The sequence below is a fragment of the Danio rerio genome, chromosome 25 (assembly GCF_052040795.2).
Source record: "Danio rerio strain M-AB ecotype USA chromosome 25, GRCz13ab, whole genome shotgun sequence".
Classification (NCBI taxonomy): Eukaryota; Metazoa; Chordata; class Actinopteri; order Cypriniformes; family Danionidae; genus Danio; species Danio rerio.
In genome coordinates this window covers 24,298,432-24,442,610 of record NC_141045.1, presented here as the reverse complement: position 1 = coordinate 24,442,610, position 144,179 = coordinate 24,298,432, and the positions used below count along the sequence as shown (strand labels likewise).

At 36.6% G+C, this 144,179-nt stretch overlaps 2 protein-coding genes and 1 long non-coding RNA gene across 54 annotated transcripts in view; 1 reads left to right on the top strand and 2 right to left on the bottom strand.

The window, feature by feature from the left end:
* Positions 1–58,361, bottom strand: part of ptprjb.1 (protein tyrosine phosphatase receptor type Jb, tandem duplicate 1) — a 227,501-nt gene extending 169,140 nt beyond the window's left edge. For 49 of the 50 annotated variants that reach the window (XM_087312325.1, XM_087312326.1, XM_087312329.1 and 46 more), the window contains exons 1-5: positions 58,096–58,361; positions 23,366–23,393; positions 23,029–23,082; positions 20,928–20,981; positions 20,633–20,674 (exon numbers count right to left, since the gene is read on the bottom strand). In XM_087312325.1, coding sequence (XP_087168451.1) covers positions 20,633–20,674; positions 20,928–20,981; positions 23,029–23,082; positions 23,366–23,393; positions 58,096–58,161 — 244 coding nt within the window. In that variant the 5' untranslated portion in view covers positions 58,162–58,361. Of the gene's footprint in view, positions 35–112; positions 170–1,516; positions 1,574–1,893; positions 1,954–5,629; positions 5,687–5,819; positions 5,877–6,067; positions 6,125–6,202; positions 6,260–6,344; positions 6,390–7,989; positions 8,044–8,125; positions 8,174–8,260; positions 8,318–8,506; positions 8,552–8,654; positions 8,700–8,783; positions 9,463–20,632; positions 20,675–20,927; positions 20,982–23,028; positions 23,083–23,365; positions 23,394–58,095 lie in introns of those variants that run through there. The other variant, XM_088651692.1, reaches the window with a different exon arrangement.
* Positions 58,362–70,538: 12,177 nt separating this feature from the next.
* dusp8a (dual specificity phosphatase 8a) lies at positions 70,539–143,867 on the top strand. 3 transcript variants are annotated; one of them, NM_200880.1, is given in 7 exon segments: positions 70,539–70,609; positions 92,434–92,788; positions 107,348–107,486; positions 140,282–140,448; positions 140,522–140,681; positions 140,825–140,948; positions 141,218–143,397. In NM_200880.1, coding segments are annotated over 6 exon segments (1,890 nt in total). In that variant the 5' UTR covers positions 70,539–70,609; positions 92,434–92,557; the 3' UTR covers positions 142,287–143,397.
* Positions 111,036–124,085, bottom strand: LOC141380963 (uncharacterized). Its single transcript, XR_015526552.1, has 2 exons — positions 123,436–124,085; positions 111,036–115,123 (listed from the first exon to the last, which is right to left on the bottom strand). It is a non-coding gene; the product is annotated as an uncharacterized LOC141380963 (long non-coding RNA).
* Positions 143,868–144,179: the final 312 nt, after the last annotated feature.

Genomic DNA, 144,179 nt, shown 5'->3' with positions numbered 1-144,179 from the left:
GACACAGTTGATGGAGAGTTTGTTGTAGCAGAGGCTGCTGGGACATTTTGAGAAAAAAGTTACAATTTCCATCACAACCGTTTCCAATAAACTGTATATATAAATGACGTACTTGTAGGTTCTGCTGTTTGAGTCTCAGTTGTAGAGGAGCTTGTACTGACAGTAGATGCTGAAATATTTAGATAATTTATTAGAAAATGGAAACCTAATTTTGAGCCGTAAGAAAATGCTTTAAAATTCACTCTTGCGTGCCATAAAATGTTGTACTCCAACAAATGTTAGAATAGAATATGCTTATAACTATAAACGGCTTAAATACATTCTTTAGATGTAAACTCTGTGCATACTGTACAAAACCATTATCATATAGTGTCATATTTTGTCACTGTAATAAGATACGGATTGTTAGCATTTTAGGCTTCTACATTAAATGTACCTATTTGTTTTATATGCAAATGTCTGATTCTTTTAGCAAAACAAATAAATTAACAAACAAAGGTGAAAGGTAAGCATATTTTTGTAGGCAAGCTTGAAATGAAAATGATGGCTAATGCTGCCTATATTGCAGTAAGCAGCGAAGGAGAATTAAAGTTGCTATGTTTGGCTAAGATATGCTTCATGTGACCATGTTAGTGTTAGTGTTACAGGTTATCCAACAGTAAGAAAACAGACATCTTAAGTGAGAAAATCTGTCATTGTCTTGCTGAAATGTCCACCCTGGTTTCATCTTAATAATCTGGTCATGTAGGTGTTGGGACTGAAGCAGCTCATATTCATTTACACTGTGAAGGGACAGGACTGCTGAATAACTACTGAGAGATTTTACTTCTGTCTGGGCTTTCCGTGTTTTTTTACATCTCTCTTTCTTTATGTGTTCAACTGTTTTTTTCCTGTCATTTCATTTTATTACACCAAAGCTAGATAGATATTTTTTTATTTATTCATTCATTCATTTTCTTGTCGGCTTAGTCCCTTTATTAATCCGGGGTTACCACAGCGGAATGACCTGGCAACTTATCCAGCACGTTTTTTACGCAGCGGATGCCCTTCCAGCCACCATCCATCTCTGGGAAACATCCTCACTCAAACAGTCATACACTACGGACAGTTTAGCCTACCCAATTCACTTGTACCGCATGTCTTTGGACTTGTGGGGGAAACCGGAGCACCTGGAGGAAACCCACACGAACGCAGGGAGAACATGCAACCTCCACACAGAAACGCCAACTGAGCCAAGGCTCGAACCAGTTACCCAGCGACCCTCTTGCTGTAAGGCGACAGCACTACTTACTGTATCACTGCGTCACCAATATTTTTATATTTTCACATTAAAATGTTCACACAATAGTCCATTTAATAAAATAACTGACTTGAAGGAGCTGATGTTGGAGACACAGTTGATAAATAGTTTGTTGTGGCAGAGGCTGCTGGGACATTTTAATGAAAAATTTATTACAGTTTCCACCACAACACCATCACAACAGTACTCGGACAACTTTTCATTTATGTTTCTTACTTGTAGGTTCTGCTGTTTGAGACTCAGTTGTAGAAGAGCTTGTACCAGCAGGAGATGCTGAAATTTTTAGATGCATTAAAAAAAATATATATTTTTTTTAAGTAAAGAACATTATATAGCATGACATGTACTGAAATAAATATTAATGGAATGTGACTTCAACTGTAAACAAACACAGTTTTATCATTCCAGTTAAAATGCTGTAAACGCAATAACATTGCCAATTGCTAGAACTGTAAAATTACAACATATGAATTAAAGTTTGAGAATGCATCTTATATTTCTTTATTTATTAAATTGAAAATTAAGTCAGAACAAGAGCATAAGAGTGTTTAGACAAAATGTTCACACAATAGTCCATGAATAAAAATACTCACTTGAAGGAGTTGTGGATGTTTGAGTCTCAGTTGAAGGAGTGTTTGTTGTGGCATAGGCTGCTGAGACAATTTGATAAAAAAAAATTAGAAATACTTTCCTTATATTTGTTGACATGTTTACAGAAACATTTTTGCATACAAAGAAATTCTTTGCAAGAAAAGCTTTGACACACTTTATAATATAAATACATAAACACAGCAGTGTTCGCACAACTGCACATATTTATTCTAGGTTCTTGTCATGTTTACCAGTGAACAAACCACCAGATGTCGCTGGTAAACCCTCAGTCATGAAACTACAAATCTGCCAGTTAATGGACTTCAACTTCATACATGCTCTTCGCCCACACACCTGCTTTCTCATTTAGCTTGATTCACATTCACACCTGAGGACTTTCAGAGACTGATTACACACAGTATTTAAGCAGCACACACACTCATTCACATTGCCGAGTCTTGTTTATCTGTAAGGTGACATTACAACGCGTTATCCTGGTCTTGTTTTCCCGTGTTTTGTTCTTAGCCCTGTTTATCCTTGTCATCCTGTTTAGCCGCCTGCCTTACGACCTATTGCCTGTTTACTGACTACGATTCTGGATTTTCTACATATATCTGTTTGCTCCCGTAGTGACCACTGCTTGCCTGACTGTGAATAAAACCTGCATATTGGATCCTACCCTCTGTTGTTGGTGTCACTCCCCGGCGTTACAGAAGACTCGGCCACAAAATGGATCCAGCAGGAATTCAACTCATGCGTCTTCGTCAGGGAGATCACCCCATCGAAGAATACGTGGAGGACTTTATTCAGGTAGCCCACCTTACAGCTTTGGACAATTTGTGCCAGATGATATTTTTCCATGGCGGGTTATCTGAACCTCTGTATTCATGTATACCACTGTACGAACCCCACTGGACATTGGAAAAATACATTGATCTTGCACTGCAAATGAGTGGGTCTCCCTTCACTGTTGGCAAGGTGGAGGACACCCCTAAATATTTTTTGGGGGGGGGCAAAGGACAGCAAGACCCGCTGGCAACGGGGCTTGCTGCTCATTCCACCACCACACACACAGCTCAGAAAATGGCCGCATCTAGTCCTCCAGCTCACAAGATGGCCGACTCCAGTCCTCCAGCTCACAAGATGGCCGACTCCAGTCCTCCAGCTCACAAGATGGCCGACTCCAGTCCTCCAGCTCACAAGATGGCCGACTCCAGTCCTCCAGCTCACAAGATGGCCGACTCCAGTCCTCCAGCTCACAAGATGGCCGACTCCAGTCCTTCAGCTCACAAGATGGCCGACTCCAGTCCTCCAGCTCACAAGATGGCCGACTCCAGTCCTCCAGCTCACAAGATGGCCGACTCCAGTCCTCCAGCTCACAATGTGGTCACAACCAGCCCTCCAACTCACAATGTGGTAAACGCCAATCTGCCACTAGCTCACAAGATGGTTTCCTGTTCCTTGTCCGTTCCTGCCATAGTTCCTGTTCTAGTTCCTGAAATGCCATCAACTGAGCCCCTAGAATGGCCTCCACCACCTGAGTTGCCAGAGCTGCCACCGCCAGAGCTGCCACCGCCAGAGCTGCCACCGCCAGAGCTGCCACCGCCAGAGCTGCCACCGCCAGAGCTGCCAGACCCTCCAGAGCTGCCAGACCCTCCAGAGCTGCCAGACCCTCCAGAGCTGCCAGACCCTCCAGAGCTGCCAGACCCTCCAGAGCTGCCAGACCCTCCAGAGCTGCCAGACCCTCCAGAGCTGCCAGACCCTCCAGAGCTGCCAGACCCTCCAGAGCTGCCAGACCCTCCAGAGCTGCCAGACCCTCCAGAGCTGCCAGACCCTCCAGAGCTGCCAGACCCTCCAGAGCTGCCAGACCCTCCAGAGCTGCCAGACCCTCCAGAGCTGCCAGACCCTCCAGAGCTGCCAGACCCTCCAGAGCTGCCAGACCCTCCAGAGCTGCCAGACCCTCCAGAGCTGCCAGACCCTCCAGAGCTGCCAGACCCTCCAGAGCTGCCAGACCCTCCAGAGCTACCAAAGCTGCCAGATCCTCCAGAACTGCCAGTGCCGCTGCCGCCAGAGCTGCCAGAGCCACCGCCACCTGAACCTCCAGAATGGCCGCCGCCTCCTGAGCTCGCTGAATGGCCGCCGCCTCCTGAGCTCGCTGAATGGCCGCCGCCTCCTGAGCTCGCTGAATGGCCGCCGCCGCCTGAGCTCCCTGAATGGCCGCCGCCTGAGCTTCCTGAATGGCCGCCGCCGCCTAAGCTTCCTGAATGGCCGCCGCCTCCTGAGCTTCCTGAATGGCCGCCGCCTCCTGAGCTTCCTGAATGGCCGCCGCCTCCTGAGCTTCCTGAATGGCCGCCGCTTCCTGAATGGCCGCCGCTTCCTGAATGGCCGCCGCCTCCTGAGCTTCCTGAATGGCCGCCGCTTCCTGAATGGCCGCCGCCTCCTGAGCTTCCTGAATGGCCGCCGCCTCCTGAGCTTCCTGAACGGCCGCCGCCTCCTGAACTCCCTGAACGGCCGCCGCCTCCTGAACTCCCTGAACGGCCGCCGCCTCCTGAACTCCCTGAACGGCCGCCGCCTCCTGAACTCCCTGAACGGCCGCCGCCTCCTGAACTCCCTGAACGGCCGCCGCCTCCTGAACTCCCTGAACGGCCGCCGCCGCCTGAACTCCCTGAACGGCCGCCGCCGCCTGAACTCCCTGAACGGCCGCCGCCTCCTAAGCTTCCTCAATGGTCGCAGCCTCATGCTCCAGGCCCTCCGCAGTTCCACGCTCCAGGCCCTCCGCAGTTCCACGCTCCAGGCCCTCCGCAGCTCCACGCTCCAGGCCCTCCGCAGCTCCACGCTCCGGGTCCTCCGCAGCTCCACGCTCCGGGTCCTCCGCAGCTCCACGCTCCAGGCCCTCCGCAGCTCCACGCTCCAGGCCCTCCGCAGCTCCACGCTCCAGGCCCTCCGCAGCTCCACGCTCTAGGTACGCCCCCGCTGCATGGTCCTGGCCCTCCATCCCTCCCCCAGTTCCGCCTCCGCTCCACCTCCCGCCTGAACAGTATTAGGAGTGTCTGGAAGCCACTCCTTAGAGGGGGGGCTCTGTCATGTTTACCAGTGAACAAACCACCAGATGTCGCTGGTAAACCCTCAGTCATGAAACTACAAATCTGCCAGTTAATGGACTTCAACTTCATACATGCTCTTCGCCCACACACCTGCTTTCTCATTTAGCTTGATTCACATTCACACCTGAGGACTTTCAGAGACTGATTACACACAGTATTTAAGCAGCACACACACTCATTCACATTGCCGAGTCTTGTTTATCTGTAAGGTGACATTACAACGCGTTATCCTGGTCTTGTTTTCCCGTGTTTTGTTCTTAGCCCTGTTTATCCTTGTCATCCTGTTTAGCCGCCTGCCTTACGACCTATTGCCTGTTTACTGACTACGATTCTGGATTGTCTACATATATCTGTTTGCTCCCGTATTGACCACTGCTTGCCTGACTGTGAATAAAACCTGCATATTGGATCCTACCCTCTGTTGTTGGTGTCACTCCCCGGCGTTACAGTTCTACAGTTTGAGGTTTAGTTGTAGAAGAGCTTGTGCTGACAGGGGGTGCTAAACAATTTAGATATATTAAAAATAGAAACAATTTTGCACAAAATCACAGAAATTATCTTTAGAAACAACTCTAAATAAGCTGGACCTGTAATTAAAATGTTCACACCATAATCCATGAAATAAAACACTCACTTGAAGGAGCTGATGTTGTAGACACTGTTGATGGAGGGTTAGTTGTAGCTGAGGCTGCTGGGACATTTTAATGAAAATAAATGGCATTTTCACGATATTAATACGATAATAATAAGATAATAAGATAATAATAAGTTACATTTTTCACAAAAAAACAGTATTCAAAAAGCTAAAAATCTATATTACATACTTGTAGGTCCAACTGTTTGAATCTCAGTTGTAGAAGAGCTTGTACTGGCAGGAGATGCTGAAATATTTACAAATTTATTTAAAAATGAACAGATATTCACAAGTGAGTAGTGCCCTTACAAAAATAGCATATATAGACAGTCCTAATATAAATACAGTAGAATTCCAACACTTCTACTAAAACTGGAAATATACCTTTAGTTTCCTAATTAAAATGTTCACACAATAGTCCATGAATAAAAAACTCACTTGAAGGAGCTGATGTTGAAGACTCGGTTGATGGAGAGTTTGTTGTAGCAGATGCTGCTGGGACATTTTGAGGGAAAACTGAGTTACGGTTTCCATCACAACTGTAGTCAGATAGATTTTACATGTATTACTTACTTGTAGGTTCTGCTGTTTGAGACTCAGTTGTAGAAGAGCTTGTACTGGCAGGAGATGCTGAAATATTTAATGCATTAAAAATATGTAAAAACCTTACAGAAATAGTTGTCTTCAGACAACTGTGAATATACATATGACTTACTTGTAGGGTTTGCTGTTGTAGAAAAGTTTGTAATGGCAGTGATTGCTGAAATATTTAGGTAATATATTAGAAAATAAAAACTTGATTTTGAGTAGTACAGAAATGCTTAAAAATATACTTTTGCAGTTGTACTGTAAATGTTGTAAAATTTCTACTGCAAAAAAATGTTAGAATAGAATATGACTTCAAATATAACTGCTTCAATACATAAGTAAAATAGAATTGTTCAACTCTCAATAGAAAGAAAATCAGCCATTGTCTTGCTTAAATGTCCACGCTGGTTTCATCTTCATCATCTGGGGCCTCATGTATCAACACTGCGTACGCACAAAAACTTTGCGTACGCCAGGTTTCACACTCACATTTGGATTTACTAAAGATGAAATTAACAGAAGAATGTGTGTTGGTCCACGCCAACTTCATGTGTGGCGTACATGTATTTCTTGTGTGTGTTTGTTTTATTGCCATTGGTGACTCCTAGAGGCAATTATGTTAAATTGCACACTATAAATTATTGCACCAAAACATGTGAAAAACAATTGCTATTAATTTATTATTAACAAAATAAGTTAATTGACATAATTTTTTTTCACAAATTATGTGATTTAGAGCATATAACATATAAAGCGTACACAACCCTTAGTCTATTGCAGTGTTGGCCTTAAGAGAAGACATTGACAATGGTCGAATCCGAAGGGAATGCATTTTTTAGGGATCACAGTGATTTTCTGGCCCACAATGATGACTGGCTTATAAGTCGTTTCAGATTTCCAAGAGCTATCCTCTTGGACATCTGTGTTGAGTTTGGTCCAAATTTGGAAAGAGAGACAGCGAGGAAGCTGTGGCATTGTGTGCGATGGGTGGCGTTTTGGTGAGTGATGTATTTAAAGATATTATTCCAGCTAAGATTTAATTTAATTTAATTTAATTTAATTTAATTTAATTTAATTTAATTTAATTTAATTTAATTTAATTTTATTTTATTTTATTTTATTTTATTGTAATTCTTTAACTGCATATCAGGAGACCATGGTTATTCATTAAAGACGAGGCTGTTAACCCCCCTCAACAACCCACAAAGTGTCCAGGAGCGCAGATACAATGATGCCCATTCTCGCACTCGGTCAGTTGTAAAACGGGCAATTAGGCAGCTGAAAGGCTAGTGGCGCCACCTTGATAAGAGCAAAGGGGTGCTGCTATACCACCATAACAAAGCGTTCCTCTGACACATCTATGTCTCCCACAGACACGGATACTACTCCAGACAGTAAAGTGTAGCCCACAATTGAGGCAACTCTCTCCTCAAAGAGTGTTAGTTCAGTATCCCATTTACAGCTTTGTCCATACGCATAGTTTTAGTATTAATTCAACGCTAGTCTTTGAACATAAGGCCCCTGGTTATGTAGGTGTTGGGACTGAAGCAGCTAATATTCATTTACACTGACGAGGGGAAAGGTTGCTGAATAACTACTGAGAGATGCCACTGCTGTCTGAGCTTTCCATGGCTTTTTACATTTCACTTGCTTCATGTACTCAACATTTTTCCTGTGTCATTTCATTTTTGTACACCTCTAAAAAAGCTGGATATTTTTTGGTTTCCACATTAAAATGTTGACACAAAAGTCAACAACAATTAAAAACTCACATGAAGGAGCTGATGTTGGAGACACAGTTGATGGAGAGTTTGTTGGGGAACTGGCTGCTGGGACATTTTTATAGATAATAGAGTTACAGTTTTCATCACATCAGTATTCAGACAGATTTACATATATATTACTTACTTGTAGGTTCCGCTGTTATAGACTCAGTTATAGAAGAGCTTGAACTGGCTGAAATATTTAGACGCATTTAAAAAAATATAGAAAAATATAAACAATAAAATGCTTACACAATAGTCCATGAATAAAAATACTCACTTAAAAGAGTTGTAGATGTTTGAGTCTCGGTTGAAGGAGTGTTTCTTTTAGCAGAGGCTGCCGAGACATTTTGATAAAAAAAAAAAAAAAACAGAATTACATTTGCCTTTAATTTGTTGACATGTTTATAGTTTTTTTTTTTTTTTTTTTTTTTGCATACAGAGGCATTCTGCTGTGCAAATATTACCAATATTTTATAATAAAAACACAAACACAACAGCGTCCAGACAAATATATATTCCTTACTTGTAGGTTCTGCTGTTTGAGACTCGCTTGTACTGGCAGGAGATGCTGAAATATTTGTTGTATTAAAAATATAAACAATTTTGCACAAAATTGCAGAAATTGTATTGAAACATGTGTAGAACTCCAATAGTCCGATAGTAAAACTCACTTGAATGAGTTAATGTTGGAGACACAGTTGATGTTGTGGCAGATGCTGCTGGGAATATTTGTTGAAAAAAAAATAATTACAGTTAGCACCACAACAGTGTTCAGAGAACAGTACATATACAATACTTACTTGTAGGTTCTGCTGTTTGAGACTCAGTTGTAGAGCTTATACTTGTAGGCATTGCTGAAATAAATGACACTTAATTTAAGTAGCACAGGAATTCTTGAAAAGACAATATTGCACAAAATCACAAAAAATAGACATGTCTTATTTAGCAACAACATCAACAAATAAGACCAGCATAATAAAACCATAGCATAACACAACATAATAAACTTATGCTTTATCAAATTATTTATCCTAGAGACAAATAAGCCATATACCCTAATATAACTATGATGTTTAACAGTCTGCATATGACACAAATATAATCCTGCACCAGTGTCAAAACATATTCTCCTATTCACACATACTGTCATATTTTGTTGCTGTGCTAAGATGAAACACATTTTAGACTCCTCAATTTGAAAATCTGATTCATTACAGCAAAAACTGATAAATAACTAAAAATACAGAGGTCAATTTGACTGAATATTGACTGCCTTATTTCAAGATTTCTATATCTATATATGGGTTTAGACAACTGTACAAATGGAGTTTATGACTTACTTGGAACTGTTGTTTGAGTTGCAGAAGAGCTTGCATTGGTAGGTTGTGCTGAAATAGTTAGATCTATTAAAATTGTGAAATTCAGATGAACATCTTTCGGCGAAGGAGGTCAAAAATGTAAAAATTGAAAATGGTGGATAGCATTGTTCAAAGAAATGCATTTTTCAGCACTTGACTCAAAGAAAAAAGGAATCTTATTCCTAGAGTTGTAAAGTTTCAGGGCTTGTTCTTGTTCTATGCACAAACTGTTTTTTTTTTTTTTTGTAATTTACAGTACATCGCCATTTGAGAGACATATTTTAAAAAATAAATAAATAAAATGTAACTGTCTGTATTAAAAAAAATGAGAAAAAACTGGGGGCTCTATTTTAACGATCTAGGAGCAAAGTCTAAAGCGAAAGGCGCAAAAGCATTAAGGGCAAGTTCGAATCCACTTTTGCTATTTCAAGGATGGAAGAATATGCTCTGCGCTCTAGCACATGGTCTAACAGGGTTGTGATTATTCTCTTAATGAGTTATGGGTGTGTTTTGAGTATAACATGCATTAAACAAATCAGAGTCTCATCTCCTATTCCCTTTGAAGTCAGATGCATCGCACCTTGGGACATTTGCTATTTACATGGTGGACTTTGTAAGCAGAATAACTGAATGCTTCACTAGCAAGAAAACAGTTAAACAGACTATTTGCAGTGCGAGAATAAAGAATGAGCCTCCTCTAATTGGCCTCTTTACTTTCTCTTTCTCTTTACTTTTACTCTTTACTCCGTTACTTTCTTGGATAACGAAACTGTGTTGTTAACACTCCACTGAGGACATCCGTTAGCCTACATATTTAATTTTGTTTGTTAAGCGCAAATATTTGTTTCAAAACTATTTCTAAATTTAGTTCTAATTTCCAGCAAATGAAAAATTAACAATAATAATGAAATGTGGTCAAAAAACTAAGTAACATCCAAACACGTCCTATTCTTATGCCAAATATAGTGATGCATACGTCTCCTGACAGGTGGACAAATCTAAACTTCTTTTTATTCAAACAAATATAAATATGCATTTAATACATAATACTGCTAATGATAATAACATTATACAAATGTAAATTGTTATGAATAAACTGAATAAAGGCATGGAGTCATAAAGAAGGCATTTAGGTAGTGATTTTATATTTATGTAAAAAAGAATTTTTCTAACATTTTAATCCTTTAATTTTTTTGTATCATTTAGATACAAAAAGATATTTGTGTATTGTTGTACATTCTGTGTGTATTAAGCAATGTGTACCGTTTGAACCCACATAGATGCATAACCAATGCGCTAGACTTTAGACAAGGTTTTAGATGGTCAATGGCGCAGTCTATTTCAGCTTTTCAAAATAGCAACATATCATGAATAGATATGTCAAGGGTGTCCAAACTTGGTCCTGGAGGGCTAGTGTCCTGCTTAATTTAGCTCCAATTTGCTTCAACACACCTGACACAAAGTTTCTATTATATCTAGTTGGATCTTGATTTGCTGGTTTAGGTGTGTTTGATTAGGGTTGGAGCTAAACTCTCCTCGACACCGGCCCTCCAGAACCACATTTGGACACTCCTGTCATATACGATCATCTAATGTGAAGAGTCAGTAAGGTGGGGGCATTGGTTGGTTGCTACACACGGCCCCCTAAATTGCCAAGGCTCTATGCCCTCTGCTCCCACTTTCCCTTCATTAGCGACACCCTGGTCTGTAGATCCGTGTTTCCAACCCTGTTCCTGAAGGCACACCAACAGTACAAATTTCAACCTCTTCTTAATCAAATACACCTGAATTCACTCATCAGAACATAAGAAGACACACTAAAACCTAAAGTTAATGGGTCAGATAAGGGAGACTTCCAAAATATCTACTGTTGGTGGGCCTCCAGGATTAGGAAACATTAATTCATTTTCGGCTTAGTCCCATATTTATCAGTGGTTGCACATCGCACTTTTCCAGCATATGTTTTATGCAGCAGATGCCCATCTAGCCACAACCCAGTACTGGGAAACACCCATGCACACTCGCATTCACACACACGCTCATACACTACAGCCAATTTTAGGGTTGGGAAACAATGCTGTAGATAATCCAGTCCCAGAGCAAAAACTGCTGTATACTGCTGTACTAAGAGATGGCACCATGATTCAAACTATTATACCATATGTAAGCACACTCTAGTTGTTCTTTCACGTTCGGTTCTATCACGGTCCTCACATTCCCGCTGTGTGCGAAATCGCATACTTCCATACTATGGGAGCTGAATAGTAGCCTATGTCCATATCTATATCACCCCGCAGCCCAAGACTGGTTATTTACTGAAGCTAAGCAGAGCTGATCATGGTTAGTACCTGGATGGAAGACCACATGGGAAAACTAGGTTGCTGTTGGAAGTTGTGTTAGTGAGGCCAGCAGGGGGTGCTCAACCTGCAGTCTGTGTGAGTCCTAATACCCCGGGAAAGTGAAGAGGACACTGTACTGTCAGTGAGCGCCGTCTTTCGAATGAGATGTTAAACCGTTGTCCTGACTCTCTGTGGTCATAAAATCCCATGCCACTTTTCATAAAGAGTTGGGGTTTAACCCCGGTGTCCTAGCCAAATTTCCTTCATCAGCCTCTACCATCCAATCATCCCCATCCACCGAATTGGCTGTATCACTGTCTCTCCACTCAACCAATAGCTGGTGTGTGGTAAGCGCACTGGCGCCTTTGTCCTGTGGCTGCCGTCGCGTAAACTGGTGATGGTGTGGAGACCCCCTTAATATTGTGAAGCATTTTGGGTATATGGCCATACACATTTAATGCGCTTTATAAATAAATATACATTACATTACATGTCCGATGCATAGTATTCAAAAAACGGTATGCAAGAAATACTTGAATGACCTAATACCTCTGACGAGATTCTGAAGTGGGCTTGGGATGGTTGCTTCATGCTTTTGTGTTTTGTTTCATGTTTGATGTGAGCACATGGCTTTGTTTTGTGCTCTCTATTGTCTAACCCCTCCAATCTAGTTATCTTATTTGTTTTAATTCAGTTCACATGTTTCTTTCTTGATTTTTCTTGATGTTCTTTCCCAATTCATCATTCTTGTATTCATGTATCCTTTTGATCCCTGTTCTGTTTTTCCAGCCCAGACAAGTAAAGTTTTATTTTTCAGTTAATGTTTTACCCCCTCTCTGTAGTTTTTGTTGGTTTTTGTTGTTCTTTATCATTAAATAAAACCAAAAAAATTTTATTTCTGCACTCGAGTCCTTGCCTCTTTCCTTACTCAATCATTGCCAATACAAACAAGTAAGGACTCAGAAAACAAAATAGGTGTCCACGTTTCTTCTCCTTTAAACATAAAATGCTTTATATTGTCCAGGAAATTGCAGCTAGGAGAAACAGATGTCAGAAACTTTGCTTATGACTTCCTTGCTGTGGTGGATGGCCTGGACTATCAGGACAACATGGGCCTAGAGAAAGCCTTTTGGACCTGCTTCACAGCCTCCCTGAGCCTCGAGGTGATGGAAAGGCTGGGTCACCTGCTGTTTTTTGCACATTGTGTACTACCTCCACTACCTCAGCATGAACAACTGCTGTCAGTGAGGGCACCAGAACTCTGATGACCTGGAAATGTTGAAGGTGGAGGAAGATCAGGTCTGCCTCACCAGTAACCCTTCCAGAGATGGAGGAGAAAGCTGCAGTTTTCCTATGACCTTCCTGAGGCAACCAAGTGCATTGCAGTGCCACGGAGTTGGCTAGCTATGTTCTCATAAGCGGAGGAAAGGGAAAGCTTTCAGGCTCCATCAGTGTCAGCTCCAGCCCTTGAATGTGACTTAAGTTGGCTCAAAGCTCCATGCCCTATCGGCTCTAGTCAGGACTACAGCTCTACCAGTTCCTTCCTTGCATCCAGCCCTGCCTGTCCCATTAAAGATTCCTTCCCTGATTGCTCTTATCCTCATTGGATTGTCCTTCCTGGTCCTCCCTGGTCTGTCCCTGCTGTTTGTCCTTGGATTGTACACCCTGACTCCACCCTGCCAGGATTCCTGAACCTCTGAATCTTCATTGGATGGTCCACCCTGCTCCTCTATGGCCTTCAATAAGGAACCTAGACTTCCCTGGGTCGTTGTGGTCAGTCTCTGTGTCCTGCCCTTTCTTTGCTCTGCTACTTTGTTCTTGCTTATTCTTGTTTTGGTGGTAGAGTTTAGATCAGTGGTCACCAACCCTGTTCCCGGAGAGCTACCTTCCTGCAGAATTTAGCTCCAACCCTGATGAAACAACCTGAACCAATTAATTAAAACCTGAAGCAGCAATTGATAATTACAGACAGGTGTGTTTGGTCAGGGTTGGGTTGGATCTGACAGAGCACTTGATAATTAAAGAAATGTGCGCTTGAGCACTGTTGCAGCTGAACTCTGAAGGAAGGTAGATCTCCAGGAACAGGATTGAACATCCCTGGTCTAGCCCCTCCCATTTTGTTATCAAATTTGTCTTAATTCAGTTCAACTGTTTCTTTCTTCTATTTTCTTCCTTCATAGCTTCCTTAAGTTTGTTGTTTTGTGCCAGTTTGTCATTGTAATCTTGTATGTTTGCTCCTGTCTTGTCTTGCCAGTCCAAGTTTTATTTTCAGGTAATGTTTTTTTCTTGGGGTTGTTTTTGTTAGTTTTTGTTTCTCTGTTATTAAATAAAATATATTTTTTGTTTCTGCACTTGAGTGTTCGCCTCCTCCCTCACCCAATTCTTGAAAATTACCTTGATAAATAAAGACACTTTTATTTTGACACTCTTAACATCTTCATGTCCATCTACAGTATGTACATCTGCTTGTGTTTCCAGTTAAGCCCCATAGACTTCCATTCATACGCAAGCGAATGTGACAGACTAGAAACGCAAGCTTGTGCGATGAGTTTCAAAGTTCGCTCCGTTGCAAAGTTCAAGCTTGACAAACTCTGACCTGAAAACTGCATCACGTGACAGCATGAGACCAATCAAAAATAAAAACATAACCTCTATGGACAGAAATTAAAAATATGGACCGATCGCTTTTTTAATGTCTAATCATCTTATTTAATCCCGCCCCTTTTTGTAGCAATGTACGACAAAATTTCGCAACCTCAAACTCGTGACTGCGGCATCACCAAACTGTCTATATGTGTGCCTTGTGTGATGCAACAACATAGCAGCAGGTGCAGCCAGTTGAAGACATGTTTAAGAATCATGTTTTATTCATTTCTTATGTCACTTGATTTTTTTAAAATCTGTAATTTCCTAAAAATGTTCAGACAAATGGAACTGGTTCTTGAAACAACATCTTAATATTAATATATCAATCAATATTGCACTAAACTGAAATTGTACTGCAAAATTGTTGTTTTTTGAAGTATCGATAAATATCATAGCTGACTAAAAGTATTAATTTAATATTGTATCATCAAGACATTTATTTTGCCCCGCCAGTACAAAGATAAAAAATGTTATCATTTAGTTATAAGTTTTACAAAACATGTATTTTTGTATGTGTCATTTTGTTTATTTGTTTCATAATTTAGAGATCTCTGTAGATATTGTAAAAATATTATCCGATTCAGTTTGACCATGGTAACTGTGTACTAAAAAATTATACTGTGACAGTTTTGCAACAAGCACAGTTGTATTCCAGCACCCAACATCAGTTATAACCTTTTTTTTTTTTAATTGTTTAAAAATAATCAAATAATAAAAATACTCACTTAAAGGAGCTGTTGATGTTTGAGAGTCATTTGATGGAGAGTCTGTCAAAATGTTTTACGAATAAAGAAAGAGAATAACAGTTTTCTTAATATTTGATTACATGCTAACAATTGTTTTATATACAATGAGGTTATGCTTTACCAATGAAATCACATGAAATATGTGCACATTATTCATATTATTTAAGGTGATGAGCTTTGCTATTTACGATGTGGTATAAAATACATGAAGTACTGATTATTACAGTATTTATTAACATTAAAATATTAAAAACAATAAGAAAATAAAGCATTTAGTCAACCGTTAATATACTGTACAGGAGGTAAAATAATTATTGGACACATCATTATTGTTCCTGGTAAATATATTTCTAAAGGAGCTGTTGACATGAAATTGTGTGTAAAATTGAAATTGTACCAGATTCTGAACCACTAAAATACATTGAAAATGGAGTCGCACATGTTGCTTTCTAACGACTGAGGGCTTTTAACTCCTATCTGGGCTTTCCATGCCTATTTACACTTCCCTTTCTTCAGGTGTTCAATACTTTTTCCCTTTGTCATTTTATTTTATTTCACATAAGGTAATGTCTAAACTAAATAGTTTTGTTTTCTTTGTATGGATTACTTTGGTTTTTACCGACATCTGGTAAAGATTTCAAGTAAACAGCACCTTTAGAAAATTCAATATTTATTTTACCCACTTTTTATATATAGACCTATACTTACGTATGGGTGCTGCTGTTTGAGAAATATTTGATGTATTAAAAAATTAAAACTTAAAAACAGAAATTCTTGGAGAGACAATGTTCAGAAATGAGGTACATCTTCACTCATTTGTGTTTTCATTTTTAGCAAAACAATAACTACAAATATGAACCCTATTAATAAATATACATTAACCCAAGTACTTTATGCTAGAAACAATTAAGCCTCAAACCCTAATATAATAAGGATATTAATAAACTGTTTGTATATGACACATAGAAAAACCAGCCCTAGTGTCAAAATGTGTTCGCCCTTTCTCATATAGTCTTGTGCTAAGAAAAAAAAAAGAAGAAAAAAATGTTGAACCTCTGAGATAAGGTGTAATTGTTAAAAAAGAGGGTAAATAAACCTACAGAGATGAATTTGATTGAGCATTGTATTTTGAAAGATTTATATAGATGGATGCCTCTTTCGATCCCAGAGGCTCTTTCCTGGTTGTAGAAAAATAAATTGAACAGAAAACAAACAAATATGATTGCCTAAGACTGGCAATGAATATTTGAAAATGTTTCTATCGCCGTATTAAGAGCCGCGGAACACATACATACACTATATATATATAAGGGTTTAGACAACTGTATACAGAACATGACTTACTTGGAACTGTTGACTCAGTTGCAGAAGAACTTGAGTTGGCAGGTGGTGCTGAAATAGTTAGATCTGTTAATATATCTATATACATACATATATGCATAACGAAAATGCTGTAACAAAATTGTGAAAGTCAGACAAACACCATGGAAAGAGATAAAAAGAAAATTGTAAATGGTGAATAAAATTCGTCAGAGAGATACATTTTTCTGTACTTGACTCAAAGGAACAAGTCTTGTTAATAGCCCTTAGACTCTTAGGTTGCACTCACACTAGGCTATCCGGACCGTGCCTGGATGCGTTTCCCAGTTTACAGTTGGCCGGCCCTAGGCTGGTTGGAAGAAGTGTGCTAAATCACGTTTCAGTTGGGATTTAGTGCGGTACGCTTGTAGTGTGAGTGCAAACTGTGCCTGAGCCCAAAACCGAAGACACAATGTCACTTTTAAGGGACTATTCAATGAATGCAAACTGTTTATTAAAGATGCAAACCCCTCGCTGCATGTCAGCTGCCACCTTCAGCAAACCTTCTAATACATGCAGCACGAGGACTTTTCATGATAACTTTGAGAGTTAAAAGTTTTAGATCTGTTCGGCAAAATATTTGACTGTGTGTCACTGAATATCAAACGACAAAAAATAATACAAAACAATATAACTAAAGCAATGTCCACTGTGCTGAGCAAGAGTGCTTCTTAAACTGAACAGTCGCATCATCAATGACGTAAGCGTGCTTAGGTTCCTAAGGCAAAATGAAGTGTGAGTTCAGGCCGTCAGGGGAGAGGGGAGGGGGGGGCCAAGTGCACTTCGGCATGGTTCAAGGCAACTGTACCTAGTGTGAGTACGCTTTTAAAGTTTTAGGCCTCTTTGAGCTGCAGGAAGATGACACCCCAGGGCATAGTTAGATCTAGAAAATACACAGTAAATTGTCCCTAAGACAGTCCACCCAGATAAGACAAGGAGAACCGGGGACCATCTCTAACAGAAATTCTCAGTGCTGCTTCCTCTAAATCACATTCAGTCCCTGGAATCCTGGGAGCATGTACCGCACTCTCTCAGCCCTCTTTGGGAAGTACTGCTTCCTGGTCATGCACTCTTACTCATGCAGGTTGCAACACCAAAGGTTTGTAATCGATTGTTCTGATAAGTGCCTCTCAAATTAGCTCTGCCAGCTGGGTTAGTGCTGTCCAGCAGATCTGCAAACAGTGAAACATCCTCCCAAGTTTAATTGAGCAAATTAAATCGGTATCTACACTAAAATGTCATTCACAATGCTCATACTGAATTGAATCCTTAGATGCGTCCATCCTCAGCATTAGGTTGCTGCCATCAATCTGCAGCCATGTCGCGATCCTTCTGAACAAAATTTTATATTTTCATATAATGGTCAGGCATGGACCTTTAGGCTGTCCCTGTCTTCCCGGATCTTTACCAAGGTTGCAGAGGGTGCCTTGTTGACTCTTCAGAAGATAGGCATTCACATTCTAAATCCTCATTCTCATCCTTAGATGGGCTCAAACAACAGTACATGCTCCCAGGAGAATAGAGACTCCACCACAGCAAGGACTATGGTAGTTATTTCTCTGGAATAGGGCACCGCCTGGCACTTGCATCTAGATCATCCTCCATGTGTGGTCCATAGATGAGCTATGGAAGACCTAAGGGACTTAAGGCCCCCTATCTACTTGTGCCTATGTCCTGAAGTCCATGTGTTGAGTGGTGCATCACAGAGAAGATCCCTGAACTTACCCAATCATTGTGCTTCAGCATAAGTTGAAGCAGAGGTTGTCACCCTCCACACTGTAGGTTTATGTTGCTGCCATCTCCACTCACCATGATTTAGTGGATGGCAGACTTAATCACGAATCACGACTTGAATATTTAGTTTCCGAGAGATACCAGGGTGCTGGCCTATTATGCTGTATGCTTTTTTGGTCAACCTGCATTTTTGGGAACAGTGCCTCATATGCATGGTTACCTCTAGAACCCCCATATCTGTTTAGTCAGCCAAAGTGAGTTGCCCCATTGAGTGTCTTCTCTACCAGCCAACACTTTACCCTATGTAGTCCTCTCCCTGTCAGGGCTAGCCCATAGGTGCATTTTCGCAGTATCTCGCCAATAGGTTGTATGTGGTCTCTGTGACATCCTTACTCATTGGCATTTGAAGGCTTTTTCCAACATATCAGCTAAGCTAGTAAAACTCGTTATGACCCCTAAATACGAAAAAAAAAAATTTAAAATGTGGTAATTAGGGAATGGGGATCTTGGATAATTTTGCCTTTGGTGGTGCTTGTGCACTCACACTAGATGCTTGGCAAACATCACCCCAACATGGTATTTCACAAGTTCACACTAACAGACTATCAACCAGATATGGATTAAAATCATACTGTGTGATGTCCAGGTAGAGGTCTCTGCGGAGTCCAGTGCATTTCCACAACCAGGTGAGAGGGGTCTGAGCTCAGAATCAAGCCTGGCCTCAGAACACGCCCCTCATCCAGGGTTAGGGTAGGGATCTAGTTGAAAGTGCAAAGTTTGGGTGGTGCAGGGATGCTAAAATTCTAGAAATAGTGGATGTAGGACATACTGGATTATTTATAGAGATTATCTATTGTGTCAGAGCGCTCTTCCCTCCCTGACTTAGTGTAGGAATTTGTTTGAAGGTGTAGAGTCGTGGTAGTGGAGGGATGCTGAAACTCAAGAAACATACTGGATTATTTACTCTTTGAAGATTCTTTCTGGTTTTGATTGGCTAGATGCTGTGATTTCTAATGATGTATTGCCATTGTTAATTATCTCCACATGCTCCCAAAAATTGTTTATAAAACATCACTTCACAAATTTGCCCTTACAGACTACTAATGAGTTAAGGAGTAAGCGTATTTAGCATTCAGTCAAGAGAGAAATAGTCCGAAGCCTGAGAAATTCCCCATTAGGTGAGATATGAATAAGCTTGGAATCAAGCTCAGCCTCAGAACGCTCTTCCCTTCCTGAGTTTGGTTAAAGATGTGGAGCCGAGGTGGTGGAAGGATGCTGGAACTCAGGAAACATACTTAATTATTTATTCTTTGAAGACTCTTTCTGGTGTTGATTGGCTGGATGATGTGATTTCTTATGATGCATTGATCTTTTTTATTATCTGCACATGCTCCACCTGAATTCGTTTATAAAATATTACACTGTAGTAACGTGGTTCAGCAGCTATGGTGCTGTCCATAGGACCCCCATCTCTTGGTCTGATATAAATCAAGTAGACCAACTGATAGGGAATGTCTCAGTTATGTATGTAACCCTTGAAACATAAAGGATGGAACAGAGACGTTGTGCCCCTATGCCGCAGCTCTGAACCACAAAGTAAATTTCTGCATTCTGATATCCACATTTACTCACCACCCCATCTGCATATTTGTTTTTACAAAGTGCAACAGCAAAGTAACAGATACAACCAATTGAATGCACATTTAAGAATCATGTATTATTTATTCATTATGTGTTACCTATTTTTTCTATATTTTTTAACTAAAGTGTTTTAGTGGATCATACAGTATGTGCAATTCTGACAGACGTAAAATAAATATTCATATTATATACTTATATTATGTACATAGTATCTTAATTTTAATATATCAATATTCCACCTAATTGAATTGTCCAAATTATTCTGCATTACTTTTTTTTTATTCCCAGGTTCTGCTGGTTGAGTGATTCCCACATTTTCTTTGCCAATTGTAACGTTTGTTTTGATTCAATTTGGAATTTCCCCATCCAGTGCAGAGCCCGGGGGATCAGAGAGAGACTCCAGTTTGGCTCCACCCTGATCCCTGCAGAACGTTTTAATGTATACACAAATATTATACATGGTATCAATGGTATTATGCCATATCTTGACAAAATGTGCAATTTGCACCACTAGTACTAAGATAAAAATAGTTATCAATTAGCTAGAATTTGTTAATTTTATAGGAAATGGTCTCATTTATGAGAAAAAAATAAAACAAATATGTATTTGTCAAAATTTTTGGTTTGTTTGTTTTCATTTGTTTTAATACTTCTATTGGATATATCATTTTAATATACCATTATGACAATTCTTTTGACCATGGCAATTGTGAATTGAAAATAAAATTTTGAGACAGTTTTGCAATAAACACAATTGTATTCCAGCACCCCAGCTGAATTATGACCTTGTTTTCCTGTTTAAATAGTCCATGAATAAAATACTCACTTAAAGGTGCTGTTGAGGTCAGAGACTCAGTTGATGAAGAATCTGTCAAAAGTTTGATAAATGAAGAAACAGAATCAATGTTTGCTTAATATTTGCTGACATGCTAAATATTGGATATAATAAAATTAAGCTTTAAAAGGAACTAACATTAAAATTGTATAAATTTGTTATACTATTTAAAGTGATTTAGAAATGTAGAAGGTGTTCTGATAAGTACACTATATATAAACAGTAAATATAAAAAAAATATTAGGCAAATAAAGTGCTTAGTCAATCATACATGTATATTACTTACTTGTAGGTGTTGCTGTTTGAGACTCAGTTGTAGAACTTGCATTGGCAGATGTTGCTGAAACATTTAGATAAATTAAGAAATAGACATACAGTAAGTATTATTCACTGTCATGATTAAAAGCAGTTTTTGTATGCATTTAAATTCTGCAAAGCAAAACTAAAGAAAAAGTACAGTCCCTCATAACTGTCAGTGAGTCTATATTTGTTCTGTTTGCTAGATGCAAAGATTTGACACATCAACTATAAAATTAATAAATAGGAATGTTTTTGGGTGTTTGTTTTCATGTCTTTATTTCATAGTATATTTCCTGTCCCTGCTTTGTGTCCCGTCTTGTGCTCTGATGGTCATGTGTCTTGTTTTTTTCATGTACCTGAACAAATGCCTAACTTCTCATTGGTTGTATTGAACATGTGCCTTTTTTCTCATTGGTTGTTTCAAGTCATGTGTTTTGTTTTGTTTGGAATATATAGTGCTCACATTTCATATTGTCTTTGTTTAATTGTTTCTGTACAGTGCATTCAGAAAGTATTCATAGCGCTTCACTTTTTCCACATTTTTTTATGTTACAATCAAAATGGATTAAACTAATTTATTTCCTCAACATTCTACACACAACACCCCATAATGATAATGTGAATTTTTATATTTTTTTTAATAGTTGCAAATTATTAAAATAAAAAAAACTGAAAAATCACATGTACAGAAGTATTTACAACCTTTGCTCAATACTTTGTTGATGCACCTTTTGCAGCAATTACAGCCTCAAGTCTTTTTGAATATGATGCCACAAGCTTGGCACACCAGACTTTGGGTTTTTTGCCCATTCCTCTTTGCAGTGCCTCTCAAGCTCTATCAGGTTGGATGGGAAGCAATGGTGTACAGCCATTTTCAGATCTCTCCAGAGACGTTCAATATGATTTAGGTCTGGGCTCTGGCTGGACCACTCAAGGACATTCACAGAGTTTTTGTGAAGCCACTCTATTGATTTCTTGCGGTGTGCTTTGAGTCATTGTCCTGCTGCAAGAATCATCATCCCAGTCTGAGGTCAAGAGCACTCTGAAGCAGGTTTTTATTCAGGATGTCTCTGTACATTGCTGCATTCATCTTTCCCTCTATCCTGACTAGTCTTCCAGTTTCTTGCTGCTGAAAAACATCCCCACAGCATGATGCTGCCATCACCATGCTTCACTGTAAGAATGGTCTTAGCCTGGTGATGAGCGGTGCCTGGTTTTCTCCTAATGTAACGCCTGACATTCATTCCAAAGAGTTTAATTTTAGTCTCATCAGACCAGAGAATGTTTGTTTCTTATGGTCTGGGAGTCCATCAGATGTCTTTTGGCAAATTCCATGTGGGTAGTGGCTTCCATCTGGTCACTCTACCATACAGGCCTGATTTGTGGACTGCTGCACAGATGGTTGTCTTTCTGTAAGTTTCTCCTTTCTCCACAGAAGAACGCTGGAGCTTAGACAGAGTGACTATCGGGTTATTGATCACCTCCCTGACTAAGGCCTTTCTCCCCTGATCACTCAGCTTAGATGGCCGGCCAGCTTTAGGAAGAGTCCTGGTGGTTCCAAACATCTTCCACTTGATGATGGAGGCCACTGTGCTCAATGGAACTGTCAGAGCAGCAGAAATTCTTCTGTAAGCTTCCCCAGCCTTGTGCCTCGAGACAATCCTGTATCGGAGGTCTACAGACAATTACTTTGTCTTCATGCTTGGTTTGTGCTTTGACATGCACTGTCAACCCTGGGACCTATTCAAATCATGTCCAATCAACTGAATTTACCACAGGCGGGCTCCAATTAAGCTGCTGAGACATCTCAAGAATGATCAATGGAAAATGAAGGTACCTTAGCTCAATTTCACTGCAAACACTGCAAATACTTCTGTACATTTTTTTTTTTTACATATTTTTAATAAATTTGCAACAATTTCCAAAAAAAAAAATATACATTGTCATTTTGGGGTATTATGTGTAGAATTTTGAGGAAATAAATGTGGAAAAAGAGAAGCGCTATGAATACTCTCCGGATGCATTGTATCATCTCCCAATTACAATGTTCACACAAAAGTCCATTAATGAAAGAAAAAAAAACTCACTTGAAGGTGCTGATGTTGGAGACACAATTGGTGGAGAGATTATTGTGGTGGAGGCTGCTTTGAAAACAGAATTATTTTCCTTTTTAGTTTCAACATGTTTACAGAAACTTTTTTTGTATACAATTAAATTCTACACTGCAATAAATGTGCATTATACAAATTTAAAATATAAACATAAGAGCTGCACAAAATACAATATTGTGAAACAAAAGTTCCATTTAAATATGTAACTGACCATAAAAGATTTGTCACTTTGAACATTAGAAAAAAAAATAGCTTCTAATTTTAACTGGTGTGAGTGGATGCTTAATACTTAGAATATAACCTTTTTACTCACCTTGATCACTGTTCTGTGCATTCAAACCCTGAGGAGAAAGGTTAAATGTATATTAATACCAGATGAAGTTGAACACTTTATTTCAGTATTTTGATTTGCTTTCAATAGAAAAAAATATATATTATGTAAGGCACAGGGTTTTCTTTTTGCATATCATTCCCCTGTAGCAAAATAGCAATAAGTGGGGCGTTGTTAAGAGTAGTGAAGCTGAAGTCATTATATTGACATCAACAGAGAAGAACCCACTGCTGCCAACTAATTTTCAGCAGAAATGGGCGGAATAATTTTCTAAATGAGGCGGTGAACTAATGTGTCATTACCTAATCGCAACCAAGTGGCAACCTTCTGCTCTCCCTTGAGAAGCAAATATGGAAGTTACTGAAAGTGCAATTCATCAAAATTTCGCTAGTCCTGGCTTCATAATAGAGCAGATTTCTATTGAGCCCACTGTTAAAATGGCCAACTTCACAGCAGAAAAAAAGGTGTTTACAGCCTGGTACAGAGAACGATTTTGGCTCATATAGCTAATATTAACCTACATGACAACTGTGAGGGGGGTGATTTTTTTTATAACTCATAAGTTTTCTTTATATTAATTTACATTAATTTTGCATGATTAAGGGCGTGGCCACTTGAGTGAGAGCTGGGTCTCGCTGGTTGCTGTCATTTCACCTCAGCTGATTCCGGCTGATTAGCTGCTGAACTCGGCATATACATCATATTCTTTTAGTTTTATGTGGCTTTACAAAGTCAATTGCTTTTTGATATTTTTCCAACAATTATCAGATAATATGGCATGCTTTGTGCACCTAATTGTGCTCACAAACCATTCACGTGGCCTCCATTTCCCAGGTGAGTGAAATTCTTTTATACTTACAGTATATCCCATATATATAAATGTATTTGTTTTATTTAAGATCATTTATAATTTTCTTTAAAACTGTAAATTACTTCAGAAGCTGACAGACTGATTCGCTGTAGGCTCTAGAACAGTCATCTAAAACGTTGTCTTACGGTGTTATGCCTGGATTTCATCAAAGGCCTTGCATTTACTAGCACAGACTATATCTGAAGTATTTATAAGTAATTCACATTTTACTCTTGTAGAAAAATGTAGGAACAATAGGAATAATGCTTAGTCACTCAATGTATTACAAAAGTGTTTTAAAAGAATAAACAAAAACCAAGCACATGTGGTCAAAACACAAACGAGGTAATGAACTATTTAACGTTTCACCAAAATAAAAACCCTTTTAAGCAAAATGCTAGCAGGCATCTGTAGCTCTGCTCACGCTCTGCCTTTTTGCTCTTTTTTTCACGATGACGTGCAAACGAAATGATGCTTCATTTTAGGTCTTCAGAAACCTGGATGACATCACAGATACTACATCCATATCTTTTTCAGTCTATGATTGCAACCCACGAATTGTAATATACAAAATAAATAGTATAATTATAATAGTAATTAGTATAATAATTTAAGTTTTCTCAAATTGACTGGCAAGAACATAATTTAAAGGGCACCTAGGTCACCCCTTTTTTCAGATTTAATATAAGTCTTTTACGTCTCTAGAATGTGTAAAGTTTCAGCTCAAAACACCCATCAGATTTTTCATTATACCTTTTACAAGATCCTGTTTTATACACATTTCCACCAGGGGGTGGTTTTGTTGTACTGCACGTTTAAGACAAGTCTTCCCCGCCTACTGTTTCTACGTGCCTTCCCGCGTGCTTTAATCTCCTCCCTCGGCTGCGTCAGACAACAGACAGACTTAAAGGAAGAAGGTCCCACGTAGCGTTTGTGAGAAATACTACAGTAAGAGCTCTACTAATCAGTATTTGTTGTGAAGTTGCATTGATGAGTCACATGCAATATCGTTCATGCGCGCACGCACACACACACACAGACACACACACACACACCGCAGCTGACACACACACACACAGACAGGCAGACAGACAAAGCGTGCTTAGCTTTGCACTATTTTTGCAATCAAATGTGACAGAATACAGGCTAACCTCCACTGCTGTGTGGATATCTGTTATTGTACAAAATAAACCTGATTTAACGTCCACAAACCAGGATTGAAGTGTTTTCTTTTAGTAATTGTTCTGACACACGGCTGTGCTGATGAAGTAAAGGTGAAGTAAATGGCTGTACTTCATTACAAACGTGCACTGTTTTAAAACACTTTAAACATGTGAAACTTACTCTTAATCACATTTGATGATGATTGCTGATCCTAGCGAACAGAACAGACCTTTTATTCCCGGTTGCTTTGCGTATGTCTGGTCTTGTTGACATATACACGTGACTACATATTTTTATTTCTATATGGGACATGGTAATGCGCGCACCTGTCAATCAATTCGGTGGGCGGGGGGACGGCACTCCTACTTAAAGTTGCGGTTATTCTGAAAACCGCTCCAATTGGTCCACCGTTTTTATGTTGTTAAATTGAAAAAAAATATCACCCCAATATGATGGTCTATACACTATATATACACATGTTTGTCCAAATAGCTTAAAAAGTAGAATTTTCACCATAGGTGCCCTTTAAATATGTTCATTTATAGCACATTTCATTTATATAGATACGCGAGCTGTCACTGGGATGGTACCTTTTCAAAAAGTACAAATTTGTACCCCCAAAGGTGCATATTAATACCTCAGGGGTATGGACCAATATGGACCCTTTAAGTACAAATGTGTACCATTTAAAAAAGGTACCACCCCAGTGACATATCACATACCTTTATTTCTGAGAGTGTACTGGTAGCTAATGCTACCTAAATGAACAACAATTACACATGTTAATAAGATATATTAGCCCCCCTTTTATTTTGTTTTATTTATTTATTATTATTTTTTTTTTAATATTTCCCAAATGATGTTTTACAGAGCAAGGAAGTTTTCACAGTATGTCTAAATAAAAAAAAAAATACAAATAAATTCTGGAGAAGATTTTATTTGTTTTATTTGGGCTAGAATAAAAACATTTTAAGGTCAAATAATTAGCCTCTTGTTGTTGGTATTTATTGTCTTCATAGGGGTAGAAATAACACTTGTAAAATTTAAACAATAACATAAACAGCACTAACATTTTACAAAGGTTTTTATTTTTCATTAGCAATCAATAAGACCCAAAATATACACACCATAGATATCGATTTAACATGCGGGGAAAATCCTCCATTTTAAAGATAAACACAGCAAGATTTCCAAATATCAACAGGTTATTTACACATCACATCCCTGCATTATATAAATATTCCTTATTAATGTGTACAATAAACTTAGCAGTATTAATGCATCAAATATGTCTATCAGCTGCTGCAACATCGCTTGTATAAGCTATTGTTCATCTTTTTTTTGCCTCCGTTTTTATTTGGTTTATTCGATGCCTTCATTTTATCTGATAAAGAGGAATTTACATTCATTTTATGAGGAGTTTTCAAATAAAAAGCCAACAGTAAAAGGTGCATATAATATATATATATAATAATTTATGCTGTCATGCACGTGATTTTATCGCTAATATGCCAGTGATTGACACCTTTACCGATATTAAGATACTTTTTTGATGCAAAATTCATTTACAGTTATTCCTTACGCAGATAAAAATAAATAAATAAATAAATAAAAACTTAAGTAGGCCTGGGCTACTATTTTAAAGAAAATCTTTTCTAAATGTAGAACTAAATACACTGATATGCATTGAAATACATGATGAATACTCTTGACACATGAAAGTGTAAAGCCTGCAGCCCACAACAAATGTGGAAAGTTATTGCGTGTCATATTTAACAAACTATTTACTACTAATTTTATGTAATTTTGCTCACATGGAGAATTGAATATTAATCAGATGATGTCATTACGCTGCTGTGCCGTCAGCCAATCGTTGCTTTGCTGATCATGATTTGGAGGATCGACAGATCTTTCCTTCACAACACTGCAGTGATCTCAGATCAGTTCATCCAGACATTTTAATCTGATTCGCGAACTTGTTTGAAGAACCAAATTAGCCAGAGATCAGTTATCAAGATTAAAAGATCCAGGATCTGCCAAATCATCTTAGATCATTAAGCGGATAGCAGACCCCTGCATATGTATCAGCTTGATAACGAGAGCCTTAATTGACCAAAGCCATCTTTCAGGACATTTTATTGCAAGTGTAATTAATTTTCTTATTTGGGCTCAAGTCTCGTTGGTTAACATGGGGGAGGCGGGCTGTATAACTTGCGCTGCAGCCAGCCCCCAGGGGCTAATGGCTGGGGACCTTCACTCAAAAGCCGGCAAGTGGCACACTTGGTGAAAACCGGTGAAAACACACAATTGTTTGTAATGCACTGTTTTACCACTAGATGGAGGAATTGCCTTTTTCTGTTTATTTAGAAACACTTGTTCTAATGAGAACATGGTTAATTATTATTACAAATTAAATGCTGTATTATCACAGGTATAGCTGGTTTAGTTAAGTTTAAGATGTAAATGCTCAGGGGAATTCGGGGAATTGTGCGATTTCTCACCATGACAAAATTGACTTATTTTTCAGTGGAAGTATAATTCACAACAATCACCTTAAACACCTTTCATGAGAACAGATGGAGAACTTCTGTCCTCGCTGCTTTACAATGCAAACGCTCACATTCTCATCTACAAATTATCCAGGTGAAATTTCAGATGAGTAATAATATCGTCATTGACTTCCTTGTCACAAACAAAGAGCCTGTTAAATTAGTGACAGAAACCCAAAGGAGGAAAAACATTCCCAAAAAACACACAGTGGTCTGCTGAATCATTTAAACATTTACTACGCTGTTAAATATTACACCATCTATTAAAGAGGCTTTAGCTTATAATCAGTGGTGTAGTGCAAAATGCGTGGCCCCCCTCACAAAGATTATTGATGCCACTGCTTAAAATCATGAAGGGAAAGAACAAAATTCATTCAATCTCAGCAGTTTAAAACCGTAATCTATATACTTACCAAGGATTTATTTTTTTCAGTTAAGGGTCAGGAAAAGCTGCGCCCACAACCTAAAAGTTGCTACTTCCCATCATACTGCATTACAAGGACACAGTTTTTTTATATTGTTCTATACAACCTCCATCAAGGCTTTTTTTGTCATCAACATTTGAAGAGTTCAGATGCAAAAACCTCTAAATACTGTCTGAAATGTCCTCCTTGTTCAGTTATTTCACTTGAAAGGCAATAAAAAAGATGCAAATTTTTTATTTTAATGTATTTTATTCAATTATTTGTTATTTTTTATAATGTTTGATAACAAAGTAAAGGAAGCTTCCTATCAAATATATCCTAATTTATGTAGTGAAACATGTACAGGTCTTTTTTCAGTATATTTTGGTCTAGAAAAACTATTATCTTATGTTTTTATTTAATTGATACAAAAGTTAGATATTTTTTGATTGATTGTTGAGAATTTCATTACAAGGAAACAGCTTTTTAACTTGGTGGATCTGATATAATGTTATATGAGAATGATTACAGTACAGTTGTGTTTGGGAACTTTAATTTATATAATATGAAGCGATTGTGTGGTAAGGCAATTTGTTTTCAACTTATTTAATAAAATAAGTAAATAAATAGGCGATGCAGTGGCGCAATAGGTAGTGCTGTGTGTCGCCTCACAGCAAGAAGGTTGCTCGACTTGGCTCGGCTCGAGGCTCGGCTCGGCTCGGCTCGGCTCAGTTGGCGTTTGTGTGTGGAGTTTGCATGTTCTCCCTGCGTTTGCGTGGGTTTCCTCCGGGAGCTCCGGTTTTCCCCACAGTCCAAAGACATGTGGTACAGGTGAATTGGGTAGGCTAAATTGTCCGTGTATGAGTGTAGTGTAGGAATGAGTGTGTAGATGTTTCCCAGAGATGGGTTGCAGCTGGAAGGGCATCCAATGCGTTAAAACGTGCTGGATAAGTTGGCCGTTTATTCTGCTGTGGCAACCCCGGATTAATAAAGGGATTAAGCTGACAAGAAAATGAATTAATGAAATAAATAAATAAATAAATAAGCTCTCAAGAGCTCTATTTTAATATTATCTACAAAGTTGAAACAGACAAGAAAAGTATTGTCATTGTATTTGTTGGTAATTATTTGTTTGTTTGTTCATAACACTGGTTATTAATTTTCTGTACTACTTTTAATAATATGATGACATTTAATTGTATCTTGTTGTTATGTGTGTTCATATGCAATTAAAAAACACCCACCAAGGCCACAAAATATCAGCTCATAATGATCCTTTTGTATTTATAGAATCATAAATGTAGTATTATGGCATTCTCACCAACAGTATTTGTTAAATAAAACTGTGATAATAATTAATAATAATAAAAATACTAATAGGCAACGCAGTGGCGCAGTAGGTAGTGCTGTCACCTCACAGCAAAACGGTTGCTGGTTCGAGCATCGGCTGGGTCAGTTGGCGTTTCTGTGTGGAGATTGCATGTTCTCCCTGCGTTCGCATAGGTTTTCTCCGGGTGCTCTAGTTTCCCCCATACTCCAAAGACATGCGGTACAGGTGAATTGGTAGGGCTAAATTTTCCGAAGTGTATGAGTGTGAATGAGTGTGTATGGATGTTTCCCAGAGATGGGTCCATCTGAGGTGGCTCTGGCATCTGTTTCGGATGCCTCCTGAAAGCCTACCTAGGGATGTGTTCCGGGCATGTCCCACCTGGAGGAGGCTTTAGGGATGACCCATGACACACTGTAAGGACTATGCCTCTCGGCTGGCCTGGGAACGCCTCGGGATTCCCCCGGAGGAGCTGGAGGAAGTGTCTGGGGAATAGGAAGTCTAGAGTTTTCTCCTAAGACTGCTACCCCCGCGACCCGGCCCCAGAAAAGCAGACAAAAATGAGATGAGATAATAATAATAATCATAATATTTGTTGTTGTAATGATGGTATAATAATAATAATAATAAAATACAATAATATAAATAATAATAATAATAATAATAATAATAATTGTTGTTGGAATGATGATATAATAATAATAATAATAATAATAATAAAATCTAATAATAATAATAATAATAATAAAATACTTGTTGTTGGAATTGTGGAATAATAATAATAATAATATTTGTTTTTGGAATAGTGGTAGAATAATAACAATAAAAATAATAATTATTATTATAATTATAATATTTATTATTATAATTAACAAATGTTTATTATTATTATTATTATTATTATTATTATACCACTATTCCAAAAAAATTATTATTATTATTATTATTATTATTATTATTATTATTATTATTATTATACCACTATTCCAAAAACAATTATTATTATTATTATTATTATTATTATTATTATAATACCACCATTCCAACAACAAATATTATTGTTATTAATATTATTATTATTATACCAACATTTTGCCAGAGATGGGTTGCAGCTGGAAGGGCATCCGCTGTGTAAAGCATGTGCTGGATAAGTTGGCGGTTCAATCCACTGTGGCGACCCCCGATTAATAAAGGGACTAAGCCGAAAAGAAAATGAATGAATGAAAATACCACCATTCCAACGACAAATATTATTATAATATTATATAAGACACATTTGTTATTATTTATCATTTCAATGTGTTGTGGATTTATAAAAATTATGGTTTGTCTTTTGAGGAAACAATATATATGATTAATATATAATCTAATTTAATATACTAATCTAATATTATTATTATTATTATTAGAAAGAAAGAAAGAAAGAAAGAAAGAAAGAAAGAAAGAAAGAAAGAAAGAAAGAAAGAAAGAAAGAATAGCAATTCCCTTTTCTAATAAATAAATATAATTTTGGACATATTAATTAATTTGATCAACAATTTAAATAATTTGACTTTCAAATGCCCATCGCCAGTCTTTATGCCCAGAGAACAAGCTTCTAACAACACAGCTGGATTATATGGCTTAAACTGTTACGTATAAATCGATGTGGAAACACTGAATTTGTTTTTCCATGTATTATTTGCATAGCTCGTCTTATCAGAGCTTTGGAAAAATAATGTTTTCTTCATGTCTGATATAAAACACTAAAAGAGAAGTATTTGACTATGGTAACTCAGTAGTTAATTATTTTATTGCTTCAGATCCTAGCTTTAACTTGCTTTTTTTTACCCCAACACATCATCTCTAGGTGACACAGTGGCTCAATGGTTAGCAAGAAGGTCTCTGGTTCGAGCCCCGGCTTGGTCAGTTGGCATTTCTGTGAGGAGTTTGCATGTTCTCCCCGTGTTGGCGTGGGTTTTTTACGGGTGCTCCGCTTTCCCAAAGACATTTGCTGCCGGTGAATTGATAAAGACATTGGCTGTGTAGTGTGTGTGTGTGTGTGCGTGTGTGTGTGTGTGTGTGTATGTGTGTGTGTGTGTGTGTGTGTGTGTGTGTGTGTGTGTGTGTGTGTGTGTGTGTGTGTGTGTGTGTGTGTGTGTGTGTGTATGTGAATGAGTGTGTATGGATGTTTCCAAGTTAGAAGGGCATCTGCTGTGTGCTGGATAAGTTGGCGGTTCATTCCGCTGTGGCCACCCCTGATAAATAAAGGGAGTAAGCTGAAGGAAAATGAATGAATGAATCTCTACAGTAACCAACAGCTGTTGTCATTTATATATTTAAACACTCGTAAGATGATGATTGGTCAATATTACAATTCAGTTCAGAGAACACACTACAGTAACAGCAATGATGTAAAATATGCTCAATTACTTAAAAATGTAATAAGACTTTTACTTTTTTAAACGTATTACTGTTATTATTATTATTCTCAAATAAGCACGTAAATTGTTCATTTACATGGTCCAGTTAGTAATATATTCACCCTCAGGTGTGATATACCTGTTTAAAATCACAGCTGTTTGTTTTTATAACATTGTATTTTTTTACGTTTTGTTTTGCTACCCATTTTACATAGCATTAAACATTAACATTTTTGTGTGTTTGTATACTGATATATTGGGTTTATGTAAAAAAAATCTACAAACATATTTCACAAATCTGATTACTTTAAGCGGCAAAATCCCGATGTCCCTCGTGAAGCCAATAGGAAAGTAGCTGAAACTGCAACTTATCGACACACCTTTAGGGGCTGGCTCCAGGAACTCAAGATGTTCACTGACTGCAATGCTAAATTGGCCAATTTTACAGCTGATAAAAACATGTTTACAGCCTGGTACAAAGAACAATTTTGATTCATAAAGCTAACATTACCCTTAAGGGCAACTGTGAGGGGATGAATTTTTTATAACTGATAAGTTTAATTTTTATTCAATTATATTAAGTCTGCATACTTAACGGCATGGCCAATTGAGTGACAGCTGTGTCTCGCTGAACTCATACATCAAAAATTTGTTTTGTTTTTGTTGCTTTACACAGTCAGTTTCCTTTTGGAATTATTTCATACAATTATCAGATATTATGGCATGCTGTGTGAACTTAATTGTGCTTACAAACCATTTAAGTCGACTCCATTTCCCAAGTGAGTAATCTCTAGTGAGTACAATTTCTATAAATTTATTTGTTTTATTTAAGATAAGTAATCATTTAGAATTTTATATAATTAATATAATTAATATACCTGTAATGCACTCCAGAATCTGACAGATTGATTAGCTGTAGGCACTAGAACAGTCATCTGAAACAATGTCATGCAGTTTTATGCCTGGATTTTATAAAAAGCCTTGCGTTTACAAACACAGAGTATTTAAAAAGTAATTTGTGTTTTCCTCCTGTAGAAAATGTCATAGGAACAATGTTTAGGGGCTCAATGTATTACAACAATGTTTTTGAAAGACTAAACACTTTATTGATATAGTTTATAACCAAGCAAATGTGGTCCGAACAAATGAGTCGCTGGAAATGAAGTATTAAGCATTTCTCTCAAAGAAAAACCTGTCTAAGCAAACTGCTTATCTGTAGTTCCGCTCACGCTTTGCCTCTTTGCCCTTTTTTAGGTAAACCCCAGTGGGTGCAATGACGTGCGAGCAAAATGGCGATGGTTGGCCACGCCTACTTGTAGATATATTTGCGCTCTTCAAAAAAGCTATGGCAGACGTCACAGATACTACGTCCATATTACATGGTGTCAGTAAACGCGCATATGTGATTTTGTGTGTACTGCAGTTGGCATTTGTGTGTGTCTCATCATTTCAGAAAGGCTTGAATAAACTCCACCACAAACACATCAAATAAACTTGGTATTTTTGACTAATGAGCTGTATTTCAGCTTCACCCGTGTCAGTCTATCACTGACTGCTGTTTATCTGACATAACGCAGGAGAAGCAGACACGCACGTCAGATCAGTGAGCGGGGAGAAGCAGCTTATTTGGATTTGAAGCCACAGGCTACAAAAATAGCTACACTACTGGTCAAAAGTTTGGGGTCAGTTTATTATTATTATTATTATTATTATTTATTGTTAATTTTATTCAATAATTAAAAAATTATTCTGTTTATGAAGGCGGCATTTATTTAATGTAAAAAAATTTAATTGTTAAATACTTATTTATTAAATTGTTTATTACTTATTGTATCTATTTTCAAATGAAATTATTGCCATTATTGTCACTATAAATGACAAATTATATTATAATATTAAATATAAATTATATATTTTATTATTGCTTTTATTACTATTAACATTGATGATGATGATAATGATGATGATGATGATGATAATAATAATAATAATAAATATAGCTGCAAGCAGCAATTAAGGGGCCAAGCACTATTGGCCATAAGGTGGCGCTGCTCCAGACGTTTTTGAGTACTTTCAGGGCATGGGGTTGAAGATGCATACCATGTTTTGTAATGATATGTGAATGTGTTGGTAAAATATAGCTTTTTTGGCCAAAAATCGAAATGGGCGACGCCCAAAATGGCTGACCTTTGAAAATCAGACATCATTCGACTCGAAATGCTCTGCCGGATGTAATGAGACCAGATTTATGAGTCTCGGACGAAAGGTTGAGACGTTATAAGCCAAAAAAGCAAGTTTTTTGTATATCCGGACCACTAGGGGGCAGTGCGCTTAAACTCCGCTTATAACCTCAGACCCTAGTTGTCATAACACACACCAAGTTTGGTGTGAATCGGTGAAAGCGTTACGGAGAAACAGCCTTAAGTGCATTTTCGCAAGTTCTACGTTAAATTTGATCGCAAGTTAAACGAAAACGGTTGGTCAAATCAACTTGAATTCCATAACTTTTGGTTGGCATGGTCTGTAGATCATGTGATTAAATTTTGGTGAAAATCGGAGAAACGGCCTAGGACGAGTTCGATCAAATAGGTTTTTCGAAAAATTTAAAATAGCGCGAAAAAATTCATGACGGAAAATGACGTCATAGGGTGGGTTTGAATCGGACTGAGCCAAGGAATCAGAGGAAAAAAGAATTTTGATTGTAGCCCATTCGGTTCAAAAGTTATGATGATAAACATATGTGAAAGTTTGGACAAGTGGTGGCGCTAGAGAGTTTGATTTTGAGACTTCATAATTGGCCTGATTAATGTTAATACTGGCCTCTATCATTGTGCCAAATTATACAACTTTCCCGCATACGCCTATATGGGCTGCCATTCAAATCTGGCGGAAGAAACGGAAGAAGAAGAAGAAGAATAATAATAATAAATATAGCTGCAAGCAGCAATTAAGGGGCCAAGCACTATTGGCCATAAGGTGGCGCTGCTCCAGACGTTTTTGAGTACTTTCAGGGCATGGGGTTGAAGATGCATACCATGTTTTGTAATGATATGTGAATGTGTTGGTAAAATATTGCATTTTTGGCCAAAAATCGAAATGGGCGACGCCCAAAATGGCTGACCTGTGAAAATCAGACATCATTCGACTCGGCATGCTCTGCCGGATGTAATGAGACCAATTTCATGAGTTTCGGACGAAAGGTTGAGACGTTATAAGCCAAAAAGCAAGTTTTTTGTATCTCCGGACCACTAGAGGGCAGTGCGCCGAAACTCCGCAATTAACCTTAGACCCTAGTTGTCATAACACACACCAAGTTTGGTGTGAATTGGTGAATGCGTTACGGAGATATCGTCTCAAGTCCATTTTTGCAAGTTCTACGTTAAATTTGATTGCAAGTTAAACGAAAACGGTTGGTCAAATCAACTTGAATTCCATAACTTTTGGTTGGCATGGTCTGTAGATCATGTGATTCAATTTGGGTGATAATCGGAGAAACGGCCTAGGACGAGTTCGATCAAATAGGTTTTTCGAATAATTTAAAATAACGCGAAAAAATTCATGACGGAAAATGACGTCATAGAGTGCGTTTGAATCGGACTGATCCAAGGAATCAGTGGGAAAAAGAATTTTGATTGTAGCCCATTTGGTTCAAAAGTTATCATGATAAACATACATGAACATTTGGACAAGTGGTGGCGCTAGAGAGTTTGATTTTGAGACTTCATATTTGGTATGATTAATGTTAATGCTGTCCTCTATCATTGTGCCAGATGCTTACCATGTTTTGTAATGATATGTGAATATGTTGGTAAAATATAGCATTTTTGGCCAAAAATCGAAATGGGCGACGCCCAAAATGGCTGACCTGTGAAAATCAGACATCATTCGACTTGACATGCTCTGCCGGATGTAATGAGACCAGTTTTATGAGTTTCGGACGAAAGGTTGAGATGTTATAAGCCAAAAAGCAAGTTTTTTGTATCTCCGGACCACTAGGGGGCAGTGTGCCGAAACTCCGCAATTAACCTTAGACCCTAGTTGTCATAACACACACCAAGTTTGGTGTGAATCGGTGAATGCATTACAGAGATATCGCCTCAAGTCCATTTTCGCAAGTTCTTCGTTAAATTAGTTCGCAAGTTAAACAAAAACGGTTGGTCTAATCAACTTGAATTCCATAACTTTTGGTTGGCATGGTCTGTAGATCATGTGATTCAATTTTGGTGAAAATCGGAGACACGGCCTAGGACGAGTTCGATCAAATAGGTTTTTCGAAAAATTTAAAATAGCGCGAAAAAATTCATGACGGAAAATGACGTCATAGGGTGGGTTTGAATCGGACTGAGCCAAGGAATCAGAGGAAAAAAGAATTTTGATTGTAGCCCATTCGGTTCAAAAGTTATGATGATAAACATACGTGAAAGTTTGGACAAGTGGTGGCGCTAGAGAGTTTGATTTTGAGACTTCATGTTTGGTCTGATTAATGTTAATACTGGCCTCTATCATTGTGCCAAATTATACAACTTTCCCGCATACGCCTATATGGGCTGCCATTCAAATCCGGCGGAAGAAACGGAAGAAGAAGAAGAAGAATAATAATAATAATAATAAATATAGCTGCAAGCAGCAATTAAGGGGCCAAGCACTATTGGCCATAAGGTGGCGCTGCTCCAGACGTTGAGAACTTTCAGGGCATAGGGTTGAAGATGCATACCATGTTTTGTAATGATATGTGAATGTGTTGGTAAAATATAGCATTTTTGGCCAAAAATCAAAATGGGTGTCGCCCAAAATGGCTGACCTGTGAAAATCAGACATCATTCGATTCGGCATGCTCTGCCGGATGTAATGAGACCAGTTTCATGAGTTTCGGACGAAAGGTTGAGGCATTACAAACCAAAAAAGCAAGTTTTTTGTATCTCCAGACCACTAGGGGGCAGTGCGCCGAAACTTCACATATAACCTCAGACCCTAGTTGTCATAACACACACCAAGTTTGGTGTGAATCGGTGAATGCGTTACGGAGATTTCGCCTCATGTCCATTTTTGCAGGTTCTTTGTTAAATTTGATCGCAAAATAAACGAAAACGGTTGGTCTAATCAACTTGAATTCCATAACTTTTGGTTGGCATGGTCTGTAGATCATATTATTGAATTTTGGTGATAATCGAAGAAACGGCCTAGGACGAGTTCGATCAACTAGGTTTTTTGAATAATTTAAAATAGCGCGGAAAAATTCATGACGGAAAATGACGTCATAGGGTGCGTTTGAATCGGACTGAGCCAAGGAGTCAAGGGTAAAAAGAATTTTGATTGTAGCCCTTTTGGTTCAAAAGTTATCATGATAAACATGCATGAACATTTGGACAAGTGGTGGCGCTAGAGAGTTTGATTTTGAGACTTCATATTTGGTATGATTAATGTTAATACTGTCCTCTATCATTGTGCCAGATGCTTACCATGTTTTGTAATGATATGTGAATGTGTTGGTAAAATATAGCATTTTTGGCCAAAAATCGAAATGGGCGACGCCCAAAATGGCTGACCTGTGAAAGTCAGACATCATTCGACTCGGCATGCTCTGCCGAATGTAATGAGACCAGTTTCATAAGTTTCGGACGAAAGGTTGAGACGTTATAAGCCAAAAAGCAAGTTTTTAGTATCTCCGGACCACTAGGGGGCAGTGCGCCGAAACTCCGCAATTAACCTCAGACCCTAGTTGTCATAACACACACCAAGTTTGGTGTGAATCGGTGAATGCGTTACAGAGATATCGCCTCAAGTCCATTTTTGCAAGTTCTACGTTAAATTAGTTCGCAAGTTAAACGAAAACGGTTGGTCTAATCAACTTGAATTCCATAACTTTTGGTTGGCATGGTCTGTAGATCATGTGATTAAATTTTGGTGAAAATCGGAGACACGGCCTAGGACGAGTTCGATCAAATAGGTTTTGCGAAAAATTTAAAATAGCGCGAAAAAAGTCATGACGGAAAATGACGTCATAGGGTGGGTTTGAATCGGACTGAGCCAAGGAATCAGAGGAAAAAAGAATTTTGATTGTAGCCCATTCGGTTCAAAAGTTATGATGATAAATGTATGTGAAAGTTTGGACAAGTGGTGGCGCTAGAGAGTTTGATTTTGAGACTTCATAATTGGCCTGATTAATGTTAATACTGGCCTCTATCATTGTGCCAAATTATACAACTTTCCCGCATACGCCTATATGGGCTGCCATTCAAATCCGGCGGAAGAAACGGAAGAAGAAGAAGAAGAAGAAGAAGAATAATAATAATAATAATAATAATAAGAACACTAACGAAAGCAATAGGTGCCTACGCACCTACGGTGCTTGGCCCCTAATAAATATAGCTGCAAGCAGCAATTAAGGGGCCAAGCACTATTGGCCATAAGGTGGCGCTGCTCCAGACGTTTTTGAGTACTTTCAGGGCATGGGGTTGAAGATGCATACCATGTTTTGTAATGATATGTGAATGTGTTGGTAAAATATAGCATTTTTGGCCAAAAATCGAAATGGGCGACGCCCAAAATGGCTGACCTGTGAAAATCAGACATCATTCGACTCGGCATGCTCTGCCGGATGTAATGAGACCAGTTTCATGAGTTTCGGACGAAAGGTTGAGACGTTATAAGCCAAAAAGCAAGTTTTTTGTATCTCCGGACCACTAGGGGGCAGTGCGCCGAAACTCCGCAATTAACCTTAGAACCTAGTTGTCATAACACACACCAAGTTTGGTGTGAATCGGTGAATGCGTTACAGAGATATCGCCTCAAGTCCATTTTTGCAAGTTCTACGTTAAATTAGTTCGTAAGTTAAACGAAAACGGTTGGTCTAATCAACTTGAATTCCATAACTTTTGGTTGGCATGGTCTGTAGATCATGTGATTCAATTTTGGTGAAAATCGGAGACACGGCCTAGGACGAGTTCGATCAAATAGGTTTTTCGAAAAATTTAAAATAGCGCGAAAAAAGTCATGACGGAAAATGACGTCATAGGGTGGGTTTGAATCGGACTGAGCCAAGGAATCAGAGGAAAAAAGAATTTTGATTGTAGCCCATTCGGTTCAAAAGTTATGATGATAAACATACGTGAAAGTTTGGACAAGTGGTGGCGCTAGAGAGTTTGATTTTGAGACTTCATAATTGGCCTGATTAATGTTAATACTGTCCTCTATCATTGTGCCAAATTATACAACTTTCCCGCATACGCCTATATGGGCTGCCATTCAAATCCGGCGGAAGAAACGGAAGAAGAAGAATAATAATAATAATAATAATAATAATAATAATAATAATAAGAACACTAACGAAAGCAATAGGTGCCTACGCACCTACGGTGCTTGGCCCCTAATAAGAACACTAACGAAAGCAATAGGTGCCTACGCACCTACGGTGCTTGGCCCCTAATAATAAATATAGCTGCAAGCAGCAATTAAGGGGCCAAGCACTATTGGCCATAAGGTGGCGCTGCTCCAGACGTTTTTGAGTACTTTCAGGGCATGGGGTTGAAGATGCATACCATGTTTTGTAATGATATGTGAATGTGTTGGTAAAATATTGCATTTTTGGCCAAAAATCGAAATGGGCGACGCCCAAAATGGCTGACCTGTGAAAATCAGACATCATTCGACTCGGCATGCTCTGCCGGATGTAATGAGACCAATTTCATGAGTTTCGGACGAAAGGTTGAGACGTTATAAGCCAAAAAGCAAGTTTTTTGTATCTCCGGACCACTAGAGGGCAGTGCGCCGAAACTCCGCAATTAACCTTAGACCCTAGTTGTCATAACACACACCAAGTTTGGTGTGAATTGGTGAATGCGTTACGGAGATATCGTCTCAAGTCCATTTTTGCAAGTTCTACGTTAAATTTGATTGCAAGTTAAACGAAAACGGTTGGTCAAATCAACTTGAATTCCATAACTTTTGGTTGGCATGGTCTGTAGATCATGTGATTCAATTTGGGTGATAATCGGAGAAACGGCCTAGGACGAGTTCGATCAAATAGGTTTTTCGAATAATTTAAAATAACGCGAAAAAATTCATGACGGAAAATGACGTCATAGAGTGCGTTTGAATCGGACTGATCCAAGGAATCAGTGGGAAAAAGAATTTTGATTGTAGCCCATTTGGTTCAAAAGTTATCATGATAAACATACATGAACATTTGGACAAGTGGTGGCGCTAGAGAGTTTGATTTTGAGACTTCATATTTGGTATGATTAATGTTAATGCTGTCCTCTATCATTGTGCCAGATGCTTACCATGTTTTGTAATGATATGTGAATATGTTGGTAAAATATAGCATTTTTGGCCAAAAATCGAAATGGGCGACGCCCAAAATGGCTGACCTGTGAAAATCAGACATCATTCGACTTGACATGCTCTGCCGGATGTAATGAGACCAGTTTTATGAGTTTCGGACGAAAGGTTGAGACGTTATAAGCCAAAAAGCAAGTTTTTTGTATCTCCGGACCACTAGGGGGCAGTGTGCCGAAACTCCGCAATTAACCTTAGACCCTAGTTGTCATAACACACACCAAGTTTGGTGTGAATCGGTGAATGCATTACAGAGATATCGCCTCAAGTCCATTTTCGCAAGTTCTTCGTTAAATTAGTTCGCAAGTTAAACAAAAACGGTTGGTCTAATCAACTTGAATTCCATAACTTTTGGTTGGCATGGTCTGTAGATCATGTGATTCAATTTTGGTGAAAATCGGAGACACGGCCTAGGACGAGTTCGATCAAATAGGTTTTTCGAAAAATTTAAAATAGCGCGAAAAAATTCATGACGGAAAATGACGTCATAGGGTGGGTTTGAATCGGACTGAGCCAAGGAATCAGAGGAAAAAAGAATTTTGATTGTAGCCCATTCGGTTCAAAAGTTATGATGATAAACATACGTGAAAGTTTGGACAAGTGGTGGCGCTAGAGAGTTTGATTTTGAGACTTCATGTTTGGTCTGATTAATGTTAATACTGGCCTCTATCATTGTGCCAAATTATACAACTTTCCCGCATACGCCTATATGGGCTGCCATTCAAATCCGGCGGAAGAAACGGAAGAAGAAGAAGAAGAATAATAATAATAATAATAAATATAGCTGCAAGCAGCAATTAAGGGGCCAAGCACTATTGGCCATAAGGTGGCGCTGCTCCAGACGTTTTTGAGTACTTTCAGGGCATGGGGTTGAAGATGCATACCATGTTTTGTAATGATATGTGAATGTGTTGGTAAAATATAGCATTTTTGGCCAAAAATCGAAATGGGCGACGCCCAAAATGGCTGACCTGTGAAAATCAGACATCATTCGACTCGGCATGCTCTGCTGAATGTAATGAGACCAGTTTCATGAGTTTCGGACGAAAGGTTGAGACGTTATAAGCCAAAAAGCAAGTTTTTAGTATCTCCGGACCACTAGGGGGCAGTGCGCCGAAACTCCGCAATTAACCTTAGACCCTAGTTGTCATAACACACACCAAGTTTGGTGTGAATCGGTGAATGCGTTACAGAGATATCGCCTCAAGTCCATTTTCGCAAGTTCTACGTTAAATTAGTTCGCAAGTTAAACGAAAACGGTTGGTCTAATCAACTTGAATTCCATAACTTTTGGTTGGCATGGTCTGTAGATCATGTGAATCAATTTTGGTGAAAATCGGAGACACGGCCTAGGACGAGTTCGATCAAATAGGTTTTGCGAAAAATTTAAAATAGCGCGAAAAAAGTCATGACGGAAAATGACGTCATAGGGTGCGTTTGAATTGGACTGAGCCAAGGAATCAGAGGAAAAAAGAATTTTGATTGTAGCCCATTCGGTTCAAAAGTTATCATGATAAACATACGTGAAAGTTTGGACAAGTGGTGGCGCTAGAGAGTTTGATTTTGAGACTTCATAATTGGCCTGATTAATGTTAATACTGGCCTCTATCATTGTGCCAAATTATACAACTTTCCCGCATACGCCTATATGGGCTGCCATTCAAATCCGGCGGAAGAAACGGAAGAAGAAGAAGAAGAAGAAGAAGAATAATAATAATAATAATAATAATAATAAGAACACTAACGAAAGCAATAGGTGCCTACGCACCTACGGTGCTTGGCCCCTAATAAGAACACTAACGAAAGCAATAGGTGCCTACGCACCTACGGTGCTTGGCCCCTAATAATAATAATAATAATAATAATAATAAGAACACTAACGAAAGCAATAGGTGCCTACGCACCTACGGTGCTTGGCCCCTAATAATAAGAACACTAACGAAAGCAATAGGTGCCTACGCACCTACGGTGCTTGGCCCCTAATAATAATAATAATAATAATAATAATAATAATAAATATTATAGTGATTTCTGAAGGATCATGCAACTCTGAAGACGGAAGCTAAAAATTCATCTTTAAAATCACTGGAATAAATGATTAAATTAAATGATGAAATACTTTAAAACAGTTATTTTATAACATTTCACAATTTTACAATTTGAACTGTATTTTTGAATAAATAGATGCAGCTTTGGCAAGCAGGAGAAGCTTATTTTAAAACATTTAAAGTCAGTGTACATCATAGTGTACATCATGATCAGACACCAAAATGGGTAGATTTTACATCATATAATAAATAATTTGTTGGGTATATTGTGCTGAAACTTTACAGACACATTCTCTTATGTTAAGAGTCTTATGTTACATCTTGTAAAAGTTGTAAAATAGGTGCCCTTTAAAGGCTTAACAAGGTTAGTTGGGTTCATTAGGCAAGTAAGGATAATTAGGAAAAACTGTATGTATAACAGTGGTTTGTTTGGTAGACAATTAAAAAAAGGAGGCTAATAATATTGACCTTTTTTAATTTTTAAAAACCATTTGGAAATTTTTAATTAAAAACCAAATGGTTTTTAAAAATCAAAAACCTTTTATTCTAAACAAAATAAAACAATTAAGACTTTCTCCAGAAGAAAAAAAATATTAAATGAAATACTGTGAAAAATCCCTTGCTCTGTTAAACATCATTTGGGAAATATTTGAAAATATTCAAGAAGGGTGAATAATTTTGACTTCAGCTCTATACTAAACACTCATACTAAATAGCCTGTATGTACTCCAATATTATATAGCCTGTATAGTACTCCAATACAATACTACAGTTAATAAAACCCAAGTGAAACTAAATAAAACATGACTACCTAGTACCAACACAATACGGACTCATCATCGCTATGATATAATCTGCTTTATTAGCCATTAAATGGTCAGATGGTAAAACAATGATCTGAAAGACACGCAATTACAGTATTTGTTTTGAGAAAACTCATTTATAACCACAAGCACACTTCCGGGCTCAGTAAAGTTTTCATATATTTAACCATGCAAAACAGTATGTGTCTTTCTTATCAGGCCGAATGCAATGGACACAAAAGACCAAATAAGTCTGCATCATATTAAAATGATTTCGAGAGAAACAGGGAAGCTGGCACCTTTAGAAATGCAAATAGTAATGAAAACCACAGACACACACATAACAACAAAAAGATCCATGAGAAAAGCAGAATAGTTCCTTTAAAAAAAGGACTGTTGTAAAGGTTTAAGGTTTGAGGTTACATTGACACACAAAAAATGGAAGTACTGTATGTATGGACGTGCACGCATGTTTTTGAAACGTCTATGGAAACTAATTTGTATAATGAGATTACATAGGTATCGCAAGGAGAAGATGATTATGAGGACATTGCACATGTTCCTAGTTTTTAAAGGGTTCATGAATCATATACATTTGCACAAAGTTAGTGTTAGTTGTATGGTTAGTGTAGAGTAGGGCGATATAAACCAAAACAGTTTATTTGATTTGAGAAATTTGAGATGCAAATTTATTGTTATTATTATTATTATTATTGTTATTATTATTATTATTATTATTATTATTATTATTATTATTATTATTATTATTGTTATTATTATTGTTACTATTATTATTATTGTTGTTGTTGTTGTTGTTGCTCTTGTAATTTATTGGCTTTTGGACTTAAGGATTGCTGACATACTGGGTATAAACATGATATGTTTTTTTTTTTTTACTTCATTTGCATTCGTTTAATGTTACAAAATGTATTCCCCCAGTATTGAAATGGATATTGTTCAAGGTATCATATCTAAGTTGGTAATTCCAGCATTGTCATAACGAAACCGTGCGGGGGAAACTGGAGCACCCGGAAGAAACCCACATGAACATGGAGAGAACAAGCAAACTCTACACAGAAATGCTAATTGGCTCAGCTGAGACTCGATTCAGCAACCTTCTTGCAGTGAGGGGACAGTGCTGCTAACCACTGAGCCACCATGCCACCATACAGTTGAAGTCAGAATTATTAGCCCCCCTTTAATTTTTTTTTCTTTTTGAAATATTTCCCAAATGATTTTTAACAGAGCAAGGAAATGTTCACAGTAGGTCTGATGATACTTTTTCTTCTGGAGAAAGTCTTATTTGTTTTATTTAGGCTAGAAAAAACTGTTTAAAATTTTTTTAATCCAATTTAACGTCAAAATTATATGCCCCTTTCAGCAATTTTTTTTTAAAAAGTCTACAGAACAAACCATCGTTATACAATAACTTGCCTAATAGAGGTGTGAACCTACACTACTCTCACGGTTCGGTTCGGTTACGATTATCATGCCATCGATTCGGTTCAATTCGATATCTCGATCCATCACGGTGCATTGATGATGCTTTTCATACACAGTGTTATATTGTAAAAGCTGTCTGTATAAACACACACACACATAGACACAGGTCAAATGGGCCACAGTGTGTGAGAGAGACAGAGAAAGAGAGAGAGAAAGAGAGAGAGAGAGAAAATTGAGATTACTTTCATTCTCTCAATTGCAGTGGAATAGGAGCTTCTGCTGGAAGTGTCAGTGAAAGACTGTCCAGCAAACATACACGCAGTGAAACTGAGCACAGTTTCTGCGTTTTTAAGTAGTTGGAGCGTTGTAAATACTCACGCTCGCCTCCCTCACCATAGTAAGCTATGGTGACATAGCACATTTGAGATAAATGAAGTCAGTACGTAATAACAGGTTATGATTATTACTGAACCGATACCGATTTGTCCATGTCTGCATGACGGTGCACCGAAGAAACAATACATTTTGACAACCCTATTGCCTAGTTAACCTAATTAATCTAATTCTAGTTTATTAGAAATGAGTTATTAAAACTATTGTGTTTAGAAATGTGTTAAAAAAAATCTTCTCTCTGTTAAACAGAAATAGAAATTAAACAGAAAATAAACCAGGGCTAATAATTCTGACTTCAACTGTATATGTTTGTTTATTTATATACTGTATGTGTTTAGATTTTGTTATTAACAAAATGTTAATTTTGCTGGGAGAGTGTGCGTATTTGCAATAAACAAAGGCGTAGTTTGATGACTCTGTGACTGAGAAATAACGTGAAATCTTATGAAATAATGGAGTTGTTGTGATTCCAATAGAAGACATATTCAGGGATGAGCTAAAGTATTCAACACTTATTAACATTTCTAATATGAATCAGAATAAGGCTGAAAGCTGGCGAAGTGAAACAAGAGCTCTGAAGCTGGTGCTAATTGCCGACGAGTATGAAAGAAGCTGAGCATTTATTATGCCACTGACCACCGCTTCCATTTCTTCCTGTCATGAAGCTGGCACATGGAGAAGAAACAGTGATGTTTTATCATACTAACTACATTGTAGTGTTCTGTTATAATGCTGTTTTGTGCTGTTTAATAAAATGTGCAACATTTTAATGCTTTTTTCAACCCAGGCTTGTTCTGAAAACCTATCCCTATATAGCGCCAAATATGGCCCTGGAGCTACGTTTTTTTGTAATTTTTGTTTTCTCAAATCCACCAGAGGCCACTGTGTACACTTTTTCAGATTTAAAATTTCTCTCGCAAGTGAGTGAAAGCCACAAGAGGCCGCTGTCGACTGACTGTTTGGCTGACTAAATGACTGTCTGACTGACTGAACGATCGACTGACCCATCGCGTGCGTTTTCAGCGGTAGTGTGGAAGGAGGGCTGCTCAGAAATGCTAGATGAAACGCCAGAGTGGATGTTTCCGTTCTAAAATGCCATTTAAAAACATAAATTAGATAGAAATTAAATAAATAAAAAGACATATTAGTGTAAACTGGGCCTAAGTGTGTATTTTTTACAGATTTGCAACGGGCGGGGCGGAGGATCGCGATGCTGGCTCAGCATCGTGGTGTTTCTCAAGATTCTGATGTAAAATAAAGGTTAATATGAGTGTGCTATTATTATTATTATCAAGCATATGGATTAATTTTATATCTAGGTCTACTTTTTATTCTCATGCACAACACTTTGTGTTTGCTAAGAAAGAAAAAAGCATATCAAATGCTTGTCGTAGCCTAATCATAACTCTATAATGCCATATAAATATTTTAATGATGTGCAACGCTTTCGGTTTTATTTTCACTGCTAAGTGCTGTTCATACTTCTCTCAAACTCTCAAACAATCACTCGGTTCCACAAACTGAACGTTATTTAAAACTTTCTTATGTGATATTCACAGCCTATGCAGGTTCTGTTCACTAAAGTAGACTTCATTGACAGGCGCGCACCCGCCCTCTTTGTGGTAACAGCTCACGGTCAGCAGCTTACAACACGTGTGATATCGCAGCCGCAAATACATCATTACATGAAGAAAGAAATGGCATTTTTGGGTGAATTATACCTTATGAATACAGTATGTGACTCTTTCAAGACCATTTTGACACCATTGGTGTCCATGTTGCTAAACAAAGTATGTAAAACAATGTGAAGACTTGTGCAGCCGCCATTTCTTCTATCCTAAACTACAAAAATATGATTGGCAGAATCATAAAAAATGCTGGATTAAGATCGTCTAGGGGGTCAAATCGAGATTGCGAGCTTTTTTCGATATACTGCGATCTTGATTTTCGAAAGTAATACATCGCTTTGTAAACGTTTATATTATTACCATTTGATGAGTCTCCCTATACAGTTTGATAGAGTGCTTGGACACAGAAGCCGCTTCGTATGACGTCACAATTAATAAGCTGATAAGCACATAAGTCATCATAATAGGTGACACTGTACTTGAAGGTGTATTCATAAGAAACCTTTATAATCATGAACTGACACATATCATGAATGTGAACGAGATTTCATGCCTGCTTATAACAACTGTCATTAAGTTTCATTCCCTCAGTTAGGATATATTAAATGCAAAGATGTTATGCACCCTATTTGAATGTTATCACTCAATTGAATGGGTGTTATCAGACTCAGTGTTTATCAGCTGATAGTTATGATAGTAACCTACTAGTAGGCTACTAGCCGCAGCCATATCTTATCTATAGTTGATTGATCATGTGGATGGATGATAACAGCCTTATGAGCCTACCAGTAGCCACAAAAGGCCCCTATTGGACAATATCTATCAGCTGATAACCATCGATAACGCCCATTAAATCAAATGATAACATTCAAACCGGCTGTGTTATGACAACTTGACATAAACATATATATCACAACCTGTTTTTTTTTTTTGTGTCATGACAACTTGATACTACCAAGACAACAAAACTTGTCATAAATCTGTCATAAACATGACTGTCATGAAGCTAATATAAATATTTAATGATTTTATCATAAATTTTGACCTCAACTACAGTTGTACAAGCTGAATTTGTCATTAAAATGTCATAAACATTAATGACAAATTATTAATGACAAATTAATTGATAGAGTAATGGCACTTTTAATAAGACATTTTAATGACACATTCAGGTTGTTCAACTGAAAAAGTGATCAGAAAATATCCATGACAGCTATAATGACAATCATGTTTTAGACAGATTTATGACAGGTTCTGTTGTCTTGGTGTAATGTCAGTTTGTCATGAATTTTATAGCAATAGTAAGGTATTCGTTAATGTCAAATTGTCATAACAATCAGTGTCAGCATTTAAAAATGACATAACTGAACAAATGACACTCAATAACAGTTGTCAAAAGCTTGCATAAAATGTCATGTCATGACTGTAAAGGTTTCATGACAGACTGAATGTCCGTATCAATTAAAGTGTTACCACAAAATGGATAACACTATTCTAGTGGTTTTGGAAATTTCCATTTTAAAAAAATTACCTTAAAGCTTCAAAATGTAAAAAAAAATATCATAACTAGGCATAGTATGATAACTTGTTTCAAGGTTTACCATGGTTTGGAAAAGGCATGGTTTAAAAATCGCAAAAAAATGTTCTGTTATACAATTCCTAAGGTATTTGTAAGGTTTTTTATGTATTTTTATGTTTTGTAAAGAAATTTGTGTTTCTGAAACTAATAAACATAGCAAAAGTAATTTACTTATTTAATTTAGTTAGCTTGACATGTTAAATGCCCCAAAATATTATAAAAGTTTCCTAAAATAAAATATATAGTGTTCAATGGGAAAAAAAGTTATTGTTTATACTTTATTACATACATTTAAAAAAGAACATTATTTTAGAGCAGTAATCACAATACCGTGCGTGAAACTATGATATTTTCATCCAAGGTTATTATACTGTACCATCAGAAACTCATACTGGCCCATGACTAAGCATAACATATGCTGAAAATAATCAAACCATAGCTGTATGTGAGGAACAAATTAACAAATAAGACTCTAAACCAAACAACGGGTACAACACAATCACTATGTAGCAAAGTAAAAGCCTACATCTTGATGAAAAATAGTAAATGTCATCATTTACAGAAGTGGAAGAGTATAGTAAGTAAGTAAGTGGAAGCTAAAATCTTATGCCCACACAAAATAAGCTTTTTGGAGTGATTGAGCGGTCTTCTGGAGGTTGGTGTGATTAGAAACTATATTCCTTGACTGTCTATTACACTGTTGTTGTGCTAATATCATAGAACAGCAGGCCTGAAAGCAGTTTTACTTCCTGTGGGCTGAAAGAACAAGGTGGCCAAAGCGATTGAGTGGTGAGAATAACAGGAAAAGAATGATGTAAACTTCTTGAGGCTGGGCTTTCCACCACCGTGACCCCCAGACCGTCTGGCCTGAGTTTCAGGTTCAAACTGATTTTGTCATTATTATTTTTTTTTTAAAGATGTTATTGTTAAGTCTCTGGACAGAAGGTGGTTCTTAACCATTGAAAACACATTGAGCACCAAGTACTTTCGACTATCAGCTCAGAGTCTCAATTGTGCTACAATAGCCCGCAATTGTAATTTATGCAAAACTGGGAGATTTTCAAGTGAGTTTGCATGAGGATTGAACATTTTTACAACACCATCTTTTATGACGTGCCCATTCTATAAACAACAAGCACATTTGCATGTGTTCCGAGTAATTCCATCAATCTGCTTTCCATTCAGATCTGCCAAAATCCTTTCAGTTTAAAAAAACACCTTTTAGAAATAGTACTTATGGAAATAATACACTTTATAAATGCAAACATGCGAACAGAGTGTTTTAGACATTAAGTCCTACATTGTTTTTTTTTTTAATTAAATGAAATGCTCACTTAACTCACTTAAAGACCTGAGTAGTGCTCTTTAATGATACACTATTACTAATCACATACAAAATAAAGAAAGTTATCACATAAAATATGTGTAATAAAAGTATTTGCATATATTATTATTTGCATATATTAATATTTATATATAATGATGTCAGTTTGTATGTGTATATGTATGAGCAATACCACACGAGCAGCGAGGCATGTGTTGCCTTAGTGTCCCACCAGTGACGATATACAGCCATATTGCATTGCTACAAGTGTGATATTGCATATATACAACAGTTCATGTATATGAAAAGAAAATCAAACACAAGAGTCTAAAAACCCTTTCGTATTAGGAACTACTTTATTCATATCTGCAGCTGACGTCTGAACAGCAGAAACCGTTGCTACTTCACAAATGGCTCTTTAGAGCTAGTGTTTGAATGATTCTTCTGCAAAATGTCTAAAGTCATAGCAAAACAGGTGATTTTGCTCACATTTTAAGATTATAAGGCTGAATGGCATGAAATGCCATCAGTCTAGAGACATTTCGCAGTACTTCTCTGTTGCAAACCGCATAGCACAATATCAACTCCAAAAATCAGAATCAGAAAAAGCTTTATTGCCAGGTATGTTCGGACATATAAGGAGTTTGTTTTTGTGACAAATCTTCAACAGTGCAAAAGAATTACAGAGACAGGACAAAAAAACAGACAATAAATATATACAAAAGCAGCGAGTAGTGAATGCAAATATACAAATAGACAAGTGTACTGTATGTAGAGCTATATTATTATATACAATGTTATATAAGTTAAATGTGCAGCTGTTATGTGCAAATTAACATGTAAGTGTGTCGTTAAATAAGTGTATATGTGTATAAAAGTGTATGGCAAGTAGTGATGTTGGTTCCACAATTATTAGTATCAAGTGTTCATGAGATGGATTGCCAGAGGGAAGAAACTGTTTCTGTGTTGGGCTGTTTTGGTGCGCAGTGCTCTGTAGCGAAAAAGCCAAAGCAATGCAATCACTATTAGATTACTGTTATGTTTGCAATAAGTAAAAATACTAAACACCTCCGGGCATTTATTCTTTCTTTCTGTTTACTAAACTAGTCTGCAGTAACGAAAAGAGGAGACTCATAAGAAACAAACAAATGGCCAGCCAAAAAGTAACTCAGGGTTATATGAAGAGTGGAGAACACAAAATACATACATTCCTGATATGTGAGTCCCATCTCACACTCAATACACCACAAATATATGGTAAAATAAATACAGCACTGCAACATACAAAATACAGGAATCGAATTAGAATATCACTTTTCATTTTAATAATGATTTTATCAGCTGTAGTTCCACAGTTTTTCCTCTTCTGAGGGCTTATTATGCGGTCTCTGTCACCACCTTGTGTATAGTCATCGTCAACCGCCTTAGCTCCGCTCAATGACAGGCTGACATGCTGTCTCTTAGAAATTATAAATATTTAAAATAGGCACTATCCTTATAAAATATCTGCATAGATGCAATCTAAACAACTATATTCTCGACTAAAAAAACCCTTAAAAGTACATTATGTTGCCCAATTGCAACAATATTTGTTAAACTGTAGAGTGACCTGTTTGTTGCTATATGTGGTTGGAGTTATACAAAAGGGTGAAGGGTGAAGAAGCTGGACGGGTGATATTTTTGCAGAATATCACACAGCTATCAGCCAGTTTTGATATATATATATATATATATATATATATATATATATATATATATATATATATATATATATATATATATATATATAGTTGAAGTCAGAATTATTAGCCCCCTTTTGATTTTTTTTTTCCTTTTTTAAATATTTCCCAAATAATGTTTAACAAAGCAAGGAAATTTTGACAGTGTGTCTGATAATATTAATTAAATTTAAAACTATTATGCTTAGAAATGTGCTGAAACGATCTTCCCTCCATTAAACAGAAATTGGGGGAAAAAAAATAAACAAGGGCGCTAATAATACAGGGGGGCTAATAATTCTGACTTCAACTGTATATATATACACAGTACACAACACACGTAGAAACAATGACATCATTTGTCATAATTTTTCGTAAATATTGACAATTTTTTATTTGTGTATTTGTATACACATAATAAATATATACACTACACACAAACTTATGTAAATTAAAACTTGTTTTGTGTGTGATTGGTCACAATTATTCGTTAAACTGCACTAGATTTTAAGTACATTATTTCAAATATAATTTTATACTTTTATTGTTTCTAAAATATGACTTAAGTGTTCTTATTAATGTGCTGACAAGCATTTTTGACATTATTAAAACTTGTTTGGATTCATTTCACTAATACAAAATGGTATTAATAGCCTCTTTGGTCATTTTATACAACCAAAATCAATGATTAATCATACAGAATCATTACCACAAAACAAAACGGGGAAGCATTTCCTTTTTATTTATGACCTTTAAGACAGAAATTCACCACAAAAAATAGCTATAACTGAAAAAATGGCCTGTATTAAAAACAGTAGACCAAAAGTTATATACCTACATAAAAACTGACACATAGGAGTGTTTACTATAATACTGCCTCCATCGGAAGCATGAGCAAATTTTGCTCTTTCATCCACATAATAATTTGGGGTTCATGGAGCTCAACTAGAGCTCTGTGTTACAGTAGCACAATTATTACTGATTCATTCAGGAGATCCACATAATTATGAAAAGTGTAAACTGAATACTTGGTCACTTATGTCACAAAACCTCTGCAAAATGCAAATTTTTAAGCTAAATATAGTCATAATATGAGAAAGAAACCTTGCCACACAAACGAACCCAAATTTTATTAGTAACAACAGCCATGCATCATTTTTAAGGAGAACGATCTCATTGTGTGAAAAGCTTTAATGATTATACAGTAGATGAACTTTGTAAGACAGTCTTTATAAAAGCACATTCGAGGCTATATATAATCCATTTAGAATTTGAATAAAACTTTTGTTTTTCCTGCTCCTATTTGTTTTTCCTGCTAGCTATGAGAACCCGTCTCAAAATTGTCACAGTATATGACTCATTCCACTATTGCGGTTAATTTCAACCATTAACTTTCCTTAAACAGGAATTATATATAACAAATGCATAAATTACAGAAAACCAAACATAGTATTAATGTAAAATAAAGCAAAATGCTTTAACATTTCATGGTTACTCATTTGAACGTCTGTTTTAACTTTTTAAACCATAACAGAGTTGACATGTTCCACCATTTTGTACTTTAGCTAAAGATGCTAACATGACAATATTTAGGTTGTTTCTTTATAATTTTTAAAAAGAGAACTGAAAAATTACAATAACAGAGTTGAAAAATAACTAATGACTATTGGCGTTTCCTAAATCTTTTGTACAAATTAATAAAAGAAGTATTATTGGCATGCCTCAATGCCTTCCAGTGTTTTTCATTACAGGAAGTGAAATCAAAGCACGCTACATGCTGTTTCTATCTGTGCTTCATGGATTGTCATGGATATTACCTATATTACTATGACTATTATTGTCATGAGTTTACCAGAAAACAGGTACAGACACACAAAACAAAAAATCTAATGTATTTATGGATGTAGACCTGGGGCCTTGTGTATCAACGCTTCGTATGCACAAAAACTTTGTGTATGGCAGAATTTAGCTCACGTTTGGATTTACTAACAATGAAATGAACATATGAATGTGCGCTAGTCCACACCAACTTCATGCCTGGCATAAATGCATTTTTTGTGTGTGTTTGTTTTATTTCCATTGGCGACTCCTAGAGGCAATTATGTTAACTTGCACACTACAAAGTATCTTTGAGCCGCGCAATGCCAGCTGTTTGGGACGGGATCATCCGCATGTCCAGCAGGTATATAAGGTTTCCATACCATGCTGTTGAACAGTAGTAAAGTTAGTTTGACATTCGATTTCAAATTAATTAAATTCTTTGCTCCTGTTGTAGTTTGAGCCAAAAATAGGTCAGATAGGGATAAATATGTGCCCTTTATGTTGCACAAGGCTTAATTTCTCGATAAAAAAAATAAACCATACGAATGAATTAAACAATTCAACCATATGAAATTCTAAAATAAATCCAGTACCAAAATGTTCAGAAAAACATCCTGCTTATTGCACAAGAAGTTAATTTTTAGAATTAACACTTTATTTATTATATAATATTTTAAAAATATCTTTTAATGTAAAAATTGTAAAAGTCAATTTAACGCTGACACCATTTGAGATAAAATATTCAAATTAACTCTAAAATTGTGTGTCGCCCACAAAGGCAACTCTCTCCTCAAAGGGTGGTAGCTCAGCATCCCCTGTTCCCCCCGCCTGTTCGGTCCACACTTTGATGGAGCACCGCTGTTCTCCTCTAAACCTGCACCTTTACATTGGACCATTTCTTTTTTAATTCAATCACAGATCGATGTTCAGACCCCATTGCATTAACCGCGTCAGCTAAACTCTCCCACTCTATTTTTTCTTCATTTGTTATTTATTCCGGAGGACAAACTTGCAAATAACACAGTTTTTCTCTGGTCTACCTCCAAAAGGAGCACCTCCAATTCACATTCTGTAAAGTTTCTCTTCTGGCTTGCTTTTGCCATTGCTTTTTCGTTTGGTTTTGCCAAAGTAAAGTCATTACCATATTTATACGGGGGAGGAGGCAGGGAGGGGTTTTGCGCTCATGTACGTGCCCTCAGTTTCACGTAATTCGGATGTACAAAGAGAATATAAATGGAATTCCGCGTGCACAGTTTTTCATACATCTGAATTTTTTACTGCGTACGCACATTTATAGCTTTGTCCGTACGCAATGTTTTAGTATAAATTCAATGTGAGTCTTTTTTACATGTACATGAGTACGTGAGGCCCCTGGTCTTCTTAAGTCTGCTTAAGCTCAAACTGACCATCAAATTGGAGATGAAAGAAAGATGATGTAAATTAATTTGAATTTCGTGAATTCTACGTGGATTCGGAATGTGTTGGATCCAAATGGTATTTTTTGGAAAATGCTGATACTGGGATTTTCTCTTCAACTACTGTATCTCCAGGGTTTACAAAAATGATCCAAAAAAAAAACAAAACCCAGCGAGCAGCAGTTTAGTGCAAATAAATGTTCTTGTTAATGCAGGGTTAAGAGAAGATAATGATTTGCACTGATATAAAGGCAGCACAATAGATCTTTTCAACTGTGATATCCAGAAAAGTATCCATAAACAGACACCTAAAGCTGTCAAAACCTGAAGCAGATGGACGACAGCAACACAAGTTTGCAGAAGGACTCACCAAAATTGATCTAATGAGTCTTAGTACAGTTTCTTGACACACACTCCACTTTTTGGGAAGTCTCCAAAAAACAGCTGAGTTTTATCATTTTTTAATTAATTCAACAGATCTCTGGGTCTGGCAGAAGCACTTTTAGCTTAGCTTAGCATAAATCATTGAACCGGATTAGATTTCTAGCTCATTAGCATCTAACTCAGAAATGTAAAGAGTTTCAATACTTTTTTTTCCATTTAAATCATGAGTATTCTGTATTTACATTGTGTACTAAGACCAATGAAAATGTATGTTCTAAGTAAATATGGCTAATCTTCTCTCTTTTTTTTTTTTTGAGTGAAATGCTAATGGTCTCATTTCATGATTTATGCTAAGCTAAGCTAAAAGTGCTCCCGCCAAACCGAGAAATCTGCAGAATGGATTTTAAAATTGTCAAATTCAGCTGTTTAACTCTTTGGTAGTAAAATGACCCTAATTCCAAAAAAAGGTGAGTGTTCCTTTAGACACCACAGCTAATCTGAGTTTTGTTGCTGATCATATTTATCCCTTGATGTGACCACAGCATGCGGGCAACATCTAACAAAATATGCTAAGTTACAAAGCTTGAGTCCTTTTAAACTGGCTTCTTAAACACAACTTCAATAAACTTAAATGACCTCCCCAGCCACCAGGTCTTAATCCGATAAAACACATTTAGGATGCAGTGGAACAGGAGATTTGCATCATGGATGTGTGAAATAATCGGCAAATCTGCAACAATTGCGTGATGAATTACCAGCCAAAATCTAAAAGAAATGTTTCCAGCTATTTGTTTAATCTGTGATGAAGAATTAAGGTAGTTTTAAAGGCAAAACAGGGTCCAACCCATAATTTGCAAGGCTTACTTTATAATGTAGCTTAAACACCCTTATTAATTCAGTCTTATGATTTTAAAACCAGGCCTGTTGTGAACATGAACATAACTTCACTTCCACTAACAACTGTAATTATATGAATGCTTAATACATTGCAATAAATATATAGCCAATTGAAAACAATATGTAGCCTATTCAAGTTAAAAAAGCACTAAGATCTGTCACTTTGGACAAAAGCATTTGATAAATGATTCAATGCAACTTTTATCTTTATCTAAGCGTAGAGAATGTTATCTTTCCATTTATAAACACTCATTAATGATGACTTTTTACTTGGTTAAACTTTTAGGAAAAAACATTTGGGATTGGTAAAGATTAAGAACTGACTAATTAATTTTTTAAAAAGAATACCATGTGAATGACTAGTGTCAACACAATACATTGTTTAAGGTAATAGTTTTTTCATAAACTATGTGAGCGCAATTTTATATACAGGGATGCAGACATAAACATGAATAACATCATCGTGAGAAAAGACAATGTTTACATTTTGAATTTAATTTAGCAATATTTTATTTTTACATATATATATATATATATATATATATATATATATATATATATATATCAATATCAGGATATGAGATGTTATATTTTTAAAAAGCTGCAAAATGATAATGTGTTGCCCTCCTCTAATGTCACCCTTTTCGGGAATTTTGTTCTTGTGAACTGAATGTTGCTTAATGGCTAAACTAAATCCAGATTTTTTTATATAATAATAATAATAGTGTTATTTGGCAGAGCATTGGCCCCCATTATACTTTCTTTGGTTACAGAAAGATGTAATCGTGTTGTGACAATCCCTCAAAAATAAATTAATCGTCCTGCTTCTAGAAGTTACAAATATATATGCTACAGTATTTTCCATCAATCTTTCTTCCTGTCTTTCTTCGTAGCTGACTAATAAATGTACATACAAATTCATCTATTGTTTTATATTTACCAAATAAATACCTTTTACTTAAAAAGAAAAACAAATCATTAAAAATATCCTACTGTATGAAAACAAGTAACATCTGGGTCCATACTTTATAATAAATAAATAAATAATAATGGATGAGAAAAATCAAACACTAGCCCTGGAGTTCTAAATAAAATAAGAAATATGGTTACATTTGAATAAGTACATTTATGAATATGTAATTTAAAATTTTTAAAAAGTCCTTTACATGTGATCAATATATTTAAACTATCCATTGAATAAATATTCATTCGTGCTAAAACAATTGGTGATGTAAACTAAATAATAATGTGTTGCCCTTTTCTAATGTCACTTTTCAAGAACTCTGTTCTTATATAAATGCTGCCTAATAGCTAACTAAATCCAGAATTTTTTATTTTTTTTTCCGGGTAAGAGTAGTTTTATCTGGAAGAGCAGTGCCCTCCATAATGCTCCCTTTGGTGACATGAAGATGTAATCATGTTTTGATAAAAACCTCTAATAAAATTGAATTGTCCTACTTCTAGAACAGTAACCTGAAGTTTCAAAATATATGCTGTTTTCCTTCATTCTTTCCTCCTTTATTTCTTTCTCCGTGTCTGGCTAATACTGTACATACAAATGCATCTGTTTTATATTTTTTTCAAAAAAATACCTTTTACTTAAAAAAGAAAAATAATTCATAAATATATGCTACTGTATGAAAACAAATAACATCTGAGTCCATACTACATAATAATTAAACAAATGGACAAAAAAATAATTTTGTCACAAATTGCCGAGCAAAATAGCAATATTTTTTTCTGTAAAACTTGTCATCATTCAGCAAATAACATGATAATACAGAAGATTTAGGGGAAAATGCTCACCTGCTATTTCAAGAACACGACAAAAAAAAATCTTTCAACATAAAACTTTTATGACTCACAAACTTTTCACTTAAAAAATATGCTATTGTACTAAAACATACGATAACTAAACAAATAATGGACAAAAATCATTTTGTGAAAAATTGTCGAGCAAAATATTTGTATCAATTTTATGTGAGACTTGTCATTATTCAGCAAATAACACGATAATATAGATGATTTGTGGACTTGCTCACCTGCTATTTCAAGAACACGACTGACTTAAGTTCGCTTATTCTTATCAAGGAAATAAAGTCAATATCAGTCGTTATAACCACAACAAGTGTTTTCTTTGTGCATTTGTTGTAGTTAGTGAAATGCTAGAAACAGGAAATTCAACAGTGAAATATTGAATAATAAAAATAATAATAATAAACTTACCTGAAGAATGACATAGAGCAAAAGCACTGCTCTTTTGCAGACAGTTCTGATATTAAGATGTCCCATCTTACTTTATGGATCGTAATTGTCCAGAGTAGTAAATTCACATTATCTTCAGAAAAGTTTCCCCGCAAATTTTCTGAAAAGTTAACTTCTCTACGAGCTTTTTATAAACTGTCAGGTTCTTGTCAAACCGCACAGATCACGGATGTGAGAGGTGTGAGCTCTCACTCACAAGTGAAGCTGACTACTGTCATCATCAAAGTAAAACCATACCGTTAACGTGAACACTGCTAATTCCGCCTCTGCTTCGCTTCACGGGCGTTACTAAACTCATCGCTTCGTGCAGCGCTTGACCAGAAGTAATGACGGCTATTCCGCCCCCTTAGTCCAAACAGGAAGTTATAATGTCCAGTATTTTAAACATGCCACTGTTGATTCCCAACTTTATGAGAGCATGGGAAGGTTTGTTTTTAACTTGATAAAATGAAACCCTTTGATATATTTAACCTCCCCCATTTGTGCTCCATTTATAAACAATTGCTGTTTTCTCAAACAGATGGAGTGAATGGCTAATATTTCAGCCTGAACTTAATATAAGTCAAGAGTAAAGCTTTCCTTTCTCTGTTTTAGTTGCACTAAACACATTAAACACTTCTGCTTTCCCAACACTGCGTATGTTCTGATAAAAATTTGCATAACTCTCACATGAAGCACATAACTGGCTGCATCAGTGTAGGTGTCATAAACAATCTATCATACAATCTAGTACACATATTTTAGACACATATGTAGTGTATAAAGTATGTGATACACTATAATCTATAGTGCCATAAAGGGTACTTTCAAATCATCAACATTTGGATATTCATCACGTTATGGACACCCAAGTCCCACAATTATACTGTAAAAAATGCTGAGTTCCACACAATCATATTGTGTTGTGTCAACATAAAGGAATTGAGTAAATTTATTGTTTTAAATGTAAGTGGATTGAATATAAAATAATTACGTTGTCACAAAAAAAACCTCAAGAAATGCTCATTTTAAAAGTAGTGTGGACATTTTTTGCTTCCCATGAGAAAAAAATACTCAAAATTCTACAGGATGAAATATTTTATATACTTTTTGAAAGGTAATTTTTTTTTTTTTTTTACAAAAATATGTAGTGTATGGTGTTTATTTACTATAATCTAGTCTTGTAAAATGTAGGCTACTTGATTCAAATCATCAACATCATAATGATCACGTTGTGAAGAACAACAAGTCCCACAATTACTGTAAAAAAAGTCCACAGAGTCATTTTGTGTTGTGTCAACAAAGAAATTGAGTAAATCTATTGTTTTTTTATGAATTTAGGTGGATTAAACATAAAATAATTAAGTTGTCACCAAAAAAACTCTACAATTGTGTTGTTTCAGCTCATTTTAAAAAGTAGTGGGGACATTTTTTTCTTCGCATGTGTTTTTTTTTTTTTTTTTTAGTATATAAAGTCTATAATACACTATCATCTATGTTGTATACCTTGTAAAAGTTCAAGTCATCAACATTGTGGTATTCATCACATTGTGGAGACCCACAAGTCTCACAATTATACACTGTAAAATGCTGGGTTTTGCACAATCGATTTGGGTTGATTCAGCATGAAGAAACTGATTAAACTTGTTGGTTTAGCAAATTTAAGTGGATTGAACATAAAACTATTAAGTTGTGCCCAAAAGAAAACCTTAAGAATTGTGTTGTTTTAGCTCATTTTAAATTAGTAGTGGGGACATCTTTGCTCCACATGAGGAAAATGACTTACAAATGTAAATAAAGTATTTAGTACTTTGTGTAAGGGTTGAGTTTAGGATTAGGGTTTGGGTAACGTGACAAAATATTTCAGATAAATTGCCTGACTGAGCTTGGCCCAACAACACACATTTATTTGATTGTTACTCACTATTGTAATATGTTTCTTCCGGTAGATTTCCTAAATGCCATTCTGAATATGTTTACTTAAGTTCCAGACAAAAATAGTACTAATTATACTTGCGCAATACCCATGAGAGGAATAACCAGGCTCGCACACAAATATTTAAAAGTCCTCATGCTTTTCTTTGAGATTCAGTGTTTACTACAATGACTGTTTGATAGCGTTTTAAGATTCTTCTAAGTAAAGAGCCATGGAGACATGACTGCAGCCCTTGTCACTGTTCTGTGTCTCTTGGGTTTGGGTGGTTCCAATATCTACTCCAATCAAAAAAAAAAACAACCCCTCTCCTTTCTTTTATGAGTGGGCTACAGCAAAAAACTACAGCATAAACATACAGATCATATCAATATCATATTATTTTTCTTTCCCTTTTCTACCTTGCAAAGTATAACAATAAAATAATAATGTTACTTTTGGTAATGTTCAGTATTCCGTTTAATTCAGGGACATGTTATCATGGTGTGTTTTGAAAAATCATATGCATTTAATGCACATGAATGCCATTCCAAACTTGTCATTCTTAGTTACATTTTCTTTGGGCCTGTGTTTCTGAGATGGGCGCGTATCCATGAAAAAAACAAATATGTCAAAATTATTAAATTATTAATTTTTTATTACAGAAAATTAAGAGTACAAAAAACACAGTGTTCGAGATTATAAAAAACCTTCAACCTGCACCTTCATGAGTTTGAAACATTACATCAAGTAAGTGCATAGTGAACAAAACATGTTTTTTTTAAAGGTATGAGTGCCTCGCTTCTTTAAAATTCAGGGCCAAAATCCACTTAAGTTCCCCCAAAACTGAACATTTACTCACTGTTCTCTTGTTCCAAACCTGTTTGACTTTCCTTCTGTTGAACACAAAAGAGGATATTTTGAAGAAAGATGCAATTGTAGTATACACTCAACCGTAACTTTATCAGGTATACCTGTCCAACTGCTCGTTAATGCAAATTTATAAACAGCCAATCACATGGCAGTAACTGAATGCATTAAGTCAGGTAAACATGGTCAAGATGATCTGCTACAATACAAACCAAGCACCAGAAAGAAAGGTCATTTAAGTGACTTCGAACGTAGCATGGTTGTTGGTGCCAAATGGGCTGGTCTGAGTATTTCAGAAACTGCTGTTCTACCGGGATTTCTGTGAACAACTACCTCTAGGGTTTACAGGGAATGGTCTGAAGAGAGAAAATATCCAGTGAGTGGCAGTTCTGTGGGCACAAATGCCTTGTTGATGTCAGAGGTCAGAGTAGAATGGCCAGCCTGGTTCCAGCTGATAGAAAGACAACAGTAACTCAAAAAAACACTCTATACAATTGAGATAAGCAGAAGAGCATCTCTGAATACACAACATGTTTAATCTTGAGGCGGATGAGCTACAGCAGCAGAAGACCAACCTTTTACTAGTAAGGTGTACCTAATAAAGAGTGTATAGTAAGTAAATTGAAAGTTTTTTGTGATTGTTTGTGTTGCAACGTAGTTGTTAAGGTCTTTGCTATAGCTTGACCCAAGGTAATGATAATATTTGGGTGTACATGACTCTTTCAGTGTAAGTCTACGGGATTTAATCCCATAAAATTGCAAAACTCATTCCACATCTCACAGATGTTACTTTTAAACAATGCCATTTAAACCTATTGCATAAAATAAAGATGTATGTGATCGCGTTGATTGCTTTTATAAATACAGATCTGCATGGTAAAATGGGCACCCTGGATTACAAAGCATTCTTATGCTGCACGTTGTTATTTTTGGTTCCCTAAATAACACTGTATGGATCAAAATAATAGTTTTATTCTTTATGATAAAATCCAGAATACGTTTAAACAAAATTAAGTAAAACTTCATGTCCGTATCATATTTTGCACATGACTCACTATAAATATGTGAAAACCTTTTTAGTACTAATGTGTATTGCTAAGAGCTCCATTTGTACAACTTTAAAAGTGATTTCCTCAACAAAAAATAAAAACTAAATAAATAAATAAACTTTTACATTTTTTTCAAAACAGTTTTTGCATCCTCAGGCTCCTAAAAATTATCTTGGCCAACTATTGTCCAATCCTAGAAAGTAATCAATTGGAGGATAATTTATTCAGCTTTTACCTTTTCAACATTTCAGATCATGAAAAATCTCAACAACAAAAAAAGATGATCATTATTTGTTTTTTTTTATGTTTTAGTATGATCTTCATCTAAAATCTTATAAATGTTTTAAAATGTTCAGAAACCATTCAAAGTTTTATTCATTCATTCATTTTCTTGTCGGTTTAGTTCCTTTATTAATCAGGGGCCGCCACAGCAGAATGAACTGCCAACTTATCCAGCACGTTTTTACGCAGAGGATGCCCTTCCAACCGCAACCCATCTCTGGGAAACATCCACACACACATTCACACCCGTACACTACAGACAATTTAGCCTACCCAATTGACTTGTACCACATGTATTTGGACTGTGGGGAAAACCGGAGCTGCCGAAGGAAACCCACGTGAACGCAGGGAGAACATGCAAACTCCACACAGAAATGTCAACTGAGCCGAGGCTCAAACCAACGACCTTCTTGCTGTGAGGCGACAGCACTACCTACTGCGCCACTGCGTCACCTAAAAGTTATATTACTATACAAAATTATAAATTCAATGTTTCATTAGCACTTGTAAGTCCTCCAGGTTGCTGGTTAAGCGTTGGACTATCGACGCACCTCGTAAAGATGAAATGATACGAAACACCAACATGGTGCAGCTAAATATCAACTTTTATACAAACCCTAGGAGTAAGTATAAACAGTTGTATTATAATGATAAATTAAACTTGGTGTCTTCACTATTCAGAAAATATTCAGGTTTTTGCTATAACTTAAAAGAACAAAACTTTACTAATCATCAATAATGTGTATTTTTGTTAACTGTGGCAAAGCTATAAAACTAAACCTGCCTGCTATTTTTCCACTACAATGTAATAAAATATTAGATAAAAGGTTATGACAACGTTTTTAAATTACTTTAACTTATATTGATCAGTTATTGAATAATGAAGGTTTATACATTTAATATGATATTTAAAGTTAGCTTAATTGATGACTTGTAAATTTAATTTGATTCAACTTAAACATTTACAAATTTTTATGAACAGCATATGCTTATCCGATGTTTTACAAGCAAGAACACTTTTTGCGTGAACTGCCCAAAAGTCATAGCAATGCTTGACTGTGCAATCAGCACTTATAATAATCCATTAACCACAATAATAGATTCTGTTTAGTAAAGCATAACATTCCGATTGATCCTGCCTAGTTTGGCCCATTGTGTAACATACAGTAAACAAATTCCTGCTTTATTCTCTTTGTTTGAATTGTAAATTTAAACCTAGTCTGTTTTTTTGTGCAAACATCATTCAGGAAACAGGAATCATAGATTGTTTTTATTAAATATTTGATTTAATGCCAGTACCTCAGACTATAGTGTGCTAGAATGCATGACCGGTTTTTAGATGTCCTGCCACTCGAAGGCCGCTGAATATTGGCCTTTCTTTAGATCATTAACTCTGTATTTACATAGCTTTCTCTCCCTGAATACCACTGAGACTGACCTTGTGAGAAAAGTCATATGGAGCGTTTACAGGGCGAGCTTAATTGTGACAAATCCCCAACTGAATTCCACACGCGTTCCACGAACAAAATCCAATCAAATCATGAATCAAAAATCAATTCATATTTTCCACATTTACCCAGAGAGGGAAATCTGGCCCAGCTTTGGGCCATACCTTGGCATATATTCTGGCCAACTATAAGGTTGGGTCCTTGGCCCAAAACTGGCAGACCCACTAAAAAACTTTAACCTACACTATAAAAAATTGCTGTAAAATTTACAGTATTACACCTTGATTTTTCACGAATAGGACAACCCTCATACTTTTACCTCTAATACTTTACTGCAGGGATTTAAAACCTTAGACAATGAGTTCTTCTCTTTTACTTTTAAAGAAGCAAACTGACAATTTCATGAAAAGTTTCAAATGGATTCTAGGGCTTATATTAATTTTCGCTAATTTTCGCAGACAATAAAGTCTTTGTTGAGCTTTCCCACGTAGTCTTTCAGTATTTCAATAAAAAATATTTAATATCAATAATAGTACTTTCGACTCAATCTGGTTATCAGTCATAGAAACTAAAACTACTTCCTGCCTCCGCTGCAGGTCAAAGCACATTTCCTTAGTTTTTTTCTATGTTCAGATGTAGACCAGCCTCTCAACACCAATTTGTAAAATAATAAACAACTGGTCCATGTTTTCCCTTTTCACCAACCAACAAACTTACAATAACATCCACAAACTTAAGAATGTGCTGATTTTCAAAGGGACTACAACACTCATTTGTGTATAGGATATAAAGGAGAGGAGAAAGAACACACACCTGTGGTGAGCCCGATATAGTCATAGGATCTGAGAGAATTCTGTTAACCCTGACCCTCTGAGACATATTAGTAGGCCCACATGAAATCTGGGTTTAATTAATTTTTATTTATTCAGTTCAGTTTTTAAATTAATTTCACTAATATTATTGTGATATAATATATTAAAATGTTCATATGATTTATTTACAATACAGTTTGTAAAGTAATATTTTCAGTCATTTTGTACTTATATTATATAGGAGACTTGCTTTGTTTACCAAATTAGTGGATCTAATTGGATTTGCATTGTAGACATTAACCAGTTAACTCTGCTGTTATTTTGGGATTTCTGCCTGGGTTTTGCCTTCCCAAATTTAAAAGCTTCCCAAATCGCTGGGAATTTCTGATCATTTTGGAAGGGCACTTTCTATCCAAGACTAAAAAGGGCATGTGCACTGCACAGGTTGAGCCCTATGTGTGCATGTGCCTGAGGTTCTGACACGATTCATTCGGCAACTGTTTGATATGTGAATATAATTCAGTAAAAAGAATGTTAGAACTGTATAAGCACCGGGAAAAGCTTTCATTTGAGCTGTAACTTGTACATTTGACATATATGAACCATATGAAAAATATGAAAATTAACCAATGTTCAATACCCAGTTCAGGTATCCAAAATACAGTGTATTTAAGTGTAAATAACTTTTGTACAGCAGAATAAAAACCAAAGTGAAGCATATGTGCATAAAATATAGATTCTACATTGCAAATTGCATTACAGTGCAATGCTAGCCCTTTAAATCTTAAAGCAAAAATCGATTACGCCGCAGAGTTTAACTGATAAAAGTTAAAAATGTATTGTTTTATTTCATATATTAGGTTTTTAGTTATGATTCTCCTAAAATCATTCTGCATAAATCCACAGATTTTTTTTTTTTTTAACTAAATTCTTCACAGAAATAGCAAAAGATTTTCACAGATTCTGTCTGACCATACCTATTAGTAAGGAAATCCAGTAACAAGCAGTTTTACTTGCATTCACACCAAAATTCGACCTCAGTTTGTGAAGTGCTTGCTATCTGGGCAGACAACTGACAGACCCAACCCAGGCTTATTCTGAAAACATAGCTTTGTATACATTTCTGGAGAGTGCCAAATATGTCCCAGGAGCTACGTTGTTTTTTTTTTTCTTCAGTTTTTGTTTTCATAAAACCACAAGATGCTAATGTGTGCGCTTTTTAAGACCTTAAATTTCACTCGCTATTCGTGCCTGTTCTTCTCTTGTAAATCCACCAGAGGCCACTGTTGAGTGACTGACTGACTGACTGACTGACTGACTGACTGACTGACTGACTGACTGACGGATTGATTGACTGTCCCACCCTCCTACTTCCCTATTTCCAACTGATAGTGTTTTCAAAAGCACCAAATGACCCACCCACCCACTTCCTCAAAGCCAACTGACAATGTTTTGAAAAGCAATTCAGAAAAAGAAAAGCCTAATGATTTTTACTACGTCTTCAGATTTTACCACATTCTCACCTTGTTATTTACTTGTTTATTTAATTATTATTATTATTTTTAAAATACAGCCATATGTACTTCTGGCTACATAATTTGCGATCTTCAGAAATGTATATGGGGTACAATTTCACAATGAGTCTATGTTGGACAGACTAACCCAATCTCGCGCCAATTTGAAACTTTGTAATTTGGCTCGTTTGTTCGATCTCATTCATACATAGTACGATTTGCTTATACCCCAATGACGGTTGGGTTTAGGGTTGGAACCCCTTCTTTGTACAACGCAACTCATGAATTCATGTTAGCCACCAAACTGACAAAACGTAAAATAGTTACATTTTAAAAGACTGGACAGACTATCAAGCACACAGCTGTTGTGCATAATGGCACCTCATAAAGTGAAATACAATAGACAGAGCTTTGATGATAACTGAGTGAACATTTCATTCCCACAATACTTACTTCTGACTAGAAATGACCTCAATAGACCAAAAAAACAAAACATACATTGGTCAAAACATACATTTACAGACAAATTCAATTAATTTTTATTTCTACAGTGCTTTTACAATGTAGATTGTGTAAAAGCAGCTTCACATAGAAGATTATAGTAAATTGAAAATGTGTTAGTCCAGTTTTCAGAGTTCAGTTCAGTGTGGTTTAAATTTCACTGGTGAAAGTCAAAACATTAAAGAGCAAATCCATCGATGCACAGCTCCACAAATCCCAAACAAAGTAAGCCAGGGGCTACAGAGGTGGAAAACAAACTTCACCAATTGACGAAAGTGAAGGAAAACAACTCAAGAGAAAACAGGATCAGTTGGGTATGACCATTTCTCCTCTGGCCAAACGTCCCTGCAAACATTCATAGTTAAGAAGCTGAATAAAATGAAAGAATAATTTTATATGTGTGTATATGGCAATGTAAACTAGAACCCAGAATCTTTTAGTGTGTAATATAAAAATGTGTTTTTTTGTCATTTTCTTTGATTCATGTACACATAATAATTTTGACCATATTAGTAACTTAATTTATTAGTACTGTACTTTGTTGTCATGTAGACATACGCAATCAACCATTCAATATTTCTGTAAAACTGATCATTAAAAAATAAAAGTCAATCATTTATCATTGTCCCACAAACATGTGTGGTCTCAGTCAAATGGAGTAAACAGCAGGGTCATTGAATAAAATACTAGAGTTCAAAAGGCTAAATATAATGTGTGAACCGCACCATTCATGTCAAGCTGTCACATTTTACAAACACTGTGAAAATATGAATTATCTCTGCAAGTTTAGGAAGCATAAAGTGTTAGTTAATAAATTAGCCCAGCAACATGAGAAATTTTAATGTCATTTTAATTAATATTATCTCTAAAAATGTAGCCCAATTATTATTTTTTTTTCCAATACAAAATGCTTATAAACATATTTGAACCTATATCAAACCTATATTAAACCTATATTTAAACCTATATTAAACATATATAGGTTCTTTCCGTGTGAGATTTTTTTAAGGAAATAATATGATATGAAAAGTACAGGTTTATAAAAGTTCTTGCTGTATTTTTGTTAACTTACTGCAGATATTTATATTTGACACAGTAAACTTGCTGTCATGTGTTCATAAACTAGCTCCACACAGCAGTTTGCCTGGGTTTCCTCTAGGTGCTCCCCCACAGTCCAAAGACATGCACTAAGTGAAATGAATAAGCTAAATTGTCCGTAGGTTATGTGTGTGAATGAGAGTGTATGGGTGTTCCTCAGTGATGGGTTGTGGCTGAAAGGTCATCAGCTGCGTAAAACATATGCTGGAATAGTTGGCAGTTCATTCTGCTGTGGCGACCCCTGATTAATAAAGGGACTAAGCCAATAAGAAAATGAATGAATGAGGGTAATAGAGCTAGTCTTGGAAACAACTTGGTTAAAATAAAAGAGCGAATTAATTTATTTATTTTTAGTCTGTGAAAAACAATTTTTTAACACACATTGTATCAGCTAGACCAGAGATTCCCAAACTAGGGCCTGTGTTGGCCCATTCTTACTTTTGATTTGGCCTACCATCCCATTTGGAAAGAGTGGGAGAATGATTGGGAGGTGGTTGGGAAGAATATCTTTGACAGAGATCATCATTCCAAATTTAATCAGTGGTGGAAAGAGTACTAAAAAATCATACTCAAGTAAAAGTACCATTACTTGCCTAAAAAAATTAGTGCAAGTAGAGTAAAAGTATCTGTTGTAAATAGTACTCAAAGTATACAGACCTGTCAAAAGTACTCAAGAGTAGTCGGTAGTATTACACTGTTAAAAGGTGATGCATTTACATGTAATTTGCGGATGTGTGTAAACGTAACATTCTGTAGTGCGTTTAGTTATTGCGCAGCAGGAACACAACGTCGTAAGATGTTAATATTAGGTTAGATTTAGGTTGTGATGTCAAGTGACCAAAATTCAATGTCTAGCCAGCATCTAAGGACAACGTTGTTTTGATGTCTAATAATATTGTCAAATGACGTTGTCCAGTAATGTTGTCAAATTATGTTGATATTTGGTTGATTTTATGTTGTGTTAAGTGACCAAAATCCAATGTCGAGCCAACATCTTAAACCAGCGTCATATTGATGTAAAAATCCTGACATTTATTCGTCAGGTATGGCAACCAAAACCCAACATCTAATAGACATCATAGTGGTAACGTCCACACAACGTCAAGCTGTAACATCATTAGACGTTGACATTTGGTTGATTTTAGATTGGACGTTGATGTCAGCCTGACGTTGGGTTTTGATGTCAATCTGATTTTCATTTCCAAACAAAATACAATGTCCCCATATGGTTTGGGCACAACGTCAATTTAATGTCTTGTTGACATCTTGTGCCTGTTGGGTGTTTAGGGCCATTTTGGTCTTCAGTAAACATCCTTCTTCTTCTCATCAGTGACATGCATCGAAACAGTCTCTGAGTCAATGCATGTACAGATTTTTGACATCTTCTTGGACATTTTAATGCTTCCAAAAGAGTTTGCTGCATTTTTAAATCGCCCATGTCTTCAGGTAGATAATTATGATGAGATTTACCTTTTTGAGCGATTTGATTGGACAGGAATCACAGGACTGATTTTCCTAATCCCCATAGACAGGAAAAATAAAGTAGTGACTGCAAGTTGAAGGAAAGTAGTGGAGTAAAAGTACCAATACTGCTCTCAAAATGTACTCAAGGGAAAGTAAAAGTACACATTTTAAAAACTACTTAGTAATTTACAATTCCTGAGAAAAACTACTTAATTACAGTAATTTGAGAATTTGTAATTTGTTACTTTATATCACTGAATTTAATGTAACCTTTGATATGTTTGATTTGTATTTTGTTTGTAAATAAATAAATATATTTTTAAAGTAAATACTGTTACTTGACAGATAAAGATGAATATCAAGACTTTGACGAGGCTTAGTGTATTAAGCATACAACTCCATTGTTATACTATAATATGTTATTTTATACTTTTTATTTTATACTTTTTTTTAAATAGGAAATAAATTAGAACAATGGAAACTTTAGTGTAATACATTTGGTATATTTACCTTTGGCTGACAGCCCTCATTCAAGTTTGGTTTTTGGCCCTTCATAAGAAAAAGCTTGGGCACCCCTGAGCTTGACTGATTATGGGCATATGAATCCAAGTTACTTACTAATGAGCAGCATTCATTCATTCATCTTGTTTTTGGCTTAATCCCTTTATTAATTTGGGGTTGCCACAGCGGAATGAACCGCCATGCTTATTCAGCATATGTTATACGTAGCGTATGCCCTTCCAGCAACCCATCACCTGGAAGCTAATGAGCAGCTAAATAAACTGTGTAATACAACTTTTTACCGCTAGATGACAGACCTTCCCTGTAACTTAAAATAAATAAATAAAACGAGAACAGTCGATTCTCCTTTTCCTCCAGAGGAGGACGCCCGCGTAAAACCTTCAGCGTACTTTAAAACGAATAAAATGTAGTCAACAAAATTGAAATTGTCATAAAATGTAGCTATTACGTAGTATTAATTCTGAGTAAAAATGAAACACAGATCGTGTGATTTGTGTAATTTATTTTAGTATAAAATACACAAAATGGCTGGAAACATTCAGCACAGGCTTAAGCGCCTGTCCAGCGAGTGACCTACAAAGTGCGCACTAGCCCCAACGCGCAGCTCTCTTTAAAACCTCAGTGTCCCTTTAATCTGCGGATCAGCGCGCTGACGTCAGCTAACCCCCTGGGCCATGGGCTCCCATTGGCTGGAGGTGACGTCAACGGCATTTTTTCCCTCCTGAACCATGACCTCATCTTTAGTTCATTTATAGTGCCTAAGTGCACCTTCTGTTCCCCCCCCTCGTCTGGCTAATATCTACTATAGCTTATCTCTTTATTCGCCACGGTGTCACTCGCTGGCCCCGCGTGCGATATAGAAGAATGACGGGCTTTTGATGCTTATATTTGCATGTGACAGCAGTACCCGTCCAGACTCATGATTAGTATACACTTGTGACGTCTGCTGGCGAATGGCTTCCCGTCGGAGCACAGTGCCCTACATGGAGAGCAGCTGAAATACACGGAATCGGGGCAAACGGAGGTGAGTGCGGGCTATGAAAGAAAGGGGCGTATTGATATTTGAGCTCTCACATTTAGGACTGCATTTGGCTTTATTTGTTGATAGTCGAATGGCGACTGTAGCTTTGGGGATGGACGTACGCGTGTGTCTGAATGTGGGCAACAATGTGCCTCAATGACATCTTAAAGCAGACTGGGCGCTCGTAATGTATTGTCAGTCGGCCGTTGAATAAGATAGTATGGTCATTGTTGTGCCATGCGGTAGAATAACTGGTTTTAATGATTAATAGTAGTATTTGTTTGTTTTTATTCTTACTGACTTGTCATGTCATGTTTACATTCAGTCTCGTTGCATCTTTATTATATTTCGTCGTCTGCATGAATACCTAGCATCAGGATTGTGCAATGTTTTATTTATTTACTCCATGGAAATCCATTTTTATATAACAAAATGTCCGTCTATATTTCCTTGCATTTGTAACACATTCATTGTTTGCAATGAATCAATAACGTCGTCAAGCAATCATATTTCTTTCTCTAAATATAGGCTAAACCAAAATATTTTGTCTAACAAAGCTGTCGAAGTCTCAAATTAATTCATAATTGCTACCCAATAAATACAAAACAAATGCTCATTTTGTACTCAATATGACTAAACACTAAAACATTTATTTTGCAAATGCACTTACTGTAAAGTGTTTTGGGTTGACTTTTCTAATTTTTTTAAACAATTCTTATTTCCAACTTTAGTATTTCCCCAAACATTGTATTTTTTAGTTACTCTCTGAACTTAGATCCTTCTCATTGCAAATTTATTAATAATTCATTGCTTTTTCTAGCAATTTTACATCCTTTAAATGTAAGCTTTCAAAGAAATGGTACTTTTTAACTTTAAGAAAATACATCGATTTATATGTAAACTAAGTAAAAGACTTTAACAATTTTATTGCGTATAAAACTCTTTCTTTCTGTAAATCATTTAAGCTTGTTTAATTTGCTGGAAATTTATTTATGTATTTATTTATTGTCTCTTTGTTCATATTGTATCTTTGTAAATGTTCTTTCTTGCATAATAAAAAAAATTAAATAAAAAAATATGTAAACTATTAATAGAAACATTTGATTTTATTTTTATAATCAATTATTAACTATATTAACAATATATTGTTGTTGCTATTAATAATATAGCAGCATAAAATGCTGGTAGTAAATTAAGTAAATGTTACATATGCTCATGTTTTGTATATTAAGTATAACTTTGAATGATGCATTATAATAGGGCTGGGCGATATGGCAAAAATCCATATTGCACAAGAACAATATATATTTCGATATAAGCTGTTAATGCTTTCAAATTTAAAAGAGTACCCCAACAATAACTGAAGCCACAAAAATTTAGAGGGTTCATTAAATGAAGCATATTACATAGCATTTTTTCAAATACAGCAACATTTTCGGTACATCTCTAATCAGCACACTTTTTTACTCAGCGGATGCCCTTCCAGCTGCAGTCCAACACTGGGAAACATACACCCTTACATTCACACATATACACTATGGACAATTTAGCTTTGCTAATTCATCTATAGCACATGTCTTTGGACTGTAGGGGAGACAGAAGCACCCGGAGGAAACCCCTGTGAACATGGGGAGAACATGCAAATTCAACACAGAAACGCCAACTGACCCAGACGGGGCTCGAATCAGCGACCTTCTTGCTGTGAGGCGATCGTGCTACCCACTGCGCCACAGTGATGCATTTAGATCAATATAGAGTAAAAAAGTCCAGAGCTTATCATTGTTATTTACAAAAATTTTATCGTGATTTAATTTAATATCGTTTATCGACTCCGTGTATTTTTTTTCCTATTAAATAATCATAAGTAAGTTAAATATTTATTTATATTTATGTGTTTTAGGCCATTAAATGATATTAACAATAAACAATAGGGCTCCAAGATTTGGAAACATCTGATATTGTAATATTTTGTTTCTCTGCAATTAATATTGCGATATGAATATGGATTCACAAGATAGTTCGAACAGCACCATTTGATGGTTTTCTGGGTAGTCGAACAGTATTCGGGTAGAGAAATTGAATAATCACAATGTAAATAAATGCTTTTCTTACTTTGTTTTGTCTTGTTTCCAGTCCAAATATCAAAAAGAATTCTTAGAGCAATTAAATTATTGGTTAGGTTTAACCGTCAGAAAAAATAAACGAAAAGAAATAAAGAATTTAGATTATTTTAAGGATATGATCTGCCAGTTGGGTAAGTTTAATAAACTTGTTTTTGCTTTGAAATGTAGATACTTGGACTAAAAACAAAAGTAAGAAATTCTAAGAAAAAAAAGATTTTTTTTAGATAAATCATATAAATTCTGTATAAATACAGTGATTAAATACAATTCTGTAGCTCCTGGTCAGCTACAATTCAACCTGGCCATTGCATATCTTTGCGATGTGACTATTATGGATACACACATTGCGATATCGATGCTGAAATTATATATTGTGCAGTCCTAATAAACAATATAATAATTACTAAATAATAATGATAATAATAATAAAGTGCTATTTTCCAAAATAATTAAAATATTATTGTTGATATTGTTAGTAATAATGGAACATTAAATTGAAGACAATAATCATTAAAATAATTATGTTTTTATTTTATATTTGCATCTATTTTGATCTTTATTTGTAATTAACTTGAAAGAATAATAAAGTAAGCCTTGAAAAATGTTCTGTATTATTTGAATCTTTGAATGTAAATATAAGAATAATAGCATTCTAATAAATAGATATATAATAATGTATAATTTTATAAATTTTGATCATTATTATCAACAGTAGCAATCATATTTTTATTAATAATAATAATAATAATAATAATAATAATAATAATAATAATAATAATAATACCTACATACTGAAAATAATATTTTATTGTATAATAAATAAATAAATAAATAATAATAATACATACTGAATATAATAATATTTTATTGTAAAATAATAATAATTGTAACAATAATAACAATAATAATACATACTGAATATAATAATATTTTGTTGTATAATAATATTAATAAGTAATAGTAGTAATAACAATAAGTAATAGTAATAAATAATTAACAAAGAATCATGTGTTTAATTTTATATTTATATTTATTTTGATTGTTTATAAACAATTTTAAAATAATATAAATGTTTGGTAGATATTTTGTATTATGCTCTCCATAACTGATTATTAATCACTGATTTATAACTGATATTTCAATTAATAATGTTAGATACTGACGTTTTAAAACACACTCTCTGTTGTGTAAATTATTATTATTATTATTATATTATTCAATTGATATACAATAAATAGTGCAATATCCTCATTATTCATTGCTCAGAGATAGATAGATAGATAGATAGATAGATAGATAGATAGATAGATAGATAGATAGATAGATAGATAGATAGAAAAAATATTCTATTTATTATTATTATTATTACTATTATTATTATTATTATTATTATTATTATTATTATTATTATTATTGATAACAAATTATGATTGCTAATGTTGATAATAATAATCAACATGTTTTAAATCTTTCATACATAATATATTTACTTAGAATGTTATTATTCTTTTATTGACATTAAAAGATTTAAATAATACGACAGATAGATAGATAGATAGATAGATAGATAGATAGATAGATAGATAGATAGATAGATGATAGATAGATAGATAGATAGATAGATAGATAGATAGATAGATAGATAGATAGATAGATAGATAGATAGATAGATAGATAGATAGATAGATAGATAGATAGATAGATAGATAGATAGATAGATAGATAGATAGATTTCAGAGTAGTAGTATGCATTACTCTGACCCTGTAAAATGCACTAATCTCATGCTGTCAAACCCCTGCAGTCATGCCTGTCACTTCGAAGCCAATCTAAAATTACAGAGTACAGAAAATGTGGGTTGTTTGCAAGCGATTGCCTGATGATCTTGCTAAGATTCTTATAATGGTAATGGTTTGAGAAAATGCACGTTGATCATGCTGTCATATATTCATCCTATCAGATGCTGTCAGAATTAGATGTTTTACTGTACTGGTTTCTATGTTTTAATGTGAATTTGTGTTTATTTGGATGGCATTGGTGTCAGTTGTTAATGCTCTAGTGCAGTGTTTCTCAACTACGTTCCTGGAGGACCACCAACACTGCATGTCTCTTCTTCTACAGAATGGATTTATTTTAATAGTATAGATCTTAAAAGTTGCATCTATCCAATTATTTTAGATTAGTCGCTCTTGTTGTAGCCATTTGCGTGTGATTTTTAATTTTTTTATTATTTTTTTTTATTACAACCATATGAGTACGCATTAGGTATTTATTCGCTGCCATTACTGTATTTACACAATTTGGTAGATCCTGGTCAGCTATAATTCAGACTTAACATTGCATATCTAAGTGATGTGACTATTGTACCTGTATTTGTATATATATATATATATATATATATATATATATATATATATATATATATATATATATATATATATATATATATATATATATATATATATATATATATATATGTGTGTGTGTGTGTGTGTGTGTGTGTGTGTGTGTGTGTGTGTGTGTCCCAAGGAAAAAAAAAAAAAAAAATATATATATATATATATATATATATATATATATATATATATATATATATATATATATATATATATAAAATAAATATATATATAAATGGAGCTAATAAAACCATTTGGTAAAATTGTATTTATGTTGCAGAAAAATTAAATATCAAAATATCCGTTTTTTCAAATAGCATGTAGCCCTACTTAAAATGATTCTAAACTAAAATCCTTCTTGTGTCCTAATGTACTAACAGATCTGCCCATGTTAACAAACCCAGTTCATCACAATGGATGATATCACTGCATCAATGATTAACAAACGCATGCAGGCTCAGACAGAACAATGGTCTATATCTATGTGCGTATGGCACAGAGTCCAAAAACAGTGATGTCACCCATACAGTTAATGAATGATCCGGATTAAGATATTTAGCTTTCCTTTTTTTCCTCCATCTGCTGATGTTTGTTGGCAGTCATTTAGGTCATTATAAAGCAATCGCTGTCACATTAAATAGAGACTTGCTTCTCTTTGTTTTGCTGTCATGAAAAATGAAAAAAAAAAACATGCTGTCATTTCCCGACAGGCTATTCAGAAGTAGTATCAAATCCCTAGAAATCAATAAAACAGATGTTTGGAGCATGTCTTGCTTTGAGATGAGAGATGATATCCTCTGAAATATCTCCTCATGGCCAGGCAACTTTTAGCGTTTTCCCTTTTTTTTCCTGTTGCCATGGCAACTATGTAATATCACTCCGTCTTCACATCAGCATTTCATACCTCTGTTTATGCCAGTGTTTTCGAGTAAATCAAGTTATAACATTACCATGTAATTATAAAAGTACATTCAATTTAGTTTAATTTCAATTAATCTTTATTTCTATAGCGCTTTTTACAACATAGATTTTGTCAAAGCAGCTTAAAGGACACGAAACCCCCCTTTTCACACCTTTAGTTTGAAAAAAGTCAGAAAAGTGGGTTTGTTCAGCTCTGTTTAGGTGGGAGTGTCAGGGGAGGGAAGGTTTGGGTACGCACTAGGGCTGTGCGATTCTTTTTTTTCTTTTTTTTTTTTAATTAATTAATTCATTAATTTTTTCGATTAAAAAAAATGAAAACAGAACCTTTGTTGCAGCACATTTATAAACGCAACACTTGCGACTCATGTCTCCAAACATTTCTTGGTATTCTACTTGTTTTGGCAACTCGACGTGGTGTCTCTCTGCCGTCTGAACACTGTTACAGATAGAAACAGTCTTCGAAGTTATATCATCTGAATAATGAAGTTGCACCTCATTTACAATGGAGCGCACTGATTGGTTTAAACCAAGTGTTTCTCATGAATTAATACTGCACACTCAAGCACGTCATGTTGTTCCCGCCGGGAACATGCTGGAATACACGCAATGGTCTAATTGCCGTTACGTGGCTTAAAAAGTTTGTTTTAAACCGGATGAATGAATTTGCTCGAAATAACGCAAAAACAAGCAATTTTCACTATTTAGTGAAATATATGTGTCCTAATAGTGTTTTTAGCAGCATGGGGCATATATATGACTAAACACCTCGAAAAATGTGTTTCGGTGTTTCGTGACCCTTTAACATGGATATACCTGACCTCAATGAGTTCTGTGAATGAGTGTGTATGGGTGTTTCCCAGTACTGGGTTGCAGCTAGAAGGGGATCCGCTGGGTAAAAAAATATGCTGGAATAGTTGGCGGTTCATTCCGCTGCCAGCCAGTGTTGCAAACCTAGTGACTTTTCAGACCCCCCCATCACCAAATTTTCCAAAAAGCTATGGAGATTTGTAGAGACTCTCATGTGTCTGTGCCATTCCTACATTACTCTTTGCGACGAACTGTGGGTGAGATCGTGGGTCTCTTCTCCGCCATATAGCACTCAAGGCTAGTGTTGGGTGCCGAAACCCGGGCCATTATAGCACCGGTACCTTTGTAACCAGTGTGTACCAGACCGAATCAGCATATGAATTTCGGTGCTTAATTTCGGTGCCACTGGTGCTGCGACAGAAATGTAGGAAGCTTCAAGGGGTGCATCAAAGGCACACATAGGTATGCGTTGTCGGTTGTCACACCATCTCTAAACATCTAATTCTAAACAGGTTTGGGAGCAACTCTCTTCAAATCAGCACGCATGATCACGTTCATCAAATTTGCTTAAACTAAGCGTTCTAAAGCGTATTACATGAAGCAGAAGCTTTACAAAAGTTGCATTAGGGCTGGGCAATAACTCGATATCAATATATATCGCGGTAGATTTTTATTCAATAACGGTGATATGAGTTTTGCATATATATATACAGAATATATATATATATATATATATAGAATTTGCATATATATATATATATATATATATATATATATATATATATACAGGTCGTCCGAAATTTAATCAATGCAACCTCATAATATATTTGGGAGCATTTGTGCGACTTCGTATAATGGGTGTAGTGCGACCTGTTTTGATTTTTTTTTCTAAAGATTTGCTGAATAGCTCTTCCCTGCTGCAATATTGGTTAATATTAGCTGTCAATCACTAAAGGCTTTCCGCTGTCTGATGGCGAAGCTTTTATGTAAAAAAATATAAAGGACACACAGGTCTGCAAACCCCACATTAACTTACAAATAAAGGCGCAGATGACAGCGATCATGACATGTGGTGAATGTTGATCCCCCAGCTGATATCAATCGAGTGTTTTAGGAGAAGGAGCCCGAATGTTGATGTGTTGCGTTCACTACGTGTTCAGCGCAAATGTCTGCTAAAGGTAAAATCTAACACTGTACACATCATCACCAAAGAATCTCACCTTTACTAAGTTTAAACTGAAACTGCGGCTCATAACAAAGAGCGGTATTGCTCCGCCTACTCATAAATTGGTGCGACTGGCTCACCAGCTTTATTCCATAAACACAGAAAAATTTAAATCAGCAAATAACGAGACCGAGCATTTAAAATGACACAAACCCAAACCCATACTTTTAAAGAGTGATAGAAGTGAGACTTTACTTTCTTTTGTCTGTTCTTTCTTGAGATGTATATTATTTTTCTATTTAGTCACTAATGACTGTTTTGCTGCTTTCAGCATTGAATTGAATGATTTATTATAGTCTTTTGTTTGTTTTGTAGTAGACTTATTATTTATTAAATTGACATGCATATAAAAACAATAGTGCAAAACAAATATTTCTTACTGCAATGCTTCATTTTTGTTTGATGCAAACCAGACATTTATTTTTTATAAGTAACAATCTTTTTTTATAGCACATAACTTACATTTAAAGCAGCATCATAATGAGAAATGTAATTCATTGTTACTATTATTGTCATTTTCATCATCATTAATTTATTATCTTTAATTGTACATTAGAAAAATAAAGGTTCTATTAAATATTAAAAATATATTTACACATTTTTGTAAAACTTGCCTTTGATTATGTCTGTAAAAGCACATTGTACAATTTTTTGAAAACCTTAAATAAACATGTTTAACATAAAAAAATAAAATAAATAAATAAATACTATATATATATATATATATATATATATATATATATATATATATATATATATATATATATATATATATATATATATATATATTTAAAGTATACTTAAAATGTATACTTTAAGTGTGTGTGTGTGTGTGTGTGTGTGTGTGTGTGTGTGTGTGTGTGTGTGTGTGTGTGTGTGTGTGTGTGTGTGTGTGTGTGTGTGTGTGTGTGTAATATACTATACTTTTTAACAATCAGTTTATTTTTCAAAAATGCTAGGGCCCCAGCTTAGAGAAAAAGCCAGGCTTATTTTGGTAAGTCAGGTTTATTAATGGCGGATTCGGTTTCATAAATCAAGTTTACGATACTTCAAACTCCGTTAATTTGGCAACTTATGCTGGGAAATTAGCCTGGTCTGGGACAGGTTAACTGTCAAGTCTTAAGGTTAAGCTTTATCAAGGTAATGTTAACATTCACGTGCCGTAATTTGATGCCATTTTAATTCACTCAAACTCTTAACAAGGATTAAAACTGTAGTCACTTCATAGTAAATATATTTATACACCAAACATCTTTAAAAATAGAATGATAATGCAAATAAATTCAAACAAGTCATTGCAAATGAAACAAAAACAAGCTACAGCATTTCAACTACATTTTTAGATTTTTTGTGTTTCCCCCAACATTAATTTGGGTGTACTATTTTTTGGACTGGTCTTCAGTTTATTTTTTGTTAGATTACTTCCAAATTTAGCTTTGGCACTGAATGTGTACAATGTATATGCACAAAGATTTTATTGTAAAACATCCTCTAGAAAATAGTGATTTAAAAAAGAGATATGTTATGTGCTTGACAATATATATGGATAACAAACAATAAATAAATAAAAAATAACATTAAGAAAGCACTGACTGTTTTAAAAAAGTAGGCCACATTTCTTAAAGAATGACTTTAAAGCTGCAAACCCTGAGTGGAATAACTGGGAGCTTATTATTAAGCGCACATTCTCTCTTACTCTCGCGCGCACATACGCAAGCACAATTTCAATGTAATGTGGCAAAAGTTAAATTTAATGTTAATAGGCCTAAGTAATGGCCTATTTTTTTAAATCTGCAATTTCCTGTACGCCTTCTCTCTTGCTTTGTTGAAAGCAATTTGATTATAATGTTCAAATTATTATATGTTTGAACTCTAAAAACCAACACGGATCACCCGCTGTGAGCAGTGTCTGGTAGCACACAACATAATTGATGCATCTGTGCTCGCCCTTCAGGGTTTTACGACAGTAACGTGCATGAGCAGTTATCTAGATTATTTAAACTGAACTCAGATTAGTTAGATCAAGTAATCTTCAACTTGCTTTTAATGGAACCAATTTAAGCGTGGACATTTAGTTCGGCTCATTAAAGTCAAGATTTTGAATGTAATTCCCGCTTTTCTAAACCACTTTTATGAAACGGCTCCTAGGAATTGCTTAAGGCCCCCAAATCACTTAAGTCCGCCCCTGATAATAATAATACTAACAATGCACAGTTGATATTCTGAGAGAATGCACACCTTTTCATCCTGAACCACAGCGTATCAAACTGCAGTGCTCAGCCCCCCTCCATCCCACTGCTCCAGTTGTCAAGCAGAAGAAACGCCATTAGACACATGCAGCGTCAGCCTTGTTATACTCTGACGTGCCTCCACTTCTTCATCCATGCCACGGGGGAGGGGGGGAGCTGTTGTCGTGTTATCGATCGGCCGATTGCAGGAGAGGTTACACTGGGGTTTTCTTCTCTCCAAGGTGTGGCTGTACATCCTTCCTGTGGAGCGATTACAGAGACAGAAGGATGGTAAGAAGGCTTTTCAGGGGTCTCTGGTGGCTTATTGCGTGCCTGGAATTAGTGAGACGCGGGTTGTGGGTAGTTCTGGTGACTGGGAATGCTATCAAAACAAAGGCGTCCATGTTGGGATGCTGGTTGCGTGAGGCTGGTCCTCTGACAGCATCGCTCGTGTTGCACCGGCTGGGTTTGTTTATGTGTGTGCGTGACGCGGAAAAAGAGCAGCTTCGTTATGAAACTGATTATTTTGAGAGAAACACTGGAAGTGAAATGGAGATTGCGTTTGTTTATGTATTCAAACGTTCTGCCAGAATGCCTGTCTTTCTTGTTTTATTTCCTGTTGCTGTTTATGTAGTGCATGTGTGTAGTTATATGTACGTAAAGACATGTTTGTTTGAGTGTTTGCTTCAATCTTTCTCCATTCGGATTTGTGCATGGCGCTGCAGATGTCTCAACGTTGCAGCATCACCCTCCCTTAATGCAGCAGTAGAGAGAATGCGAAATAGATGGGAAGAAAAGTGTGAAAGTTTGAAGTAGCTCGCAATCTTGTTGTTGTTGATGGAAATAATTACATAGATTTTATTTTGTCCAATAATAGACAAAAACTCCTTGGACGCAGGCAAAACAAAATCAAACTACATTTTTCTCTCTGTTTTGTCTTGGTTGGTTTTTGTATTGACCTTTTTGAGGGATGTAAACAAAAACAATGGTCCCAACGTATTTTTAATTTTACATGTTTAATTTCTATAGCTTCCTAAAATCAAAAAGAGCCACATGTTGATAATTAATGTTATGATAGCTGTTTTAATATTAAGTTATGATTGAATTGCCTCATATTACAGTTATGAAATAATTTGATAATACGCAGAAAATGTTCATGGGCAAATGACATCACCACATGAAAAAATGATAAGAAAATTAAACGTTAACCTATACATGTGCAATAAAACTGTTTTATTAAGTAATTTTTCTTTTTATAAATTTGTCTACAGGCAAAGTATTTTATTAGTTCATTTATTGACAAACATCAACTAATTAAAACCAGTACTTGTAAAGCATTTATTAATCATATTTCAACATTTACTAATGCATTATTAACATCCAAATGCATGCTAGTTAACAGTAGTTAATGTACTGTGAGTTAGCATGAAGTAACAGTGAAAAACTATTTTCATGAACTAACGTTAACTAACATGAACAAATACTGTAATAAATATATTGTTTATTGTTTGTTCATGTTAGCAAATGCCTTAACTAACATTAACTAATGTATCCTTATTGTAAAATGTTATGAAAAATCTTGATAAAGAGCTTGTAAAATTGGATTTTAAACAAAACGTATGGTGCAAAGTATAACCATAACAGAGTAAAATTTTATCATGTGCATGGTTTAAAGGCATTTCAAGTTTAAAGCATTTGTGCTCAAAAAGTACAACATTTGTAACTTTAATGAAGAATTATTTTACTGAATCTTGCAGCTGACGTCAGAACAGCAGAAACCGTTGTCAATTCAAAAACGTCTTTTTAGAGCTAGTATTTGAATAATTCTCTAGCGCAATGTCTAAAGTGATGACAAATCAGGTGATTTTGCTCACATTTTAAGATTATAAGCTTGAACGGCATGAAATACCATCAGTCTACAGAGATTTCCCAATATTTCTGTTGCAATCGGGAGATCACAATATTACTATGGTATAAATACAGCACTACAGCATACAAAAGAAAGAGATTGACTTAGAAAGTCGTTTACCTGTTTAATAATGATTTGATCAGCTGTAGTTTGAATTTATGCTGTTTTTCTCTTAGGGCTTATTATGCAGTCTCTGTCACCATCTTGTGGATGAACATCATCAACCAGCTTTGCTCAAAAACAGGCTAATGGCCACGGACGCACTGTCTCTCAGAAATTATAAATATTTTAAATAAACACTATCCTTATAAATAAACTGCATAGATGCAATCTAAGCAACTACATTCTTGTCTAAAAAAGCCACAAAAGTAAAGTACGTTGTCCAACAGCAACACTACTTGTCAAACTGTAGATTGTCTTCAGCTTGTCGCTGTATGTGAGCGGAGTAATACACAAGGGTGAAGGGTTAAGTAGCAGGACGAGTGCTGTCACTGACAAAATATTGCTTTGCTATTAGCGAATCAGATTAAAAAAGCAGACAGAATTGTTGTATATATTGTCCTATTGTACAACACTAATATAAAGGTGAATAAATTACACAATTGTGGGGGGTCAGCTGTTCTGTTATAAGGAGTTATATCATAGTAGCTGCAACCACATTGATAAAAATGATTCATTGGATTTTCTACATTTTTTAAGGTAACTGGTTGATAAACAATTTACATGTTCTGAATTTAAACAAACAAATTAAATGTAGTCATGTTAAACTTGATTTGTTTGTTTAAATCCAGCCCATATAAATAGTTTGCAACCAGTTACCTTAAATAAATTGAGTAAATCTAACGAATCATTCTTTTCATGGGATGTTTTTCAGCTAAAATCTGCATATTTTACTGCAAGAAACAAATGATTTCTGTTCATGCTAGATCCAAATGCTGCAAATGAGCATTTCCTTCTCTTCCTCATTCTCAAATTGGCTCTTGCTTTTGTCCTCTTCACTGTATAATGTAAACGAGTGAGAAGCGTTCGGGAAGGTCATTGCATACTCAAGCAGTTCCTGCTCTTTCAGCCCCGATCAACACATCTCCCCACTCACACAGTCATAAACAATCGCTCTTCCTCCTTCGCGGATGCCTTCCTCCAACACAGATGCATGTACAAAGCATTTCTAAAAGCGCTTTCAGTCTGCCAACTGGAATATTTAGGCTAAACGTCCTTCTGAAAGAACGGGATTATTGAAAAGGCTGTATATGATCCTTGCAGCTGAGGCTATAAATGGCACATTTTTCCAGTCTTGTTACATAATCTGTATTAGTTCCTAGTTTCCTAACGTCACATCCTCTGCTGGCTGTAACATAAACAGGGTCAATATGTAACCTATCCCACATTTCCAATATAGATCCGCTGAGCCAAAATCAATATAAATGCCATTCAGAAAGTATGCAAGGATAAGCATACAGTATGAGCCTAAAGGTTTGTATTAGCCTTATTTTTAATGTTGTTACTTTACTTTGGTAAGCAAGCACAGGTTTGTGCAAAAGACATATAGTTAATCACAAAAAATATATCAGTTTTTGTAATCTATATATGTCCAAATGATATATTTATCATAATGTTTTAAAATGTATAACAAAATATGCAAGCATGCTAAATTTATTACTGACAAAGGAGTAAAACCGAGTGGTTTTAGGGGTCTTTAAAAGTGTCTTTTAATACATACATATATTATTAAATATTTTTTGTCCTAAAAAATTTTGGCAAGATTTCTTGTTGCATTAAGTCGACTTAACTTTTGTTGAAAATTGTATTGGCAATTGTATTATGTTGAAATTGTATGGCAATTTGCTACAGAGCTTTTTGAGTTAACTTAATTTAAATTTAAATTTAAAAGTCAAGTGCACACACACGTTGGCACGCGCTGCAGCGTATGCACACATCTGAGCTCCAGGCAGTCAGCAGGTGTTTTGAGCACAAAACCACAGGTGAGAGCTGTGCGCGTTGGACAGTTCATCAAGAATCTACCGCTAGATCTATTCTCACTTGATTTTTTAAATGTGAAATTTAATTCACATTGTTGTTTATAGCTAACGACATATTCACTGACTTTGGTCTTTTGAATCTTTTACTTGTTCTCAGGTAACGTGTTTTGTCTGAGCTAGGGTTGTAACAATATACCGGTATGACGGTTTACCACGATTTGAACGTGCATGATTATCATACCATGAACAATTGCGTATCAACGGTTTTAACCCTTAAAGATCGAGACAGCCGCCCGCGGCTAAAAATAAGTATTGCTCTTAAATGTTTAATAACTTTTGATCCGCTGATCCGATTCATACAATTCAAAGATTGGCATAAAGAAGAGAATCTCAGCTTTCCAGTGATGTATCACATAACATTCGCGGACTTTCGGAGGCTCCGGAATCAGTGCGGTTACGTCATCAACATTTGACAACGCTGATTTGACAAAGAAACGCTCGTCACTGTGTCTCCGGACAAATCAGACCTGATACATTGATGCATTGTCCCTCCTCCATGCCCAGATTGGTTCAAACTCGCTATATCACAACCAATAAGCATAGGTTTCGCTTTTGTTTGTGGACCAAGCTTTTTGAACAACACGGAATGAGAGATAGGCATACATTTATGCGCGGCTAAATAAAACGCAAAAAAAAGTTTTGCATGAAATAATTCTCATACTAAGTACTTTTGCATGCACATCAGCACAGAAACATGACAAAACAGTGACACAGCAAAGACGAACTGCTGCTCTTGCTGTTTTCAAAAGACGCAAATGAAGATGCAGCTGTTTGTCTGCATTGCAGACAACCATATCCAAATCCATATCGATAGACAACCATATCCATGCTGGCACATAAAACCTAAGGATGTTCCATATTGAATCTAGTTTCGTTATGTAACTATTTATAGTATAGTAAATATTTATATCAATTTTTACTGAGGATTTGCACCATGTTTATTTGGACTTTATTTGGACTTTGACACATTATTTGTTATTTTCTTATTTTTATTTGTTCATTGTAAGTGGTGTTGTTTATAGTAACTAAAAATATATTATTTGGAAAAAGTCAAATTTGCTTCACTGTTCTATTATTTTGTAACATTTGTAACATACCGTATACCGTATACCGCGAAACCGTCAAACCGTGGTATTGTTTTAGACGCTTATCATACCGTGAAAAATTCATACCGTTACAACCCTAGTCTGAGCGTAAAGATAAGTTAATATATTAATTTCTGTAACCACTGATTCTGCACATTTGACTGATTGCCTGCCTTTATTTCTCATACTGTATAAACTTATGGTACGGTATACTTTTATAATGGCCATTTATAAAACTGATTCAGCTGGAGACAGGGTATGTTTTGTATTTTTCACTGGAAATGAAAGGAGGCAGTTATATTACAGGCTCCGTTTTGTTATCAAGATGACGGTCATATAAATATGTACAGTAGCTACACCATGACGCCTCAACATTTTTAGTGTCTGCTAAGATGTTAATATCAAAATTGAAATTATATTATATCATGTTTTCATTTTATTGCTAATAGCAGTGGTCACCAAACTTGTTCCTGGAGGGCCGGTGTCCTGCAGATTTTAGCTCCAACCCTAATCAAACTCACCTGAACCAGCTATTTAAGGTCTTACTAGGTATACTTGAATCATCCAGGCGGGTGTGTTGAGGCAAGTTGGAGCTAAATCCTGCAGGGATACCGGCCCTCCAGGACCGAGATTGGTGACCCCTGCTAATAGTGTATCAACGTAGTCAGGATGGTGTGAATGAGGTATACAAAGTACACTGTTCCCTTTGAAGATTTACCTTACGTGTCCTCGTGAGTTTGTTTTCTGTATCAAACTTGCGAAGTCTGAACTTACAAAGAAAGGATGCAAGACTGAACTTTGTGTAGACTACTTAATATTGAGGGAAAAGCCGCAATCAGATGTTTCTAGATGTCTTTGATTTACACACACTGGGTTTGAGCAGCAGCGTTTTGAAATCAAAACAGCCTCTTCAGAGTTTTTAAAAGCTCTGTTTTCGGCACTCTAAAACTCCACGGTAATGTGGACGAAAGGTGTAATCGTAGCAAAACTTATGCGTTTAAAACGTAATCATTTTAGTGTAAAATTCAACTAAAAACAAAACCCTTTTGGATCAAGGTGCATGGGGCCAAGCTGATGTGCTCACTCTCATCCCCCGGGCTCTGCAATGGTTGCGGAAATTTCAAATTGAACCAAATCAGATGAATACAATTGGCTTAGGATTGGTAAGAAAAATTTGGCAAATACATCAACCAGCAACCTGGTAATTAAAAAAACAAACAACTTGTGCAGCAAGTCGCTGTACAATTTTATTGTATTGTACAAGTTTGAATGTATTACCTCACAAATAATGTTTTTTAACTCTTTTAAAGGCAACCTTTTAGGCTTTTATCCAAATTGTGCCATTTCAGTGACTGTCGCTTTAAATTCAATTGAGATGCAGCTATAAATTCCTGTGTCAGCATAGTGGCAGATACAAAAACAAAACAATTATCGCCCAGGCCTGATCTTTATGTAAATTATCATAGCACATGTGTTTACAATACATATATTTATACTACATGTAGTTGCATTTTGTTTATTGTTCATTTGTCGTGTGTTTGTTTGAATATTGTTGGACAGATAAGAGTATTTTGGCTCATCACTGGCATAATATGAGAACTTGATAAATTTATTGAAGATTTTAGTGTGGCAGCTGCTGTTCAGGTTGCAGCTGGCTTTCATATTCCCTGAGCTTAGTTTGTCCTAACACAGATGTTTCCTGTTTCATTAATGTCATTTAATGGTAGAAACTTATGCAAATGCAGATGTAAAGTGCTAATGTGTAGCAACAATGTACATCCTTAATGTATTTTTAATTTATTTGCATGACTATGGTAATAACAAACCAAGATACTCTTGGAAGTTAGATGTTAATGTTTGTGCCATTAATCTGAACGTTACAATTCAGATTGCAAAGTGTAAACATGACATTAGCACACTAAACTAACTTGTTAAGCAAGTTTCTCTTCACACTGTTGATTGGCCATGACAGGAGTCTTGAACCTTTTTTCAGCAAAGAGCCTTAGCAAATGCATTTTTTAAAGAGCCATTTGGATGTGTGTGTGTATATATATATATATATATATATATATATATATATATATAATCAAAAATGCCTCCTTTAAAAATGCATTTACTACTGTATTACTATAAATTACTAAAAATATTATTGTATTACTACTACTAATATTATATTCTTATTTGTAATATTACTATAAATAATCAGGTTTAAACAAAACCTTAATTTATGTCTATGACCAACTCAAAAAAAAAAAAAAAAAGAAACAAATGAAGCATCACATGTTGGTAAAGTCCATGGATGAAAAAAGAATAATTTATAGTATTTAAATTTTCACCATCGACGCTTATGAATGTTTGAATTTAAGTTCGAATAGTAATAGAAATAGAAAATAGAAATAGAAATGTAGGTTGTTTGTCCTTTATTGGGGTCGCAATTCAAGTTTAGCCACGCTGACACAAACACACATTGATCGAAACGTCCGTTTATTGTCAACTGAGTTCTTATTCATTGTGCTGTATAAAATTACAGTTAAGAAGGGCAATTTAATTGTATTTTCGATAAGAAACTGATTTTTAGTGATGGTTATAATTTTTTAAATGGTAAAGTAATATTGAAGGAAGACCGCTGGAGAGCCAGATATTTTTGGTCAAAGAGCCACATGTGGCTCGAGAGCCAAAGGTTCCCTACCACTGGGCCAAGACATCATTTATTTGAAAAAGCAAACTGACTGACATCTCAAGTTCACTTTGTACATTTGCATTAATTTAATGCAAAACGCATAGTAAAGCACTCAACAATTGTGGTCTGAAAAATTTCAGAACATAAAGTGACGTATATCAGCATCCATGATAAAAGCAAAGAGTCAGTTTAAACATTTGTAGAGAGGTTGAACAATAGAGCACTTTAAATTTGTGTTAGTTTGTTAGTCTTGAAAAATATTGGAAAGACTTTTACCATAAGATTTCTTTTCTTATCTTTCGTTAACAATTGTTCATTAATTTATTTTAATTTTAGAATTATATTTAGATGATGGGCGACGCAGTGGCGCAGTAGGTAGTGCTGTCGCCTCACAGCAAGAAGGTCACTGGTTGGAGCCTCGGCTGGGTCGGTTGGCATTTCTGTGTGGAGATTGCATGTTCTCCGTGCGTTCGTGTGGGTTTCCTCTGGGTGCTCCCGTTTCCCCCACAGTCCAAAGACATGCGGTACAGGTGAATTGGGAAGGCTAAATTGTCTGTAGTAAATGAGTGTGCGTGGATGTTTCCCAGAGATGGGTTGCGGCTTGAAGGGCATCCACTGTGATAAGTTGGCGGTTAATTCCGCTGTGGCTACCCCGGATTAATAAAGGGACTAAGCTGACAAAAAATAAATGAATGAATGAATTATTTAGAGGATTTTTTTCAAATGTATGTTTACATTATTAAAATGTATAAATATTAAAATGTTCATTAGGGCTGCATGATATTGGGAAAATATGACATTGCAAAATTTTATTTTTCTGCAATATATATTGCAAAATAAATTACTTTAATAGGTCTATTTTGAATTCATTAGTTTAGTTTGATTGGGGGATTATATCATTTGCATAAAAATTGTTAAACTAATTTTAAGCATTTATGAAAACAATGGATCAAAAATACAAGTGGAAAAAGGTGCTTTACCATTTTCTCAGGAGTCTTAATAGTATTCAGCTACAGAAATTGAATAATAAAAAGTAAAACAACTCTGAATAGTCTTTATCACATTAATAATTCTAGAAATTTCCCCTTTAATAAAGTTACAAACTCTAACATTTCTAATATTGCTTTAAACTCACTGAAACTGAAATGCTCACACAAACACAGGCCTTAAAAAGATGTGCAAGTAATAGTTTTTTACTTTGCAATTGTAGTTCCTGGAAAACTGTAATATCAAATTAACATAGCAGATCCTGAAATATCACCATTGCTAAAATGATATATTGTGCAGCCTTAATGTTTATGTTTATTTACAGTAAAATTGAGCTGATGTCGGTTATTGGTCTTGTCAAAAATTATTATTGCTTTATTATTGATAATCCTGCATTAATTCATAAATAACCATGAACAAAAAAATGAAGTGCTGAATTAAACCAAAAGAAATAAAGTTCTTGATACAGTAACCATCAAGTAACCAACAAATTTTAGCAGCTAGTTCCCTGCAACTTTCACATGGTCGCCCACTGAAGCTACGCAAAGCTGCGCCCGGTCAGTACCTGGATGGAAGACCACATGGGAAAGCTAGGTTGCTACCAGAAATGGTGTTTGTGAGGCCAGCACGCAACCTGCGGTCTGTGTGGGTCCTAATGCCCCAGTATAGTGACGGGGACTGTATACTGCTCAGTGAGCGCCGTCTTTCGGATGAGACGATAAACCGAGGTCCTGACGCTCCAGGGTCGTTAAAAATCGGGGAGTTTAACCCCGGCATTCTATCCAAATCTGCCCACTGGCCTCTGTCCATCATGGCCTCCTAACCCTCCCTATATCATAATTGGCTTCATCACTCTGTCTTCTCTCAAACAATCAGCTGGTGTCTGGTTTGCAGTTTGGCACAAAATAGCTGCCGTCGCGTCATACAGGTGCACACTGGTGGTGGTTGAGGAGATTCCCCCCATTGTGTAAAGCACTTTTAGTGCCCAGAAAAGCTCTAAATAAATGTAAAGAATTATTATTAATAAATTTGCCTTACGTGATTCTCAGTCTTTCAAAATGAGTATTTAAAATGTATTATTCATTTATTATTAAAGACAAATGGAAGGATTACAAGGTTAGATATTCTGACTTTTTAAAAGACTATGACATTTTTTTTAGACCAAAAATCATATATTTATCTGTCAAAAAGTTATGTTGAGAGTTATGCTGTCTTAACACTTATTTAACAGACAATGCATGACATCATGACAAGGATCATTTCCTCATGCATACTTGTTTCAGTTGAAAATATTCGTGACGTATTTATTCACATTCTCTCTTCAGCTTTTTGTTTGGTAATCATTGTAATCATAATGTTTGCACATATACTGAGCGGGAACAAACTTGTTTTTGTTCTGTGTAGTTTTCCTTACAAGAAACATCAAATCATGTGATGAAAATACTAAATGAGATGTGTATTACCTATTAAAGGAACACTCAACTTTTTTTGGAAAAAAGGCTCATTTTACAACTCTCTTAAAGTTGGACAGTTGATTTTTGTAATTTTTTTTATGCATTCAGCTGATCTTTGGGTCTGACGGAAGCACTTTTAACTTAGCATAGCATAGATCGTTGAATTGGATTAGATCGTTAGCATCTCACTCAAAAACTACCAGAAAATAGTGGAAATAGTACTGAAAAATTTTACTCAAGTAAAAGTATCATTACTATGTCCAAAATTTAGTGCAAGTAGAGTAAAATTATCTGTTGTAAATATTACTCAAAATATGAGAAGGAGCCCTTTTAAAAGTACTCATGTGAGTAGTGAGTATTACACTGTCAAATGCTGATGTGATTATATGCAATATGTGCATGTGCGCGTAAACGTAACATTCTGTAGTGCATTTAGTTCTTGTTTAAGATTATTTGGCGATTTCATCCCAGTAGGCACAGGATATCAACATGACGTCAAATTGATGTTGTACACCAATGTCATGGGACATTGCATTTTGTTTGGAGGAAAAATAGAGTTGACGTCAGAACCCAACATCAGGCCAAAGTCAATGTCCAATGTCGGACTGACATTACATTTTGGTTACTTTTCAACACAACCTAAAAACAACCAAATATTAACGTCTTATGTTACAGCTTTACGTTGTGTGGATGTTACCACTATGACGTCTATCAAACGTTGGATGTTGGTTTTCATACGTGACGAATAAATATCAATATTTGGCGTCAATATGACGTTGGTTTAAGATGTTGACTCGTTGTTGGATTTTGGTCACTTTCCATCACAACCTAAAATCAACAAAATATCAATGTTGTTTCACGTAGTTACTGAACATGAAAATAATACGTTTCAATCCATCTAGTTTAATGCGCATTTTAAATATGCGCATAAAATATGGTTGATGGAAACGCTATGATGCGCATCAATTTTGAAAATACACATAAAAAAATATGCGCTTAACTGAGTAGGAAAAACTTTTATTTTCGATAAGATGTGCATAAACTACAATGGAAACACTTTTACTAAACAAATTCCAGTATGCGCATTAGAAAAGTCATGCAATTTTTGTTTTAAGAGGTCATGTGATGAAAACAATGTGTGTAAATTTATAAATCAGCCGGCTGAGAAAACTATAAAACATCTGAAATGTTGTTTTGGTCATTCTAAAACGCCTGAATTGTTTCAGTTTTAGTGTTATTGTATTATTCTTGACCTCTAGAAATAACATTGTCTGTGCTCAGTGCCTTACACATTCAAAAGCCACCACACGTTCACTGGGTTTAAGGATTGCCTTCTGAGGTGAAAGTCATTTATTAAATAAAGAAAAGATTCACACTGCTTCTCCTACCACCGCAAATTCCGTTTTTACTGTTGATATTTGGAGCTAATTAATCAGTAAGTGATGATTTTCACTTGTTGGATGGAAACGCTGCTTTATTTGCATGTCTTTTATGATATAATCCAGTTTTGCACATAAAGCTTATTCGCGTTTTTGGATGGAGGCAAAGCTACTGTGAGTAAAGATTTTGAACATCTTCTTGGACAATTTTAAAGATTCCAAGTGGTTTGCTGCACTTCATAAAGTGCCGATGTCTTTAAATTGTTTATTATGATGCGATTTACTATCTGTGTGTGATATGATTAGACAAGAATCGCAGGAATGGTTTTTCTACTGAGTAGAAAAAACAAAGTAGTGCCTGCAGGTTGAAGGAAAATAGTGGAGTAAAAGTAATGATACAGCACAAAACATTTAGTCAAAATGAGAGTAAAAGTGTACGTTTTTAAAACTACTTAATAAATTACAATTCCTGTGAAAAACGACTCAATAACAGTAATTTGAGTATTTGCATATTGTTACTTTACACCACTGTTGTTGACAAAGTACTCTCTAAAATAAAACAATTAAAAAATTGTTCCTTTGTTTTTTTTCTCCAGACACCATGTGCACCTTGATGTCTCTTGGTGGCCCGTGGCAGTGATTTAATCACTGATTCACCACCTCTGCCTTGATTGTGGTTGTGAGCACCCCCTCATCCAGAGAGGGCTTCTGGGAGTCTCCATGGCGGGGGAGAAGAGCCGTCGCAGTGCCATGGACATCAAGCGTCTGGCAGGCCTGCTGCAGCGGGGAGCCGGACGACTGCTGGTCATAGACAGTCGAACATTCTCGGAGTACAATGCCTCGCATGTGCATGGTGCCATCAATGTTTGCTGCTCCAAGCTGGTCAAGAGGAGGCTTCAGCAGGACAAGGTGTCGGTTACCGAGCTCCTCCAACCCAACGGAAAGGTCAAGGTATCAAGTGTGTGTGTCTGAAGGAGTGTGTGGGTAGTTTATGTAACTGAGAATTGAGGGTGGCATCAAAAAGGTTGATGTCGGCAAGCGGACAGCTGCAAGCTTTTGAAGGGGTTGGTTTACAATGCTGGACTTCACAAGCATGTCGCTTCGCAATATTAAAATCAAGTAATGTTTGCTTGTGAACATCCATTAAAGAGTCCCCGATTTTGGCACCAGCTTGCAAGATCTGCTGTCAAATTCTTATGCACGCACAGTATTTGACACCTCTTCATCTAAAATGATTTTGTAATTAGGTGTAGTAGTCGACGGTCAGTTTGAAGTCAAAGAGTCTAGATCAGGGGTCTTGATGTTTTCTAACTCGCAGCTATCCTTGCTTCCTCATTCGTAAATTTAGAAAACCAGTGCAGGTTTATTGGTTATCTGAAATAGGAGACTCGAGTTTTCCATGACTTCTACATTGAATATGACATAATTTTTTCTTCTCGACTGGCATGCCAAGTCTTTATATTTTTAGACACTCTGTGAAACTGACAGAACTCTTAGGGGGAAATCCAACCACCAACAGATGTCACGTAAAACTCCATGCCATGCTTGATGAGGTCAATGCCGAAATCTGATCCGCCTTTATTGCGCACCTCTCTTTCTGAAAAAATGGCACCAAACAGGGAATGCTGTGTAATTTTTAGGATTACCAGTGAAAAACACTTGTGCGTACTGCAGAGGCATGGTATATTGAAGTAGACTTCTTTTTTGATTGACCCAAGCTGAGCATTAGAATGGGTCAGAAAGGTGATTTAAGTGACTTTGAACGTGGCATGATTGTTGCTGCCTGATGGGCTGATCTGAGTATTTTAGAAACTGCTGATTTACAGGGATTTTCATGTACAACCATCTCTAGGACTTACAGGGAATGGTCCGAAAAAGAGGAAATTCGGCAGTTCTTTGGGTGCAAATGCCTTGATGATGCCATGTCACCCTGCAGCCCAAGACCGGTTACTCACTGAAGCTAAGCAGGGCTGAGCCTGGTCAGTACCTGGATGGGAGACCACTAGGGAACACTAGGTTGCTGTTGGAAGTGGTGTTAGTGAGGCCAGCAGGGGGCGCTCAACCTGTGGTCTGTGTGAGTCCTAATGCCCCAGTAAAAGTGAAGGGGACACTACACTGTCAGTGGGCGCCGTCTTTCGGATGAGACGTTAAACCGAGGTCCTGACTCTCTGTGGTCATTAAAAATCCCAAGGCACTTCTCGTGAAAGAGCAGGGGTGTAACCCCGGTGTCCTGGCCAAAGTCCCTCTATCGGCCCTTAACATCATGGCCTCCCAATCATCCCCTCTCTACCGAATTGGCTCTATCACTGTCCCTCTACTCCACCAATAGCTGGTGTGTGGTGAGCGCACTGGCGCCGTTGTCCTGTGGCAGCCGTCGCATCATCCAAGTGGATGCTGCACACTGGTGGTGGTGTGGAGAGACCCCCCCTCATGATTGTGAAGCGCTTTGGGTGTATGGCCATACACAATAAATGCGCTATATAAATACACACATTACATTACATTACATGCCAGAGGTCAGAGAAGAATGACCGAACTGATAAAAAGGGTAACATTAACTGAAACAACTACTTGTTACAACCAAGGTATGCAGAAGATCATCTCTGAATGCACAACACATCAAACCTTGAGGCAGATAGGCTACAGCAGCAGAAGACCACGCTGGGTGCCCACTCTTGTCCAATTCGCAAAGACTCACCAAAATTTGACAAAATAAGATTGTCAACACCACAACCTACCTGAGTGTCTTTGCTGACCATGTCCATTCCTTTATGACCACAGTGCACCCATCTTCTGGTGGCCACTTCCAACAGGATAACGCACCATGTCATAAAGCGCAAATCATCTCAGATTGTTTATTGAGCATGAGAATGAGTTCACTGTCCACAGTCACCAGACCTCAATCTAATAGAGCACCTTCGGGATGTGGTGGAACTGGAGATTCGCATCATGGATGTACAGCTGACAAATCTGCAACAATTGCGTGATGTTATCATTTCAATGTGGACCAACATATCCAAGGAATATTTCCAGTATCTTGTTGAATCTATGCCACAAAGGATTAAGGCAGTTCTGAAGGCAAAAGGGGTCCAACCCAGTACTAGTAAGGTGTACCTAATAAAGTGACCAGTTTACTCTTATTTATATATTACTTAATGTATCTGTTGTTTTCAAATAGCAATGGGCCCTGGGTATGACATCATCTGGCTCTTTGTGCTATTTGTTTCCCAAAAATGGGCACTTTGATTGGGTTCTTCTGGCCAAAACCAGTTCCATCTGAACTTAACAGAGTGTCACTGTTTTCTTGGGTCACTCTTTCGCTTCAGTCCCCATTACTTTTCACAGCCGGGCCTAGAGGCTGTGTGGCTTTTATTATGTCCCTCAGTAAAGAGGATAACGCTCGTGATTAATGCAAGTTGTGGATAAAGCTGGAGCTATCTGGGTGTAAGTGGGGGGAGGTGGGACGGGGCGAATTCTGAAAACTCTTTGTTATTGGATGAGCATGACATCATAATCTTTAGAGTGGCCACTGGCAGAGCGCTAGCGGAGCACGTGCAAATCGTCTACATGACTAGTGCAGGATCCAGACAAACACTACCCCCTTCATCCCCCCCTACTGCTTTGGATAGCTGCCATTGCCAGAAGTTGTGGCATCAGTGTGTGAGCTGAAAGTAACGACATCACCGCAACCAAAGGCCACCAGTGTGGTCCATTGTGAGTGAGAATAAAGGAAGGAAGTGAAAGAGGGTATTAATGGATGGGCAGCACACATCCACGCTGAGATAATGCCTGAGGTCCCCCATGGCTCTGTGTTCGGCCCATTTCAGATTACATCAGCGGAAGGCACCATATGCACCAATTGCCTGGCCTGCATTGTAAATGGGTCAGTGTTAAGTGCAGCAGATAGAGTGCAATGGTACAGGAGCAGGACTTCCTCTGCAGCAACGAACGGTCTTGGCTTATGCTAATCTGTGCTACTGAATGTTCCATTGAGCTGGTCCTGACAGATGGCTATGCAGTCGCCCAGAGCGAAGACAGCCAAATAGGCAGATCTGAAGGATGTACTAGGGATTGAACGATGGCCTAGGAAAGGAAGCTTATTCCTTAAATCACATTTTTTTTTTATTTCACATGTAGAAACAAACAGATTCAGATCAGGATGTTTTGTTTGTGGAAAATTCAAGATACAGTAATAGGCCGATCTTGGCAGAGAATTGACATTTACATTTTCACTGAATATGATTTTCCCCACCGCCCCAACCACTGACCATGATTTTGACTCAAAACAAATCGCTGCACTGGGCCCGGAATATCCAGCAGTACCACTATGCATTGTTATATGGATGGTGTCTTAATGTACAAGTAGCTAAAACTCGCTCATTCAGAACAGGGAACCCCAGTGGATGTGCAACGACTTTAATTATAAGGTAAACACAAAACAAAAGTTTCCATCTGGTGCTCCTTCACAGGACTCGACACTTGGAAACACTCGTTCCATTGGGCTTGTGGCTCTCAGCACTGCCTACACTCGTCACCACTACAAAGCCAACCAATCACAGAGCTTGCGCTATGCGTCATTGCAATGTGTAGTTCCATTTTTTAAGAGATGCGTGTCAGTGACCATATGCGTGCACTTGACACAGAAGTATAAATCAGCCTTTACAGTTATGGTTTCAGTATGGTTCAGTATATGATATATTTAGTGAAAAAAAGTAAAAGCATAAAAAAATACAATATCGCAAAGATACAACTAAAATAAACAGTACTTAAACAGTTTTTCACATATCTAACACTAGCTTTCAGGTACCAAAACTGAATAACATATAATAAATAGGGATGTCCCGATCTGGTTTTTTGCCCTTGAGTGTGAGGCTGAGTCATTTCATTTTGAGTGTCTACTGAAAGCGAAACTCTACCGATCTACCAATACCGATCTGATACTTCTATAAAACATTAGAAAAAAATAATAAGAGCAAAGAAACAGATCCAAGATGTTCCTTATATTTTATTCACCTTATTTCAACATTTAACAACTCTGTTAACATACAGAGCGCTTCTGTGAGGTAGCTTAAACAATCAAGTAATAATTAACATAAATTCTCCACTTTTTTTAGGACTTTAGTGCAACAGTAAACATAAAAAAAAAATGATATACAAACAAATTGCACCTTAAAATACAACCTAAAATACCCAGCAGGCAATCCCAAGTTTACATATCTCAGAGTTTGCTATGGAAATGTTTATAATTCTTCCAGACCGCAGACATACTTGCGCTTTCCACTTCAAGCTGCTTGTGTTGTAATTTGCCAGCATTTAACCAACAACATCTCTGCAACAAAATGATGTCATGCCGCACAAGTTGCTGATTCAAGAAAGAGGTTCACCTATGTGCCACCACATAACTATAGATGTGTTAAAAATAATGAGTATATATATATATATATATATATATATATATATATATAAATATATACTGAAACTCTGTGATGGGACCTGATTTCCAATCACATGATCGGATCTGTACATCCCTAATATAAATTAAACAGATGTTAAAACTTATTGAGCTGTATAGCTATTCTGTTTCGTTATGTTTTATGCTTGATTAAAAGCACAGAATTAATAAAAGATTTTCCACAGCACACTGAGAAAGTCACAGACAACACACAATTCCTCGAACGTTTACGTTACGTTTTAAGGCAGAGCCATATGAATACTGGTCAAGCCTGGCACATTGACAATGTTAAAACTATTGGACATAATTAAGTTTTACAGAAGCTTAATTTGCACGTTGGATCAAATCCATTAATTTTCAGATGAGGTCACTTCTCAAGTGATATTCTGATTTGATGATTTGGGATTAGGTACTTGTTTCAGTGGCATTTTTTTAGAGATTTTTTTTCCAGACCTTTAGCTATCTTCATAAAATTCCTTACCTTTGCAACACTGACAGTTATTGAACTGAACTGAATCAACGTTAAACTTCATTGAGGTTAATAATCCCAAAAAGAAATCTTCCACTGCACATTTCAATTGAAATTTGTGTCATATTTAGAACAAATTAGATTAGCACTGATATTTACCTGTTATTTAAATGAAGAACAATTATGTATAAAAGCTACATTATATTAGATAAATATGACCTTGCTTCTAAAATCACTCCAGCACTAAAGAACTGTACTGTAGCATCCAAACATGTATGCTGATGTGAAAAATAACTCCTGCATAGTTGACCGTGTCCTGATATGTCCACTAAACGTGTAAAGGGATGGAGAACATACTTGTCAACAAGTTAAACGATAACAAATGAGCCTGTCGAGAACCGAATGGCACCAGTCAAACAGTCACACATGATATGTGTCCACACAGGTCATTTTTAATATCTTGCTGATGTCACAACATGTAATTGTGTTACAGATATCTGCATCAACCTTGGGAATATCGTGTGGCTCTTGGAAAATGTAGCTTTTCCACAGACTCGTCTTTGTGGGTGACACCTAACTATTACTGAGCCTCTCTTTGTGCCTTGCTTTAGTATTAAGTGGGTACCTAATTACACCCCAAAGCACTGGCACACAGGATTTTCGAGGTGTCGCTGACTATATTTGGAATATTTTTTCTGCTGCATATTTAAAAGTATGTCCATATTTCTTTATTATGCAGTATATACACTATCTAACACTAGCTTTGCCTTGCTTTAGTATTAAGTGGGTACCTAATTACACCCCAAAGCACTGGCACACAGGATTTTCGAGGTGTCGCTGACTATATTTGGAATATTTTTTCTGCTGCATATTTAAAAGTATGTCCATATTTCTTTATTATGCAGTATATACACTACCTGACAAAAGTCTTGTCGCCTATCCAAGTTTTAGAAACCACAAATAATAACTTGACTTCAAGATGATCATTTGGTATCAGAGGTGGCTTATATAAAAGGCTAAAGCCTTTAGGTTACTTATTTTACCAAAGTAAAATATGATCATGCATTGATTTTTTTTTTTTATTATTTGATTAGGATAGTTTGCAGAGTCAAAAGTATTGTTACTTAACAGAAATAATGTACAGTATAGAATATAAAGTCATGTGAAATGGCAAAGAAAGCCTTCTTGCAGGACTCCCAGAGTTCATTAAGATGCTTTGGATTCATCTTCAATGCCTCCTCTTTCAACTTACCCCAGACATGCTCAATAATGTTCATGTTTGGTGACTGGGCTGGCCAATCCTTCTTTGCTTTCAGGAACTTTGATGTGGAAGCTGAAGTATGAGAAGAAGTGCTATGCTGCTAAAGAATTTGCCCTCACCTGTGCTTTGTAATGTAATGGGCAGCTCAAATGTCTCTACCTCAGGCTGTTGATGTTGCCATCCTCTCTGCAGATCTCTCGCACGCCCCATACTGAATGCAATTCATCATTTTCAAATCATGATTTTTTCCTTTACCAAACTTAACTGATTTCTGTGAGAATCTTGGCTCCATGCAGGTTTCAATAGGTTGTTTGCAGTATTTGTGATGATTGGGATGCTGTTCAACAGATGATTCATCTAAAAAATCTACCTTCTGCCACTTTTACAAATTATCAACTAGAAGTCAAGTTATTATTTGTTGCTTTTACAACTGGATTGACAACAAGAGTTCTGTCAGGTAGTGTACTGTAGACTAGTGGTTCTCAAAGTGGGGGTCGGGACCCCGAGGGGTTGTGGGACAATGAAGGGGGGTCAACTGGTGATTTCCAAAAATTTATTTATTTTTGTTAAACCATAAGAATTACCATATTTTATCCATAACCTACTAAAGAAGCAAAAATAGTTGTTTATAGTGACTATATACTACTGTATATTACTATAGTAGCTTATAGTTACTTTTTGATTGCGACCCCTGGGGTAATTACATTATATTAAAGAAACAGCAATAGCGTCAGATGCAGTAGATTGATTTTATGACACCAGTTTAAAATTTCTGGCACATTTACAGCACTAACACTAAATAAAATTAAACAAAGAATAGACTTGGGTATAGTAATGTGTGTGCGCCATTGCATGCAAGGTTTCTGTATTTATAACCACCTCAGATGATATTGGGGGTCACGAGCCACTGACATTGTTATTTTGGGGGTCGCAGGCTGAAAAGTTTTGGAACCCCTGCGGTAGACTATAGGTATATTAACAGTCCTTATAACTGCACAATCTGATTTCACTGAAAAGTAAAAACAATAAATGCATAAAGCTTTACATTATTTATTAATGTTTGTAAATCATATTTAATAACTAAAACAAAATTGTATGACATTAACACTATCACATTATATATTGTCTAAAATAATGAATATAATACAGTGCTATAGATGTTTTATTAAAATATTTAATATAAGTAGTTTATATATTAGATTAGACTCCAAATTTTGTCCATATCTCATTTTCTAACATTTTTGGGCCTGAATTTTGCTGATGTAAGTATATATGCATGTGTACCTGCATAAACAATCAAAGGTGCAGAAGGTGATTGTCAGAAACATTTTTGTTGTGCTGGTTGAAAGTCTTTTCACATTCCAATAGTAATGATTAAAGTAAATGGTTTAAATGTGTTTATATGTATTGTTATATTCTGGGTAAGGCATAAAACTAAAAAATGTTGATCCAATTTAATATTGTCGGGCCGACATCTCGCATAATTCTGCTAAGCAGCTCAAATTGTCTGTCAGCAAATGTAGATTTGTAGAACTGCGCATTTCTGTTCTCGCATATCCGCCATTAGCGCGTGCAGGCCTACATGCATACAGCGCGTTCACGTGCACACGAGACAATCACAGTTGCGGTAAAATAAAATGCTGAATTAAAACTTTTTAAAATCCTGAATCAGTATTGGAGTTAGTTTTGCACGCTGGAGGAAGGACGACACCATGGCTGAAGCATTTGTTTTAGACAGCTAACGTTGTGTTTAAAACTATTTCAGTCACGCAAAGCTGATGTAGATGTTGTTGTTATGAATGGTTGTATGCATTAAAGTGTTGTTCAGCTACTGAAATCTTTGATGTGACTATTTTCGGTCTCATAAGGTACAGCATTTACAGCGTTGATAATGTAGTTTTTATTTAGTTCATAAACAAAACATCAGTAAATAGCTCTATTCCGTGTTGTCTGTTTTACTGAGGTGAATTTGCTTTCATATTCACATTGGGTCATTTTTGAACCGTTACAGCCTCCCTATTCTGTTCACCATGCTACTCTGAATATTTGTTCTTAAATAGCATGGCTTAGTAATAAGTGTAATTCCTGCACGCCGCCGGCCAACCACTAACTACATTTCTAACTGGCGAATGATGTGAGCTGGTGGGTTGTCGGTTGTCATGTCGAAGTGTGGTGCGCGCGTTCACGATTTCACAGTCCCTCCCCTGCCGTCCAAAGGTAATATGCTAACCCGCATTTTACCGGATCACCTACTGCACCTTTAATTATAACACAAGTTAACCTTTTTTTAAACAAAAAAAGAAAATCAATGTAGCATTTAGGTTTTGATAAAATATGGAGCTTTTAATATTTCTGACTGAACGTGAAAAGTCTTGAGTACCCCTTTTTTAAGTAAAAATCAATACAGATGAATTATACATTTTAAATACTAAGTAGCAGTCATTTATAATTTTTTATTTCTGCAAGCTTAGCATTTAATTAAACAGCTTGTAAATTATTTTGCCTCAGAATTTTTTTTTTTTGTGTGTGTCTAATATTGTAGATTTGTGGCCATGCAATTAATGAATAGTATAATGTACAATAGGCTTTAGATAAGATGTGTAAGACACTCGTACTACACACAGGAACTGTTTCAGGACAAAAACCTGACAAATGTTTTGAAATACAACAATCCAAACTTCAGTTGACCTTCCATGTCCAGTCAGAAATAAGGTCTATAAGTTTATTTATTTTTTATTTATATCTATTAATCCCCCATTAATTTTTGTGTACGTCTGCTTGTAATATTTGTTATTAGCTGTTGATAATTTATATATATATATATACACACACACACACACATATATTTAAATATAACAGAGCAAGAACATTTTCACAGTATGTCTGATAATATTTTTTCTTCTGGAGAAAGTCTTATTTGTTTTATTTCGGCTAGAATAAAAGCAGTTATTAATTTTAAAAAAGCATTTTTGGGACAAAATTATTAGCCCCTTTAAGCAAATTTTTTTCGATTATCTACAGAACAAACCATTGTTATACAATAACTTGACTATGTATATGTGTGTGTGTGTGTGTATATATATATATATATATATATATATATATATATATATATATATATATATATATATATATATATATATATATATACACACTCAAACAAATTTTGATTTTCAAAAAGTTAATAATTCGGTTAGTGAGCACAGTGGCTCAGTGGTTAGCGCTGTCATCTTACAGCAAGAAGGTTGCTGGTTCAGGTCCCAGCTGGACCAGTTGGCATTTCTATGTGGAGTGTGCATGCTCTCCCTGTGTTTGTGTGGGTTTCCTCTGGGCACGCCGGTTTTCCCGCACAGTCCAAAGACATGAGCTATAGGTGAATTGAATAAACCAAATTCGCCGTCGTGTATGAGTGTGTGTGTAATGTGAGGGTGTATCCCGGTATTGGGTTGTGGTTTAAAGGGCATCCGTTACATATATATGCTGGAATATTTGGTGTTTCATTTTGCTGTTGCAACCTCTAAATTGGAGACTAAGCCAAAGGAAAATGAATGAATGTTAACCAGAAGGTGTTTTGACAATAAGTAATAGACTTAAATGTGGCAGGATTCGTGTTTGCCCTGTAGGTGAACCAGGATTCAGCAGGCCTTCACAGTAGGCTATGCTTCTGAGAGGCCATAATCCCCAGGTGATGATGTCATAGTCTGAATTTAGCATTCATCCAATTAAGGTGGAACACCTTGTACAGAAGAGGAGGGGCCTGTGGGAGATTGGTAGGAAGATGAGGAGGGAGGCTTAGTTTCTCACTATCCCCTGTCAACCTGTCAATCAGTAGCCTCTCTTTAATATCTTATCTAACAACTAAGCTTCACTTGCATAATCGATCAAGGTAAACAAAGAGTGATAGCTAGCTGTGAATGTTTTCCAAGCCCTATAAAACCTGGAGCGAGGTGCTATTATTTAACTTTCACAGTCAGACGAGTTTGGCTGGCAGGGAAAGCACAGTAATCTTCCACCCAAGTCCGACCTTCGGCAGGTGACATCACCTTTTGGGCAAACTGCCAAGCTGGTGTATTGTACAGACACAGGCTTTCAGTTTCTCACACGTACACCTTCACACCTTCTTACTCACTCATAAATGCACCTTGTAATCAATAGTTGTGCTACAGACTCAGTGCTAATTCTAAGTTAAATGATCACTACATTGTCCAAATATCAATTTTACATGGCAGTGTCATAGAATTGGCAACAATTGTTCTCCTCATGTTTGCATGGGTTTTCTTTGGGTGCTCCGGTTTCCCACATAGTCCAAATGTATGTGCTGTAGGTGACTTGGTTAAGCTAAATTGTCCTAGTCCTTCAGGTTGGGGTTCAGCGTTGGGCTAACAACCAGTGTTGGGGAGGTTACTTTGGAAATGTAGTAGATTGCAGATGACAAATTACCCTATTTAAAGTGTGATAAGTGGTATACCTTTTCAATTACTTTATTAAAGTAAAGTAACTGATTACATCTGATTACTTTTTGATTACTTTAAAGTTTCTAATGGATATTTTTAACTAAATCATTTTCAAGCATTTATACCAAGCAGGTGTGTCCTTACAGTTGCTCTGTTTACCGTTAGAATTTCGGAATCTTTCATCACTTGAATTAAAATTATATTAATTTAATTTTAAAGCACAGCCACCACAAAAGCAGACATTATAACAAAAAAAAACATTGTTTACTGTTGTTACAAAATCAAAAATTGAGTTAGTTGTGCAGGGGGATTTTTGTGGCATTTGCAATGATAAAAAATACATTGAAGCTATTTTTGCAATTTTCTTTTTTAAATTGAAGCAACTTAAATCCAAGTCAACCACATCTTAGTGATCAATAAATCTGTCAATGAAACATGAGGCAGAATAGTTAAGTTAGAATATTTACTGCAAATAATATGCTGTACCAAAGCAAAAACAAAAAATCCAATAAAACCAGGTGTTACACATTTAAAATACTATAGTCATTTATAGAAAAGGGAAATGTTTCAAAATGAGCATTATATTGTACATATATTTACAACTATTCATTAATAAACTACACTACATAGATTAGTATCAATAGTAACTATCATAAATTACTTACTGCAATGCTTCATTTTTGTTTGATGCCAACCAGACATTTATTTTTCATAAGTAACAGACTTTTACAGTCTGTTACTTATGAAAAATAAATGTAAGTATAAATGAAAAATACTTAAAATGTATACTTAATATATATATATATATATATATATATATATATATATATATATATATATATATATATATATATATATATATATATATATATATGCCTCCTCTCCCTCAGTTATCTTTCCATTAAGCTAATTTCTCTGGTTAGCCTTGGCTGGCAACATCACTGATCAGAGCGAGTAGTAACGTACCAAAAAGTGTGTTGTCGACCACCGAAAAACAGGAAGAAGAAGCTGCAGTCATTCTCACCATCATATGGCTTTATTTTCATTAGCTAGACACTGGCCTCACATCTCCGTCAATTCTAGTGCCGTCACTTATTTATCCACGATCGGTAAATGTTGCTGTGTGAACACTACTGCGCTACTTGACTAATGAAATAGATTCGCTACTGAAAAGCTATTTGATTTAGAAAGTAGCGACGCTACCTCCTTAATCTCATTAACACAAAACCACCTCAAGCGAGCAATAACATTTTATCTTAAAAAATCTTTTTAAAATTTTGTTTTTTAAATATTTGTTTTTCATGTGATACTTCAAAACACAGATTAGCACGTTTTCTCTTTGTACATCCGAATTAACGTGAAACTAAATGCACGTGCACGAGCGCAAAACCCCTCCCTGCCTCCTCCTCCGTAAAAATATGGTATTGACTCTACTTTGGCAAAACCAAATGAAAAAGCAATGGCAAAAGCAGGCCAGAAGAGAAACTTCACAGAATGTGAACTGGAGGTGCTCCTATCGGAGATAGATTGGATAAAAACTGTTATTTACAGGTTTGCCCTCCAGAATTGATAACAAAAGAAAAAAAAAAATAGAGTAGGAGATTTTAGAAACTAAAGATAGGGGACATCAGTAGTATGAGTGGCGGAGCTCATAAAATGCATAGTTTCCTTTTATCAATTGTTTTTATCTGTTTTTAATAATTTTTATTGTCTGCATTTTAGGTCCAAAACTTGTCTTTTTTATTCCTGTTTATGTAAAGCACTTTGAATTGCCACTGTGTATGAAATGTGCTATATAAATAAACTTGCCTTGCCTTGCCTTGCCTTTATTCGACAGCATTTGGGAGGGCTGAATTACACTCTAGCGCCACATCGCGGTAGTGGTAAAATGGTAATATTGCAGGGTCTTAAACTTATGTGATCAAACGACTACTCGAAAACTGGAATATTTGCCCAAGTTTTTTATTGTCAACATTGTTGATGATGTTAACTAATCCTTTCAGTCCAAAATGAACACTAGCACGATTGGTTTTATTTATTATATGACAACACAACACAATGTATTAGAGGAAATGTTTGGTAAAATAATATTAAAATAAATGTGTGTGCATTTCTATCCTGAATTAGGTAATGAGAGAGCTTTAATGGATGTTTTTTCAATATCTTTAGTAAATACTATAGCAACTTTTTTTCACCTAATTCCCAATGTTTTGCACTTCATTCCCTGTTTATTGGGCAGTGAAACAATGGTGTTCCTGCATAATGCAATGGCAGTGTAGTTTTTGCTTTACGCCAGTTTATTTTTTATTAATCATCGATTATTATCTGTTTTTGCATGACTGTCCTCTTCTCATCCCATTCTCCTCCATCTTTCTGCATCTTCTTCCTCTGCCACTGCCCTCGATTGCTCTCTCCTCCTCTCTTTGGGTTTTCTCCAGTAGTGCTCCAGTATTGTAGTGAGTCATTCTGCAGCGGCTCTGGCTGATGGTCATGTGATTAAAAACTGCCTGACAACATTGAGACTCGCGTGCAGCCACACACAGCTTCACGCTCCTGCTGCATCACAAACGCACACACATAAGCGCATCACAAAGTGCATGCACTCTGATTCGGGGTATTGCGCACTGGTGCATGCGCTAGAGCCTCACCATCGCCACTTTATGTGCCAAAGATGTGCTTTTTCTGCAAATGATTCACATATGGAGCAGAAATATTAAAACATTTGCTTGCATGTTTTCTGTTCAGCATTTTAAAGCATTGTTTAAGAGCTAAATCACATGGCAGCGTTTCTTTAAAATGCACTATAAGCAGAAATGTTATTGAATTCATATGTATTGTATTGTATTATTAGAATTTATATGGACATTTTCCTGTTTAAATAAACAGTTATGTATATATCTTTTGTTCAGTTAAATATGTTTAATACATTATGATATATTGTGTATATGGTATACAATATGGTACACTGTTGTAAACAATACTCATATACTGTATATTGTCTATATGTACTATTTTATACTATATTGTATAGTATAGAATAAAATATATAAAGTGTGTGTGTGTGTGTCTGTATATATATATATATATATATATATATATATATATATATATATATATATATATATATATATATATATATATATATATATATATATATGTGTGTGCGTGCGTGCGTGCGTGCGTGCGTGCATGCGTGCGTGCGTGCATGCGTGCGTGCATGCATGTGTGCGGGCGTGCGTGCGTGTGTGTTTTCCCCCCAGTTTCTGTTTAATGAAGAGAAGATTTTTTCAACACCTTTCTAAACATAATAGTTTTAATAACTCATTTCTAATAACTGATTTATTTTATCTTTGTCATGATGACAATAAATAATATTTTACTATTTATTTTTCAAGACACTTCTATACAGCTTAAAGTGACATTTAAAGGCTTAACTAGGTTAATTAGAGTAACTAGGCAGGTTAGGGTAATTTGGCAAGTTATTATATAAAAATAGTTTGACTATCGAAAAAATATATAGCTTAAAGGGGCTAATAATTTTGTCCTTAAATTGTTCTTAAACAATTAAAAACTGATTTTTTTCTAGCTGTAATAAAACAAGTAAGACTTTCTCCAGAAGAAAAAATATTATCAGATATACTGTGAAAATTTCCTTGCTCTGTTAAACATCCTTTGGGAAATATTTAAAAAAGATAAAAATTCTCTCTTCAGCTGTATATATTCATTAATTTTTTATCTTTATTTTGTTTGACACATTTAATATACGTGATCTTATATCCCACATAAAAATACTATAGTAATTTATAGTACATACTCTACTTTTTTACATCTGACATGACATCTGCTGATACACTCCTGTGTCTGTGCACTGAAGGTCGACCTGGGCCGCAGACAGGAAGTGGTGGTGTACGATCAGAGCACCAAGGACACCGGTCAGCTTTCCAAAGACAGCTTCGTCCACATCCTCCTGAGCAAGCTGGATAGCACCTTCCACAGGGTGTCTCTGCTTACAGGTACAGAACATCAGTGTTTTCTTACTTAAAGTCAGCGTGAACTTGAAGTTTGTGAAAGACTTTTATTTCAGTATGCTGATGTACTTTTAGCTTTGATTGTGTGCATCATTCACTCAGCAAACTAACTTTAGGTGGGTAGAGTATCCAAAAACTATACTCAAGTAAATGTATATTTAATAAATTTACTCTAAAAGTTTAAGTTACCCAAATATTTTACTCACGTAAATGAAATGAAGTAAAAATTTACTTTATTATTACCAACACAAGCTCACTGTGAATACATAGCCTCGTATACATTTCTGAAGAGAGCGAATTATGTAGCCATAAGCACCTATGGCTGCGTATCGTCGGTAAAACTTACTCTATGGGGCGGTATAATGCTGCAGATGGCTTCTGTTCCTTTTAGCGCCACCGGCTGAGTGATTACCTCAGTGTAGAAGGCCTTTTTTCTCTGCTGTTACCAGTTTGTTCAGTAGACAGTAGACAGTGACGACAGGGTTTGGGTCTGGGGAAGAACGGTTCCTAAAAAAGCAGGTAAAACTAAAAGGCAAATAAAAAATGAAACAAAATAAGTAAAAACAGGGTGAGAACAGGGTAATATCTAAAAATGTGGTAAAAATCAGGTGGTCGCAAAGGCTTTCTTTTTCTGGATTGCTTTTGAAAACATTATTGGTTGGGTTTAGTGAAGGTGGTGGATGTCGGTTCGTTGGTCAGTCTGTCAGTCAGTCGACAGCGGCCTCTAGTGGATTTACGCAAAAAGAACAGGTGCGAATAGCACTCGAGAGAAATTTTGACATCTGAAAAAAGCTTTCACAACTGACTTGGTGGATTCGCAAAAGTAATGTATGGCTAATTATTTCCACAATAGTCATTATTTTAAAAGAAGACTTAACATCAAGCAGTGTGCTTTTCGACAGTGTCGTCTTTAAATCTTCAAATCTGCGTGAGATCTTTCATTTTCAGTTCTTTTCATTTTCATTGTCCGGCTGTCATTGTTTTATCGTTCGTCAACTGGGAAAAAAAAACATATGATAACATTCCTTCGGGTCTTTAGAGTTGTAGTTGCTGTTATTTAACACTAAATGATTTGTAGAACTACATCTTTTATTGTCATCTTCATTGTTATCCTGCATGGTGTAAACGGGCCTTGAGTAAACATATTTAACTCAAATGTTAACTTAATTAAACCACTTTAAATTATCACATGATTCATAATCATTAATAAATAAATAAATAAGAATTTATTCTGCAGTACGTTCACTTTTAGGAAGGTTTTAACACAAAATATAAATCAGACTGCAGGAGAGACTTTGGAAGGTGTTGGTCTGTTTACCACCAGCAGATGGCGATTCTTACATCAGCAATTCTCAAACACACTCCTGCTTTAAAGTGTCATTTCCTCACATTTACTTTACATGTTTCTGTGTCCCTTTTTTATCGTTTCCCCCAAGGCTCCGTTTTGTCCGTGTACTTTTTTTTTGTGCTCTGTGCAAATGAATCAGAGACCTTGATGATTTATGTCGTTTACCGACAGACATTTTTGTTATGTCATCATGTTAGGAATGTGCACACTCGACTGGTCGGGTTCTTGTTTTGCACCATGCAGTTCACTAGTAAAAACACTTTTTAAAGTCTCCTAATGATTTTCTGCTTTTGACACAAGAACAAACATACTTTCCTATTGAAACTCAATGAAATCTCTTCTTTATGTTACTTTTTAATGAATGTATATTGGTCATTTAAATAGCAGTGCTGCATGTATGGCATATAGTATTGTTAGGGGTCAAAACCCAGAAATAATTTGTATACTTTTGGCTAGATGATAGTACAGAGGTTTTCAGGCACATTAGAGCATTCAGCATTTATTCATGTAAAATCCGAGAAATCCCTCTAGTCTGTTTGAGCTAAATAATTAAAAATGTTTATATATATATATATATATATATATATATATATATATATATATATATATATATATATATATATATATATATATATATATATATATATATACACACACGCATACATACAGTGCTCAGGAAAATTAAGTACACGCCATTATTACGATTAATAGTTTTGTAGCTTTATGTATTTTGGTGCATTTAGACAAAACTGATTTATTAAACAGATATATTTATTAAAATAATATTTTAGTCACCAAACATATTTAGAAATTAAAAGATAATAAAATTAAAATTTAAGCAAAATATTGCAAAAATAAAAATAAAATTACAACCAACAAACTTTCACCTAATTTTTTAAACATTTTTTCTTCTCTTGCTTTTTCCTCTTTTTATTCATATTTAATATTTTTCTATAACATATACATTTGGCTGTTCTAGTTTTTGGACTGTTATCGTAAGTTATATTGTTAGATAAGCTCTAGATTTGGCTTCAGTGCTGACTAATCTAATGTATATGCACAAATATAATATTGTATAGCTTCCTATTAAAAATATGAATAAAAAAAAAAGATTTGTGAGGGTGTACTGATATATGCTGAGCACTGTATATATGTATGTCAACCTTGGGATGTGAAAATAAAGGGATAATTGTTTCAGTTTTTCATGTCGAGTTCCATCACATGGGTGACACTCAGCAATAGGAGCACGTCATTTCTCAGTTACGTCCTCGGGTGCTGCCTTTAATTCGCAAGTCAGGAAATCAACAAACGGGCTTCATATTTACTAATGGGTGGGTCGCGGGTGGATAAGATCAATCATTGGTTATGCAATCTTCTCTATAACTGCCTTCTCTAAAATATTAAAGCGTTTAAGCAATTTTTGAAGGAGATTCTGAGTTTTCTCACCCTTCTGACTGAATTCGTTCTCCCGATGTAATCTGGAAACACTTTCTGTGCTACTAATACATTGTAAAATCCTGTCATACTTATTAAAATTACTTGATTAAACTAATTAAGTTGAAACTCACCAGCAATAGATGATTTTACTGGCAATAGGTTTTTCTGAAACTGAATATTTCACTTTAATTTTATTTAGGCTAGATTTCATTTTATTTAGCAAACCAGTTTGTGCTTTGGTGCTGAAGCATACGGCGGACTCATTTTGAAGCAGGTCACTTCAGATGTTATTTGATAATCTTGTTTATTTAGTAGATAACTAACCAACAACAACAAAAAAAAAAAATAGAATTAAGATACAAATTATACTAAACAAAATTCCTTTCAAAAAGATCTTTTTTTTTTCCCAAAAAGCAATACACAAATAATTATTTGTTTGTGCCAATCCACAATTTGATTTGATTTCTTCTGCTCTGAGAAAAATAAGGATTTAATAAATGCTCCACTGTAATTGTTGTATCACAAACCTCTGTCATATATTTGCTATTTTTAATTTGTCACTTTTGTATTGAGCATCTGATTTTGCTTGGTGCTGATGTGCTTTCATTTTCTCCGTCTCACAATTAATAAGCATCTTATGGCTGGAAAATATACATTTAGATTTAAAAGAAAATATCTTAAAATTACAAAGGAAAAATACTGTTGATCTTATCAATGTCATAACGAATGCCCTTAAATAACGAATGCCCCTGTGCATGCTCCCTTTAATTATTTCTAGTTAACAGCGATTGTCATAGCAAGGTTGGTCTCTCAAAGAGATGAGTCTGTAGAAAGTCTCACAGTAGGCACTTTTCTATGGGAAGCTCTTCTCGCTTATTACTAAGCGGCTTGATCCAAATATGTCAGCAGAAAAAAAGAAGCCCAAATTTATTTCAGTTAGGATTTGAGAAATTTCGGCACTTCTGCAAATGGTTGATTATGTGGCTGCTTGCGCTGAAACATCTGTCATTTTTAAAACCTAAGATCTCCTTGAGTCACGTTTAATGGTTTTCAAGTAAGCCTCTGAAACCTAAAATTAGAAATGTGTCACACTTGAATTGGGAAGTTAACACGGTCATCATCACTGAGGCTGACACAGCGGGAATTAGATTTTGTAAAAATGTCGCTCCTAATCCGCACATAAACCACTGAATGCAATGGAATGGAATGCACTGTAGCAATACAAGCTATTTCTCCATTCATAGATGTGAATTAGACTTGAATATCTTCTTAAAACTGAAATATTGCATGACATATTTATGAATAAAGCACAATTTCCATCCAATGAGTCAATAAGGACAAAATCATCACTTCCTGGGAAGCTAGTGCTTAGTGGCGGATCTAGGAATTTTTTAAGGCAGGAGCCTAGGTGGAGCCAAGACAATGATATAAAAAAAAGCTGGTTTTTTTTTTTTTATTAGATGGGATGTTTAGATGGGATGGTAAATCATACTAAACATTTACTATTTTTGATTTGTTTTTGATTACCTAAATGATTTATATTTGCAAGAATAAAAAGAGAATTTTTTATAATTTTCTAGACAGTCAAAAGTTTACACACATTTCCTTGGTAATATTTTAGCTTTGCTTTTAAACTGTATAACTTTGGTCAAATGTTTTGGGTACCCTTCCTCAAGCTTCTCACAATAGTTTGAGGTAATTTTGGCCTATTCCTCCTGACAGAATTGTTGTAACTGAGTCAGATTTGTAGGCTGTCTCGCACGCACAAGCTTTTTCAACTCGGCCCACAAATTTTCTATAGGATTGAGCTCAGGGCTTTGTGATGGCCACTCCAAAACATTTACTCTGTTGTCCTTAAAGCACATTGTAACTAATTTGGCAGTATGCTTAAGGTCATAGTCTGTTTGGAAGACCCATTTGTGGCCAAGTTTTAACTTCCTGGCTGATGTCTTGAGATGTTGCCTCAGTATTTCTACATAATGCTTCTTCTTCATGATGCCATATATGCTGTGAAGTGGACCAGTCCCTCCTGCAGCAAAACAGCCCCACAACATGAAGCTGTCGCCCCCATACTTCACAGTTAGGATGGTGTTCCTAGGCTTGTTAACTTTCCCCAATGTCATCCAATTGTAACACTGGTCATTATGGCCAAACAGTTCAATCTTAGCTCCATCAGACCACAGGACATCACCAAAAATTAGTCTTTTTCCCAGTGTAATTTTGCAAATTGTAATCTGGCTTTTATTATTGATTCTGACTTGTTGATTTTCCCATGTTGTCACACAAGGAAGCAAGGAACCTGTATTTGCTTTCACTATCGATTTCGCCATGAAACCCACCTTTACCGTTGACATACTGTAACAACTCAAAATGGACATTTAATATAACACATATGACAGTTATGAGCGGAATTCCAGTAAATAAACCTTGTAACTCAACGAATGACATGTTTAGTGTACTCACATGTGACTATCAATTTTGGTCCATTTTAAAACATTTGTCTGAAAGCGAACCATGCCAAAGCAACATTGCAACAATTTTAATCCCGTTTCAGAACAAGCTAGTCGATCAACACCAGAGATATTCAATTAGTTTGTCATGGGGGCCAGTTCATGAAAATTATCGTAAATCAGGGACCTTTTTATACATTAAATTGTTAATATTTTGAAACTACATAACATCACTGCATTGTACAATGTGGCTTTTTTACAAACATATTCAAATGTTGTATTTCGAAGCACAACAAAATCAGTGTATAGTTCATGTACGCTTCTTTGATGTTGTTTTAAAATACAATAAATTCCTTAAAATACAATTTGCAGTGGTGCTCATTCATTTTTGGTGGAGCTCCTAAATTTTTTCTTGTGCTCCTAAAATTATTTTGGTGATCCTAAATATTTGAAGTTGGGAGCAGCAATGCTACCAAGTAAAAAAAGTCAATTTCGAGCCCTGCACACTCTAGGGACATCAGAGACGTTTTTTACGTCTTGTAAAAAGGGCATAATAGCTCCCCTTTAAAACATTATCCACATATGAGTACATCAACACAAATGCATCTTACTAGCAGGTGTAAACAAGTTATAAAACTGTGAACCGTCATCAATTTTGTCTTTGTTATCTGTGAAGCTGGCCTTGGAGCATGGACTCAAATGCTGTGCGTGCTATTGTTGAATTTGATCTTCCGTCTTTCTCCACAGGCATCTTGCTCATGCTGTCCATCTTATTGCACTGCAACATTATTCACATTTACACACTCAAGAGTTCACAGCCTGAAGCTTTCACACCTTACCCACAGAGTGTACGTGCGTGTCCTGCAGATGTGCAATCACTCTTCTTTTTCTTTATCGCGCTAGCTGTTACCATCTGCTCATCTGTTTTTCTGTGCATAGTAGGACATCAAGCCCACTGGGTCACCTAATGTTTTTTTTTTCTTTTTCTTCAAGGACATTTTGGGGACCTACAGTTAATACATTCACTGGCCACTATATTAGGTACACCTTACTAGTACTAGGTTGGACCTCCTTTTGCTCTCAGAACTGCCTTAATACTTTGTGGCATATATTAAACAAGATAGTGGAAATAATTCTCAGAGATTTTGGACCATATTGACATGATAACATCAGAGTTACTGCAGATTGCAGCTGCTCATCCATGATGTGAATCTCCCGTTCCATCACATCCCAAAGGTGCTCTGTTGGATTGAAATCTGGTGATTGCGGAGGCCATTTGAGTACAGTGAACACATTGTCATGTTCAGGAAACCAATTTGAGATGATTCGTGCTTTATGACATGGTGCATTATCCAACTGGATGTAGCCAGAAGATGGGTACACTGTGCTCATTAAGGGATGGACATGGTCAGTAACAATACTCAGGTAGGCTGTGGCGTTTACATGATGGTCAATTGGTACTAATGGGCAAAAAGTGCATCAAAGAAAATGTTTCCCACATCATTAAATCACCACCATCAGCCTGAATCGTTGATACAAGGCAGGATGGATCCATGCTGTCATGTTGTTAACGCTAAATTCTCACCCTACCATCCGAATGTTGCAGCAGAAATCTCATCAGACCAGGCAACGTTTTTCCAATCTTCTATTGTCCAATTTTAATGAGCCTGTGTAAATTGTAGCCTTAGTTTCCTGTTCTTAGCTTATAGAAGTGGCACCCGGTGTGGTCTTGTGCTGCTGTAGCCCATCCGCTTCAAGGTTCGACATGTTGTGCATTCAGAGATGCTCTTCTGCATACCTCAGTTGTAACCAGTGGTTATTTGAGTTACTGTTTCCTTTGTATCAACTTGAACCAGTATGGCCATTCTCCACTGACCTCTGGCATCAACTAGGCATTTGCTCCCACAGACCTGCTCACTGGATACTTTCTCTTTTTCAGACCATTCTCTGTAAACCCTAGAGATGATTGTTTCTGAAATACTCAGACCAGCATGTCTGGCACCATCAACCATGCCACATTCAAAGTCACTTAAATCACCTTTCTTCCCTATTCTGATGCTCGTTTTGAAGTGTAGCAGTTCGACTTGACCATGTCTACATGCCTAAATACATTAAGTTGCTGCCATGTGGCTAATTTTGTGTTAATGAGCAGTTGGGCAGGTGTACCTAATAAAGTGGCCGGAGCTAGAAAAAATTGGGTTCCCATTTTTATATATTTTCTTCGTTAAATTGAATTTTATTGAATCGAACAGCTTGTCTGATCAATTGAAATCCTAAAATATGCGCTGTTTAAAATGTTATGTTTATTTATCAATATAATAGTGTTTTAATGCTGGAAACCAATCCCTCTTTATTTATTTATATTCATTCATTCATTCATTCATTTTCTGTTTGGCTTAGTCCCTTTATTAATCAGGGGTTGCCACAGTGGAATGAACCGCCAACTTACCCGGCATATGTTTTACACAGCAGATGTCCTTCCAGCTGCAACTCATTACTGGGAAACATCCATACACACTCATTCACATATATACACTACGGACAATTAAGCCTACGCAATTCACCTATAACGGATGACTTTGGACTTGTGGGGGAAACCGGAGCACCCAGAGTAAACCCACATGAACATGGGGAGAACATGCAAACTCCACACAGAAATGCCAACTGACCCAGCTGAGGCTTTAACCAGCGACCTTCTTGCTGTGAGGCAATTGTGCTACCCCCTGCGCCACCGTGACACCCTTTTTTTATTATAAATTATTTAGACTTGTGTTATATGACTGATGTTTATGACTGATTTACTTTATTAGCTTTATATGTTTGTCTCAAGAGATAGTGGGACTATCCTGGTAAAACATTTTTTTTTCTCTATTTAAATTTTATTCCTGTCAATTACATTAAAATGTGGGGAAAATGATTAATTCTGAATAATTTAAACAGTATTATTACTATTATTCTTATCATCATCTTTATTATACTAGATACAGTAAGTGATGTTCATACATGCAGTAATACTACTTTGGGGTGGGACTTTTCAAACATTTTCCAGATACTGTACATTATTTTACAGCATAGTTTGAACAAATTCCACATATTAAAAACATATAAAACATCTTCAGTACCAGCCAATAGTTAATGCAGCTAAAGTGGGAGGAATTGGGCAGAAAGTAGCAAATTATGCTCAATTAGAAGATGAAAGTTTTAGCTTGGCAGGGAGCAGAGTGCGGCTGTTCCTTCCCCCTTTGTATTTCGCTGCTTTTGGAGCTGAATTCAGCTTTGTCTCGCTCCCGGGCTTCTATTATGCAACTGGGCGTTTCTTGCTGAAGTGTTTGTGTGTGTTCGCCAAAATGAGGTAATGAACAGGTGGTGACGCATTCGCTCTAAAACAATATCAATATATCCTTTCACTGTAAGCCTGCCTCTCGACATCGCGTTCTCTCTCAGACTTGCCACGGTCAGCCAAAGCTGCAGCTTAACCACCGTTTCTACGCCCAGTTGAGGTAAAGGACAGGAGGGCATTCATGATTCAAACCAGCGCAGGAAAAGTCTGACAGACTTTTCTGGAAAAAGTGTTTCCTATTATACTCGTTTAGCTGGAACTGATTTTTAAAGCCCTGAACATAACAGAAGTCTGTTATATTTTTAGCCCACACGTTCAGTTTGTGTATTTTTTTAAACATATTTATAAAGTCAATAATCAAAGTTTGAAGTCATGTCAAAAAAGAATGCCACCAAATGAGATGTGTGGCAAACTATATTTAATGGTAACTAAATCCAGGTCACTGTGCATTTAAATAAGAAATGGGAGTTCTTTCATTTTTTAAATATGTAATATTAGCTTTGTGTTCATGAAATGTTAATTCTATGAATATTTTCAAAGGATATTATTAATGGAGATGAAACATTTTAAAGGGACTGGAGTGCAGGCTGCTTATGTTTTTAAGTCCTCATGAACTAGGAGTTGCAGCGACATTTATTTCAATAAGTTGATGTACTTCCAATTGAAGCGGGATATTAAGAAGGGCGTGGGGCTTTCTTTTTGCACATCATTCGCTCATAAACTATAAACAAATACTGGGATCTATGCAATTACTTCATTCAATTCAATTCAGCTTTATTTGTATAGCGCTTTTACAATGTAGATTGTGTCAAAGCAGCTTCACATAAATGGTCATAGTAACTGGAACAGTGTGGTTTAGTAACTGGAACAGTGTGGTTCAGGTTGTAGTGTTTAGGTTCAGTTCAGTTCAGTTTAGCTCAGTTCAGTGTGATTTAATCATTACTGAGAGTTCAAACACTGAAGAGCCAATTCATCGATGCGTAGCTCTACCAATCCTGAACCATGCGAGGCAGTGGCGACAGCGGAGAGGGAAAAAAAACTTCACCTGATGGGAGTGAAGAAAAAAAACCTTGAGAGAACCAGACTCAGTTGGGCACGACCATTTTAATTTCTCCGCTGGCCAAAAGTCTTGTGCAGAACTTCATTCGCCGTGGTTTAGGCTGGAAGATGGCCTCAGTGAAGACTCGTCTGTCCCTGGAGCGTCGCTGGAATCAGACTCATGTTCTCCACTCCCCACGACCATCAGCGCAGCAGCAGCTCAGGATATGGCCTGGTCCCGGATATGGAATCCTTGGGATCATCACGTCGCTGGTCTTGGATCCAATCAGTGACTCCGCATAATCTGAGGACCTCGGGATGAGTATCCCCAGGTATCCTTCATGTTGTCTCAACACAAATCGATTAAGTAAACCTAATTGTTTTTACAAATTTAAGTGCACTGAGCATAAAACAATTAAATTGTCCCAAACAAACCCTCAAGAATTGTCTATATAGCTCATTTTAAACAAGTAGTTTGAACAAGCAGCAAAAACTATTTTTTGAGGGTAGTGTTGAAGGTAATGAGTTAATTAAATACCTCAATACTTAAATTAGGTAAGTTCACAGTACTTATATAAATTAGTTTTTTTTACTCAAATGGTTTGTAGCAATTAGTTTCCTCAAACGGTTTGAGTTGCCTTAACTTATTGGGTTTTACAGTACTGAGTTGGTTTGAGTTCTCTTCATTTATTGGGTTTTACTGTGGTCAGATTGCTTCATTGAATCAAATGGATTAAGTTCACAGTACTCATTAGGGTAAGTTTTTGAACTTAAATGGTTTGTTGCAATCAGTTTTCTCAAATGATTTGAGTTACCTTAACTTTTTTGGTTTTACAGTGTAGGTATTTTTATTTTTGATTGCCTTATGTCTGTTTTAGAGACATGTTACAGGTCGTTGATAAAGATCTAATTATTTTCCTTTTGAAAAATGTTCCAGGTTCACACTTTAAATATTGTTCAAGAAATTTGTGATAGGTTACTTTTGCCCATATCGCACAGCCATATTATTCATTACTTTTAATCAAAGTTTGAAATACTGTGATTCACCTAGCAACTATGTAAAATCTGCTCAGACAAATGCTACATTTTCTTGAAATGCCCCATAATCATCATTAATTTGTTTGCTTTTTAGCTTAGTCCCTTTATTAATCAGGGGTAGCCACAGTGGAATGAACCACCAACTTATCCAGCATATATTTTTCGCAGCAGATGCCCTTTCAGCTGCAACCCTTCACTGGGAAACACCCATACACTCTCAGTGTTTCCTCTAGGATTTTTTCAGGCCTTTTTTACACAGATTTACCAACTATCTGTGCCGTTATTTCAATGACAAATGTCTTGAGCGCAGTACTGGAAGTCGAGCATTTATGTAATAGCATAGAGCATGTGGAACCCTTTTGCATGAGTGTCGATTTCCTCTGCTTGTGCTTCAAGAGCGCGCAGATCTTCTTGTGCGTTCTCAAATTAACGTTGCTAAAATGCGATTTAGTGCGTTTACGAGTATGTCCAACATTTATAAGATTTGCTATGAACATTTATGAATGTCTTTAATAAACCTACAGAGCGAAATTAATGCGTTCTGAAGAAAAGTGAAACGGCTATACGTCGTGTTTGCTGGCCACAGGCATCACGCAATTGTCTGTCAGTCAGTCAGTCAGCACGTAACATTTAAAGGGTTAAACAAATTATGCACAGCATTACTACGTTTACAGAAAAGTTTGGTCTGTTATAATTGACTTACCTTTTAATATGTTTTGGTGCAATTATTACCCACTTTAAAATAAAATTAAGAAGCTGTCTGAGAGACATGGTTTCCACTACATACATTCTTCCTTGGCAGGATGAATTTTGCCGTGGCGCCCCGCCAAGGAAGAATGTATGTATTGGAAACCATGTCTCTAATTCACACACATAAAATACGGACAATTTAGCCTACCCAATTCACCTGTACTGCATGTCTTTGGACTGTGTGGGAAACCAGAGCACCCGGAGGTTACCCACGCCAACATGGGGAGAACATGCAAACTTCACACAGAAATGTAACTGACCCAGCCGAGGCTCGAACTAGCGACCCTCTTGCTGTGAGGCGATTGTGCTACCCACTGCGCCACCGTGACGCCCCTATAAGTGAATTGAATAAACTAAAATGGCCATAGTATGAGTATGTGTGTATGAATGTGTCTGGGTGTTTCCCAATACTGGTTTACGGCTGGAAGGGCATTCGCTGCGTAAAACATATGCTGGAATAGTTGGCGGTTCATTCCACTTTGGCAACCCCTGATAAATAAGTCAAGTCAAGTCAACTTTATTGTCAATCAAACCATGCAACAGTACATTACACAGCAAATAAGGAACTAAGCTGAAGGAAAATGGAATGAATGATTTTTTTCTTAGACAAATGCCACATTTTCTTTGAATACCCCATAATCTGATTCTTAATAAGACTGTATAAAACATTTTGAATCAGTTTAGGCTAACATGTAAACCGTTATCCTTTAGCAGCTTGACTTCCTGTATAACCCATGTCCATTATGGTCCCAGGGCAACACAGGGATCAATGTTTCTATTGAAAAAGAGCCACTGTTGCCATTAGGATGAGGTAAGCTCTCGAGGGACGGTCTCGGTGCTGTTACTTTCAACAAACACACACATACTCACTCAAGTCGTTCTCTCTGTGTCTTTCTGATTAGAGCATGCCTCTATTTTTAGCTCAGGTTCCTGTGGTCATCACATCTGGCGCCAGTTACCTACTTAAACAGGCACACACACACGCCACAGATTTGCAAAGGTCGAAAAGATGACCTTTCAGTCTCCACCCTGTACCCTCAACATACACATACACCACTTAGTGGTACGAAGAAACGAGGAACGTTTGTCCTACGTTTGGCCCACTTTAAACTTGGCTCAAGTTTCCCCGTGCTCTCATAGACCTCAAATTATATGTGTTATGTCAATTCTGAGAAACAAGCTGAAGAAATGAAGAAATGTCAGCAGCCGGCCAGTGCCAAATACTTTTAGCATGACATGATCGTCTCTCTGCTACCGTCTCTTTCTTTTTCACTCTGTTCTTTCTGTTTACTTCTCAGTTTTTGCATCTACCTAATATCCACACACACTAGGTGCATTGAATTCAACAGAAGAACACCAGTAAGCATTTAAATACTGAATCAGAGAGACCATAATTAATCATTTTGTAGCCTTTTTGTGGTCCCGTTTATGCTTCCAGCACCACAAAATCTAAATCCGCCCCTGTCCTCGTGGTTAAAAAGCTGCTTTTTGCTGTTGTAAAAGATCTCTGTATGTAAATGGCTTGTTATAATTGGCTAACCTCCAAGCGCCAGCATATTTCATTCAAGGCGGGCCAAGTGAAAGCATTAATGGTTTGTGAAATTCTTATAGCTCAAACAGTTGAGGTCATGCATCTAAAAATCATTTCTGTAGATAAAACAAGGATTGATTAGTATAGGATGCCTTCCAAGAACAGGATTTTTCCATTTCTCTTATATACACATTTAAATTCTGCATTAAAATATTCAGTGCAAGTTTGATTCTCAACCGGTAGAATATATGAGACACAATGTTATAGACAAGATGTACAACCCATTTCCATTTGAAAAAGCATGCCTCAGCTGACATTTTTGTAAAATACGTTGCCTCGGGTACATTTCATTGCACATTTCAGATGACAAATCCACTAGAGGGCGCTGTCAACATTTTTGTGAATCTGAAAGGCTTCACTTAGAATGTGTTGTTGTCAGTGTTTCGAATATACACCGTTCTTGTACACATCGATGAAATGATGGGGCTTGTCATGCTTGATCAAGTAGCAAACCACTGATCTAAATATTTCCAAACCCAAACAATAGTGTTTTTCGAAAGCAACTGTAAAAAAGTGTACCAAGACCACGTAGTTTATCTTGATTTTACATTGCTTTAAAAGAACTATACTTTACTGGATCAAGAACTCTGTCTCACAAGTACAGCACTGTACAAAGTGAGCTACCGAGCAAACTGACCATTTCAGAAAAAATTGTCCATACTGAGATAGTTAGTTTTCATCTGGCAGGACCTTGCTTGCTGGCAAGCACTAGTATCTTGAACAATAAACTAAAGGCTCCTACACACAGGGACGCTTTTCGTTTGCGTTTATCTTCAGCGTTTTATGAGACGTTTTTTAGTGTTCAAACCTAATCGCTTTTCACTGGCTTCAAGCAGAAGAGTATGCAAAATCACTCTGCGTACAGAGCAATACGCAGCTCCTAGTTCATATTGCCTCTTGGCATCTTCTTTAATGTGCGCTCGCATTGACAGTTTTGCGATTGAGCGCCTCCAAGTGCTGTTTACTGTAACTTCAGCAGCTCCGAGCACGTGAAAAAAAGAGCCGATCTGATTAGTGGAGAAGGTTTTGACGAGGTGCATCAAAACAAAAAAATGAGCATGAGGCATCTCTGTGTGCACGGGCCTTAAGGGTGTACTCACACTAGGCACGGTTGCCTTGAACCGTGCCCAGGTGCGATTGTCCACCCTCCCCCTTGGCCTGCACTCACAGTGCATTCTTACCTTCCGAGCCTGTGCACTCTTACATCATCGGCAGGGCTTAATTTGTGCCGGAGCAAGCCAGAGCAAAATAAACTATGTTGCAAGCAAGGTGTCATGACCAAGCATATGCTGCGGTTGGTTCACAAAATCGAAAAAATTCACTGTGTTAGATTCATTCCTTATACTAGGTGCAACCAACAAAGTGTATTTTGAGTTCACTTTTTTCAGTGCTGGTTTTTGAGCTGGTTTTGGTAAACCGAAACAGTACATTCTCTCGGCTGCTCACTCAAATCTGACTAAAGAAGTTTTAAAATTTGATTTCAGATTTGTTGTTGATAATTATGATAATTATAAAGATGCGAGTTGAACAATCTTTAATCCTTTTCTTTTGCAAAAACAAACATGTATGCTTCATTCTCTTCATTCGCTCTTGTAGCACCTGTCAACTGGTGCTTTTCATAAGATACAGCTTTGTGAATCTTTTATTTATTTTATTTAATATTTTATTATTGTTTATTTTATATAGCAATATTCAGTGAAGCAAATTTAGCCTCAAAAACGTTATATGATGGCATTAAATGTGTTATATGATTGTTTTTGTTTATTTATATATATATATATATATATATATATATATATATATATATATATATATATATATATATATATATATATATATATATATATATATATATATATATAAACAAAAGTATATATACATGTTAAAACTGTAAAACAGAATAAAGTGTGTAGATCTAATAGACTGGAAAAAAGCTTCTTGTAAGGTATTCTTCTTGTAAGGTATAAAAATGACATCAGCTTTTGCATTATTAGAGTAAAAGATAAGAGAAAGCCAGATAAATGGTTGAAAGTGAACAAAACAAATTTAGGTAAGAGTTGTGAACAGTAATGTGTCTCCTTTGTCCACTTGTGAGCAACTAGACTAGAACTCTATGCCAATACCATTGTGAACAGGGCCAATATATATATATATATATATATATATATATATATATATATATATATATATATATATATATATATATATATATATATATTGTTACTACATTAGAATTTGAACTGGAAATTGATACAAATCCAAATTGGTTAGTGGATTTTAAACCATAATTGTTAATATTTCTATCATAACCCACCCTATTGAAAAGGTGTAAAAAGGACAAGAAGTCACCATGAAGTCTTGTCCCGCGCCGCACTGTTGCATTGAGTTTGAAATAAATTATTTCGCTTATTTAGCTGTAAGAGCACAGTAATTTGCATTGATTTGAATTTTTTTCCAAGTTTAAACCTAATGCAAATGAAGTAGATTATTAAATGAGTAAAAAAAATAAAATAAAAAACAGGCAAAAGGTAAATATGTTTAGAAATAATGAAATAAATGAACAATTAATTAAATGGAATACTATTGCACACGATATGGCGATCTGAAAATTTCATATATCGCCCAACATTAAATCACGTATTGCCAATAAAGTGCCTGTGTTGATGTTGGGGGATAAGAAGTGGTCAGGAATAAAGATTCCTGACTAGGACCAAGTTAGTATCGCTGGAGGGTGGAATGGTGGCTCAGTCAACATTGTCGCCTCACAGCAAGAAGTTCGCTGGATCGAGTTCCAGGTGGGATTCCTATGTGGAGTTTGCATGTTCTCCCCGTGCTCCCGTGGGATTCCCCAGTGTCCCACTTTGGTTTACAAGTTGGCTTGCAGCAGAAAGGGCATCCGCCGCATAAAAAAACATGCCAGAGTAATTGGTGGTTCATTCCACTGTGGCGACCCCTGATAAATCAGGGACTAAGCCCAGAGGAAAGTGAGTGGAACTTAAAGTGTTGTTTAGTTCTATAATAACATGTTAGCGTGTCCTAGTTCCAATCTCTTCCAAAAGTTTCAAAGGTTTTGGTGGCTCTTCAAGAATGCTATGAATTCCAGGAAAAGTTTGCAGAACACAGGACACGCACACACAAACAAGTGACGCCACTCGGCGCTCATTTCCTGATTGAGGCCCAAAATCCTTCCATTCCATCCTCAGCTAAATTTGGATTTCCAGCGGAGCCTGAAGCCCCTGTGTGAAGAATGTGGGCTTTGTCATAATTCCGCTGTCTTATTGGAAGCATTAATACTCCCTCTCCATTTATCTCTCTCTTTTTCTTGCTCTCTGGCTCTCCATTTCAATCCTCATCTCCCCCTTTCCTTCCCACCCTCACAAAGCACATCCTCCCAGTTGTGTAACCCTCTCTGGAGACCTCTATCCTGGTTTACATGTGGCCCGATGACATCATAGTTCTCCATAGGGGGCTCTAGATTGCTTTTATTCTCTGTCTTTTATGGGGGAAGGGTGGTGGAACAGAGATCTTTGTCCATATTAATAGATGAACCCTTGTTTCTCAATCAAGAAAACATGGCAATAGTTAATGCATGAAACAAAGAAAAAAAAAAGTTATTGTATGGCCTGATGCACATCACCAGTTCACATTAAAAATACATGTTAATCAATTCATGTTGCAGGTCTTAATTCAAAGCTTGTAGATATGTTAAATTAAAGTAATCTTTTTTTATGCATCAAGCATATGTTCACAGCTCTAATAGTAACAGTTATTATTTCATAACTCTTCCTATCTGCTCTCAATTGAAGCGTCTTCTTTTTTATATTTGGACTTCTCACAATTCTTACGCCATTATTGTGAAAATTGGATGAAGGAAGGAGTTTGACAGTTAGTCAATAATGTTTTCTGGACGCTTTGTCTTTCTTCACAAGCCTCAGTGACATAAGAAGTACATATTGCTTGCTTAATATCATTCATTTCATAATCAGCTCGGCTTAGGATTTTGGATGTAAAAATGCCTTTACAAAACAATTGAAAACTCTAATCTGGTGTAACTGGCCTCCAAAAAGAACATTAAAACCGGTTAAAACTGGCTTCTCCTTCAGCTGTCGGTAAAGTTAGCTAAAACATGGCAGACCTTGATTAATGAACTTGACCTTTGACATGAACACTGTGTTTCAGTTTAGTACTGAGTGACGGCATCCTGTTGAGCTCTTACTCTTGGAAGCTTTAGTCTTTCTCAATGGAGCAAAATCTGGTTCATTACTTATAACTTATACTATATATATATATATATATATATATATATATATATATATATATATATATATATATATATATATATATATATATAGTGTTGGCTCGTCAACATTGCTATTTTTTCAACTCATTGCTAAGTTTGCTTAAAGAAACCCTCCACTTTTTTTTAGAAAAAGGCTCATTTTACAGGTCCTCTAGAGTTAAACAGTTGAGTTTTACCATTTTTGAATCCATTCTGCAAATCTCAGGGTCTGGCGGGAGCAATTTTATCTTAGCATAGCATTGATCAATAATTTGTAGCATTAGCATCTCGCTAAGCAGTTTAAAAAAAGAACGTCTATCGTTTTTCTATTTAACTGGTTCACACATGAGTTTTAAATACTCTAGCTGACCCTCCTGTGTGACAGTTACTTAAAACCCATTGCGTTCTAAAGTTCTCATGGCAACGCGTCAAGTTTATTACGTGACCAAAGAGCTTACAATGACCAAGAGGCGACACTCTAGTGCAATTTGGGAAACAGCCACTAGAGGGCACGGCGGCCATTTTGGAATGAAAACTCCAATTGTACAACAGCATATTATAAGTCAAAATAAACTATTAAAAGTGCTGATGTTCGTGATAATACGTGTTGTATTGTCGTCTTTCAGGTTGTATCTCAGCTTTAATGCGCTTTTTAAATAGATAAATAAAAAACAAAGCAGCTGCTTGCCATTGTGTAAGTAATGAGATCCAATGGACAGCCGATCACTTTCACTCCAAAATGGCGGAATCCAGGGCTGTTGCTGGGCGCTGCTGTTGCAATGGAACGTTCTATTCTGGCAAATTCCACATTTAATGGACACTTTTAATGCTTCCTTCACATAAACCTATTTTTGCCAGTGCCCTGCATGCTATACCAATTGCACTGCAGTGTTAAACACATGGAAAATGGAACTGGAAAACTGCTTGTGTGGTGATCATATTTTGATACTTCCAGATCTTAAATCGTGCAGCTATGGTTTCATTAGCCAGAAGTGTGCATTTCAGTGTGTCACCATCACGTGTGTGGAAACTCCTACGCCTGGAAACGTCTAACGGCTGTAGTTGATACTTACAATTAAAATAGCGCATTTGTCACTCTGTGTGTCTTTATAAAGCAAGTCAGCAGGTGGGTCTAACAAAGGATGTTGGTGATTCAGTAATGTGAAAGATAGAGCAGTTCATGAGATGAGTAAGGACATACTTTTTGGATTGAAACTTGATAGACCTAAAATACTTATTATGGGTTTCAGGTGACCCACATAGAAATATTATATGTATGTAGCAATATATGTAAATTACATTAAAGACATACAGGTTCGTATTTGGATTTCACATATATAAAATACACGCAACAAATATTTTGAAAAATTGCAAAAATGGCCATTTTATATATATATATATATATATATATATATATATATATATATATATATATATATATATATATATATATATATATATATATATATATATATATATTAGGGATGTGCGGAGCAGCCGGTATTTGTATTTGTTGAGGGGGAAAAGTATTTGTATTTGTATTCGAGTAAAATTCAAAATGGCGCAGAAATATATATTTTTTCTATTACACTTCTAATTTACGTTATAGTGAAAGTATTGTTTAATTATACCCATTATATAAATTATAGATATGCAATATTGGTTGTTGTTTTTGAACATGTGATAAGAAATGTCATTGAAAAGAAAATAACATAGAAGCCATTATCTCATCCATGGTTAAACCAACAACTAATAAAATACCATTGTGAATATTATGAACCCCACCACCACCGTTCTTGTTTAAGGACACTGAATAGACAGAATAAAAACAAATAATACTTCAAAAAACTGTTCTTCTTCTGAAAGAACTTTTTTCCAATGGACAGAATTCCAAAAACTAAAATTAACTAAACAAATCTAAATAAAACCCTGCCTGGGAGATCTGGCAGAACAAAAGTATTCTATATAATACTAAAAGATGCAGCCTTGCTATTATCATCTGCCAGCCACAAAAAAGACACAAAGTTTGTTTGTTTGTTTATTTAGAGATATCTGCAAATATTTTTTAATGGAAGTCAATGGAGGAATATGACTAGTCAGTCATAATATATTTGCAGATATTTCCAATCTGAATTATAATTATGACAAGTCAAAATATAATTAGAGATATCTCTAAATATATTTATGGATAGTCTGAACAAGGTTTAAATGCTAAAACGGCTTGCCATACGCACAGTAGCACAGTGGAGATTTCTCTAGTTATATCCTTTCAGTCGTTTGTTATGCAGTGACATGCAGTCAAATATTTCGCCAAACAGTCCTTAGGGATACGGTGACACGCAGTCAGATATTTTACCGGACAGATCCGCCACTTTTGGCGCGCATAAACAATCATAAAGCTCTCGTGCTGCAGGAATGAGGAGGTCTGCTGAAGGCGCACAGCTGACGTGCAGTGAGAGGTTTGCGTCTTTAATAAACTACGGCAGTTTGCGATCACTGAACAGTAAGAATGATTAATAAATCCATATGAAACAACCCCTTAAAAGTCACGTCTCGCTTTCAGTTTCGGGCTTTGGCGCGTTTTGCACTGAGCGTGTGTCTTTCTCTCTCTCTCTCTCTCTCTCTCTCTCTCTCTCTCTCTCTCTCTCACTCACTCACTCACTCACTCACTCACGCGGGCATGCACTGTGGTCTCATGAGGAAACGCTGGTTTTTGATAGTGTTTTTCTTGCTCCCGAATACAAATAATTTTTCAAGTATTTGTTAGAATCAAGTATTCGTAAAAACACGCTATTCGTGCCTTTCCGAATACCGTATTCGGGTTCGGCTCCACCCTTATTATATATATATATATATATATATATATATATATATATATATATACATACACACACACAAACACACACACACACACACACACGCACACATTTGGAACTACACTCACTGGCCACTTTATTAGGTACACCCAACTAGTACCGAGTTGGACTTCTTTTTGCCTTCAGAATTGCCTTAATCCTTCATGGCATAGATAAAACAAGTTACTGAAAAAATCCTCAGAGATTTTCATTAATACTGACATGAGAGCATCACACAGTTGCTGCAAATTTGTCAGCTGCACATCCATTATGCGAATCTCTCATTCCACCACATCTCAAATGTGCACTATTAAATTGAGATCTGGTGACGGTGGAGGCCATTTAAGTAAAGTGACCTCATTGTCATGTTCAAGAAAACAGTCTAAGATGATTCGTGCTATATGACGTGGCACGTTATCTAGCTGGAAGTAGCCATCAGAAGATGGGTACACTGTGGTCATAAAGCTGAGATTTTCTGCTGCTGTAGCCCATCCGCCTCAAGGTTGGACATGTTGTGCGTTCAGAGATGCTCTTCTGCATACCTCGGTTGTACCGAGTGGTTATTTGAGTTACTGTTGCCTCAGCCTGAACTAGTCTGGCCATTCTCCTCTGACCTCTGGTATCATCAAAGCATTTGCACCCATACAACTGCCGCTCACTGGATATTTTTTTCTTTTTCAGAGCATTCTCTGTAAACCCTAGACATGGTTGTGTGTGAAAATCCCAGTAGATCAACATCTTCTGAAATACTCAGACCAGCCCATCTGGCATTAACAACCATGCCATGTTCAAAGCCACTTAAATCACCTTTCTTCCCCATTCTGATGCTGCAGCAGATCATCTTGACCATGTCTACATGCCTAAATGCACTGAGTTTGTGCCATGTAAATTGCTGATTAGAAATTTGCATTAATGAGCAGTTGGATAGGTGTACCTAACAAAGTGGCCGGTTTATTTGATTAAAAAAAATCACTGCCATTTTTGTAATATTTAAAAATGATATGATATTTAGTTTAGGGATGCAACGATTAACTGATTTCACTATTAACCGTGCTTTAATTAATCGTAAAGACTTCTAAACACAGCATTTCCCTTGCACGGAATGAAAATGCTGCAATTAAACAAAGTTATGCCAACTGTGCACTAGTTCTGAGTTTATACACTGAGGCTAATACACACGCATACTGGATTAACTATAGCTGAGACACCTAGCAGCAGTGGGCAGTTAACATATTGCATCTTTTTCGCACACAATTTTGCTATTTCCAATGGATGTGCGCGGCTTGTGCTCACATATAGGGAGCGACACACTCACGTCTTCCAGGCACACTCAGTTGAAAACCTCTCACGCTGCTGCGGCTTTCAGTGCATTGTAAACCAAAGATGTATACGACAAATTTTTATATAAACAATTAAAATGATTATGTATGTATGAACACAGATGATAACAAACAAATACGATTTATTTTAAATAAATTAATTTATTAATAAATATTTTTATTGTTCTGTCATTTATTTTAGTGTCAAATTACCTATATTAAAAGTCACTTATTTTAAAGTCCAAAGAGAGAAATTAACTATTGTTTGTTTTTATTATTTTATTATTATTTTGTGCTTTATTAGTTGGTTACTGAGCAGAAATAAATACCACTTTAATATATAAGGAGTTCATGTGATATTTTTTTTTCTAAAATAGTAGTGTTTTGAAATGAATGAATGCATAATAATTGTAATAACCATGATTATTCCTCAGACTATTACCTTACAACCAAAACCTATAATCATTGCATCCCTAATTCAATGTATATATGTGAAATTAAAACATGATCTCCTATATGGCATTTGCAGATATTTTCATGTACAGTATATTCGTTCATTTCAGTGTATTTGCTTTGTTTCAGTGATGGTAAAATGATATACCCACGCATGCGTAGCAAGTAACGTCTGAGTGCACGTGTAGTGTTTCTTTTTTCCATGACTTCATCATGACTTCACTTATGGCTTGTATACATAAGACATCTAGAAGCTTAATCATGCGCTGAGAGTTCTGGTTCCTCTGCCCCATATCATGAGCTTAAATGAGAGATGCCCCATTGGGATCCATTTATGTGATATGTATGTCAAACTCCAGCAAAATTTCACGCTGGTTTATCACAGACAGGGGGGATTTAGACACACTTAGACTGATGCACACATGTGAGTGTTGAGTGATTGGAGCTGGCGTTGCGCTCAACTGGAGGCTACCTCACACCTCAGGCATGACAGCTGGGGCCCTGTAAGCATTACATCATAGACTGATGTATCCGCATATCGCATGTCACTGGTGCTCCGACAACAAGCGCTATCAGCTCTAGCCCTCGCCTACTCTATACTCCATTGCTTTTGCACATATCCTTTGTTAAAGCCTTAAAGCATAGATTTTGTACATTGCATCAACACTCTATAAGCCACACATACAGTAATGTGATGTTCCTTTGTGTCACCTGATAAATAATCCTGCACTCTTATGATACATCTGCTCCCAACTAAACGTTTACAAGAGTCAAACTCACCCATAGAGAAGTTGCTCTTGAAACATGCTCAAAAGACTGCAGTTTCAAAGTTGTGAGTGATGCAGTTAAACCAGAATTAGTTAGCGCAAACCAGCCTGGACCTTACTTGGTCTTCTCAAGAGTTAAAGCTTTAAGTGTTTCACAAAAATCCAGCAGTGTTCTTAAGAACAGACACTGCAAATCTTTCCTGCAGAGCTATCACTGCGACTAGCATTTTGAGCATTTTTGTAGGCTGACGTCCTATTTTATTTACAAACCTAAAGTCTAACTCGTTTATCTATGTTCATTCATTCATTCATTCATTCAGCAAGTTTTTACACAGCGAATGCCCTTCCAGCCGCAACCCATCTCTGGGAAACGTCTATCTATGTGTTGAATAAATAAAGGAGTTAAGACTTTAAAAAATACTCCACATTTTTTGAAAATAGGCTAATTTTACAACTTTCCAAAAGATAAACTGATGTGTTTTACCATTTTTGCATTCCTTAAACAGCCCCTATTATGGGTTTTTAAAAATGACCTTCCAAGTAGTGTGTAACACAGCTCTAAGTAAAGAGAAATATCCAGCTAAGGCTTAAATCTGAAAGTGGACAGTTTTTAAATCTATTGATTTATTTATAAAAGAGTCAACTCGTAGTGCTTTAAATGAATCGTCTTGATAATGAGTCTTAAGCCGCTTCGGCTTGATCGGGACTCAATCCCCGCCCATTTGTTGCACGCGCAGACCTGGGAAAATTGAAACCTGCAGCCCCGCCCACAAACACTGTAGCAGATCCCGGTTGAATCAAGTCATGAAGACGCTGTGCTCAGCTGGATATTATTGGAAGTGTGAGGGGAAAGTTAGTGTTATTTTTTTCTACCCAAATATGAAACAGTGAAGAGTCAGTGGTTGAGGTTTATTTTTGCAAAAATGCCTCAGTGTTATCGTCCCAGCCTTGTGCTGTGTCAATGGGGGATTCGTCTGCCGTTTGTTAAAGGAAGGATCAGAAAAGACTATTGATGTGTGGGACTTTGTCAGAGCTTGACAAGAACTTTACAGTACACAGTTCATAGACCAGTTTCTTCCTCCATTTTACAAGTGTAAGTGTGATTAAAATGGTTGCCTCCTTGTTTTCTTTAGCTTGCAAATTATGTATTTAATTGTGTTTTGTTACTTGTAAATGATTGCTCTGTATCAGGTTAACTCTTTATATTCTCATATCGTGTCTAAACGTTGAAAACGCAATGCGTTCTGCTTTGTTTACGGATTTAAATGCGTTTGGGAGCTCGCGATCCACTGCTGTTTGTCATTGCTATTGCCACTGTCAGCTGTTCCTACACACGTGCAGCGGGCAAGGTTCAAAATAGTTTAACTTTTGCGACTGTGTGGAGTACTACTGAATTGGTGTCATGGTTAAGAATAGAGCAATATGCTGGTGTTTTACTGCACTGCTTTAATGCACTTCTGCATTGGGCTCACACACATACCTGCCAATATTTGTCCTTGAAAATTCTCGAGACTGGGGAGTGTTAGGTTCGGGGTTGAAGTGTCTAATTAACACTGTTGAGAACTTGGTACTGTGTACTGTGATGTAAGTAACTATGAACTGTCTTTCGGGTCACTACTGTGATCGGATTATATACCAATGCAGGCGACCCGGGTTTCACAGACCATACCAAAATGCTGAGGACCGCAGAGGGGTTTAAATTACGTGAGTTTTCCAGGATAAATAACAAAACAGGAGGGTGGCGGGAGACGGGTCTGAAATACAGGAGACTCCAGGGGAAAACAGAAGTGTTGGCAGGTATGCTCTCACATACACTCTGACTACTTCAATATTGTTGATAAGCCACGGTGGGCATTTCCCTCTGTCTCACGCTGAACGCTTTCAACCAATCGCAACATACTTTAATCGGTCCAATCGGTGCAGATTAGCTTCGCGCTAAGGAGGGGCTTGGGAGCAAATAAATCACTTACCGAATTATATAGGAGTCGCTGGGGTAATTAGGTAAAAATAAATGCATATTATAAGACAATGAAAGTGTTTTTCAACCGTGCATGCATATCGCCCTGTTGGAGACCCTTAAAACCAAAATATGATAATTTTTATTGTATAATAGGAGGTCTTTAAGGCAGTGGTTTGCAAAGTGGGGGTTGGGGGACAATGACAGGGGGTCTCTTGGTGACTATTAGAATTAGCATATTTTATCCATAACCCACAGAAGATAAAAATAATAGTTAATATTTACATTAAAAACAACCCATCAGCCTTTTAATTATTATTTTTTCATATGATTGGTGTGTTTACATTAGATTAACAACACAGCAATAGTGTCAGATGCAGCAGATTGATTTTATAGCACCAGGTTAAACTTTCTGACACCTTTACGGTAATCAAATACAATAAAAATGAATACAGGCCACAACTGAACATTGAGGATGATCTCTGAGTGGCAGTCTCCAAAATTAAACCAAGAATAGACTTGTGCTCAAAACGTCTCTTTAGGTGTGGTTAATATTAAATTAAACAATAAATAAATGACTATAACAATTATATGATTGTTAGACTGTTGCACTTTTTTTTGTTGTCAGTATGCTCGTGTTTATATAGGCCTATTGTCTTGTGTGCTACGTTTGTATATTTATAGCCACCTCCAAGAAATGTGTGGGTCGCAAGTAACTGGCATGGTTATTTTGGGGGTTGTAGGCTGAAATTTGGGATCCCCTGTGTAAGGTGTTCCATGGGTATGATGGGAGCACTTTAAGCTTAGCTTAGCATAGAACAATTTTCCTATTTAAGGCTTGACACATCTGTAGTTACATCATCTATTAAAACCAACTGAAAAAAGGCCAATATGGGTAAGATCTATGCTTCCATTCTGGCATAGTAATCATAGCTTGGCATAAAAAACAAACAAACAACCAAACATCAGGATGAGAGTATATTTCCTAGCATATTGTCTTTGAAAAATAGCAACTTTTCTTTTCCTGTCAGTCTCGGCACACAAGGTATCAACAGAAGAGCTTTAAATAGAAAAAAATATAACTTTTATAATTTTTTTTTGAGGGAGAGGCTAATGGTCTAATCTGATATAATGATCTATGCTAAGCTAAGCTAAAATGGCTCTAAATTGATTCAGATCAACTGAATTGGTTCGAAAATGGTTAAAATCAACTGTTTAACTTTAAAAAGAGCATATTTTCTGAAATAAATTGAGTGTTGCTTTAATTTTGTAAATAAAACTAGATATTTTACATTTATTAGACACTTCTAGTGCTTCCTGCACATACATTGTGTTTTTTCTAGCATATCAGCATGGAGACAGTAAGTTTTCATTTCTTGGCACACAATGTATTAACAGAAAAGCTTTAAATAGGAACACTGCAAAAAATGCTTTTCTTACTTAGATTTTTTTCTTGTTTCTAGTCCAAATATCTACAAATTCTTAAAACAAGCAGCATTTTCTAGACAAGCAAAACATATTGTCTTGTTTTTAGAAATAATATCCCAAAATGAAGTGAATTTTTCCTCAAATCAAGCAAAATAATCTGCCAATGGAGTAAGCAAAATAATCTTGTTTTTCAATTTGTGATAAGATTATTTTGCTTACCACATTGGCAGATTATTTAGCTTGATTAAGGGAAAAATTCACTTCATTTTGGCATATTATTTCTTAAAACAAGCCAATATGTTTTGCTAGTCTAGAAAATGTTTCTTGATTTAAGAACTTTTAGATATTTGGCCTCGAAACAAGACAAAAATCTAAGTAAGAAAAGCATTTTTTGTAGTGAAAAATATAGCTTGAAACATTTTTGAGCGAAATGCTAATGGTCTAATCTGATTCAATGATCTATTCTTTGCTAAGCTAAAATGGCTCCAAATCGTTTCAGATCAACTGAATCAATTCAAACATAGTTTAACTCAAAAAAAGTTGAGTGTTCCTTGAAGTTTTTAAATAAAACCACATATTTTACATTTATTAGACTCTTCTAGTGCTTTCTGCACATACATTCATGTACATACATATCCTGCTATACTAATTGCACTGCAGAGACATTTAAATGCAGGATTTTTACTGATTTACAATGTTTCCAAGTACTGGGTTGTTTGCTTCGCAAAACATATGCCAGAAGAGTTGGTGGTTCATTCCGCTGCAGCGATTTATGATAAATCCGAGACTAAGCCGAAGGGAAATGAATGAATGAAGGATTTACAATGCACCGCAATGTAAAGCATTTAACATTATAGCATTGTATTAAATTTAGCATATTGTAATAAATTTACTGTTGGTAGTGTGATCACGCTGAAACATGCATCTCTCTGTACATGTATAAAGTGCACGCTTGCAGTCTGGTTCATGCTTAAAGTCGTCGAGAGGGTGTTATATTTTTTCATTTTCAGAAAAACATTGAGTGGGCCCCTAAGGTGGCTGCATATTTGCTCGGTGAGTAAGGAATGTGGTTGCATGCCTTACTCATGAGCCAGATTCAGCTCATACACAGTAAGAGCGAGCGAGCGAGAGAGATTGGGGGGAGACAGAGTGAAAGTAAGCGAAAGAGGAGAGAGACAGGGCAGACTGTGCTCACGGCAAATGAGCTCATTCACTCTAAGGTCATAGAGAGAGAGAGAGAGAGAGAGAGAGAGAGAGAGAGAGAGAAGGCGGGGAAAGACTTGAATGGAGGCTGTACAACAATAGCGAGCTCCACTTTCAGTTGTTGCCACACAGAATGAGATCGAGGAAGGATCCGTGGCACTCCTGAGGAAAGACCACACACTTCTTCTGCTCTGAGTGGGGGACATAGCTAGGATCGTACTTTTCGTGGCATTCAGTGGACATAATTTTTTTTTTTTGGACTGCGGTTTGGTGCTTTCTGAGTTGGTGCAGATGCCCATAGACGTGGTCATATCGTCTCCGGAAAACTGCTTCTGGCCGGGGCTTCAGCAAACAGACATGAGGCTCAAAATCAGAGTCCGCAAGATGAGGAAAGAGCGCAAGCTTAGAGGTGTGTAACGTCTGTTGACACCTGGTCAACGGTGCTTTCCCCATTTGAGCCTGTCAAACATACTGATTGTGATCTAGTTTTATTTTAATTCTTGAGATCGTTGTAGCTATCTAGTAGAGTAACATTTGTGCTTCTTTAATAGTCTCTAAAAGCAGTTGTAGTTAAATGGGCATGTGTGGGAGTGTTTTATTTTAGTACATTCACTGCAGCTGATTTGTTTGTGTTCATAGTTTGGAGCTTATGGTGCATTATTGAGCGCACATAAGGTGTATATGTGACCCTGGTATGCAAAACCACCAGTTTTATGTTGCACAATTTTTATTTTATGTAAAAAATCATTCAAATATTACGTAAAGATCATCTTCCATGAAGACATTTTTACTGTAAATTTATCAAAACTTTCAGGTTTGGTAATTTGCATTGCGCAGAACTCAATATGCACAACTTTCGTGCATAGTAATTCGATTTTTAAAAACCCTCAGAGATTCCAGATATTCAAATACTGTAGCTGTATCTCTGCCAAATATTGTTCAATCGGCTTTCAGATGATATCAACATCTCAATTTCTAAAAGTTGGCACTTATGACTGTGGTTTTTGTGTTCCATGGTCACATATTTGAGTTTGATATATCACGTATGCTTTGTACTGATGTCATCAAGTACAAGTTAAACAGTTGGACTTTGCTAAGCAGTTGACTTTTATTGCAGTGACGTCTGTGTTTCCGTAACGGCTTTAAAGCAGAAATGTAATAATTGTAAAAGCGCCAACAGTTAATGATTGGGAGATACAGAGTCCCGGGGTTTAACACTTCTAATCTGTCAAGCATGACACAAAGCGCCGGGAGTGATGAGGTAGCCACCAACCCCCTGCTGTTTTTTGTGTTCCTCATTGTGCAGCATGCATGTGTGCAATGATGTCATTGGGCCTTTATTGAGATGCTAATAAGTGAGTGCGTGTGCGTGGAGATGGGGACAGATGGGGTCTGCTTCTCAATGGCGTCATGTCTTCTGCATCTAGAGACGTGCGTGCGTGTGTGTGTGTGTGCGTGTGTTAATGTGCATTAGTTTCATTCAGGGGCCCATCAATGCCACTAGATGTAGAGGCCCTGAATGGAAGCCTGTGTGAGAGTGGCTATAGAGTTCAGATGAAAAACTGAGGGGCTCCTAAAGATGGAGGTCAGGTGCCAGAGGACAATGAACTAATATCAGAGGCTGTAGTTAATGAACTGTGTTATTAAACACCATCATGTCTCCATAGATCCAAAATAAAACTCATTGTTTGCACAGTAGGGGAGGATAGAATTGCAGATGCATTAAACATTCAGGTAACTATCATCAAACAATTAAAGATAAACACTTCCATGATGAAACGGTTTCTCTAAAAGAGTTTAGAGGTACGTCAGACAAAGCTGGATGGCGAATGGAGGTTATGTAAGCTTTGGACAAACAGACAGAGAAAAAAGGAAGTGTGCAAGTGGCACATTGCCTTTTCATCCAGCATGAGGTTGACCCTGGCACACTTCTCTTGCGCAAATGCATGTATAGTGGTTTTAAGAAACGTCACTATTGACCTCTTACGCAACTATTTTTGCTTAAAGGCCACCTATTTTACCCCCTTTTCAAGATCAAGTCTTTTTTGTCTCCAGAGTGTGTCTGTAAAGTTTCAGCTCAAAATACCCATCAAATGATTTATTATACCTTAAATTTGAGCTGTTTTTGTTGACTCTGCCTTTAATGGAAATGAGCTGGTTCTCCCCCTCCCTCAATCCCTCAGAGTCAAAGAGATCGCTCACTATTGCTGTGGTGGGTGTAGCTTCTCCTGCTGCGTCTCACACATAAGCAGCACAGTGACATACAAGAATGAAGCAGATCTTTCTTACTACAGAAAGAACTTTCCCAATGGTTATTTGATGTATTTGTTATGGAATTAATTCAAGCCTTCCCGCAATACACGTTAGGATACACGTCAATATACACTGGTGTATGGACATTTATTATGTTAAACCTGATTTAACGCCCACAAACCGGGAGTAAAGTGTCTTATTTTGTAATTGTACTGACATTATGCGGCTGTGGTGAAGAATTATAAAGTGATATGACAAGCATGCACTGTTTTAAAAAGGTTTTAAACTGGACCGGGAGGGGCAAGTCGTAGTACTCACTCTGCTCCCATAAGCTCTGCGCTGGTTGGGAAAATTTCAAATCGAACCAAAGCAATTGATTACAAATGGCTTAAGGTTGGCAATTAATATTCGGGACGTTGCAACCTGCAGAACCTATTAAGTTTTATAAAGATAAATAAATAAATAAGAAGTTTTAAACTCATTCTAGAGGTGCTGATGATCACAGAGTGCTGAACAGATCTTTTAATCCCAGTTGCTTTGTGCACGTCCTGTCTTGTGGATATGATTATAAGCGTTACTATGAAGACATGTTAATATGCTGCTGTCAATCAATTCGGTGGGTGGGGAAACCACACTCCTACATCACATTGCGGTGGGCCTCAAAATGGGAGAGATTTCGATCCTATTTTAACATCAGGAAATAAAAAAAATTAGATTTATTGTGTTTCTATCACTCCAATATGACTGAGTTCTGTCAAAACAACTTACAAAATATGATTTTCATCTCTTTAAGTCAGACATGGATGTGAATTGTGCTAAATTGTGCTTAGTGAATGTGTATGTATATAACTGTATTTTAACCGTGTGATTATTGCAGGAGTAAAACCGGTCATTCGCTTATTTAACTTCATCTAGACAGATACGGAAGCTCATGGTTTCCTTGTAATCCTAACTGTCACCACCACCGCCCTGTTAGAAATGATAGCTGATGACCTCACTTAAGTATTTCCTCTCTTGGCTTTTCAACAATGTGGTGCTGTACGTTTTCCTGTTAGTGCTGCTGTGGTCTAGAAACATTCTTTTTCCTTTTTTTTTTTCGAGGAAGCTATATAAAGGATCCCTGTAGGTCTTCGAAGCCGTTTTCCAGACCGTTCCAAAGGGGGAGCCTGTTCACTTGTTTTTTGAGCTGTGGTCTTGCTTTTACAGATCTCCGATAGCCTTTGAAATCCCTGACCTTTGAGTTCAAGGAAGAGGGATGGGAGGTCATCATTGTTTCCCTCTTTTGGCACAAGTAGTACATTTGGGAGATCGGAGATAGGAAGCCACACACTAGGGAAAATTTGAAGCTTTACCATGGATGGTTGACAAAATGCCCAACCCCAGTTATGTCACTTGACTCATAAAGACGGTTAAATTTTCAGAAGAGGGGAGTAGACATCCAGGATACGGGGTTTGTATCATTGTGTTAGAATTAGGCATGAGTCGGTATAAGATTCTGAAAGTATGATAACCTCAGACAAATATATCACGGTTTCATAGTATTGCTGCTCCAAAATAAGTTATTTTTAAATGTCTGGGTAAAAACCAAAAATCTTTTTGCTCTTTTAACACAATTTATGTTATTTTAGAAACTGGTTATTGTCCCATGCATAGTTAGAATCTATATGTATTTGTGGTTTTTGAGGGGGGAAGGGTGCATTTGAACCAGTATGGGGGGTTGTCGAACATTTGGTTGGCAATCATTCATCTACCACTGGTTTGAAGGGTGTATGGCGGAGGCACCAGGGGCCTGTTGGTTCTGCTTGAGTGACATGCAAATCACCTCTCGGTCTTCTATGCTGAGAGATGATGTCATCGTACTTGCCATTGCCATTAATAGCAGGAAACAGACAGGTTGTCGCTTACGCTCTTAAAGCGATAGTTTACCTAAAACTGAAAATTATGTCATCCTTCACATGTTCCAAATCTGTTTGAGTTACTTCCTTGTGTTGACCTCAAACGAAGATATTTGTTGAATGCTGGAGACCACAGACTTCCAGAGTTGTTATTTTTCTTGCTTTGGAAGTCAGCGATGAGAATATCTTCTTTTTGTTTAACAGAAGAAATAAACTCATAAAGGTTTGGAACCACTTGAGGGTGAGTGAACAGTGAGCAAATTTTCATTTTTGTTGTAGTTGCTCAGTTGGTGATTTGCACATCAGTAAGCTGGACAGATGTTCCTTAATGTCAGTTGGCGCAAAGCAGGTTAAGTAAAGGGTTAGGTTCACAGCATGATGTCATGTGATAACGTTTGACATGGCGTACGCTTTTCTTTGTTCTAAATGTTATCATCTCACTTTTTATTTGCCATGACTCACTTTATTGACTTGTTCGTTACAACTCCTCCCTCCCATCGAGTTCTGTTCAACACAGTCACTTTTGTTTGGACTATTGCACTGTTTCCTGGCTGGGATGAAATGATTTCATGGCTCCCTGGTTGACTGCTGTGTATGCACGCTCCCAGGGTTACCATGTCCCAGATTCTCATGAAGCTCATCTGAGATTAAGGTCTAAACCCATCTGCTGGGGCTCACACTTTCTGGCAGCAGTGCACAGCTCGATGAAGTCTTTTCTTACTTGCTCTGTAAGTTAAATCCACTTGTCCATCTTTCCCTGTTACACAAATACATTCCAGGTTTTGCTTATAGATACATTTGTAATAGCATTCTATAAGTTTATACTTCTTTGCATTGATATGTGGGTATTTTGTTGTCCAGTCAGCCAAGAACTGTGAATCAAGGGCTTGGTCTGCACCTGTGACCACCCTCATTCTCAAAGCCTGACGCAATTGTTCAGTTGAGGATATTAGGTCATTCAGGAAAAAGAGCTCAGGCAGACAAATGCCAAAACTGGAGCCACCCGCCTCTTAAAGAGACAGGATTCTTTTATAGGCCAAACGGTCTTTGCTCTCTTGACTGTTGCGTTTATACATGCACTGACCTAGATTGGCATAACCGTTTTCAGAACATCTGAATACTTTCTTGATTGGTTTTTGACAAATGACATATGACATCAAGATGTTTTTTTTTTGTTAGCATGAAAGGTTTTGACTTGAAATAGTTCTCCTATTATTGTAGTGTCTTTGTTTAGTTGTTTGAGCGTTGTCGAGTTACATAACATCTGTTTCAACAGTGATGATGTTACCAGCCGCAGAATTCTTCACAGTCTCTTATTCTTGTCTTAAAACTCTTTTTGTTGCTAATGTGTTCCTTCTTTTCTTTCTGTGTTTCTTTAGGTGGTTTTGCAGCATTCTCATCATGTTTCCCAGGCCTTTGTGAAGGCAAGCCGGTGGCCACTCTGCCTATGAGCTTGTCTCAGCCGTGTTTGCCTGTGGCAAATGTTGGTCCCACACGAATCCTGCCCCATCTCTACCTGGGATCACAAAAAGATGTGCTTAACAAGGTACGACTGCTCATTACTGACATCTTAGAATGTTAGAGTTCATATTTTATATCTTAATTCTTTGCTCCCTCAGGATCTGATGGCTCAAAACGGCATCACATATGTGTTAAATGCAAGCAACACCTGCCCAAAACCAGAGTTTATCTCCGAAAGCCATTTCATGCGCATTCCCGTCAATGACAACTACTGTGAAAAACTCCTGCCATGGCTCGACAAAACAAATGAGTTCATTGGTAAGAAAATGCTTGCTTCAGTACCTTAAATGTTGATTATATTTTCCCTTTGCTACTTTCTCTTTTTTTGGCTTGTCAACAGAAGAGGTATTTGAGTGTCCTGCATGTTTTGTTTACTCACATGTTTTCTTTCTTCCTTTCAGACAAAGCCAAGGTTTCCAACTGTCGAGTCATTGTCCATTGTTTAGCTGGCATCTCCAGGTCGGCCACCATCGCCATTGCTTATATTATGAAGACAATGGGCTTGTCATCAGATGACGCTTATAGGTAAACTCACTCAGACACCCTGCAGCTTAGATTGCACAGTCTTAGAAAGATATTTTCTGTAGCTGTAATTTTATATCTATTTCCTGCAACATGGAAAATGGATCACATAGAAACTTGCAAACAATACCTGCTGTAGGTTTCCTAAAACGTATCTTTATTCACGGCCTATACATCCTCACATGATGCCTCTTTGTGTTGAATATGTTGTCCTATGCACATGTGTGGATTTTGCCTCAGGGTAATCATTCTTACTCTTCTTGTGTTTCCAGGTTTGTAAAGGACCGCAGACCTTCAATATCACCCAACTTCAATTTCCTGGGACAGCTGCTGGAGTTTGAGAAAGGTCTGAGGTTGCTGAAGGCTCTTTCCTCAGGTCAGGAGAAGTTGGAGCAGTTGAAGGAATTTTCAGAACCTAGAAGCGAATCTTCCAGTGATCCCGAAAAGGGGCGCTTGGAGGCTGAGAAGGATGGCACAGAATTAGATGGCAAGCTGCCTTCTCCAACCTCCCTCCAGCAGGGCTTTAATGGCTTGAATCTGTCGGCAGAACGTATTCTAGATACCAACCGGCTCAAACGCTCCTTCTCACTCGACATCAAATCGGTCTATGAGCCCAACCACTGTCCGCGCCTTGCACCTGCACACACCGAGGATGTCCCCAAACTCTGCAAACTTGATAGTCCGGAGGCCAGAGAAGTCAATGGTATATGTCAGCACTCACCTGTTTCCATCAGCCCTGGGTTAGCTGAATCTCCAAGCATCTTTCCTGAAAGCAGCTCCAGGCCTCGTTCGCGAAGGAAAAGCAAGCACAATGGTAGCAGTGCTGGAAGTTCTCCCGTGCACTCGCACAGTCTAAACCTTGGACGCACACTCTCTGCACAAAAAAGTTCCAGTCTTAATGACAATCTGAAGCCCTCCCTGCTGCTTAGCCTGCCCACCGTGGGTTCCGGTCCCATGTGGACCAAGCATAGAGACACCGTACAGGCCACAACCCCTGTTACACCAACAGATGAAGCCCCTTGGTTCTACGGCTCAGAATCAATGAATGGTAACGGAGGTGGAGGAGGGATGGTACACTTTCCTGCACTAGGCTGTAGCAGTCTCCCCGGACCGTGTGAGTCTGTGCGTCTGCGGGAAAAGGTTGGGGAACCACGGGACTCAAGGGGCAGTTGGCATGAGGATGCTCCCACTTCCAGTGCTGCTGATAAGCAGTTCAAACGGCGCAGCTGTCAAATGGAGTTCGAAGACGGGATATCAGAGACACGTTCAAGAGAAGAACTGGGAAAGATTAGTAAACAGTCCAGCTTCTCTGGGAGCATGGAAATCATAGAAGTATCCTGACATCACCTGCACAGTCTCTGGGGACTTTACACACTGGCAGATAGGCACCACTTATGAGCAAAGATGACTAAGAGTTGACCTGGAGATGCTCTTGTGTGGAACATTTTCATTTTAGTCATAGGCTTGTTGTTAATGACTGGTTCTCAAAAATGAGACTTTTTTTTTGTTTTTGGCTGGTCTTTTTAAACCGGTGGACCCGGACACAGATTGACTTTGCTTTTTTTCTATTTTTAAGCCATAGCCAACCCCAAGATGACAACAAGCTGGGACTCCAATTGCAGAAAGAAATCTTGTTTCCCGACTTTAGAAACAGATCCCCAATCCCTCATAAAAGCTTTACCAGCCTTTTGGTCTATTGAGATTTGAGCATGGCTGTTACGCTCACACTTGTTTCTTTTATTATGCCGCCCCTGGACTCAGTGAAGTTACACCGCCACAGCACGAGGAGTCAGCACAGACTGAGCATTGGTGGTACATTTACTAGCTGAATGAAGGCCTCTTTGTGCACCCTGCTCCTGCATCCTAGCATTCTCGGAATCCTGGAGGAGGACCCAGGCATGTCATGAAGGAAATGCATTGTGGGCGTTTTCCCATAATGTTCTCTGTCAATCTATTGTTACCCAGATTTCAGGGTCTCGTCCTTCCCCTCCTGTGCCCAAGTGGTGATGCTCGAACTCTTGTGCAACCCACGTTTCTGTCACTGAGCATGCTTCAAAGCTGCTGTGTTCCTTACAAACGAAAACTACACGAACTCTACACAGTGATTTCAATGGACAATTTTTTTGTCATTTTCTTAGTTACAGTTTTAATTTATTCTACTGGTTCATTCTGGTAATGAGAAATAATATAAAGATTGTGGAGTTTTTATTTTTCCTCTTTTTTCAGTGTTGATCTCACTTTTTCAGTGACATTTATAAAAATACATTCGCAAGGCCGATACGCAACTACAAGCAATATGTGTTTTTACATACCTTTCTCTTTGTCCTCCTTTTTGTTTCTAAGGGAGTGCCGTAATTACCAGGAATTATCTGATGTTTAAATGCACTTTCTGTTGCTTTAAGAGGGACGTTTTTATTAAAAGGGTACCACAACGCTTTACAAACAAAAAAAATCTTGTGTAACCATTGATGTCCTGCGGTGTGTCACAAACTAAAGCATTTCTTACCGCTTTTGTTTGTCTCTCCAGCCTGCTGGCTTGAATTATTAAAGACTTTAATCCAGCATGAACAAGTTCTAGAGTAATCTAGAAGAATATGTATGATACCCCAGCATCGTAAATTTGATTTTCAAGAATTCGAGTTTTGTATTAACAAGCACACAAGACAAAATGAAGGGAAAAAAAATTGACAGGGACTCTTGAAGGGGTTTGTCTGTGTCCCCCATTTGTTCTGCATATTTATGACATTATTTATTGTTTGTTTGGGTCTGATTGTTGGAGGATGTTTGGATGGATGTTGTGAATGATTGGTAGACTGACCCTTTGCTCATGTAGAGTGACATTTTGGAGAGGAGATAAGCCCCTAATATTCCATATGAAAAAAATTCAATAAATTAAACACAACTAGATGTGTTTCAAACATGGCTAATGGCCCTACATATGTCTGTTGATCATCTATGTTTACTTGGTATCTAAGGCTACTTTTACAAGACTATGACGTAGCAAAAAATGGAAAGGTTTTCCCCTTGCATTTAAAATAAGTTTCATATTTACATGACAACGTTTTCAAAATGATCCATGTTTACCCATCTCCAAAAAACTGCCAAAGATGCTGGATTACATATGCCAGGCCAGTATTTATTGATGTTACACTCAGTGCCGAGACTTCAGAGTGTGTGTCGAGAAATCTTCTAAAACTTTTAGGAGAAGCGCATGTTGAAGCTTGTATCCTTTTG

What these genes read in the sequence shown, in the direction of transcription:
- dusp8a (XM_087310520.1), top strand. Translation starts at nt 92,558, where the DNA reads ATGGCGGGGGAGAAGAGCCGTCGCAGTGCCATGGACATCAAGCGTCTG. An exon ending in AACCCAACGGAAAGGTCAAG is followed by an intron (nt 92,789 to 107,347) that starts GTATCAAGTGTG and finishes TGTGCACTGAAG; the next exon opens with GTCGACCTGGGCCGCAGACA. An exon ending in CAAAACAAATGAGTTCATTG is followed by an intron (nt 140,682 to 140,824) that starts GTAAGAAAATGC and finishes TCTTCCTTTCAG; the next exon opens with ACAAAGCCAAGGTTTCCAAC.